The following is a 128,203-nucleotide window of genomic DNA, read 5'->3' as shown; positions in this document are numbered from 1 at the left end:
GAATGGTCAGTGGTTTTCAAGACCTTCAGAGAGCTCCCTGCATTTTACCTAGAAACAGAAAAGGCCTGCAAAATCTTAAGTTTCCTGGCCTGCATTTCCCAGGTAGGGGCAGATGACTCCAAGCTGGTCTCTAATCCGATACCCTTGTAAACCAGAGTCCAGGAAAGACAGCTGAAGTGTGTAATTCTCTAGAGCTCAATTCTATGCAGTTGTGCTATTTCATTAAGTCACTGTGGTTTTTTTTTTGTTTTTTTTTTGTTTTTTGAGGTGGAGTCTCGCTCTGTCGCCCGGGCTGGAGTACTGTGGCCCCCCGGGCTGGAGTACTGTGGCCGGATCTCAGCTCACTGCAAGCTCCGCCTCCCGAGTTTACGCCATTCTCCTGCCTCAGCCTCCCGAGTTAGCTGGGACTACAGGCGCCCGCCACCTCGCCCGGCTAGTTTTTTGTATTTTTTAGTAGAGACGGGGTTTCACCGTGTTAGCCAGGATGGTCTCGATCTCCTGACCTCGTGGTCCGCCCGTCTCAGCCTCCCAAAGTGCTGGGATTACAGGCTTGAGCCACCGCGCCCAGCCGTCACTGTGTATTTTTAAGTGTTGATACATTAAAAGTCGCTTTATGGAAGATGAGTAAATTTTTTAAATACTTGGAAATTTTATTTCCTTGTTAACTTCTACAGATCAGGGCATGCAACCAAAAGCAGCTTACATGAAATATTTAAAACAATAAAATATCAGGAAGCTATTTTTAGATTTCTTCTGGCTTATGTTTCTATTTTAGGACCCTCATTTTTCTCCTATTAAAAAAAATTATTTCCTGTACATCTCATAGACTGCAGGGTAAATTATTTGGGCATAAATAATTTAAATAGTTTTCTTTCATTTTGACTATCTCCAGTAACAACAGTTTTTATTAGCCAGCATATTGGCTTATTGCACAAATCTTAAAATGTACATTGACTACTTTTTGAGAATAAAGTGGTATCAGTACACGTGATGAAAAGGTTACTACTGAACAAATTCACATTTCAGGAACACCTGTCTTTGGTTTAAATCTTACTCTTAGTTTTTCAGTCTAAAAATCATACTGGTATTAGTATCAGGTAAGGAAATTAAAAGTTTTTTAAATGGTTTCATTCTCTGCAATATGCAAAATTTAGATTTTACTTTCTGGTACTGTAAAGAACCTGAAGTGATTCACACTTAATGGGTCATTAATCCAGTATTCTTTACCCTGAATGTTTGGATATTAAAGTTCCTTTATGTTTTCTATAACCTGTGGGATCTTCTTGCAGTGATTATTGTGTGTGAGATTTTTTTTCATTTTGGTCTAGCCATATTGTTATATTCACTCAGGTATTTGTTAATTTTTTTTAAATCTTATTCTAGAATCAGTGGTTTACATTGGGTTACTGTTTAACACCAAACGGAATTGACATTCTGCAGATTTAATTAATTATGAAACCAGGGTCTCATTTTCCTTGCTGATACTTGTTGAAAATGAGATTCACATTCTAGTCTTTATTTTCCTCCTGTTTTGTCCTTGTGCTTGCTCATCTTCCTTTTATTTGTGTGTTATAGTCCATTTGAGAAGGCAGTTGGTAAGAAGTAGAGTCCATGTACAAAGACAGGTTTACTAAGTGCTGTACAGTGGTCCTGAGGTTACAGTTGAATTAGAAAAACAAAATGTACTTATAAGAAATAAGAAAGCAAACCTTTCAAATGAGAGTGATGATTTCTTTAAAAAAAAACAAAAATCTTTTTTTCTCTCTTAAATAATGTTCTTTATTTCACGAAATCTTTTTGGTTTTTTTCGGGGCTTTTTGGTTTTTTTTTTTTTGAGATGGAGTCTCACTTTGTCGCCCAGGCTGTCGCCCAGTCGCGCCATCTTGGCTCACTGCAAGCTCTGCCTTCCGGGTTCACACCGTTCTCCTGCCTCAGCCTCTGGAGTAGCTGGGACTACAGGCGTCCACCACCACGCCCGGCTAATTTTTTGCATTTTCAGTAGAGATGGCGTTTCACTGTGTTAGCCAGGATGGTCTCGATCTCCTGACCTCGTGATCCGCCCATCTCAGCCTCCCAAAGTGCTGGGATTACAGGCGGGAGCCACTGCGCCCGGCGAAATCATCAATCTTAAGCGTGAGTAGGGATAAACAACTCCTAGAAGGACCTCAATTCATTCTTCCTGGATTTTCACTGTGTTATTAAATCACAAAAATGATAGTCCCCAATGGTTTCTTTATATGAGGTTATTATATTTTATTACAGTCATTGCATTGTGACTGTTGTGTTTAGAATTTGAACGTACATCCAAAATGATGAGTTTCAATTTAAGAGCCTTAATAAAATGTGTATGTCTCAATTGAATAGCTTTTTCTACCTTCATTTGGAGACCTTAATTCATATGAATTAATTAATATGAATTAAGGTATTAGCCAAACAGGAAACCAACAGGTGTCAATGGTAATGGGATTTTTTTAACTTTTTTTTTTTTTTTGAGATGATGTCTCACTCTTGTCCCCTAGGCTGGAGTGCAATGGTGCGATCTCGGCTCACTGCAACCTCCACCTCCTGGGTTCAAGACATTATCTTGCCTCAGCCACCTGAGTAGCTGGGATTACAGGCGCCTGCCACCATGCCCGGTTAATTTTTGTAATTTTAGCAGAGACGGGGTTTCACCATATTGGCCAGGCTGGTCTTGAACTCCCGACCTCAGGTGATCCACCTGCCTTGACCTCCCAAAGTGCTGGGATTACAGGTGTGAGCCACCGTGCCCAGCTTTTTTTTTTTTTTTAACAGGATTAATTCACTTTATTTTTCTGGTATAAAACCCCCTTTTTTTTTGAGACAAAGTTATTTATCTGTCGCCCAGGCGACAGAGATTGTGCGGTGGCACAATCTTAGCTCACTGCAGCCTCTGCCTCCTGGGTTCAAGTGATTGTCTTGCCTCAGCCTCCTGAGTAGCTAGGACTACAGGCATGTGCCACCTTACCCAGCCTAATTTTTGTATTTTTAGTAGAGATAGGGTTTTGCCATGTTGGACAGGCTGGTCTCAAACTCCTGACCTCAGGTGATCCCCCTGCCTCAGCCTCCTAAAGTGCTGGGATTACAGGAGTGAGCCACAGCGCCCAGTCAATGGTAGCATTTCTTAAGTGTCTTACAGTTATTTGAAATGTCTGCTCAGTCAAATGGCTGTTTGCAGCACTAGCTTCAGAGATAAGATATTCCCAAGATTGACCAGTAATTAATTACACTATGGCTCCTAAAGTTGGAGGGTGAAGTTACTGAGAGAGTAAATTCAACTTTAAATAGGAAAAAACAAACTTCTTTTTTTTTTTTTTTTTGAGACGGAGTCTGGCTCTGTCGCCCAGGCTGGAGTGCAGTGGCCAGATCTCAGCTCACTGCAAGCTCCACCTCCCGGGTTTAAGCCATTCTCCTGGCTCAGCCTCCCGAGTAGCTGGGACTACAGGCTCCCGCCACCTCGCCCGGCTAGTTTTTTGTATTTTTAGTAGAGACGAGGTTTTACCGTGTTACCCAGGATGGTCTCGATCTCCTGACCTCATGATCCACCCGTCTCGGCCTCCCAAAGTGCTGGGATTACAGGCTTGAGCCACCGCACCCGGCCAACAAACTTCTTTACTAGGTGATGGTGTTCAGAAAAGAGAGATTAAGCACAATTTTGTATACTGGATAAATGAGATCCTTTGCTATTTATCCTTGTTGAGCTCTAGAATGCCAAAAGCCAGTCATGCCCACCAGGCAGGATGTTGGAGTATCCTGTGGTAAAACTAAGTGACTCTTGAGAGACAACAGTCACTGACATTTAAGAGCACCCACCAAAAACGCCAACTGGCCACCATTCCCTCTACAGCCAGTCAATGGCCTGCCAATGTGCACAAATCTTCCAGACAGGTTTTTAGTGCTTCACTTTTACATAGGGATGGGAGAGTACCACTAGAAATTTGAGGAAAACTTTGATTGTGAAAGGTAGCTCCAAACATAAAGCAACTCTCAATCAGAAAATTTCCAGGAACTGGAATATCCCCAGATAAGAGAAGATTCTATACTCAAGAAATTACAGCCGGGCTCGGTGATTCACGCCTGTGATCCCAGCACTTTGGGTGGCTGAGGTGGGCGGATCACCTGAGGTCGGGAGTTCAAGACCAACCTGGCCAACACGGTGAAACCCCGTCTCTACTAAAAAAAAATACAAAATTAGCCGGGCGAGATGGCGGGCGCCTGTAGTCCCAGCTACTCGGGAGGCTGAGGCGAGAGAATGGCGTAAACCCGGGAGGCGGAGCTTGCAGTGAGCTGAGATCTGGCCACTGCACTCCAGCCTGGGCGACAGACCCAGACTCCGTCTCAAAAAAAAAAAAAAAAAAAAAATACAAAACTAGAGGGGGCACAGTGGCTCACGCCTGTAATCCTAGCACTTTCGGAGGCCGAGGTGGGCGGGTCACCTGAGGTCAGGAGTTTGAGACCAGCCTGGCCAACATGGTGAAATCCCATCTCTAGTAAAAATACAAAATTGAGGCCGGGCGCAGTGGCTCAAGCCTGTAATCCCAGCACTTTGGGAGGCCGAGACGGGCGGATCACACTGTCAGGAGATCGAGACCATCCTGGCTAATACGGTGAAACCCCGTCTCTACTAAAGAATACAAAAAACTAGCGGGGCGACGAGGCGGGCGCCTGTAGTCCCAGCTACTTGGGAGGCGGAGGCAGAAGAATGGCGTGAACCTGGGAGGCGGAGCTTGCAGTGAGCTGAGATCCGGCCACCGCACTCCAGCCTGGGCGACAGAGCCAGACTCCGTCTCAAAAAAAAAAAAAAAAAAAAATACAAAATTGAGGTGGGCAGATCACGAGGTCAGGAGATTGAGACCATCCTGGCTAATACAGTGAAGCCCCGTCTCTACTAAAAATGTAAAATATTAGCCAGGCATGGTGGCGGGCGCCTGTAGTCCCAGCTACTCGGGAGGCTGAGGCAGGAGAATGGCATGAATCCAGGAGAAGGAAATTGCAGTAAGCCGTGATCGCGCCACTGCACTCCAGCCTGGGTGACAGAGCGAGGTTTCGTCTCAAAAAAAAAAAAGAAAAGAATTAGCCAAGCATGGTGGCGTATGTCTGTAATCCCAGCTACTCAGGAGGCTGAGGCAGGAGAATCACTTGAACCTGGGAGGTAGAGGTTGCAGGGAGCCAAGATCGCACCACTGCATTCCAGCCTAGGCAACAAGAGGCGAAACTCCATCTCAAACGAACAAAATACAAAATTTGCTGTGCGTAATTGCAGCTACTCAAGAGGCTGAGGCAGGAGAATCGCTTGAACCTGGGAGGCAGTGGTTGCAGTGAGCCAAGATGGCACCACTGCACTCTAGCCTGGGCAACAGAGCGCGACTGTCTCAAAAAACAAACCAACAAACAAAAAGAAATTAGAAGGCAAGACACAGTGACTCGGTCCTGTAATCCCAACAATTTGGGAGGCCTAGATGGGAGAATTGCTTGAGCCCAGGAGTTTGAGACCATTCTGGGCAACGTAGCAAGACCTCATGTCTACAAAAAATAAAATTAGGGCCTGGGTGTGGTGGCTCACACCTGTAATCCCAGCATTTTGGGAGAGCGAGGTGGGTAGATCACCTAAGGTCAGGAGTTCGAGACCAACCTGGTCAACATGGCGAAACTCCATTTCTACTAAAAATACAAAAATTATCTAGGCATGGTGGCACGTTCCTGTAATCCTAGCTATTCAGAGGCTGAGGCACAAGAATCACTTTAACTCAGGAGGCTGAGAGTGCTGAGAGCAGAGATCATCCCAGTGCATTCTAACCTGGGCAACAGAGTGAGGCTCTGTCTCAAAAAAATAAATAATTAAATAAAATATGGCAGGGCACTATGGCTCACTCCTGTTATCTCAGCACTTTGGGAGGCTGAGGCGGGTGGATCACCCACTTGAGGCCAGGAGTCCAAGACCAGCCTGGCCAACATGGGGAAATCCTGTCTCTACTAAAAATACAAAAATTAGCCAGATGTGGTGGCATGTGCCTGTAATCGCAGCTATTCAGGAGGCTGAGGCATGCGAATCACTTGAACCCAGGAGGCGGAGTTTGCAGTGAGCTAAGATCGTGCTACTGCGCTCCAGCCTCAAAAAACAAACAAACAAAAAACATTAGAGCAGGATAGTAGTAAAATAGCAGAAAAAGAAATTTAAAATATGAATGAATTCAGTGAGAATATTAAAAGACAAGGAAGAGTTTTAGAACAGAAATTAAAAGTGAAGGGAAAAAATAAAGTTGGCTCAATACAGGAGGTTTAATAAGCAACCAACAGGAATCCCAGGAAAAGAACTGAGAAAATAGAGCGGGTAGAATTTATTTTTTTGAGACAGAGTCTTGCTCTTGCTCTGTTGCCCAGGCTGGAGTGCAGTGGCGCGATCTCGGTTCACTGCACCCTCTGCCTCCTGGGTTCAAGCGATTCTCCTGCCTCAGCCTCCTGAGTAGTTGGGACTACAGGTGCCTGCCACCACGCCCTACTAATTTTTGTATTTTTCATAGAGACTGGTTTTCACCATGTTGGCCAGGCTGGTCTCGAACTCTTGACTTCAGGTGATTTGTCTGCCTTGGCTTCCCAAACGGCTTGGATTACAGGTGTGAGTCACCATTCCTGGCCTAGAATTTATTTTATTTTATTTTTATTTATTTATTTTTGAGACACAGTCTTGCTCTGTCGCCCAGGCTGGAGTGCAGTGGCACAATCTCGGCTCACTGCAAGCTCCACCCCTCGGGTTCACACCATTCCCCTGCCTCAGCCTCCTGAGTAGCTGGGACTACAGGCGCCTGCCACCACACCCAGCTGATTTTTTTTTTTTTTTCGTATTTTTAGTAGAGACAGGGTTTCACTGTGTTAGCCAGGATGGTCTCGATCTCCTGACCTCGTGATCCGCCCGCCTCGGCCTCCCAAAGTGCTGGGATTACAGGCATGAGCCACCACACCCGGCCTAGAGTTTACTTTAAAATATAAGAAAATGATGAGCTTCAAGACTGGAAAATGGCTATTACTGAGTTAGCACAATAATAAAAAGACCCATACGAAGTTATACCACCATGAAATTTTAGGACACCAGACAATATTCTAAAAGTTACCAAACGGAAAAGGATTGAAATTAATATTAGCCTTTGATTCTCAACATCATCCAGGTGCAGTGACTCAGGCCTGTAATTCCCACACTTTAGAAGGCCAAGGCAGGAAGAGTTTAAATGGCGCTCCTAGTCAATCACTTGTAGGGTCTGTTCTCATTGAATAGCCCCCATGGCTGCCAGAAGGGCTGTCTTAGCCTTATCATCCCAATCCCAGGTAGCCCCTTTTACATCGACCAGTACAACGGTTTTGTCGCCCGCCAATACCCCAGGAGGCCCACAAAGGTCTGCAGCTGCCTCACCATGGTTGGTGGGATATGCCTGAATTTTGTCTATGACGACCTCTGGTATGGCTTTTGTCTTAACCGACCAGATAACTCCCAAGAATTTGGCAGACAGTCCAGGTCCTTGGACCTTGGATTCATTGACAGCCCAACCTCATGCTGCCAAATGTTGCAAGAGGGGCACCACCGCTTCTAAATCTGCAAGAGAATCAGAGGTTAACATAATATCAATGTAATGGAGTAGGCGGATCCCCTTTGGACATTTCCAGGCGGCTAAATCCATAGCAACGAGACCATGACATGGTAGAACTACGCACATAGCCCTGTGGCAACACTGAAAGTCCATTGTCGCCCTTCCCATGTGAAACCAAACTGTTCCTGGCTCTCTGGAGCAATATCATTTGAAAAGAATGCATTAGCCAAGTCCACTGCATAATGGTATTGTCCCAATTCTATTGTCAAGTGGTCTGTCAAATCCGTGATTGATGGGACAGCTGCATGTAAAGGGGGTGTTACTTTATTTAGTTCTCGATAGTCCACTGTCATCTGCCAAGTCCCAACAGGCCTTCTGACTGGCCATACCAGAGAATTGTAGAGGCTGTGGGTGCCATGCACTATCTGCACCTCCTCTAGCTTTTTTTTTTTTTTTTTTGAGACCGAGTCTGGCTCTGTCGCCCAGGTTGGAGTGCAGTGGCGCGATCTCGGCTCACTACAAGCTCCGCCTCCTGGGTTCACGCTATTCTCCTGCCTCAGGCTCCCGAGTAACTGGGACTGCAGGCGCCCGTCACCACGCCCAGCTAATTTTTTGTATTTTTAGTAGAGACGGGGTTGCACCGTGTTCGCCAGGATGGTCTCAATCTCCTGACCTCGTGATTCGCCCGCCTTGGCCTCCCAAAGTGCTGGGATTACAGGCTTGAGCCACCACGACTGGCCCTCCTCTAGCTTCTTAATAGTCTCGGTTATCTCCGTATGCCCTCCCGGCAAGCAGTATTGACAAGTGGAGGTAACCCGTCGGGGTTGTGGCAGAACCTGGGCAGGTGATGTGTATGTCCCAATAGTACCGGCTTTCCTACATGTACTCGGAGTCTGAATTCTCCGGCTGTGGTGTGTAAGTTAAGACCGTGCAAAATATCCATCCCCAGAGTGTATTCCAGTATGGGAGACATATACACAGTGTATAAACGGGGAGCCAAGCAGCCAATGCCGAGGTGCAAAGATACAGGTTTTACTTTCACTGACTGGCCTCCGTAACCACCTACGTATGCAGCCTTGCCTAAACACTTATCCTGGTTCCCATAGATGAGGCTACAATTTGTGCCAGTACCTACCAGCACCAACACCTTCCATACATTGGTGGAGTACCAGTGGATTGCCAATTCCACATGTGGCCTCCAATCTCTGGTGTCCTGCCAAGCCGGGCACCTTGGCCAGTTCCCTAATCAAACACAAAAGGCTTTATTCCTCCATCCATCTGCAAGTAATCTTTGAGCTGGAGTGTCCGGCAGGACTGGGTCGAGCAGCATCATCCTGCCCACCTTGGGCATTTTCTGGAATTGCTGCTCCAGGGACAATTGCTTCCACAAAGTTAACAGCACCTCATTGGGTTGCCTGTCAATTTTGTCTCAGGCAACCCCAGCCAATAACAGATCAATTCACATCTGCATGGGGGTCACCCGCTGGGGCCCCTTTTTGTCCTGTCGGGTGGCTCCCTATGGGAGGGATACCTTCCCCTTCTTTACGGCACAGACTCCCTGCTCACACTGCTGGCTTTCTGCTTCCCCAAGGGCTGCCATGGCAGTATCACCTTAGGTATGGTGGTCACCTTATGCCTCATGTACAGAGAAGGACAACAGCCAGAGAGCTAAAACCACTCAAGGATGCAGAGCCCAACACAAGGTCCCTCATGTGGGAGGTAAAGCGTTCATCATCTGGCCCTTGGGTATTCAAATCAAACATAGCCTGCCACATACCCATCTTCCGAATTACCTCCACCAGCTCTGCATGTGGTTGCCATTTACTCACAGTTTTTGCTATTTCTCTGGCATCGTTCCACCCTGTCCATATGGCTGCCGTCAGCCATTCAATCAGGATGCGGTCACCTTTCCCTTGTGCCAACTGCCTGCTCACCTGCAACCACTGACGGAGGGAGGGGTGAGCTGTGACAGAAGCCAACTTTTCCATCTCAGCAGTGGAACCGGAAATACTGTCAGCTCCTTTGTCCCAGAGGTGGAGCATCCAGGCAGGTAGGGGCTCCTGCTACTTGCCTAACTCCCGCAACTCAGTGGGGGTGTAGGCACTATATGAAGTGTGCTCCACCACAGTAGGGGGTCCCTGGGCCCACCCTTGGGGCCCAAGTGGCTGTTCCTGCTCTATTTTCTGGCAGACCACAGGGTGAGCCTGCAGCAGGGGTTCTTCCTCCTGGGTATCAGATCAAATGGGAGTTTCTGGCCAGGAAGGCAGGCTCAAGCCTGCACTTATGGCAGTTCCCAATTCTCGTTCCAAGCTGTGTATCTGGGCCTCCAGGCACTCAGCTAGCACCCGGAGGTTCCTTACCTGTGCTGCATCCTGCGGGGACTGGGCATGCACTTTCCACAGCATAGTCAAAAATGCCCATCCAACTCTGCTAGCAAAGGCACGCTCCTTCTTGGTGCTGTATGCTTCCAGGTGCTTCAGCGCCTTCTCCATGCTCATGGGGGACATGTCCACCTCCACCCCTGTTTCTGCCAGGGCCCATCTGAGCAACACAGCTGCCACTAGGTACCACAACCCATGTTGGAGCCACATGGCCAACCAGGGATTGTCAGGTGCTGAGAACTCACTCACTTCAGTATCCTGCCAGTTACACCAATTGTCAGGGTCCAACCTGAGCTGGGGTCCGAGGGGAGTTGGTGGATGGGTGGCAAGTAGTTGAAAGAACACTTGGGGGTCTGGAGGCAGGTGGGACATGGCTTTATTATGTGCCCCCTCTCACAGTGTCAATGATACATTTATGCACCTCAGAGCCAGGTGATGAGCTCACTTATAACATGGTTACATAACTGTGATTATATAATGCACAGGATTGTGCACCTGCACTCCAATCCCGCTGTGTCATGCTGCACCAGATGTTTACCTAAGCCTACTCTTGACTGCCCTGCAGCCATTTTCCTTGCATATATATACCATGGAATACTATGCAGCCATAAAAAAGAATGAAATCATGTCCTTTGCAGCAACATGGATGAAGCTGGAGGTCACTATCTGAAGTGAATTAATGTAGGAACAGAAAACCAAACACTCCATATTCTCACTTATAAGTGGGAGCGAAACATTGGGTACTCATGGAAATAATGACGGCAACAATAGAAACTGGGAACTACTAGGGGGAAGTTTGAGAGACTAACCATTAGGTACTATGCTCAGTACCTGGATGATGGAATCATTCATACTCCAAACCTCAGCAATGTGCAATATACCAGGTAACAAAGCTGCATATGTACTCCCAATCTAAAATAAAAGTTGAGAAAAAAAGAAAATTTGATTTTGTGCATTCTGTCTTATGCTCAGTTTTGGTCTGAGTTTTGTTGTTGTTGTTGTTTATTTTTATTTTTATTTTTTTTTTGAGACAGGGTCTCTAAAAAAGGCCCAAGCTGGTTTCAAACTCCTGGGTTCAACCAATCCTGCCTCACCCTCCCAACATGCTGGGATTACAGGTGTGAGCCACCGCCCCCAGCCAAGTTGTTTTTTATATGAGACAATTTGGTAAGGGATCAAAAGATGAAAATACAGAAATAAATGGCATATAAATTTTGCATAACAAATAGAAGCTTCTAGTACTGATGATGGCAGCTCAAGAAATGGACTTTGCTTTGGAAGGAACAGAGTAGTCCACAGCTTTCCTTCCTGTGCTTGCAGGAAACTGCTACTTGAAAAAGATGAAACATCTTTAGATAGATTTCTCAAAAAGTAGTCAAGTGCCCTTAAGTAAGTACTTCCATTAATCTCAAGATGCCTTTGAAAATTACCGAAAGAAGGCCGGGCGCGGTGGCTCAAGCCTGTAATCCCAGCACTTTGGGAGGCCGAGGCGGGCAGATCACAAGGTCAGGAGATCGAGACCATCCTGGCTAACATGGTGAAACCCCGTCTCTACTAAAAAATACAAAAAACTAGCCGGGTGAGGTGGCGGGCGCCTGTAGTCCCAGCTACTCGGGAGGCTGAGGCAGGAGAATGGCATGAACCTGGGAGGTGGAGCTTGCAGTGAGCTGAGATCCGGCCACTGCACTCCAGCCTGGGCCACAGAGCGAGACTCCATCTCAAAAAAAAAAAAAAAGAAAAAAGAAAATTACCGAAAGAAGTTCTGATTTCTATGGCTTCAGTGCTTTCTTCACCTGATTTGTTGCAATACAAATAATACAAGGGTTAAAAAGTAGGGACTTTGCACCTTTCTGAATTCCAGAGTAAATAAGTGGTCTTTGAAGAGGTTTTCAAATACAGGTAGGTTAACTACCATTTAAGGCAAAGTCTTTAGTTACATTGCAAACATAAATTAAATACTTAGGAGGGTAACGTTTTGGATTCTTCCTGGCTATCACTCATCAGTTAATTAGGGTCTTTTAGAGTTTGGTTTGGCTGGATGTGGTGGCTCACACCTATAATCTCAGCATGCTGGGAGGCCAAGGTGGTAGGATCGCTTGAACCTAGGAGTTCGAGAGACCAACCTGAGCAACATAGTGAGACTCCATCTCTACAACATAAAAAATTAAAATAAATAAATTAGCCAAGCATGGTAGCATGCACCTGTAGTCCCAGCTACTTGGGAGGCTGAGGTAGGAAGATGATTTGACTCCAGGGAGTTGAGGCTGCAGTGAGCCATGATCATGCCACTGCACTCCAGCCTGGGCAACAGAGCGAGACCCTGTCTCAAAAAACAAAAAATACAATGCCAAATGTTGCATGGGACACACTTACACTAAAAGAAAATTAAATTAAATTAAAAAATTGTTTAGCTCAAATTCAAATGTAATGGAGTGTCCTGTATATTTTTTCTGTCGATTCTAGAGACAGTTGTGGGGTGGTGCAGCCAAAGCTGCCTTGGAGGCAGCTGCAGGTGGGACACATGAGGGGCAGCTGGGGCAGGTCCTGGGGACCACTGAGGTGAGCACTGCTAGGGCTTCTGTACACTGATCCATTGGCTCCCACACTGAGTATGAGAAGAGAACCAGAGCCCATGAAGCAAGTGCCTTCCTTCCACTATCACTACATTGTTCCCCAAGTGCCCTCTATTGACAAAGCCTAACACTGAGCCAACAAAGGAAAAATGTTTCACGGCCGGGCGCGGTGGCTCAAGCCTGTAATCCCAGCACTTTGGGAGGCCGAGACGGGCGGATCACGAGGTCAGGAGATCGAGACCATCCTGGCTAACACGGTGAAACCCCGTCTCTACTAAAAATACAAAAAAAAACTAGCCGGGCGAGGTGGCGGGCGCCTGTAGTCCCAGCTACTCCGGAGGCTGAGACAGGAGAATGGCGTAAACCCGGGAGGCGGAGCTTGCAGTGAGCTGAGATCCGGCCACTGCACTCCAGCCTGGGTGGCAGAGCAAGACTCCGTCTCAAAAAAAAAAAAAAAAAAAAAAAAAAAAAAAAGAAAAATGTTTCACAAAAAAAGTGAATTGGGAGCTGAGAGACTCCCTTCTCAGGGTCTTGCACAAGAACAGATTTTCCCTATTTTGTGCTTTCAAGTCTCCACTTAAGTCACTTCCTCTAAGAGGTCTTCCTTTCTTCACCCCACAATCTAAATCACTAACTTCTCACTCCATCTTATACTTCTCCCTTATAGTATTTGTCATAATTTTTAATTCTATTTAATTATACATGTAGTTGTTTATTTAAAACCTGTCCTACCCACTAAACTAAAGTACTGATGACAATTTACTTTTTTTTTTTTTTTTTTTCTCTTTGAGACAGAATCCTGCTCTGTCTCCCAGGCCTCCCAAAGTGCTGGGATTACAGGCGTGAGCCACCATGTCCGGCAACTCAGGCCATTTTTGCATCGATTACCAGTATTCAGAAATAGTACTCTCTCAGGCCAGAAAGTCAAGACCAGCATTGGAACTGTGTCAGCAGTAAGATCTGCCAGAATCACTCGAGCCCCAAGGCAGAGCCTGAGTTTTACAGCCGCTAGGTCGGCGTAGGTTCTACCACCGCATTCCCCTAGAGTCTCAGCGGTCTCTGAAGGAGAAAACTACAACTCCCATAAGACAACGCGAGCTCAGATGGGCGGCTACTTGCCGCTCGTGGGCGGCTCTGACCAATAACGATTGTCGTTACAGCGAACAATTTCGCCCCGTTTGTAAAAGGCCGCGGCAGGCGAAAAGAGAAGCGGTGAGGGCGGTCGTCAGCGAAGTGCCCCGGGACTCGTGGGGGGGCGCAGGACAGGTAAGGGGGTTGTGTTGGAGCGAGGACCGGGACTGCGGTGGGGCAGGGGTGTAGAGCTGGGGTTCCCAGCGGAGAGCAAGTCCAAGGAGCAGGTGGCGGCGAGGTGATGCTTCTGCCTGGGCCTACTTGGGACCGGAAGTGAGCGCTCGCGCGGGGAGGATGCCGGGAAGCAGGTCCCAGGGGATATGTGTGTCGCTGCAGGCCCATCCCGGAAGCCGGCCGTGAGGTGAGAGTCTAGGAGGTCGGGCGGCCGCTCCGTGACTGCAGAGCCCCGACGGCCTTCCTCCGCTGTTCCGAGGCCGTTCAGGGCTGATGTGCCCCAGCCTCCCAGTTGTGGTTTGGCAAGCCATCCAGCAGACTACAAACCCACGTTTGTGAGTTATCTGCTGGCTGTGACACTTCCATCAAATCTGAGTAACAGTTTCCTCATCTCTAAGATGGGTAACATAGTATCTACCTCACAGGGTCGTGTGGGCAGTACACGAGTAAATGCATAGAAAGGGTTTAACACGCAGTGTACTCAGCTAGTTTTATTATTTATCCGTGATGATCATTCGTTCTCTTCCCCAACTGTGCTTCACAAGCATGAAACAGCATCCACCAAACATTTAGGTCTGGGTAGTGGTTGGATGAAAACCCACCGCGGGTTAATGCTTCCAACACCAGTCCCTTGACACTCCCGCCAAGGAGGCTGATTTGTAAACTTGCCGAGAAGAGACTACCCAGGAAATCTTTCAGGTTTCAAATACAAGTTCTTTACAAGTTGTGTTAATTGTTAGTATATGCTTTCGATATAGAGTCTCTGGGAAGTAATACTAGTACATGTTTTAAAATTCAAATACTGCCAAACAGTGAAATGTAAGTCTCCCTCCTAACTTCTATTTCCCAAATCCCGTGTCGTTTCTTCTGAGGCAACAGACATTGTGTGTGTATAGATAACTACATATGTGTGTCTCTAGTCGTTTTTTTTTTCTTTTAAAAGGAAGAGTAAAACCAAGAATAGCGTATTACAAAGTGCTGCACTTTTCACTCCACACTGTATCTTTTTTTTTTTTTAAGAGACAGGGTCTCACTATGTTGCCCAGGCTGGTCTTGAACTCCTGAGCTCAGTGACCCTCCTGCCTCAGCCTCCCAAAGTGCTGGGATTACAGGCGTGAGCCACTACATCCAGCTACTCAGGCCATTTTTTTTTTTTTTTTTGAGATGGAGTTTCTCTCTGTTGCCCAGGCTAAAGTGCAATGGCACAATCTTGGCTCACCACAACGTCTGCCTCCCGGGTTCAAGCGATCCTCCTGCCTCAGCCTCCGGAGTAGCTGGGATTACAGGCGCCCTCCACCACGCCCAGCTAATATTGTATTTTTAGTAGAGACAGGGTTTATCCATGTTGGTCAGGCTGGTCGGGAACTCCCGACCTCGGGTGATCTGCCCGCCTCGGCTCCCTAAGTGCTGGGATTACAGACGTGAGCCACTGTGCTAGGTCATGTCATTTTTTTTTAAATAGCTGTAAAAATATTTTATTTTCTGGAAAGTATTCCATTATATAGGTATACCATAATTAATTACACCAGTATCTTCTTGAGGAACATCAGGTTGTTTCTTATATTTTGCTGTTACAAAGATGCTTCATTGAGTTGCCTTATAATTTCCCTCATTTCACACATGTGGGAGTCTGTAAAATAAATTCTTAGTGTAATTGCTGGGTCAGAATATCAGATCAAAATATACTGATTCCAAATATGCAAGGAAGATATCAGACAAGCCCAAATTGAGGGACATTTTATAAAATATTGGACTCTTCAAAACTATCAAGATTAGGAAAAAGAAAGACAAACTCATGGACTCGAGGAGACTAAGGAGACATGATGACTAAATGCAATGCAGTATCTTGGATTGGATCCAGAAACAGAAAAAAGGGACAAAGTCTAGAGTTTAGTTAATAATAATGTGGCAATGTTGGTCCCTTGGTTTTGACAAATGTCCCATGTTAATATATGATGTTAACATCGGGAAATTGGGTGAGGGGTGTTTGGGAACTGTGTTCTATCTGCCACTTTTCTGAAGATCTAAAATTATTCTAAAAGGTTTATTCTTTTTTAAAAGGGAGATTGAGGCCGGGCGTGGTGGCTCATGCCTGTAATCCCAGCACTTCGGGAGGCCAAGACAGGCAGATCACTTGAGGTCAGGAGTTCAAGACCAGCCTGGCCAACATGGCGAAACCCTGTCTCAACTGAAAATACAAAAAAATTAACCAGGCTTGGTGGTGGATGCCTGTAATCCCAGCTTCTTAGGAGGCTGAGGCAGGAGAACTGCTTGAACCTGGGAGGCGGAGGTTGCAGTGAGCCAAGATCACGCCACTGCACTCCAGCCTGGGCGACAGAGCAAGACTCTTTCGAAAAATAAATAAATAAAATAAAAAGGAGCATTAGTGGACAACTGGTAAAATCTGAATAAAGCCTGTAGTAGAGTTAATAGTGTTGTACCAATGTTAAGACCTTATTTTTGACAAATGCCCCACAGTTATGTGAGATGTTAACATTTGGGGAATCTGTGTGAAGGGTAGGTAGGAAGTCTCTGTACTATCTTTAGCTTTCCTATAAAAGCTAAAATTTAGCTGGGCACGGTGGCTCATGCCTGTAATCCCAGAGCTTTGGGAGGCCAGGGCAGGTGGATCATCTGAGGTCAGGAGTTCGAGACCAGCCTGGCCAACATGGTGAAACCCCGTCTCTACTAAAAATACAAAAATTAACCAGGTGTGTTGGCACACGCCTGTAGTCTCAGCTAATCGGGAGGCTGAGGCAGGAGAATTGCTTGAACCCGGGAGGCGGAGGTTGCAGTGAGCCGAGATCATGCCACTGCACTCCAGCCTGGGTGACAAAGTGAGACTCTGTCTCAATTTTTTAAAAAAGCTAAAATATAATAAATGTGTTGAAATAAATCTTCTAAAATTATTCCAAAATTGAAAGCATTTTTAAGAAAGAAATATGCATACATAATGTTAAAGATACTCACAAATCGCCCTCTGAAGGGCATAATCAAAAAGTAAAAGAAAAGACACGGCGCGGTGGCTCACTCCTGTAATCCCAGCACTTTGAGAAGCTGAGGCAGGCGGATCACTTGAGATCAGGAGTTTGACACCAGCCTGGACAACATGGTGAAACCCTGTCGCTACTAAAAATACAAAAAAGTTAACTGGGCATGGTGGCAGGTGCCTGTAATCCCAGCTACTTGGGAGGCTGAGGCAGGAGAATCGCTTGAACCCGGGAGGCGGAGGTTGCAGTGAGCTGAGATCGCTTCATTGCACTCCAGCCTGGGCAACAAGAGCGAAAAAAAGTAAAAGAAAAGATAAAAGAGTGGAATTCCTATGTTGATGCTACAGCTATTCCTATGCTAAAGCTATAGCACCAACAGCTGGCACACCACCTCCTCCCTTAATGACAGGTTTTTTTCCACTTTGATGATATGTTAAATCATCATTAGCAACATAATTTTTAAATTAATTTTTTCTGAGCTCTTTCATATATTATAAATTGTGTATATATGTGTCTGTGTGTATATATACATATGTCAGGTCGTCATTTTGCAAATGAAAAAATCCTGAAGCTCAGAAGTTAAAGGACTTGGTCACAGAGATAATTCATGGTTAAGAGCAAACTGATCCTTCGTGTTTTGACTTTGGAACAATATTCTAAGAATCCCTGTGGGACTGAATGAGAATACCTACTAAAGAAGTTCATTGAGCTGGGAAGGAATGCTGTGTGAACAGGCTAATGACTCTACATCAGTGGCTTTTAACCGGGGCAGTTTTGCCTCCAGAGGACATTTGGCATTATCTGGAGACTTTTTCTTTTTTCTTTTTTTTTTTTTTACAATTAGGGATGGGACTTGCTACTGGGATCTAGTGGGTAGAAACCAGGGATACTGTTAAACATTCTACAGTGCATAGGATAGCCCCCACAACAAAGAATTATCCAGCCCTAAATGTCAGCAGTGCCAAGGTGGAGAAACCGTGCTATGCATCTTATTTCACAAAGCACTTATTTTCTTTAAATTTGTGTATGTGTGTGTGTGTGTGTGAGACAAAGTCTCACTCTGTTGCCCAGGCTGGAGTGCAGTGGTGCAATCTTGGCTCACTGCAACCTCTGCCTCCTGCATTCAAGCAATTCTCATGCCTCAGCCCCCTGAGTAGCTAGGGTTATAGACAAGTGCCACCATGCCTGCCTAATTTTTATTTTTAGTAGACACAGGGTTTCATCATGTTGGCTAGGCTGGTCTCGAATTCCTGGCCTCAAGTATCCCTCCTGCCTCGGCCTCCCAAAGTGCTGGCAATTACAGGTGTGAGCCACTGTGCCTAGTCTTCTTTTTAAAACTTTTTTTGTGAGACGGAGTTTCACTCTTGTCGCCCGCGCTGGAGTGCAACAGCATGATCTCAGCTCACTGCAACCTCTGCCTCCCAGGTTCAGGCAATTCCCCCGCCTCAGCCTCTGGAGTAGCTGAGATTACAGACGTGCACCACCACACCCAGATAATTTTTTTTTTTTTTTTTGTACTATTAGTAGAGACGAGGTTTTACCATGTTGGCCAGGCTAGTCTTGAACTCCTGACCTCAGGTGTTCCACCCACCTCAGCCTCCCAAAGTTGTGGGATTACAGGCATGAGCCACTGCGCCCAGCCTAAAACATTTTTTAACAAGAATAGAGACCACTGGGCATGGTGGCTCACACCTGTAGTCCCAGAACTTTGGAGGCCGAGGCAGGAGGATTGCTTGAGCCCAGGAGTTCAAAGCCAGCCTGGGCAACATAGTGAGACCCCATCTGTGTAAAAAATTAATAATTAGCTGATTGTAGTGGCACGAACCTGTGGTCTCAGCTATTTGAGAGGCTGAGGCAAGAGGATTGCTTGATCTTGGAAGGTCAAGGCTGCAGTGAGCCTACTCCATCTTTGACAACAGAGTGAGACTCTGTCTCAAAAAAAAAAAAAAAAAAAGAATAGGGCCAGGCACAGTGGTTCAAACCTGTAATCCCAGCACTTTGGGAGGCAAAGGCGGGCAGATCACTGGAGGGCAGGAGTTTGAAACCAGCCTGGCCAACATGGTAAAACTACATCTCTACTAAAAATACAAAAATTAGCCAGAGAATTGCTTGAGCCCAGGAGGCAGAGGTTACAGTGAGTCAAGATCACGTCACTGCACTCCATCCTGGGTGACAGAGCAAGACTCTGTCTCAAAAAAAATTTTTTTCTCTCTACATCTTCTATAGTCCACTGATTAACAAATTGGAAAGTACAAATAAGAATAGTTTAAAAATGTCCACCTTTTCACTGGTGCTATAAACTTGTCCCCGACTGTAATTTTTACTGAGTAAATGAAGTTTGGTGAGGCTGGGCACAGTGGCTCACACCTGTAATCCCAACACTTTAAGAGGACAAGGCAGGAGGAGCACTTGAGGCCAGGAGTTCGAGACCAGTCTGAGCAACAAAGTGAGACCCCTGTCTCTACCAAAAAATTTTTTAAAAATTAGCCAGGCATGGCAACACTTACCTACAGTTTCAGCTACTTGGGAGGCTGAGGCAGGCAGATCACTTGAGCCCAGGAGATTGAGTCTGCAGTGAGCTGTGATTGCACCACTGCACTCCAGCTTGGGTAACAGAGCAGAAAAAAACATAAAACACTCTAAAAATGTGATGTATTACTATTAGGAAGGATGAGTGATTGACCAATTATATAACATAGCTCTAGGTTTTTTTTTTTTTTTTTTTTTTTTTTTAAGAGATGGGGTCGGCCAGGTGCTATGGCTCACACCTGTAATCCCAGCACTTTGGGAGTCTGAGGCGGGCAGATCACGAGGTCAGGAGATCGAAACACAGCGAAACCCCATCTCTACTAAAAATACAAAAAATTAGCCAGGTGTGATGGCATGTGCCTGTAGTCCCAGCTACTGGGGAGGCTGAGGCAGGAGAATCGCTTGAATCTGGGAGGTGGAGGTTGCAGTGAGCCGAGATTGCGCCCTGCACTCCAGCCTGGGTGAGCAGATTGAGACTCTGTCCCCCCCCCAAAAAAAAGAGATGGGGTCCTGCTCTGTTGCCAAGGCTGGGGTATAATGGCACAATGTGCAGCCTTGCTCTCCTGGACTCAGGTGATCCTCCCACCTCTGCCTCCAACATAGCTGGAACTACAGGTGCACACCAGCTAATTTTTAAATTTTTTTTATAGAAATGGTGAAACCCCGTCTCTACTAAAAATACAAAAAAACTAGCTGGGCGAGGTGGCGGGCGCCTGTAGTCCCAGCTACTCGGGAGGCTGAGGCAGGAGAATGGCGTAAACCCGGGAGGCGGAGCTTGCAGTGAGCTGAGATCCGGCCACTGCACTCCAGTCCGGGAGACAGAGCGAGACTCCGCCTCAAAAAAAAAAAAAAAAAAAAAAAAGAAATGAGATCTCACTATGTTGTCCAGGCTGGTCTTGAACTCCTGGGCTCAAGTATCCTCCACCTCAGCCTCCCAAATCTCTGGGATTACAGGAGTGAGCCACCATGCCAGACCTCTAAAGTGTTCTTGACAACCCCCTTTGTAACGACATTAACACCTTTTTACCTTCTTGCAGTTGGAAGTACAAAACACTTAACCATTTCCATAATAATTTCTGTCAAATACTTCTCAAGTAATTGTGAAAGACTTTGATTCCTATTCTGTTTGATTTCCAAGGAAAGAATCATCCTGTCTTTGCATAACTTTGATATTTTTTCTTGTTTTACTTGCAGACTATCAAGATCTTCACTTAGGGAAGTGGGAATCTTATTTGCGGAACATTGGGCAGAAGCTTTGCCATTGGCTGGTGAAGAAGGAGGAGACAGAATGTCTGCATTGTTACACCATACAGTCAAACTTCAGAAGACTTTGGGTTAAGCAGTTATCATTAGTCTGCAAATTATGGTGTTTTCACCTGATTATTAGAAACTAATGAATCACCTTTTATGTCTTATTAATTCAGGTTACACTGTTTTCCAGATGCCTTGGCAGCTGGTACAGGTAGGATTGGGCTGGGTTTTGTGGGGAATGATGGAAGGGAAAAGACTCATCTTTCATGTTCTCTAGTTCTTGCTGAAGTTAAACATCTGGGATGTAAAGATTGGGTTAACTAACCTCCATTGTTATACAGAACAGAGTTAAACCTGGAGAAATGCTTTGATTATTAGGATTTTAAAAAATAGGTATGAAAGGCAGTTTCCTTTACTTTCATTTTGTTTGTAGGTTTAAATTTATGTTGTTTTGTGGTACAGTTTAAAAATAGTGGATAGCAGCCGGGTGCGGTGGCTCACACCTGTAATCCCAGCACTTTGGGAAGCCTGTGCAGGTGGATCACAAGGTCAGGAATTCGAGGCCAGCCTGGCCAACATGGACAAACCCCGTCTCTACTAAAAATACAGAAATTAGCTGGGCGTGGTGGCAGGCGCCTGTAGTCCCAGCTATTCAGAAGGCTGAGGCAGGAGAATCGGTTGAACCTAGGAGGCGGAGGTTGCAGTGAGCCGAGATTACGCCGCTGCACTCCAACATGGGTGACAGAGCGAGACTCCGTCTTAAAAAAAAAAAAAAATAGTGGATAGCTTTTTTATATTTTGCTTTCTGTACTAAATATCACAAGTGACTTTTGTGTGTGAAGGTATACTCATGCTATTGGGTATATTATCTTTTGTAGGGCCTGTGAAAAATGGAACCAAATTCTCTGAGGACTAAAGTCCCAGCTTTCTTATCTGATTTGGGGAAGGCCACATTGAGGGGAATCAGAAAGTGTCCCCGATGTGGCACATACAATGGAACCCGGGGACTGAGCTGTAAGAACAAGACATGTGGAACCATATTCCGCTACGGTGCACGCAAGCAGCCTAGTGTTGAAGCTGTCAAAATCATTACAGGCTCTGATCTTCAGGTCTACTCAGTGCGGCAAAGAGACCGGGGCCCTGATTACCGATGCTTTGTGGAGCTCGGGGTTTCAGAGACAACAATCCAGACGGTGGATGGGACGATCATCACTCAGCTGAGCTCTGGACGGTGTTATGTCCCCTCATGCCTGAAAGCTGCCACTCAAGGCGTTGTGGAAAACCAGTGCCAGCACATCAAGCTGGCGGTGAACTGCCAGGCAGAGGCCACTCCTCTGACCCTGAAGAGCTCGGTCCTGAATGCAATGCAGGCCTCCCCGGAAACCAAACAGACCATCTGGCAGTTGGCCACAGAACCCACAGGTCCTCTGGTGCAGAGAATTACTAAAAACATCTTGGTGGTGAAATGCAAGGCAAGCCAGAAGCACAGTTTGGGGTATTTGCATACATCTTTTGTGCAGAAAATCAGTGCCAAAAGCTTGCCTGAGCGCCGTTTCTTCTGCTCCTGTCAGACTCTGAAATCGCACAAGTCAAATGCCTCCAAGGATGAGGCAGCCCAGAGATGCATTCACTTCTTTGCTTGCATCTGTGCCTTTGCCAGTGACGAGACATTGGCTCAGGAATTCTCAGACTTCCTAAATTTTGATTCCAGCGGTAGGTGGTATGGTTGACCCGGTTATTATGTTTTTCTAAAATTTCAATGAAAGAGTTCCATTGATGCATTTGGAGATTGTCTTAGCAACCTTCAGAAACAGTTGCTAGATAATTAAAAGTGTCCCTTTTTTTTTTTTTTTTTTTTTGAGACAGGGTCTCACTTTGTTACCCAGGCTAGAGTGCAGTTGCATGATCACAGCTCACAGCAGCCTTGACCTCCCAGGCTCGAGATCCTCCCATCTCAGTCCCTGCAGATAGCTAGGACCACAGGCACGTGCCACCATGGCTGGCTAATTTTTAAAATTTTTTGCAGAGATGGGGGTCTTACTTTGTTGCCCAGGCTGGTCTTGAACTCCTGGGCTGAAGCAGTCCTCCTGCCTCAACCTCCCAAAGTGCTGGGATTACAGGTGTGAGCCACCGCGCCTGGTTACATTCCTTCTTTCAGTCCCAGTCAGCATACTTGCATAAAGGTTGGTTGGTTGGTTGAAATTAATGATCAAGAGACTTGATCATTTTTTACTGAGACAATCTAGCAAAGTTAGTTTGCTGTTTACTCTTCCACAGATGCCCTGTGTTAATTATAACAAAGAATGAACAAAAAAAAAATTTTTTTTTTTGAGACAGAATCTGCTCCATTGCCCAGGCTGGAGTGCAGCAGCAACACCTTGGCTCACTGCAACCTCTGCATCCCGGGTTCAAGGAATCCTCATGCCTCAGCCTCCCAAGTAGCTGGGATTACAGGCACCCACCACCATGCCTGACCAATTTTTGTATTTTTAGTAGAGACGGGATTTCTCTATGTTGGCCAGTCTGGTCTCAAATTCCTGGCCTCGGGTGATCTGCCTGCCTCAGCCTCCCAAAGTGCTGGGATTACAGGCGTAAGCCATTGTGCCCAGTCTAAGGGAACTTACTTATTTATGTATTTATTTATTTATTGAGATGGAGTCTCACTCTGTCACCCAGGCTGGAGTGCAATGGCATAATCTCAGCTCACTACAATCTCCACCTCCTGGGTTCAAGCAATTCTCCTGCCTCAGTCTCCTGAGTAGCTGGGACTATAGGCATGTGCCACCATGCCCAGCTAATTTATATATATATATATTTTTTTTTTTTTTTTTTTTTTTGAGGCGGAGTCTCGCTCTGTCGCCCGGACTGGAGTGCAGTGGCCAGATCTCAGCTCACTGCAAGCTCCGCCTCCCGGGTTTACGCCATTCTCCTGCCTCAGCCTCCCGAGTAGCTGGGACTACAGGCGCCCGCCACCTCACCCGGCTAGTTTTTGTATTTTTAGTAGAGACGGGGTTTCACCATATTAGCCAGGATGGTCTCGATCTCCTGACCTCGTGATCCGCCCGTCTCGGCCTCCCAAAGTGCTGGGACTACAGGCTTGAGCCACCGCGCCCGGCCAATTTTTATATTTTTATTAGAGATGGGGTTTCACCATGTTGGCCAGGCTGGTCTCGAACTCCTGACCTCAGGTAATCCACCCACCTCGGCCTCTCAAAGTGCTGGGATTACAGACGTGAGCCACTGCACCCGGCCCAAGGAACTTATTTTAAAGCAAGCAATCACTCCATAATTTTTTTTGGTTTTTGTTTTTGGTTCGTTTTTTGAGACAGGGCCTGGCTCTGTCGCCCAGGCTGGCATACAGTGACATAATCACGGTTCATTACAGCCTTGACCCTCCTGGGCTCAAGTGATCCTCCCACTTCAGCCTCTCAAGTAACTGGGACCACAGATGTGCTAATTTTTTATTTTTTGTAGAGATGGGGTCTGCCTTGTTGCCCACACTGGGATAATTCGTTTGGGGGATTTTTAAAAAGAAATTAACTTTTTGCTAGATAGAGGCCCATACTCATACTTACCCTTGGATAGGATTAACAATTCAGAAATCTTCTATTTTTTAGGTCTTAAAGAGATTATTGTACCCCAGTTAGGTTGCCATTCAGAATCAACAGTATCAGCTTGTGAGTCTACTGCCTCTAAGTCAAAGAAGAGGAGAAAGGATGAAGTATCTGGTAAGAGTCTGGTTGGTTGGTTTGGTGGTATCGTCTTTAGAGATTGTTTTACTGTGTTTTATGTCTTTTACTGAACCTCAGCAATTATAAGAAAATATTATATTATATTTTATTTTTATTAAAGAGACAGGGGTCTTACCATGTTGCCCAGGCTGGCCTCGAACTCCAGGCCTTAAGTGATTCTCCCAACTTGGCCTCCCAGAGTGCTGGAATTATAGGTGTAAGCTACCACACCTGGCCAAGAAATATGTTTTTGTTCTTACGGGTTTTTTCCTGAGAAACGTTTTACTCTCCATTGATGATTCTTTTTCAAGTTAAGCTAAAAGTTTGATCCCTTAGCCAAAAATAAGATCCAACCAAATTCTACTTTTACTGTATATGTGTGTACATCCCTTAAACAGATTAATCATATACCTTAATCTGCCTTAGGATAGTATTATGAAGTTTTCATCCATAGAGTGTTTAAAAAATTTTTGTGACAGGCCAGGCGCGGTGGCTCACGCCTGTAATCCCAGCACTTTGGGAGACCGAGGCGGGCAGATCACGAGGTCAGGAGATCGAGACCATCCCGGCGAACACGGTGAAACCCCATCTCTACTGAAAATACAAAAAAAATTAGCCGGGTGTGGTGGTGGGTGCCTGTGGTCCCAGCTTCTAGGGAGGCTGAGGCAGGAGAATGGCGTTAACCTGGGAGGCAGTGGAGCTTGCAGTGAGCAGAGATCGTACCACTGCACTCCAGCCTGGGTGACAGAGCGAGACTCCATCTCAAAAAAAAAAAAAAAAAAATTTGTGACAGTGGTTATATTCCCCACGCTAATTTAGAAATATAGTTTATTGTCCTCATTTTCAGTATATGGAGAAACACACACATATACACGCCCACACACACATTTTTTCCTTTTTTTCTTTTTTTTTTTTTGAGACGGAGTCTTGCTCTGTCGCCCAGGCTGGAATGCAGTGGCGCGATCTCGGCTCACTGCAACCTCTGCCTCCCGGGTTCAAGCAATTCACATATCAGCCTCCTGAGTAGCTGGGACTACAGGTGCACGCCCAGTTAATTTTTGTATTTTTAGTAGAGATGGGGTTTCACCATATTAGTCAGGCTGGTCTCGAACTCCTGACCTCAGGTGATCCATCCGCTTTGGCTTCCCAAAGGGCTGGGATTACAGGTGTGAGCCACTGCACCCAGCCTTATTTATTTATTTATTTATTGAGAGATGGAGTCTCGCTCTGTTGCCAAGGCTGGAGTGCACTGATGTGATCTCGGCTCACTGCAACCTCCACTGCCCAGGTTCAAGCAATTCTCCTGCCTCAGCCTCTCAAGTAGTTGGGATTACAGGCGCCCACCACCATGCCCGGCTAATTTTTGTATTTTTAGTAGAGACGGGGTTTCACCCTGTTGGCCAGGCTGGTCTTGAACTCCTGACCTCAGGTGATCCACCCGCATTGACCTCCCAAAGTGCTGGGATTATAGGCATGAGCCACCATGCCCGGCCAGGCCACATTTTTAAATCCAAATGCTTAATACTAGTGTCAGTTAAGGACTCTGATAAATCAATATGAAAATGGTGAAGTATCCTAGTAGGTAAGCATCAAGAGACCTAGAGTCTAAACAAAATGAAAATATTACTTGGTCCCTACCTATGGACCAAACTCCAAACTTACTAGTAAACAAAAAGTGCAAACATTTTAGAAATGCAAAATTAAAACAAGATACCTTTGCTACCAAATTAGCAAAGTTTCATGTGTTTTTTTGTTTGTTTGTTTTTTTCTTTTGAGACGTAGTCTCACTCTGTTGCCCAGGCTGTAGTGCAGTGGCGCATCTCAGCTCACTGCAAGCTCCGCCTCCTGAGTTCATGCCATTCTCCTGCCTCAGCCTTCCGAGTAGCTGGGACTACAGAGGCCTGCCACCATGCCCAGCTAATTTTTTATATTTTTAGTAGAGATGGGGTTTCACTGTGTTAGCCAGGATGGTCTCGATCTCCTGATCTTGTGATCTCTCCACCTCGGCCTCCCAAAGTGCTGGGATTACAGGCGTTAGCCACCATGTCTGGCCTGTTCGTTTTTTAGGAGATGAGTTCTCTGTTGCCCAAGCTGGAGTGCAGGGGGCATGCTCACTGCAGCCTGGACCTCCTAGGCTCAAGAGATCCTCCTGCCTCAGCCTCCCAAGTAGCTGGGACTACAGGCACAAGATACCATGCCCGGCTAAGTTTTTGGTTTGTTTTTTGTAGAGACAGAGTTTTACTGGTTGACCAGGCTGGTCTCAAACTCCTGACCTCAAGTGATCCTCCTGCCCTAGCCTCCCAAAGTGTTGGAATTACAGATGTGAGCCATCATGCCCAGCTGGCAAAGTTTTTTAAAATGATAAGACCACAGGCAAAAGTAAAAATCCAGGCTCTCTGGCATGGCTAGTGTAGTGCACATTGCTATAATCATTGTTATATAGCTTGTCTGTTAAGATCCTTAAAATGGTCTTACCTATAGGGAATATTGCTAGGGATGGATCAGGTGGTCATGCATAAGAGTTTTGGTTGGCCGGGCGCGGTGGCTCAAGCCTGTAATCCCAGCACTTTGGGAGGCCGAGACGGGCGGATCACGAGGTCAGGAGATCGAGACCATCCTGGCTAACACGGTGAAACCCCGTCTCTACTAAAAAATACAAAAAACTAGCCGGGCGAGGTGGCGGGCGCTTGTAGTCCCAGCTACTCGGGAGGCTGAGAAAGGAGAATGGCATGAACCTGGGAGGCGGAGCTTGCAATGAGCTGAGATCCGGCCACTGCACTACAGCCTGGGCGACAGAGCGAGACTCCGTCTCAAAAAAAAACAAAAAGAGTTTTGGTGCTGGGAAGTTGAAGAAAGATGGAGAAACAAAGTGACATGGTCATTTGTGCATTTTAGAGAGGCAATTCTGGCAGGAATATAGAGCAGAAATTGTTGTTAAACGTTTATTTATTAGTCTTTGCCTTTTTTTTTAGAAACGGAGTCTTGCTCTGGATTATGCAGTGATGTGATCTCGGCTAACTGCAACCTCTGCCTCCTGGGTTCAAGCAATTCTCCTGCCTTAGTCTCCCAAGTAGCTGGGATTACAGGCGTGTGCCACCATGCTTGGCTGTTTTTTTTTTTTTGAGATGGAGTTTGGCTCTTGTCACCCAGGCTGGAGTGTGATGGCGCAATCTCAGCTCACTGCAGCCTCAACCTCCCAGGTTCAAGTGAATCTCCTGCCTGGGTCTCCTAAGTAGCTGGGATTACAGGTGCTTGCTACCATATGAGGTTTCACTATGTTGGCCAGACTGGTCTCGAACTCCTAACTTCAGGTGATCCACCTATCTTGGCCTCCCAAAGTGCTGGGATTACAGGTGTGAGCCACCATGCCCGGCCCCAGTTCTAAATAATCTTTTTTAAGGAAATAATTATTGGTATAGGAAAAACATTTTATCTGGAGATGTTGATTTTATGATTATTTAGAGTATTAAAAAATTAGAAACAACTAAGGGTTAACCACTGGGGATAGTTAAAGGAACCATGGTAAAGCCACTTTACCATAGAATATCAGGCAGGCATAAAAATGAGTATAGTCTGGGTGCACTGGGGCATGCCTGTAGTGCCAGCTACTCAGGAAACTGAGGCAGGAGGATCCCTTGAGCCTGGGAGCTCAAGGCTCTAGCCCACTGTGATTGGACCTGCGAATAGCCACTGCATTCCAGCCTGGGCAACATAGCAAGACCTCATCTCTAAAAAATAAAAATAAAAAATAAATAGTAATAAAGAATTTGGGAAAATGCTCAGATCACTTGGTTAGCCAGATAAAGTATAGAATAAACTTGAATTTCGGCCGGGCGCAGTGGCTCACGCCTGTAATCCAGCACTTTGGGAGGCCGAGGCGGGTGGATCACGAGGTCAGGAGACCGAGACCGTCCTGGCTAACACGGTGAAACCCTGTCTCTACTAAAAATACAAAAAATTAGCCGGGCATGGTGGCGGGCGCCTGTAGTCCCAGCTACTCAGGAGGCTGAGGCAGGAGAATGATGTGAACCCGGGAGGTGGAGGTTGCAGTGAGCCGAGATTGCGCCACTGCACTCCAGCCTGGGCGACAGAGCCAGACTTTGTCTCAAAAAAAAAAAAAAATACAAAAGTTAGCCGGGCGTGGTGGTGGGTGCCTGTGGTCCCAGCTACTGAGGAGGCTGAGAAAGGAGAATGGCATGAACCTGGGAGGCGGAGCTTGCAGTGAGCCGAGATCATGCCACTGCACTCCAGTCTGGGCGACAGAACAAGACTCTTATCTCAAAAAAAAAAAAAAAAAAAAAATCACAAAACCAGCAGTACATTCACAGAGAAGGAATGGAAGACAGTTCACTAGAAAATTCATCGTAATTGTCTGACAGGTGGGAGCAATAAGTGAATGTTTTTCTTCCTTTCATTTCTGTTTATTCATCCAATTTCCTATAAAGAGCATAAGAAAGCTAAAATTTTATGTGTAAAGGCTAATGCTAACTCCTTCTAGAAACTGTGAGGCTAACCTAGAAGTTAGCAAAGACTGTTTATATGTTTTAGACTCTAAAAATTAACATCAAATCAATTTATATTTAGCAGATACATTGTTAAACCTGTAATGATTTGTGGTTTAGGTGCACAGATGAACAGTTCACCACTGCCTCAAGATGCAGTGAGCAGTAATCTAAGGAAAAGTGGCCTGAAAAAGCCTGTGGTTGCTTCCTCGTTAAAAAGGCAGGGTAAGTTTCCCCTCCCTAGAATAGGCTACCGTGGTCAACCTAAAGTCATCCTAAAGAAGCCAGAAGCAGTATAATCAAAAGAAATGTTGCACATTGTCACCCAAAGAGTCCCAACATAAACACTAACAGAGGCACTGAGGCTGAGGTCTTTCCTGTCCCACCAGTTTCAAATCATGCTCAAAGCTAAATTATGCTGGAGGCCATTATCCTTAGCAAACTAATGCAGGAACAGAAAACCAAATACAGCATGTTCTCACTTATAAGTGGGAACTAAATGATGAGAACACATGGATACATAGAGGGGAGCAACACACACTGGGGCTTATCCGAGGGTGAAACGTGGGAGGAGGGAGGAAGGGTGGAAGCAGGTGAGAGAATCAGGAAAAATAACTAATGGATACTAGGCTTAATAATTTGGGTGATGTGGCTGGGTGTGGTGGCACATGCCTGTAATCCCAGCACTTTCGGAGGCCAAGCCAGGTGGATTACTTGAGGCCAGCAGTTCAAGGTCAGCCTGGCAAACGTGGCAAAACCCTGTCTCTACTTAAAAAAACAAACAGCTGGGCGCGGTGGCTCAAGCCTGTAATCCCAGCACTTTGGGAGGCCGAGACGGGCAGATCACAAGGTCAGGAAATTGAGACCATCCTGGCTAACACGGTGAAACCCCGTCTCTACTAAAAAATACAAAAAACTAGCCGGGCGAGATGGCAGGCACCTGTAGTCCCAGCTACTCGGGAGGCTGAGGCAGGAGAATGGTGTAAACCCGGGAGGCGGAGCTTGCAGTGAGCTGAGATCCGGCCACTGCACTCCAGCCTGGGCCACAGAGTGAGACTCCATCTCAAAAACAAACAAACAAACAAACAAAACATATGTATAATTAAATTTTAAAAATACCTGGGTGATGAAATAATATTTTTTAATTTTAAAAAATAATTTTTTTAAAAAGCTCAATTATGTCTAAAACCATAGAGTTGGAGAATAGATTAGTAGTTGCCAGGATTTAAAGGGGGGTTGGGGCTGGGCACAGTGCTCACACTTGTAATCCCAGCACTCTGAGAGACTGAGGCAGGCAGATCACCTTAGGTCAGGAGTTCGAGACCAGTCTGGCCAACATGGTAAAACCCTGTCTCTACTAAAAATAGAAAAAATTAGCCGTACGTGGTGGCAGACATCTGTAATCCCAGCTACTCAAGAGGCTGAGGCAGGAGAATCACTTAAACCCGGGAGGCGGAGGTTGCAGTGAGCCAAGTTGCACCATTATACTTCAGCCTGGGCAATAAGAGCAAGACTTAGTCTCAAAAAAAAGGAAAGAGGGAGTTGGGAGGGTTGTAACAGCAGCAATAAAGAGTAGCACAGGGAGTCTTGTTGTGGACTGTTTTGTGTCTTGACTGTGGTGTTGGTCACACAAGTCTACACATGCCCTAAAATTACGTGGAACTATATGTATGCATACCACACACAAGTACATAAAGCTGGTGAGATGTGAATAAGGTCACTAGGTTGTAGCCATGTAATTTTCCTCACTGTGATGTACTATAGTTTTACAAACTGCTACTCTTGGGTGAATCTGGATAAAGGGTATACAAGCCTTATATTTCTTACAACCACGTGTGAATGTACAATTATCTCAAAAAGTTATTTATTTATTTATTTTTATTTCCTTTTTTTTTGGAGACAGAGTCTCACTCTGTCGCCCAGGGTGGAGTACAATGATGTGATCTCGGCTCCCTGCAACCTCTGCCTCTGGGCTCAAGCAATTCTCCTGTTTCAGCCTCCCAAGTAGCTGGAATTACAGGTGCATGCCACCATGCCTGGCTAATTTTTGTATTTTTAGTAGAGACGGGGTTTCACCATATTGTCCAGGCTGGTCTCAAACTCCTGACCCCAAGTGATCTGCTCACCTTAGCCTCACAAAGTACTGAGATTACAGGCATGAGCCACCACGCCTGGCCTAAATTATGTCTTTAAACAAAAAATTCTGACATGTTTAGCAGCAGGTGTCTTGCAGGATGAGTTCATCTTATTGCTTATTACTCATGTGCAATTGGTATAGAGATTCAAAATTAAAGGAAAACGGTGTTTTATGTGACTAGGTGTGGTGGCTCACGCCTATAATCCCAGCACTTTGGGAGGCCAAGGTGGGAGTAGTGAGACTCCATCTCTACCAAAACAACAACAAAAAATTAGCCAGGTGTGGTGTCACATGCCTGTAGACCCAGCTACTTAGGAGGCTGAGGTGGGAAGATTGCTTGAGCCTGGGATGTTGAGGCTTCTGTGAGTCATGATTGCACCACTGCACGGGTAACAGGATGAGATAAAAGAAAAAACAGAATAATATAAAACAGTACTAATTAAGTAATTCATTAAGAACTTGGCCGGGCGCGGTGGCTCAAGCCTGTAATCCCAGCACTTTGGGAGGCCGAGACGGGCGGATCACGAGGTCAGGAGATCGAGACCATCCTGGCTAACACAGTGAAACCCCGTCTCTACTAAAAATACAAAAACTAGCTGGGCGAGGTGGCTGGCGCCTGTAGTCCCAGCTACTCGGGAGGCTGAGGCAGGAGAATGGCGTAAACCTGGGAGGCGGAGCTTGCAGTGAGCTGAGATCTGGCCACTGCACTCCAGTCCAGGCGACAGAGCAAGACTCAACCTCAAAAAAAAAAAAAAAAAGAACTTATGACCAGGTGCGGTGGCTCACGCCTGTGATCCCAGCACTTTGGGAAGCTGAGGTGGGCAGATACTTGAGGTCAGGAGTTGAGACCAGCCTGGCCAACATGGTGAAACCCTGACCCTACTAAAAAGTATAAAAAAATTAGCCGGGTGTGGTGGCATGTGCCTGTAATCCCAGCTACTTGGGAGGCTGAGGCAGGAGAATTGCTTAAACCTGGGAGGCGAAGGTTGCAGTGAGCGAGATCATGCTACTGTACTCCAGCCTGGGTGACAGAGCAAGACTGTCTCAAAAAAAAAAAAAAAATTATGCATTCTAGGCATAAGTGTTTAAGGAAAGTCACAAAGTAAGCAGATCAACAGTATCACATAGATTTTTTTATTATTTATATACATATATTTTTTTGAGACAGAATCTTGCTCTGTCACCTAGGCTGGAGTGCAATGGCACGATCTCAGCTCACTGCAACTTTCGCCTCTCAGGTTCAAGCAATTCTTGTGCCTTAGCCTCCCAAGTAGCTGGGATCATAAGCATTTGCCACTGTGCTCTTCTAATTTTTGTATTTTTGGTAGAGATGGGGTTTTGCTATGTTGACCAGGCTTCTCTCAAACTCCTGGCCTCAAGTGATCTGCCTGCCTTGGCCTCCCAAAGTGCTGGGATTATAGCCATTAGCCACTGTGCCTGACTGATTTTTAATAATTTTTTGTCACTTCCTTTGGTGCAAGGAAAAAGGAAGATGGCTTCAATCTAAATTACAGCTCACTGAAGCCTCCTGGGCTCAAGTTATCCTCCCACCTTAGCCTCCTAAATAGCTGGGACTACAGGCACATGCCACCACACTTGGTTATTTATTTGTATTTTTCGTAGAGATGGAGTTTCGTCATGTTGCCCAATCTGGTCTCAAACTCCTGGGCTCAAGAGATCCACCCACCTCAGCCTCCCAAAGTGATAGGATTATAGGCATGAGCCACCATGCCCGGACTAAAAATATTTTAAGAGAAGAAAGAATTTGGAGATCATCCAGATGTATATCTTCATCTTAGAAGAGAGGAACTTGAGACATGGACCCTGGTCACTCAGTGGGTAGGGGTCCTAGGTTCCATAGCCATTTTTTTTTTTTTTTTTTTTTTTTTTGTGAGACTGTCTCACTCTGTCACCCAGGCTGGAGTATAGTGGTATAATCTCAGCTCACTGCAACCTCCGCCTCCTGGGCTCAAGTGATTCTCCTGCCTCAGCCTCCTGAGTAGCTGGGTTTACAGATGTGCACCACCACGCCTGGCTAATTTTTTGTATTTTTAGTAGAGACGGGGGTTTCACCATATTGGCCAGACTGGTCTCGAACTCCTGACCTCAGGTGATCCACTCGACTTGGCCTCCCAAAGTGCTGGGATTACAGGCGTGAGCCACCGCATCCAGCCTCCCATAGCCTTTTGACTCCTAACTCTAAACTCTGGCTCCATTAAATTCCATCACTTGTTACTATATTTTCCAGTTATTAACTCCAGGGCTGCAGGATTTCACTCTTTCACTTATATTTAAAAGTGAATGCCAAGCGCGGTGGCTGACGCCTGTAATCCCAGCACTTTGGGAGGCTGAGGTAAGCGGATCACGAGGTCAGGAGATCAAGACCATCCTGGCTAACATGGTGAAACCCTGTCTCTACTAAAAATATAAAAATTTAGCTGAGCATGGTGGCGGGCACCTGTAGTCCCAGCTACTTGGGAGGCTGAGGCAGGAGAATGGTGCGAACCCGGGAGGCAGAGCTTGCAGTGAGCTGAGATCACACCACTGCATTCCAGCCTGGGTGACAGAGCAGACTCTGCCTCAAAAAAAAAGCAAAACAAAAAAAAGTGAATTTGGCCAGGCATGATGGCTCATGCCTGTAATGCCAGCACTTTGGGAGGCCGAGGTGGTTGGATCACAAGGTCAGGAGTTCAAGACCAGTCTGGCCAAGATGTTAAAACCCCATCTCTGCTAAAAATACAAATATTAGCCAGGCACGGTAGCAGGCGCCTGTAATCCCAGCTACTCAGGAGGCTGAGGCAGGAGAATCTCTTGAACCCGGGAGGCGGAGGTTGCAGTGAGCCTAGATCATGCCACTGCACTCTAGCCTGGGCAACAGAGCAAGACTCTGTCTCAGAAAAAAAAAAGTAAATTCATTTTACATTTCTGAATACAAGGTTTTAGGTTTTAAGTCTGAAGGTATCATTGCAACCCACAGTGTGTTCATCACTCAGTCTTAATCTATTTGTGCTCAACCTTGGCATGAAACAATATGTTCATCATTGAGAGGGTCTGGGGCATATGGATACATACTCATCAGAAATAGAACTAATTTATTTTTTATTTTTTATTTTTATTTTATTTTATTTTTTTTTTGAGACGGAATCTCGCTCTGTCGCCCAGGCTGGAGTGCAGTGGCCGGATCTCAGCTCACTGCAAGCTCCGCCTCCTGGGTTTACGCCATTCTCCTGCCTCAGCCTCCCGAGTAGCTGGTACTACAGGCGCCTGCCACCTCGCCCGGCTAGTTTTTTGTATTTTTTTAGTAGAGATGGGGTTTCACCATGTTCGCCAGGATGGTCTTGATCTCCTGACCTTGTGATCCGCCCGTCTCAGCCTCCCAAAGTGCTGGGATTACAGGCTTGAGCCACCACGCCCGGCCAGAACTAATTTATAAATCTCTAAAACAGCCATTATTTTTACTTATTTATTTATTTTTACTTGAGATGGGGTCTCAGTCTATCACCCAGTCTGGAGTGCAGAGGTGTGATCTCGGCTCACTGCAGCCTCTGCCTCCTGGGCTTAAGCAATCCTCCCAGAGGTAGTTGGGACCATAGTCATGCACCACCACACCTGGGAAATTTTTTTTTTTTTTTTTTGAGACAGAGTCTTGCTCTGTCGCCCAGGCTGGAGTACAGTGGGCGCGATCTCGGCTCACTGTAAGCTCCACCTCCTGGGTTCACACCATTCTTCTGCCTCAGCCTCCTGAATAGCTGGGACCACAGGCACCCGCCACCTCACCTGGCTAAATTTTTTGTATTTTTAGTTTCACCGTATTAGCCAGGCTGGTCTCAATCTCCTGACCTCGTGATCTGCCCACCTTGGCCTCCTAAAGAGCTGGGATTACAGGCATGGGCCACTGCACCCGGCCTCACCTGGTTAATTTTTTGTATTTTTGGTGGAGACAAGCTTTTGCCATGTTACCCAGGCTGGTCTCAAACTTGTGAGCTCAAGTGATCCTCCTGCCTCAGCCTCCCGAAGTGCTGGGATTACAGGCGTGAACAACCAAGCCCATCCTAAAACAGTCATTATATAGGACCATTCTTTAATATGCAGTTTAGTGTTGCTTCTCATTTCGTATTTTCTTTTCTTTTTTTTTTTTTTTTGAGACAGAGTCTCACTCTTTTCCAGGCTGGAGTGCTGTGGCGCGATCTCAGTTCACTGCAACCTCCACCTCCCAGGTTCAAGTAATTCTCCCACCTCAGCCTCCAGAGTAGCTGTGATTACAGGCGCATGCCACCACACCCAGCTAATTTTTGTATTTTTAGTAGAGACGGGGTTTCACCATGTTGGCCAGGCTGGTCTTGAATTCCTGACCTCAGGTGACTCATGCCTGTAATACAGCACTTTGGGAGGCCAAGGTGGGCAGATCACTTGAGGCCACAGTTTGAGACCAGCCTGGGCAACATGGCAAAAACCCTGTCTCTGTTAAAAAGAAAACAAAGCCGGGCACGGTGGCTCAAGCCTGTAATCCCAGCACTTTGGGAGGCCGAGACGGGCAGATCACAAGGTCAGGATATCGAGACCATCCTGGCTAACATGGTGAAACCCCGTCTCTACTAAAAAATACAAAAAACTAGCCGGGCGAGGTGGTGGGCGCCTGTAGTCCCAGCTACTCGGGAGGCTGAGGCAGGAGAATGGCGTAAACCCGGGAGGCAGAGCTTGCAGTGAGCTGAGATCCGGCCACTGCACTCCAGCCTGGGTGACAGAGCCAGACTCCATCTCAAAAAAAAAAAGGAAACAAAATTGGCTGGGCATGGTGACGCATCTGTAGTTCCAGCTCCTCAGGAGGCTGAGGCATGAGAATCGCTTAAACCCGGGAGGCCGAGGGTGCAGTGAGCCAAGATCATGCCACTTCACCCCAGCCAGAGTGATAGAGTGAGACTGTCTGAAAAAAAAAAAAATCCCAGAATATCTTATTTCATTTAGTTTATTGGCTTTCTTTGAAGTTCAGCTTCAAGTTTTTTTTTTTTTTCTGGACAAACTTATTAACACTTCTCCCAGCACTTCAGGAGGCTGAGGCGGGTGGATTGCTTGAACCCAGGAGTTCGAAGCCAGCTGGGCAACATGACAAAGCCTCGTCAACAAATAAAAAACAGGTGGGGGCTGGGCACGGTGGCTCACATCTGTAATCCCTACACTTTGGGAGGCCGAGGTGGGTGGATCACCTGAGGTCAGGAGTTGGAGACCAGCCTGGCCAACATGATGAAACCCCATCTCTACTAAAAATACAACAATTAGCTGGGTGTGGTGGAGGGTGCCTGTAATCCCAGCTACTCAGGAGTCTGAGGCAGGAGAATCGCTTGAACCTGGGAGACGGAGACTGCAGTGAGCTGAGATCACGCCACTGCACTCCAGCCTGGGCGACAAGGGTGAAACTCCGTCTCAAAAAAATAAAAATAAAAAACTTCTTAACTTTTTCAAACTTCAATTACCTGTTTATTTTGTTTTTTACATGTTTTTTTTTTTTTTTTGAGACGAGTCTCACTCTGTCGCCCAGGCTGGAGTGCAGTGGCCGGATCTTGGCTCACTGCAAGCTCCGCCTCCCGGGTTAACGCCATTCTCTTGCCTCAGCCTCCCCAGTAGCTGGGGCTACAGGCGTCCGCCACCTCGCCCGGCTGGTTTTTTTTTGTATTTTTTAGTAGAGACGGGGTTTCACCGGGTTAGCCAGGATGGTCTCAATCTCCTGACCTCGTGATCCACCCGTCTCGGCCTCCCAAAGTGCTGGGATTACAGGCTTGAGCCACCGCGCCTGGCCACTTCAATTAGCTGTTTATTTTGTAAGAAAAGTTACTAAAGAAGTGTGTATGTGTATGTGTGTTTTTTTTCCTAGCCTGTGGTCAGCTGTTAGATGAGACACAAGTGACTTTATCCTTCCAAGACTGGCTGGCCAGTGTCACAGAACGCATCCATCAGACCATGCACTATCAGTTTGATGGTAAGTATTGTTCATCTAACTGGGCTCTTACTGAAAGTAGGAGAAATTAAGGTAATTGTGCTGTAATTCTACTCTTATAGGAAAAGTAATTGGACTTCAGTCCAGAGAGCACTGGGCCACAAGAAAGTAGAAATCTAATTGAAAGAAAAGAACAATCACATAATTAAAATTCAGGAACAGCAAAATTATTATAATTTAGAGACAGAAGAGAAAAAACATAGCAAATAATAAGTAAAGGCAGATAGTCTGATTGCTCGCACAAGTTCATGTGCGTGTGTGTGTGTGCGCGTGTGCGTTTGGTGAGGGAGATACCGAAGCTTTATAAAACTATTCTAACTCTCAAACTTAAAATCAAAGCAAGGGGAAAAAAAGATGAGAGAAAATCTAAGCCTGCACAACATAGCGAACCCCATCTCTACAAAAAATAGTGCCACTGCACTCCAGCCTGGGTGACAAAGCAAGACCCTATATGGAAAAAAGAAAAAATGAAAATCTAATACATGAGACTAAGATAGTCATAGAGAATTACTAAACATGCTGGCCGGGCGCGGTGGCTCACACTTGTAATCCCAGCACTTTGGGAGGCTGAGGCAGGCGGATCACTTGAGGTCAGGAGTTTAAGACCAGCCTGGCCAACATGATGAAACCCCGTCTCTACTAAAAATAGAAAACAATTAGCCAGGCACGATAGTGGGTGCCTGTAGTCCCAACTACCTGGGAGGCTGAGGTGGGAGAATTGCTTGAACCCGGGAGGCAGAGGTTGAAGTGAGCCGAGATTGCACCATTGCACTCCAGCCTGGGCAACAGGGCGAGACTCCATCTAAAAAAAAAAAAAAGACATAAACATGCTGAAGAAGATTGGAGAACACAGGCTGTATTTGGGTGTGATTTCTTTTTTTTTTTTTTTTTTTTTTTTTTGAGGCGGAGTCTCGCTCTGTCGCCCGGACTGGAGTGCAGTGGCCAGATCTCAGCTCACTGCAAGCTCCGCCTCCCAGGTTTACGCCATTCTCCTGCCTCAGCCTCCCGAGTAGCTGGGACTACAGGCGCCTGCCACCTCGCCTGGCTAGTTTTTTGTATTTTTAGTAGAGACGGGGTTTCACCGTGTTAGCCAGGATGGTCTCGATCTCCTGACCTCGTGATCTGCCCGTCTCGGCCTCCCAAAGTGCTGGGATTACAGGCTTGAGCCACCATGCCCGGCCCTTGGGTGTGATTTCTAATAGCCTCATGGAACGTCAGCATTTTCAGATCTAACCAGTCTCTGCTTGTTGCCTTAAAAGTATTCTATTAGCTGGGTGTGGTGGCACAGGCCTGTAGTCCCAGCTACTCAGGAGGCTGAGGCAGGAGAATCACTTGTCGCCCAGGCTGGAGTGCAGTGGCATGATCTTGGCTCACTGTTAACCTCCACCTCCTGGGTTCAAGCAAATCTCCTGCCTCAGCCTCCCAAGTAGCTGGGATTACAAGTGTGCACCACCATGCCCGGCCAATTTTTTGTATTTTTAGTAGAGATGAGGTTTCGCCATGTTAGCCAGGCTGGTCTTGAACTCCTGACCTCAGGTGATCCACCTGCCTCGACCTCCCAAAGTGCTGAGATTACAGGCGTGAGCCACTGTGCCCAGCCCAGAAAACAGAATATTGATAATACTATAAGCTAAACACTTGTCGTCCTCTTCCATCCCATCCCATTCCCTCTTCCATCCCATTCTTCCACCCCATTCCTGTACCACCCTCTACTCTGTCTCACCATCTCCATTACTACCACCTTTGTCTAAGTTTCCATCAGCTCGCTCCTGGACTATGAGTGTGTGTGTTTTATGAAGTCTTCTTTAAGTTAATTATTTTTTATTTTTTGAGACAATCTTGCTCTGTCACACAGGCTGGAGTGCAGTGGCACAGTCTTGGCTCACTACAACCTCCACCTCCCAGGCTCAAGAGATTCTCGTGTTTCAGCCTCCTGAGTAGCTGGGATTATAGGCATACATCACCACTCCTGGCTAATTTTTGTATTTTTAGTAGAGATAGGGTTTCACCATGTTGGCCAGGCTGGTCTGGAACTTCTGACCTCATGAGTTGCTCACCTCAGCCTCCCAAGTAGCTGGGACTACAGGCGCCTGCCACCACGCCTTGCTAATTTTTTATATTTTTAGTAGAGATAGGGTTTCACCGTGTTAGTCAGATGGTCTCGATCTCCTGACCTCTTGATCCACCCACCTCGACCTCCCAAAGTGCTGGGATTACAGGCTTGTGCCACCGCACCCAGCCCTTAACTCTCTTTTTGTTGACCTAATGTCTGGCAAGTTTCTTTTTTTTTTTTTTTTTTCTTTTTGAGACAAAGTCTTGCTCTGTTGCCCAGGCTGGAGTGCAGTGGTATGATCTTGGCTCACTGCAACCTCTGCCTCCCGGGTTCAAGCGATTCTTCTGCCTCAGCCTCCCAAGTAGCTGGGACTATAGGTGCATGCCACCATGCCTGGCTAATTTTTTGTATTTTTAGTAGAGATGGGGTTTCACCATGTTAGCTAGAACGGTCTCAATCTCCTGACCTGGTGATCCACCCACCTCGTCCTCCCAAAGTGCTGGGATTACAGGTGTGAGCCACCGTGCCTGGCCGCAAGTTTCTTTAAAAGGTTTGTTAAGTACTTTCAAGTATTTTGCCTGTCTTGAGGTTATATTCAGGGAAAAAGACAGACACTTGCTGGGTAAGCAGTGTCCTAACTTATAGTCCCTTAGCATTCATGGTGCTGACCATCGGGTGCTGACCATCGTCTTCCTTTGTTGCCCATGTCGTTAGTTTGCTTAGACATGAATGCAAATGGCAAGAACCTGGGGACAGCGAGAAAGAGGGAATCAAGGGGAGGCAGTCCACCTTAGCCTCACTGTTCTTATCCCATCTTACTTCACATACCCTTTAAGGGGGAAAGTCTGTGCTGTGTTGGTCTTTTTAAAATTGCATATTTGAAATGTTATACCTGGTGGATGACAAGGGTCTACTGTGTTGGTTTGTTTTTTCATTTTCTTTTTTCTTTTTTTTCAATGGAGTCTCGCTCTGTTGCCCAGGCTGGAGTGCAGTGGCGTGATCTTGGCTCACTGCAACCTCTGCCTCCTGGGTTCAAGCGATTCTCCTGCCTCAACCTCCCGAGTAGCTGGAATTACAGGCACGCACCACCATTCCCAGCTAATTTGTGTGTGTGTGTGTATTTTTAGTAGAGATAGGGTTTCAGCATGTTGGCCAAGCTGATCTCAGGTAATTCGCCCACCTTGGCCTCCCAAAGTGCTAGAATTACAGGTGTGAGTCACCATGCCTGGCCTTTCTTTTCTTTTCTTTTTTTTTCCTTTTTGAGGGAGGGTCTCACTCTGTTGACCAGGCTGGAGTGCAGTGGCATGACCATAGCTTACTGCAGCCTTAACCTCCTCGACTCAGTTGATCCACCTCAGCCTCCAAGTAGCTCCAAGTACAGCAGGTGCATGCCACCACGGCTGGCTAATTAAAAAAAATTTTTTTGGCCAGGCACGGTGGCTCACACCTGTAATCCCAGCACTTTGGGAGGCCGAGGTGGGCGGATCACGAGGTCAGGAGTTTAGACCTGCCTGGCCAACATGGTGAAACCCCATCTCTACTAAAAATATAAAAATTAGCCAGGTGTGGTGACACCTGCCTGTAGTCCCAGCTACTCAGGAGGCTGAGGCAGGAGGATTGCTTGAACCTGGGAGGCAGAGGTTGCAGTGAGCCGAGATCATGCCATTGCACTCCAGCCTGGGCAACAGAGTGAGACTCCATCTCAAAAAAAATATTTTTTTTTGTAGATACCGGGTCTTCCTTTGTTGCCCAGGCTACACTGTGTGTTTTGTGTTTGCAAGGGATCAACAGTAGGACTAGTGATAGTTCTTGGCCCAGAAAGGTCAATCAAAGCCTTCTTTTTGCCTCTGTATAAAGAAATCTCAGTGGTATTTTTAGTTATTACTATCCCTTGATTCCTTTTCTTCCACCTCTCCCTGTACATCAGAAAGTCTTCTGAGTTTCTTTAAATGAGTTGTTTCTTCTTGTTTCCCATAGGCAAACCAGAACCACTGGTGTTCCACATTCCTCAGTCCTTTTTTGATGCCCTGCAACAGAGAATATCTATAGGAAGTGCAAAAAAACGGCTTCCCAATTCCACCACAGGTACAGGATTTCCCTTTGGTATAGTGATGGATGATATCTTGAATGTAGAGAATTACATTTGGAAAAAATCTGTGTGGAATACTCACCATTGAGTATTCACAGTTAGGACTTCTCATATGTCTGGAGCACAAAGCCTTCAATGATCAGCATATCAATTATCTATATCAACTGATCTGTCACATTTCTGCCAAACCCTTTTATATATTTGCCTCTAGAATTTCTTTTTAAAAGTGCTGAGAATCTATAAGGAAATAATAGTACTGTATTAGAAACTAGGTAACAAATACAATAAAAGAAAATGTTATTTTTTGGTAATCTAATTTTGTCCTTTTTTCACGTTGAAGCTTTTGTTCGGAAAGATGCCTTGCCACTGGGAACCTTTTCCAAATATACTTGGCATATCACTAATATCCTGCAAGTTAAACAAATCTTAGATACCCCAGAGGTGAGAGTTTATTTCTATAACAGTGGGGGGGTTGTGAAGGGAAGAGAGGGAGGCAAGTACAGGGAGTATATTTGCACTGGTTCCTTGAGTTACAGACACCAGAGTTTCTTTTTCTTTCATGCTAAGAGATTATTCAGAAATATCCCTGGCTTTATAGTTCTGACTCTGATTTTAATGTGTGTTCCCTATGGCTTGAAAAAAGTATCTTAAATTGCAATATACTTTTTCTTTGCCTTTGGAATACAAAAACACAATTTTTTCTTATAAATTAAATAATGATCCCCTAATACTTATGATGAGTCCTAGATTTGACTGTCAGGCAGCTAGAAAGTGTATAAATAATTTGAGATGATATAATATTTGTGAAGTCAGTGGCACCAGCACAATTAAACCCTCCTCCCCAAAGTACAAAAGTACAGCTTTGTTCTCATTAGAGAAATGACCCTTTTTATTTTATGTTTTTTTTTTTTTTTTTGAGGCGGAGTCTCGCTCTGTCGCCCGGACTGGAGTGCAGTGGCCGGATCTCAGCTCACTGCAAGCTCCGTCTCCCAGGTTTACGCCATTCTCCTGCCTCAGCCTCCTGAGTAGCTGGGACTACAGGCGCCCGCCACCTCGCCGGCTAGTTTTTGTATTTTTAGTAGAGACGGGGTTTCACCGTGTTAGCCAGGATGGTCTCGATCTCCTGACCTCGTGATCCGCCCGTCTCGGCCTCCCAAAGTGCTGGGATTACAGGCTTGAGCCACCGCGCCCGGCCTATTTTATGTTTGAGATGGAGTCTTGCTCTGTCGCTCAGGCTGGAATGCAGTGGCACGATCTTGGCGCACTGCAACCTGCCTCCCAAGTTCAAGCAATTCCCCCTAGCTAGCTGGGATTACAGGCACGTGCCACCATACCCGGCTAATTTTTGTATTTTTATTTTATTTTATTTTGAGACGGAGTCTCGCTCTGTCGCCCAGGCTGGAGTGCAGTGGCGCGATCTCAGCTCATTGCAAGCTCCGCCTCCTGGGTTCATGCCATTCTCCTGCCTCAGCCTCCCAAGTAGCTGAGACTACAGGTACCCACCACCATGCCTGTCTACTTTTTTGTATTTTTAGTAGAGACAGCGTTTCACCGTGCTAGCCAGGATGGTCTCAATCTCCTGACCCCGTGATCCGCTTGTCTCAGCCTCCCAAAGTGCTGGAATTACAGGCTTGAGCCACTGTGCCCAGCCTAATTTTTATATTTTTAGTAGAGACAGGGTTTGACCATGTAGGCCAGGCTGGTCTCGAATTCCTGACTTCATGATCCTCCCAAACTGCTGGGATTACAGGCATGAGCCACTGTGCCCGGCTGAGAAATGACACTTTTTAAAAAAAATTTTTTTTGGTCTTGTTTGTATTTTGGTTTTTTTGGGACAGGGTCTTACTCTGTTGCCTAGTCTGGAGTACAGTGGTGCAATCACAGCTCACTCTGCCTCTTGGGATCAAGTGATCCTCCCATCTCAGCATCCTGAGTAGCTTGGACTACAGGCACATGCCACCACCATGCCCAGCTATTTTTGTAGTGATGGGGTTTCCCCGTGTTGCCCAGGCTGGTCTCAAATTCCTGGACTCTGTCTGCTGCAGCCTCCCAAAGTGCTGGGATTACAGGCATGAGCCACCAGGCCTACCCTACTAATTTAAAAAGAAAAAATATTTAAGATGGGATCTTGCTATGTTGCCCAGGCTGGTCTCAAATTCCTGGGTTCAAGCAGTCCTCCCATCTTGGCCTCCCAAAGTACTGTGATTACAGGTGTAATCTGCCACATCCAGCCACACTAGACATTTTATGTTGTTTTTTTTTTTTTTTCTGGAGACAGAGTTTCTTGCTCTGTTGCCCAGGCTGCAGTGCAGTGGCACGATCTCGGCTCACTGTAACCTCCACCTCCCAGGTTCAAGCAATTCTCATGCCTCAACCTCCTGAGTAGCTGGGACTACAGGTGCACACCACCACGCCTGGCTAATTTTTGTATTTTTAGTAGAGACAGGGTTTCACCATCTTGGCCAGGCTGGTCCCAAACTCCTGACCTCAGGTGATCCACCCTCCTTGACCTCCCAAAGTGCTGGGATTATAGGCGTGAGCCACTGCACCTGGCCAGCGAGGCCCCTACTCTTAAAAAAAAAAAAGAAAGAAAGCAAAAGAGGCTGGCGAGGTGGCTCATGCTGATAATCCAAGCACTTTGGGAGGCCGAGGGGGGCGCAGCACCTGAGGTCAGGAGTTTTAGACCAGTTTGGCCAACATGGTGAAAACACGTCTCTACTAAAATACAAAAATTAGCCAGGCATGGTGGCTTGCTCCTGTAATCCCAGCTACTTGTGAGGCTGAGGCAGGAGAATCACTTGAACCTAGGAGGCAAAGGTTGCAGTGAACCAAGATCATGCCACTGCACTCCAGCCTGGGTGACAGAGCTAGACTCCATTTCCAAAAAAAAAAGAAAAAAAGAAAAAGTGAGGCCTGGTGGTGTGTGCCTATAGTCCCAACCACTAAGGAAGCTGAAGCAAGAGGATCACTTGAGCCTGGGAGTTGGAGGCTGCAGTGAGCCATGATTGTACCACTGTACTCCAGCAGGGGCAACCAAGTGAGACTTTGACTTTTGTTTTGTTTTGTTTTGTTTTGACACGGACTTTCACTCTTGTGGCCCAGGCTGCAGTGGAATCACATGATCGCAGCTCACCACAACCTCCGCCTCCCAGGTTCAAGCGATTCTCCTGCCTCAGCCTCCTGAGTAGCTGGGATTACAGGCATCTGCCACCATGCCTGGTTAATTTTGTATTTTTAGTAGAGATGGGGTTTCTCCATGTTGGTCAGGCTGGTCTCAAACTCCCGACCTCAGGTGATCTGCCTACCTCGGCCTCCCAAAGTTCTGGAATTATAGGCACAAGCCACCGCCCTCAGTGACCTTGCCTCTTTAAAAAAAAAAAAAAATGTGAACCCTAGAAAAGGACTGTGTTGGCATTAAAGGTACTTGAGGAACTCCTTTAAATGCAGATGTCACAGAGGCAGCTTTTAGCCTGGAATGGATGACATTTAGGGAGACACTGAAGCAACCTAGGGTGCAGGCATGTGGGAGAAGAGAGCTTCTCACTGTTGGGCATTACTTACCTCCATCACCTCATTTGACCTCCCAGCCATGCCCTGGCATTAACTGCATTTTGCCCATGAGAAAACAGGCTCTGAGAAGTTTGTAATTTGCTTTGGATCACCACAGCATCCAGTTCCAGTTCTGCCTGGCTCAGTCCCAAGGACAGTATGAAGCATACAGGATGTGAGGTGAACTGTAGGTGTATGAACAGAGGAATTTAAGAGAAGAATGCTGCTAGCAGAGCAGTAGGGGAAGGAATAAAACTGATCTTAGAGCAGGTCTGTGCCAGCAACAGTCATGTACCCATAAAGATGTTAGAGGTTCAACTGGTATATGGTTTGGCTGGGGTAGAAATTTAAGATTTTAGAGAAAAAAGGAAAGCCATGAATGATATAAGGGAGAAAAGGCAGATTTGTTGACAGGATTTTCTTGAAAAACAGGGAAGTTATAATTCATTTGAATATACTTAACAAGAAAGAAGGAATAATAAAAGATTTGTTGTCATCCAGGTATTGGTCTATTTTGAAAGTTTTCTCTCTCACCTTTTTTTGGTATGTCTTGGTATCCAGATGCCCTTGGAAATCACCCGTAGCTTTATCCAGAACCGAGATGGGACTTATGAGCTGTTTAAATGCCCTAAAGTGGAAGTAGAGAGCATAGCAGAAACCTACGGTCGTATAGAAAAACAACCAGTGCTGCGACCCTTGGAACTAAAAACTTTTCTCAAAGTTGGTAAGTGAACTTCAAAAGCGCATCTTCCTTTGAGTGTCAGCTTGTGTACAGTACAGTACACTGTCCAAAGCTTTGGATCTTGACCTTAAACAAAGAAGACACATTCATTCACCTTGTAAAGACAATCGTGGGATAAGGTATTTTGTTTCATTTGAACCAGTGTTTTCAAAAATAAAATTGCAGGCCAGGTGCTGTGGCTCACGCCTATAATCCCAGCACTTTGGGAGGCTGAGACAGATGGATTGCTTGACGTTAGGAGTTTTGAGACCAGCCTGGCCAACTTGGTGAAACCCCCCCCTACCACAAAAATACAAAATTCAGCCAGGCGTAGTGGCACGTGCCTGTAGTCCCAGCTACTCGGGAGGCTGAGGCACAAGAATCGCTTGAACCCAGGAGGCAGAGGTTGCAACCCAGGAGGCAGAGATCTCAACCACTGCGCTCCATCGTGGGCGACACAGTGAACTCGGTCTCAAAAAAAAAAAAAAGACTTGCTGAATGAATAAATGCATGCTAGCCGTAGTTTTAACTAATTTAGCTTTGTGATCTATCTATTGGCTCCCCTTTGTTTCTTCAGTTGTGCATTTATTCTTCCAGAAGAAATTTAGAATTTTTAATTATTCTGTCAAATTCTTGTGAATATTACATTTTTTGCTGCTCTTTTGAGTGAAATATCTATCCTGATTCTAACTTGTTATTGCCAGTTATGGAAATCTCTTAGTTTTAGTATACTTAGTATTAAATTGGTACCCTTGATGAAGTCCCAGTAGTGATAATAGTAAATGAAGGCTGGGCACAGTGGCTCATGCCTGTAATCCCAGAGCTTTGAGGGCTGAGGCAGTAGGATCACTTGAGGCTAGGAGTTCAAGACCAGCCTGGGCAATATAGCAAGACCCCCACTCTACTTAAAGAACAAAAATTAAAATCTGTTCTAAGTCTGTAGTTTTAGACTGTACTTGAATTTCATCTGCTTTATGGTGTTTTCCCAATTAGATAACTGGCTTTTATCAGTTCTAAATTTTTTTTTTTTTTTTTGGAGAGGGGTCTCGCTCTGTCACCAGGCTGGAGTGCAGTGGCATGATCTTGGCTCACCACAACCTCTGCCTCCCCGGTTCAAGTGATTCCCCTGCCTCAGCCTCCTGAGTAGCTGGGATTACAGGCGCCTACTGCCATGCCTGGCTAATTTTTTGTATTTTAGTAGAGACGGGGTTTCACCGTGTTGCCCAGGCTGGTCTCGAACTCCTGAGCTAAGGCAATCTGCCCACCTTGGCCTCCCAAAGTGCTAGGATTACAGGCATGAGCCACCGCCCCTGGCCCTAAATTTGAATTAATAATTTCTCTTTTAAAATTTTTCCTAATATTTTCTTGGAACTATTTTTGTAGCTTTTATTTTTTTTTATTTTTTATTTTTTTTTTTTTTATTTTTGAGGCGGAGTCTCGCTCTGTCGCCCGACTGAGTGCAGTGGCCAGATCTCAGCTCACTGCAAGCTCCGCCTCCCGGTTTACGCCATTCTCCTGCCTCAGCCTCCCGAGTAGCTGGGACTACAGGCGCCCGCCACCCTTCGCCCGGCTATTTTTGTATTTTAGTAGAGACGGGGTTTCACCGTGTTAGCCAGATGGTCTCGATCTCCTGACCTCGTGATCCGCCCGTCTCGGCCTCCCAAAGTGCTGGGATTACAGGCTTGAGCCACCGCGCCGGCCTATTTTTGTAGCTTTTAAAAGGAATACTCGCCGAGCGCAGTGGCTCATGCCTATAATCCCACACTTTGGGAGGCCTAGGCGGGTAGATTACTTGAGGCCAGGAGTTCCAGACCAGCCTGGCCAACATGGTAAAACCCTGTCTCTACTAAAAATACAAAAATCAGCCAGGTGTGGCTGGGCATGGTGGCTCATGCCTGTAATCCCAGCACTTTGGGAGGCCGAGGCGGGCAGACCACGAGGTCAGGAGATCAAGACCATCCTGGCCAACATGGTGAAACCCCATCTCTACTAAAATGCAAAAAATTAGCCGGATGTGGTGGTGCGTGCCTGTCGTCCCAGCTACTCAGGAGGCTGAGGTAGGGGAATTGCTTAACCCAGAAGGCAGAGGTTGCAGTGAGCCCAAGATCATGCCATTGCACTCCAGCCCAGGTGAGAGGGCCAGACTCTGTCTCAAAAATAAATAAATAAATAAATAAATAATAAAAGGAACACTCACTTTTTAAAATTAGTGTTTCATAACATTTAAAGTTCTTATTATCTGAATCATCTATAATTACAATTTAGTTTCTGTCCTCAGTACCTTGTATTTAAAAAATTTCAAATTAGTTGAGCTTTTAATCTTCATATTCTTAGTTATCAATTTCTAGTTTTATATTATTTTTGAGGTCAAAAGACGTATCTTTAATTTCTTTCTTTCTTTTTTTTTTTTTTTTTTCTTTTTGGAGACCGAGTCTCACTCTGTCGCTCAGGCTGGAGTGCAGTGGTGCGATCCTGGCTCACTGCAACCTCCATCTCCCGGATTCAAGCAATTCTCCTGCTTCAGCCGCCTGAGTAGCTGGAATTACAGGCACATGCCATCATGCCCAGCTAATTTTGTATATTTAGTAGAGACAGGGTTTACCATGTTAACGAGGCTGATCTCGAACTCCGGACCTCTGGTGATCTGCCTACCTCAGCATCCCAAAGTGCTGGGATTATAGGCGTCAGCCACCAAGCCCAGCCTTAATTTCTTTCTTTTTAGGAATTTTAAAATGTTTTTTCACTAACAACATATGATATGAATTTGTGCTAGCACAGATGTTATTTATCCAATGTAAACTTGCATATAGTTTTTGTTTGTTTTTCAGATAGAGTCTTGCTCTGTCACCCAGGCTGGAGTGCAGTGGCACGATCTCAGCTTACTGCAAGCTCCGCCTCCCAGGTTCAAGTGATTCTCCTGCCTCAGTCTCCTGAGTAGCTCAGATTACAGGCGTATGCCACCACACTCAGCTAATTTTTGTATTTTTAGTAGATACGGGGTTTCGCCATGTTGGCCAGGCTGGTCTCAAATTTCTAACCTCAGATGATCCACCCACCTCAGCCTCCCAAAGTGCTGGGATTACAGGCGTGAGCCACCGCGCCTGGCTATATATACCTTTTAAATCAGTCATTTTATTTTGGTGTTTAAGTCCTCTCTGTTATCTCTTTGACCTGCCAAAGACTAGAAGAGTCATTTTACTATTTTCTACTAAAATTATGTTTCCTTGAATGACTTCTTATATTTCTAAGCCTTTAATTATTTTAAATGCAGTGTTGTTGGTACATCAGAGTTATTGCCAGATGTTGTTAATGTAAATTGTATGTTATCAATGTAAAAATAACTTTTGCGGCCGGGCGCGGTGCTCACCCCTGTAATCCCAGCACTTTGGAGGCCCGAGACGGGCGGATCACGAGGTCAGGAGATCGAGACCATCCTGCTAACACGGTGAAACCCCGTCTCTACTAAAAATACAAAAAAACTAGCCGGGCGAGGTGGCGGGCACCTGTAGTCCCCGCTACTCGCGAGGCTGAGGCAGGAGAATGGCGGGAACCCGGGAGGCGGAGCTTGCAGTGAGCTGAGATCCAGCCACTGCACTCCAGCCTGGGCGACATAGCGAGACTCCGTCTCAAAAAAAAAAAATAACTTTTGCCCTAAATTATTTGTCCAGTATTACAACAGTGACACCAACTTTCTTTTGTTTTTTATTCTTTTTTTTTTTTTTTTTTTTTTTTTTTGAGATAGGGTCTTGCCCTGTTACCCAGGCTGGAGTGCAGTGGCACAATCACGGCTCACTGCAGCCTCAACTCCTGGGCTCAAGTGATCCTCCCACCTCAGCCTCCTGAGTAGCTGGGACTACAGGCACGTGTCACCATTCCCGGCTAATTTCTTTTTATTTTTAGTAGGGACGAGGTCTTACTCTGTTGCCCAGGCTGGTCTTGAACTCCTGGGTTCAAGCAGTCCTCCTGCCTCAGCCTCCCAAAGTGCTGAGATTACAGGCATAAGCCACCATGCCTGGCCTGTTTTTTATTTTTTTAATGTTTGCCATCCATTTAGTTTTAACTTTTCTGTGATACTGTTTTAATTGAATATTTTTTCAGAGACAGGGTCTTGCCATGTTGCTCAGGCTGGAGTGCAGTGGCTATTTCTAGGTGTGATCATAGTACACTACAGCCTTGAACTCCTGGGTTCAAGTGATCCTTCCACTTGGCTTCCCAAGGAGCTGGGACTACAGGCACACACCACCAGGCCCAACTTAGATGAACCTTTTATCAACATTATATAGTTGGTTTTGACTTTTTCTAATTTTAATAGTCTAGCCTCTTTATATTTATTATAATTGATATAGTTTGTCTTCTGTGTATTTTTTGCTAAATAGACTATGTTCTCTGCCTTGTCTTCACAGGTTTTTTTTTTTTTTTTTGAGACGGAGTCTTGCTCTTTCGCCCGGGCTGGAGTGCAGTGGCCGATCTCAGCTCACTGCAAGCTCCGCCTCCCGGATTTTACGCCATTCTCCTGCCTCAGCCTCCGGAGTAGCTGGGACTACAGGCGCCCGCCACCATCGCCGGCTAGTTTTTTTTTTGTATTTTTAGTAGAGATGGGTTTTCACCATGTTAGCCAGGATGGTCTCGATCTCCTGACCTCGTGATCCCCCGTCTCGGCCTCCCAAAGTGCTGGGATTACAGGCTTGAGCCACCGCGCCCGGCCCTCTTCATAGTTTTTGAAGGTGATACCATATTCTTTTTTTTTTTTTTTTGAGACAGAGTTTCACTCTTATTGCCCAGGCTGGAGTGCAATGGGGCAATGTCGGCTCACTGCAACCTCTGCCTCCCAGGTTCAAGCAATTCTCCTGCCTCAGTCTCCCGTAGAGCTGGGATTACAAGGCATGTGCCACCACACCCAGCTAATTTTGTATTTTTAGCAGAGACGGGGTTTGTCCACATTGGTCAGACTGGTCTCGAACTCCCAACCTCAGGTGATCTGCCCACTTCAGCCTCCCAAAGTGCTGGGTTATAGGCATGAGCCACTGCACCCAGCCAGTGATACCATATTCTTATGTTTAGTTCTACTAGTGTTTAATTTTGAATTTTTCTTTCTTTTCTTTTTTTTTTTTTTGAGATGGAGTCTTGCTTTATCGCCCAGGCTGGAGTGCAGTAACGCGACCTTGGCTCACTGCACCCTCTGCCTCCCAGGTTCAAGCAATTCTCTTGTCTCAGCCTCCCCAGTAGCTGGAACTACAGGCACCCACCACCACGCCTGGCTAATTTTTGTATTTTTAGTAGAGATGGGGTTTCACCATATTGGTCAGGCTGGTCTCGAACTCTGACCTCAGGTGATCCACCTGCCTCAGCCTCCCAAAGTGCTGGGATTACAGGCATGAGCCACCATACCCGGCCTAATTTTGTATTTTTCAAAAGTATTCTTTAACCTGAGTTTGTCTATGTTTAAATCTTTGACCTGACAGGGCACAGTGACTCACACCTATAATCCCAGCACGTTGGGAGGCTGAGGGTGGAGGATAGCTTGAACCCAGGAGTTTGAGACCAGCCTGGGCAACACAGGGAGACCCCATCTCTATAAAAGAATTTTTAAAATTAGCTGGGGGCTCCTCTGCCTATGAAATAGCCATTCTTTATTCCTTTACCTTTTTTTTTTTTTTGAGACGGAGTGTCGCTCTATCTCCCAGGCTGGAGTGCAGTGGCGCGATCTCAGCTCACTGCAAGCTCTGCCTCCTGGGTTCACGCCATTCCATTCTCCTGCCTCAGCCTCCCAAGTAGCTGGGACTACAGGCGCCCACCACCACACCCAGCTAATTTTTTGTGTTTTTAGTAGAGACGAGGTTTCACCATGTTAGCCAGGATGGTCTTGATCTCCTGACCTCGTGATCTGCCCGCTTCGGCCTCCCAAAGTGCTGGGATTACAGGTGTGAGCCACCGCGCCTGGCCTGAGATGGAGTCTTGCTCTGTCACCAGGCTGGAGTGCAGTGGTGCAATCTTGACTTACTGCAACCTCCACCTCCCGGGTTAAAGCGATTCTCCTGCCTCAGCCTCCTGAGTAGCTGGGACTTCAGGCCCGTGCCACCACGCCCAGCTAATTTTTGTATTTTTAGTAGAGACAGGGTTTCACCATGTTGGCCAGGATGGTTTTGATCTCTTGACCTTGTGATCTGCCCGCCTTGGCCTCCCAAAGTGCTGGGATTACAGGTGTGAGCCACCACGCCCAGCCTCCTTTACTTCTTAATAAATACTTTCAAAAAAAAAAAAAATTAGCCAGGAATGGTGGTACGTGCCTGTGGTCCCAGCTACTTCAGAGGCTGAGGTGGGAGGGTTGCTTGGGCCCTGGAGGTCGAGGCTGCAGTGAGCCATGATTGTGTCACTACACTCCAGCCTGGGTGACACAGCAAGCCCTTGTCTCAAAAAAAAAAAAAAAAAGAAAGAAAGAAAAACTTTGATTCTCTGGAATTTATCATGATGTAACTTATGTAAGTTATAGATAAGGTTCCACCACCTTTTATTTTCTTCCAGATGGTTATCTGGTTGATACAAACCATTTATTTTAAGAAACACTTATTTGTTTTTATTTCAGTAGTTACAAATGCCATCTTTATCTTAGGCTAACTAAATTCCTGTTCTATTTGTGTCTATTTCTAATCTTTCTGTTTTGTTCCTTTAATCTCTCTAGATGTATGCCAGTACCACACACTTTTGGTTATTATGGGTTTGTAATATATTTTAGAACCATGTCAGATTTTTTTTTTTTTTTTAGTAAAAATTTCTTACAGAGATGGGGGTCTCGCTATGTTGCCCAGGCTGGTCTTGAACTCCTGACCTCAAGCAGTCCTCCACCCTGGTCCTCCCAAAGTGCTGGGGTTACAGGCATGAGCCACTGTGCCCAGCTGACCATGTAGATTTTAATTCTACTCTTTGTGATTCTTGAAATTTGGGGCCGGGCGCAGTGGCTCAAGCCTGTAGTCCCAGCACTTTGGGAGGCCGAGACGGGCGGATCACGAGGTCAGGAGTTCGAGACCATCCTGGCTAACACGGTGAAACCCCGTCTCTACTAAAAATACAAAAAAACTAGCCGGGCGAGGTGGCGGGCGCCTGTAGTCCCAGCTACTCGGGAGGCTGAGGCAGGAGAATGGCGTAAAAAAACCCGGGAGGCGGAGCTTGCAGTGAGCTGAGATCCGGCCACTGCACTCCAGCCCGGGCGAAAGAGCAAGACTCCGTCTCAAAAAAAAAAAAAAAAAAAAAAAGAAATTTGGCCTTTTCTTGTTTGTCTTCCTTTTACTCTCATCCAGCTGCCTTTTCTTCCCAGTCTGGGCTCTCCTATGATTCTGGCCTTACTTTCATAAAGGCTGGATCTTATTTTTTTCTTTTGTGGATGCTAAACAGTTCCCTGAAATTTCTGTTGTTTTTTTTTGAGACAGAGTCTTGCTCTGTCACCCAGGCTGGAGTACAGTGGCGCAATCTCAGCTCACTGCAACCTCCCCCTCCCGGGTTCAAGCGATTCTCCTGCCTCAGCCTCCTGAGTAGCTGGGGATTACAGGTACCCATCACTATGCCCAGATAATTTTTGTATTTTTAGTAAAGACGGGGTTTCACCACCTTGGCCAGGCTGGTCTCGAACTCCTGACCTCGTGATCCACCTGCCTCGGCATCACAAAGTGCTGGGATTACCAGGAGTGAGCCACTGCACCCGGCTGTTTAAATTTTCTTTTGGATAGATCAGTCATTGCTTTCCCTTCCTTTAATTCTTCTAGTTATTTACTCCCTTTTCCTTATATAGTTTTTTTTTTTTTTTTAACTTCCTGTTCTTTTCTTTTCTTATTACTAAACAGATTAAGATCTGTCCAGACTTTGGGAGGCCAAGGCGGGCAGATCACGAGGTCAGGAGATCAAGACCTTCCTGGCTAACATGGTGAAACCCTGTCTCTACTAAAAATACAAAAAAAAAATTAGCCGAGCATGGTGGTGGGCGCCTGTAGTCCCAGCTACTGGGGAGGCTGAGGCAGGAGAATGGTGTGAACCTGGGAGGCGGCTTGCAGTGAGCCGAGATCGAGCCACTGCCACTGCACTCCAGCCTGGGCGACAGAGCGAGACTCCGTCTCAAAAAAAAAAAAAAAAGCAAGATCTTTCCAGACTCAAATTTTGGTAACAGGCAGATTGCTTGGGATCACTCCTGCGTGATGGCTGGCTCCCTCTCAGATCTGTATGTGAGGCGCTGATGCAGAGTTCTCATATCTATTATTTCTCTTTCCTACTGCAGTGGCATCTCCTGAACATCTCTGCCTCCTTCATTGCTAATAATGGAATATAGGAAAAAACACACAAAACTAAGATTCCCTACATATACAGTTTTCAAGGGTTTCTCCTCTTTCTCCCACCCAAATTGCTTTACTAGTGCAGACTGTACTTTCCAGAACACACTCTGCCACCGCTATTCACTTTTTTTTTTTTTTTTGAGGTGGAGTCTTATTCTGTTGCCTAGGCTGGAGTGCAGTGGTACGATCTCAGCTCACTGCAACCTCTGCCTCCCAGGTTCAAGCAATTATTTTGTCTCAGCTTTCTGAGTAGCTGAGATTACAGGTGCGTGCCACCACACCCAGCTGATTTTTGTATTTTTAGTAGAGACAGAGTTTCACCATGTTGATGAGGCTGGTCTCGAACTCCTGACCTCATGATCTGCTCAGGTTGGCCTCCCAAAGTGCTGGGTTTACAGATGTGCGCAACTGCACCTACCCCTGCTATTCAACTTTAACCATGCACCTGCCCTCCCCCAAGTCCCCTTTGCAGTCATCAAGAATTCAGGTACATGAGTGGGGAGGGGGTGTGTGTGAGATGTTCTAAAGGAAAGGAAGTAGCACTGCTCATTTGCTGCTTGTGTACAAGTACTAGCCAGGGCACAAACAGTGAGAGAGCGAAAGTATTTTCCTGCCTTTTTCCATGTAGCCTCCCTTTATGAAGGAAAGATGGGATATGCTATGGCCAAAGTCTGGGTGGATTTCTTTCCATCCATCTCCACCTGTTTTATATTTCCTCCCAGAAGCTGCCAGTGGTCTTAGTGTTCATCAGTTGTGAGTTTTCATCTTTTTCTGTCTTTTTTTTTTTTTTTTTTTTTTTTTTTTTTTGAGACGGAGTCTCACTCTAGCCAGGGCTGGAGTGCAGTGGCTGGATCTCAGCTCACTGCAAGCTCCGCCTCCCGGGTTTACGTCATTCTCCTGCCTCAGCCTCCCGAGTAGCTGGGACTACAGGCGCCCGCCACCTCGCCCGGCTAGTTTTTTGTATTTTTTAGTAGAGACGGGGTTTCACCGTGTTAGCCAGGATGGTCTCGATCTCCTGACCTCGTGATCCGCCCGTCTCGGCCTCCCAAAGTGCTGGGATTACAGGCTTGAGCCACCGCGCCCGGCCCTTTTTCTATGTCTTTATTGATATTTAAGTGAAAAGTTGGCAGCAACTCCAGATATCATTTGAAATGGAAGCTAGAATGTCTGTGACTAACATGAGCTAGATAATACCTAACATTTATATTCTGTGACTAAAAGAAACCAAACAGCCGGGCGCGGTGGCTCAAGCCTGTAATCCCAGCACTGTGGGAGGCCGAGACGGGCGGATCACAAGGTCAGGAGATCGAGACCATCCTGGCTAACACAGTGAAACCCCGTCTCTACTAAAAAAAATACAAAAAACTAGCCGGGCGTAGTGGCGGGCGCCTGTAGTCCCAGCTACTCGGGAGGCTGAGGCAGGAGAATGGCGTAAACCCGGGAGGCGGAGCTTGCAGTGAGCTGAGATCCGGCCACTGCACTCCAGCCTGGGCGACAGAGCGAGACTCCGTCTCAAAAAAAAAAAAAAAAAAAAAAAAAGAAACCAAACAGACCAAAATACCCTGCCAATAAGGTTGTTAGTCCAGGGTGGTGGATGGATGCTTTGTTTCTCATCATATCAGTGATATCTTAGTCTTTGTGGGAAAGAAAGGACCAAAAGAAGTTGAGGGAAGGAGTTTAAACGGGGTGACTATTTAGGCTAAAGTGGAGAGAGAGTAACACAGTGAAGTGAAAAGTAAAATGTAGGCCAGGCACACTGGCTCACGCCTGTAATCCCCACACTTTGGGAGGCCGAGGTGGAAGAATCACCAGAGGTCAGGAGTTCGAGACCTGCCTGACCAAAATGGTGAAACCCTGTCTCTACTAAAAATACAAAAATTAGTTGAACATGATGGTGCATGCCTGTAGTCCCAGCTACTTGGAAGGCTGCCGAAGAATCACCTGAACCCAGGAAGCGGAGGTTGCAGTGAAACAACATTGCAACACTGCACTCCAGCCTGGGCAACAGAGCAAGACTCCATCTCAAAAAACAAAAACAAAAAATTTTAAAAAAAGTAAAATACTAGCTTATGAAGTCGAAGGTTAAGTAGTGCTGAGAGAAAAATGTGTATACATTATTAATCAGGGTCCTCTCCTCCATCCTTCTTGTGTTTTTGTTTTTTGGGGGTGTTTTTTGAGGCGGAGTCTTGCTCTGTTGCCCAGGCTGGAGTGCAGTGGTACAATCTCAACTTACTGAAGCCTCCATCTTCTGGGTTCAAGCGATTCTTCTGCCTTAGCCTCCCAAGTAACTCGGATTACAGGAGCACGCCACCACACCTGGCTAATTTTTGTATTTTTAGTAGAGACGGTTTTGCCATGTTGGTCAGGCTGGTCTTGAACTCCTGACCTCAAGTGATCCACCCACCTCAGCTTTCCAAAGTGCTGGAATTACAGGCATGAGCCACTGTCCCTGGCCCATCCTTCTTGTTTTCTTATATTACTTTGTTTTTTTGAGATAGGGTCTCACTGTATTGCCCAGGCTGGCATTGAACTACTGGGCTCAAGCAATCCTCCCACCTCAGTCTCCCAAGTAGTTGGGACTACCGGCACATTTCACCACACTTGGCTAATTTTTTTGTAGAGACAGGGTCTCACTTTGTTGCATAGGCTGGTCTTAAACTCCTGGCCTCAAGCTGTCCTCCCGCCTTGCCCTCCAACACTGTTGGCATTACAGGTGTCAGCTACCATGCCTGGCCTAAATATATAGTTTTAACTTCATGATGGCTGGGTGTGGTGACTCACGCCTGTAATCCCAGCACTTGGGAGTCTGAGACGGGCAGATCACAAGATCAGGAGATTGAGACCACCCTGGCTAACACGGTGAAACCCCATCTCTACTAAAAATACAAAAAATTAGCCAGGTGTGGTGGCACATGCCTGTAATCCCAGCTACTCAGGAGGCCGAGGGAGGAGAATTGCTTGAACCTGGGAGGCAAAGGTTGCAGTGAGCCGAGATCGCACCACTGCACTCCAGCCTGGGCGACAGAATGAGACTCCGTCTCAAAAAAACAAAACAAAAACAAAAACTTCATGATGATCAATAAATCTGATATCCCAGTCACCACTGAATTTATAAACCTCATTCCACCTTCTGATTATGAAAGCTGAACAGACTGCTCCAATTCCAGACACTTTTTCTTGCAATTAGGAACAACTATTAAAGTGTACTAATACTCCTTTTTACTCTTTAGGCAACACTTCCCCAGATCAAAAGGAGCCAACACCTTTCATCATCGAGTGGATCCCAGATATCCTTCCCCAATCTAAGATTGGCGAGCTGCGGATCAAGTTTGAGTATGGCCACCACCGGAATGGGCATGTGGCAGAGTACCAAGACCACCGGCCTGCCTTGGACCAGCCCTTAGAACTGGCCCCTCTGACCACTATCACTTTCCCCTAAGGCAAAACAAGAGAATAATCTTTTGCTGCTTAATTTGCACATCCCCACCCCTTGACAACTTTAAATACTAGTTACGCACTTAGATGGCCCTGTTCCTTAGTGAACTGCTCTTAGCTAAGATGCAAATTCTCAGTGCTTTCAAGTGGATTCTGCTGAAGAAAATCTCTTGTAAATAGCCTTGTTGGTGCTGCTGTGTACAGTCTTCATTATGCATTGGGCAGTATTTCTGGCTAGAGTTTTAAAAGGAACAGAAAGAAAACCAGCTTATTTTCCTTCTTATGGACTCATCTTTAGCGTTTATTTCAACCTTTTGCTAATTATCTGAGAAATTTGCAGCACTCAGCCATACACCAACAGTGTTGGAAAGTTAACACCCTGGCTAGGGCAGAATGTTAAAGACCATCTTGGCAGAGTTCCAGCCATGCTCTTTATTCTGTTCTCAAAGCACAGTGTCACTAGTTTTTCCAAATTATATCATGGTCACCTTTTTATAAAATTATAAATTTTGGGGGGCGGGATTTAACTGATAGTGATACAGGAAAAAGAGATCCAGGTGTCAAGGGAATATTGCTATTTCAAACTAATGCTTGTAATAGCTTGTTCACTTAATATTTGTATCTTTATATGTTCTCCAAACAGTAAAATTCAATTGCTGTTTCTGAGTTCAGTGATCACAGAATAGAGATACTGAAAGACTCAGAAGTATAAGCCTATCTTTAAGGAGAAAAGAAGGGAATGAACATTTCTTGCATGCCTACTATGTGCCAGGTACTTTCTTTGTTTTTGTTTGTTTTTTGAGATGGAGTCTCACTCTGTCGCCAGGCTGGAGTGCAGCCAGGCTGGAGTGCAGTGGCGCTATCTCGGCTCACTGCAACCTCCACCTCCCAGATTCAAGTGATTCTCCTGCCTCAGCCTCCCAAGTAGCTGAGACTACAGGCACCCGCCACTACGCCCAGCTAATCTTTTTTTTTTTTGTATTTTTAGTAGAGATGGGGTTTCACTATGTTGACTGGGCTGGTCTTGAACTCCTGACCTTGTGATCCACCCACCTCAGCCTCCCAAAGTGCTGGGATTACAGGCATGAGCCACCGTGCCCGGCTGTATCAGGTACTTTCAATTGCGACAGAAAGCCAGTTAACCACCTTGGGCAAAATAGGCATGAATAATAATCTTTTGCTGCTTAATTTGCACATCCCCACCCCTTGACAACTTTAAATACTAGTTAGGTGCACTTAGATGGCCCTGTTCCTTAGTGAACTGCTCTGTGACTGGTTTGTGGACACTAAAGTCGAGCTAGACAACCATACTGGGCTGGAGCTGACATGGCTGGGCCTCGGGACCTGTGGAGCTAGGGTCCATCTGACCCATTTCTGCCTCTCTCGGGGGCTTCATTTGATCTCAGCACAGAGCAGCTCCTCCTGGTAGGAATTCTGGCTCCTGAAGTGCCTGAATGTTGGCTTCCTCACTGGAACAGGACTGACTGCTCCACTCTCTGATCCAAAAGGCAGAACCCCTCCCACCCCCACAAAAAGGCACTGATTGGCCTAACAGAGGGGGAGACATTTTTGGTAAGAGAGGTGGTATGCCCCTAAAAGAGAAGGAATAACCACACTGTGTTGTCTACCCTGTATGATTGAGGGGGTGGTTTGTGTCAGCTCCTAAGTGTGTCAGACAATGGGGGAAATTGTTGAGAATCCAGGGAGGTGCACAGAGACCTAGAATTTGAATTGGGCTTCAAAAGAGAGGAAGGGTTTGGATAGGTGTGGAGAAGATAAAACTAGATGAGGCATGGCAAGCACAGTGGCTCACGCCTGTAATCCCAGCACTTTGGGAGGCTGAGGTGGGCAGATCACGAAGTCAAGAGATTGAGACCATCCTGGCTAACATGGTGAAACCCCGTCTCTACTAAAAATACAAAAATTAGCTAGGCGTGTTGGCGCATGCCTGTAATCCCAGCTACTTGGGAGGCTGAGGCAGGAAAATCGCTTGAACCTGGGAGGCAGAGGTTGCAGTGAGCCAAGATCGCGCCACTGCACTCCACCCTGGCCACAGAGCGAGATTCTGTCTCAAAAAACAAAACAAAACAAAAAGTAGATAAGGCAAAGGCTTGCCTGAAGAGCAGGAACACTCAAGGAAAGACCGTGGTTGGCCATTCTGAGAAATCCTTCAACCTGAGAATTTGGAGGACATCACTCACAGCTTTTTGACAAAACACACCTGTGGGTGACAGGCAGATGCCTGGTCTAGTAATACCTGACAGACTCAGAAGAACCACAGGGCCACAAAACACACGGGTGGCAAATCATCCACCCAAAGAGGACTCTACTCAAGCAGTCAAATCTTCCCCATAGTACCACTCCAGCACAGTATCACAGCCCATCACAATCAGGAATGGAGTTCAGAGTCCCTCCTTTTTTTCTAACTTGACACCCTCTCTACCAAGTCAAGCACAGGCCTAGGAGGACCAGCAGAACTGCTGCACCAACTCCCAGCCTCCAGACACCTCTGGGACAACATCAGTATTGATCTCATTTCGGGCCTGCCCCACTCAGAGTGGTCCTAGAAACTCCCACAGCAACACTCCTCAAACCCCACATCCACCTACCTCCCCACCCATCTACCTCCCCACCCATACACATTCCCACATTTACTGTCCATTGCACCCCTCCTCCATCAGTCAATGGGATCTCTAAGGACTGCCCAGCTGCTGCCTCTCCAAGCTAAGCCACCATTTGTAGTCTGGAGAGAACAGCTTAAAACCCTCCATACCCACACGGCCTCCTGTCTACTGCATAGACTGATCATTCTCAGACTGAGTGCATCAGTAAGTCAGAGGGACGCCTTCTTAACTCTTCCTCCTCCAGGCAACGTGGCTGGGCCCCCCAACATCATGGTCATGATGAGAACAACAACTTGACACTCCTCCACCCAGAACACTTTGCTTCTAATTCTACTACGGCCCCCTGCCTCTACCAGTACTACTACTGTCTCAACAGACTGCATATATATATATATATATACACATATATACATACACACAATTTTTTTTTCTTTGAGATGGAGTCCTGCTCTGTCACCTAGGCTGGAGTGCAGTGGCGCAATCTCGGCTCACCACAACCTCTGCCTCCCAGGTTCAAGCTATTCTCCTGCCTCAGCCTCCTGAGTAGCTGGGATTACAGGCACACACCACCATGCCCGACTAATTTTTTTGTATTTTTGGTAGAGACAGGTTTTCGCCATGTTGGCCAGGCTGATCTCGAACTCCTGACCTCAGGTGATCTGCCTGCCTTGACCTCCCAAAGTGTGCTGGGATTACAGGCGTGAGTTACCGCGCCCAGGCAGATTGCTAATATTTAGAAGCTACTTGGGGACCTCCAAAACTTTTTTTTTTTTTTGTCTTTTTTTTTTTTTTTTTTCCTTTTTGTGGAGAACGGGGTCTCGCTGTATTACCCAGGCAGGTCTCGAACTCCTGGGCTCAAGCTATCCTCCCGCCTCTGCCTCCCTGAGAGCTGGGATTACAGGCGTGAGCCACCGTGCCCGGCTAAAACTCTTAACTCCAAGAACTATGCACCCAAGAGATCTGTAGGCATGCCACCTGACTTTCAAGGTACCAGATGTCATCAGCCCTGTGGCCTTGTGGACCCACTAATTCCCAATCACCTAAATTCATCCCATCTTTCAGTGACTGCTGTCCTGGGCTGGTGTCAATGCCCTGCCCTTCCCTCCAGCCCACATGTGCATACGCAAGCACACATCATACATACTCCAGCCCTCATCCAACAGACACTGTTCTTTCAGAACCTCAGCCAGCTCCTCCTATCCCTGGTTCTCCCCTGTCCGAAAACACCCAGAATATGCCCTCAGCTAGAAGAACCCAGAGAAATCTCACTATACTCTGCTGGAGGGGATGGGCAGGGGTTACTCTCCCCAAGCTCTGTGAATTATAACAACTAGGTACCCTCTAAGTCATAGACAACACAAAAAAGCCACAGAGGGGCAGCCCTTCTGTCTATTAGTGAATTTTCTCAAGAGATCTGATTACCTGCTTCACCTATTTCTTCTTTGTTTATCTCCCGGATTCTGATTTCCGGGTTTTCCTCTGTGGCAGATCATATTTTCTGACACTCGTAGTTTTTTTGGTTTTTTTTTTTTTTTAGACGCAGTTTCGCTCGTGTTGCCCAGGCTGGAGTGCAACGGGACGATCTCGGCTCACCACAACCTCCGCCTGCCGGGTTCAAGTAATTCTCCTGCCTCAGCCTCGCCAGTAACTGGGATTACAGGCATGCGCCACCCATGCCCGGCTTTTTTTTTTTTTTTTTTTTTTTTTTGTTGAGACGGAGTCTCGCTCTGTCGCCCAGGCTGGAGTGCAGTGGCCGGATCTCAGCTCACTGCAAGCTCCGCCTCCCGGGTTTACGCCATTCTCCTGCCTCAGCCTCCCGAGTAGCTGGGACTACAGGCGCCCGCTAGTTTTTTGTATTTTTAGTAGAGACGGGGTTTCCCCGTGTTAGCCAGGATGGTCTCGATCTCCTGACCTCGTGATCCGCCCGTCTCGGCCTCCCAAAGTGCTGGGATTACAGGTTTGAGCCACCGCGCCCGGCCAATTGTGTATTTTTAGTAGAGATGGGGTTTCTCCATATAGGTCAGGCTGGTTTTGAACTGCCGACCTCAGGTGATCCGCCTGCTTCCGCCTCCCAAAGCGCGGGGATTGCAGGCGTGAGCCACCACGCCCAGACTTTTTTTTTTTTTTTAAATCCTCCTTACCGACCTTGCTCCCTGCCTGCCTGACTTCCCATCATCCAGTTCTGCGAGCACCCTTCGCATCTACCATCCCACCTGCTGTACCAAGAGAGCAGGATCACTTATTTACAACAGCACTTCTCAAACTTTAATGTGCACAGGAATCACCCAGGGACATAGTTTAAATGCATATTCTGATGTAGAAGCTTTATTTTTAAAATTTTTTGAGACAGTTTCGCTCTTGTTGCCAGGCTGGAGTGTAATGGAACAGTTTTGGCCCACTGCAACTGCTGTCTCCCGGGTTCAAGCCATTCTCCTGTCTCAGCCTCCCAACTACCTGGAATTACAGGCACCCGCCACCACGCCCGGCTAATTTTTGTATTTTTGGTAGAGACGGGGTTTCAACATGTTGGCCAGGGTGGTCTCGAACTCCTGACCTCAGATGATCCACCTGCCTTGGCCTCCCAAAGTGCTGGGATTACAGGCGTGAGGCATCGCACGTGGCCCGATTCAGAAGTTTTAAGAGTGTGACCCAGGATTCTGCATTTCCATCAAGCTTCCAAGTGATGCCTAAAGTGCTGGACAGCAGGGATGCTGCTGGCCTGCAGGCTGCACTTGGAGTAGCAGGTCCAATGCCTGACACAGTCAGGTAATGTCCCTCCCACCTTTCACTGTCACTCATGGGGAGGGCCGTGCTGGAGATGGGTGGCACTGGAAATGGGTGGCACTTAACAACTAGTGGCCAGGGCTTTGTGCCACTCTCTCATGAAATTGCTCCAACTGGTGGGGCACTAGCCTTATTCCTTATAACTAGTTCCCCACTCAGCAGTTCCAGAAGTACAGAGTGGGTTCTGTAGCTCTGTGAATCCCCTGCACAACTCTTCACTGTCTTCCCCACTCCCACCATCTTGCAGGTTGCCAACTTAGAGCCTGGGTTTGAAACCCCAGTCTGCCACTCTCTCATGCGCAGCCTTTGGCATGACTCTGAGCCCCCATTTCCTCCTCTGGATGATTTGAATAGTGATTAGATACCGTCGAGGAATCGCTCATTTTGTCTATTGTTTGACCCTTTCCTCTTCTACCTGGTCCTGTAAATTAGGCTTAAAGCTGAAAAGTGCTTTTTATCCCTTCTTAGGAATCCTTGTAGTTAATACCACTGTATACAGTCAGACCACAATTTTGTTTCATGAAAAAGGCGGGAAGTAAACATAATGAAAGGTTAAAGATGCTTGGGGGTGCTAAGAATCATTTTCTACCTATCTTTTCCCTTTTCCCCCAAGTCTTCTATAATTAACAATATTACCTTGATAGGTTTGAAAACAATCAAAGTAAAATAAAGGGCATGAAATCAAGCTTCCACCCTCTCCACTGAGAACAGAAGAGAAAGAGAAACGCGCCGACCGCGCCGGGCTGCGGCTGGTCACGCGGCAGCCGCCCCTCGCCTCCGCCGCCCCTCGCCTCCGCCAGATGACGTAAGTCACGTTCTCTCGCCCGCGCCGCCGCTTCCGGGGGCTCGGCCGCTTTGCTTCCACCAGGCGGCGCCGCAGGACGCTCAGTTGGCAATGCCTCCTGCGCAGCCGCCCTGGCGCACCGGACACGTCACCACCTTCGCGTCTTTTCTGGAGAGCGCGGGAATGCGAGCGCTGGAGGGTGGTGACGTCACCGGGGTTCCCCGCGTGGCTCGCAGGGGCGGGGCCAGGGACGTGGCGCGCTGCGGCCAGCCGGGGGATGGGGAGGGGGAGGAGAACGGAGAGGGGGAGGGGAAGAAGGGGGGTGGGGAGACCAGCGGTACTGGGAGGGGCGAGGTGAGTGGCGCCGATGCTTGGTCTAGCAGGGGCTGATGGGGCCGCACCCGCCTCGTGACCCACCGTGGGTCTGCGCTGCGGGAAAAGTGCTGACTAGGCGGGCGCGCGAGCTCGGCGAGGAGGGGTGCGGCCGGTCGGCGGCTGGCCGGGCCCCGACTTCCTGGCACCCTGGGCGACCGTTCCCTAGTGCGAGCGGGACCACGCCTGGACCGGGGCCCGCAGGTCCTCCAGGGCAGCGGGGACGACTTGGGGCACGTGGGGTCGGGCCGCACCCCGAGCTCGAGACCGCGCGGCGCTGCGGTTAAAGAGTCGTCGCGCCCGGAGCCAGGTCCCGCCCTACCTGGGATCCCGTCGCCCTCCCGGGGATCCCGTCGCCCTCCCGCTCCCTTGTCTACGCCCGCCCTGGGCAGCTCCAGCCAGGTCGGGGAGGAGGAGGGCGCGCGCTGGGAGGGCCGCCCCTGCCTGCGACTGGTGGCCTGGAGCCCGCGGCTCAGGCTCTCCCCCCCGCGGTTTTCCCCTTTGTACAGCGGGATTTGCTTCGCACGCTTAGTCTCTGCCTAGCACATGGTGGGTGTTTTTTCAAAATACACTAATTTATTTTCCCCTTCTTCCCCGCCAGTCCCGAGAGCCGGTCTGGAAGGGCACTAACGCCTGGGTAGTCCTTTAAACAAAAGGCTTTGTGTGTTTTGCGTACTGGCTGTTAATAGAAGTTTCCCTTTTCTAGGTGTGAGCTCCGCACCCGCGAGTGGCTTTCGTTAGGAAAAGGTGGCAAAGGGCCCTTCCCTGAACTGATTAGTTGAGCCTGGGACCTGATCAGAATTGAAGGAGGAGTGTTACCAGAATTTTCTCTGTGCCCCTGCACCTGCATAAGTGCTTATGGCTGGGAGCCCTGTCTAGGGCACACACTACCTTGGGGGCGCCCTTCACTTCTTTCTCCTCTTGCTGCCCCTTCCCAGAATCTGGTGCCTCATGACATGGCTATGGTCAAGTCATCATTCCTGGGATGGCCTGACCCCTGGGGACACGCCAGCCTCCAGGAGCTTATATGAGGCTGGTCTACCAGAGTAGAAAGTGCAAGGCCATCTCTTGGAAGGAGGAACATGAATGAGTCCTGAAGTGTTTGTGTCATGTATCAGGGGTTGTGCTAGGCTTTTCACATGAGTGATCTCATTCGATTCCCACAGCTGTCCTGTGAGCTAGGGGGAATCATCATCCTTCTATGTAGATGAGGAAACTGGTTCCGCCGGTTTAAATAACTCACCTCACATTTCACAGTAGGGAGGTGATAGTTGTAGGGCTTTGGCAAGAAAGCGTCAGTACCTGGTCAGACCTCTAGGGTGTGAGACGCTCAGGGCCATCTTGGAGGGTATGGGTGAAAGCATATAACACCGTGGGTTTCCCCCTCTGTCACCCCATTCTCTTGGCCACCCCTGCCATTTATAACAAGGCAAAACCAGGTTGGGTGACAGATGGATAGTGTTTGAGGCAGAAGAAGACCAAAAGGCAAAGACAGGGCAATTCCTCCCACCCCTCACCCCACATGCACACACTTTGCCTTGGTCATGGATGGGTTAATGGAAGGACTCCTGTGTATCAGACTTGGGCCTTTTTTTAGCACCATCTGGCAGAAGTCACCTCTCCTCACACCTGCTGCTTCTACAAAACATTGCTCACTTGCCAGTCTGCAATGCAAAAGGCAGAAGTGTGGTGCGTGCGTAATTTGGATTCAGCGGACCCCAGAGACAATTGTGTTGTCTGCATTATGTTGCGATTAACAGCCCATAGACACTGCTGTCTTGTATGTGGAACCACAAAAGACAAGAGAAAGGCAACAAAAGCAGAAGTACCCTGTCCTTTTAAAATTATCTTGTTGCCGGGCACAGTGTTGCATGCCTGTAATCCCAGCAATTTGGGAGGCCGAGGCGGGCGGATCACGAGGTCAAGATCCAGACCATCCTGGCCAACATGGTGAAACCCTGTCTCTACTAAAAATACAAAAATCAGCTGGGCGTGGTGGCGCATGCCTGTAGTCCCAGTTACTCAGGAGGCTGAGGCAGGAGAATTGCTTGAACCTGGGAGGCGGAGATTGCAGTGAGTCAAGATTGCGCCACTGCACTACAGCCTGGCAACAGAGGGAGACTCCGTCTCAAAAAAGAAAAAAAAAAAATCTTGCCTACCGCATTGGATAGAGAAATTCCCAGGAGAAGGCAAACAAATAAGGGTGCAGGCATTTGTCCTTCAAAACCTAGGTGGGCGGATCACGAGGTCAGGAGCCAAGACCACGCCATTGCACTCCAGCCTGGGCAACAGAGTGAGACTCCATCTCCAATAAAACAAACAAACAAAAAACCCAGGGCTTTGTAGGTAGATGCTTTTTGGCTTTGAACAAGGCAGGTAGCTTCAGTGTTTTAGATCAAGAGAGTGGATGTAGGTTGAACTGGGCAAATCACTTGAGGTCAGAAGTTTGAGACCAGCGTGGCCAACATGGTGAAACCCTGTCTCTACTAAAAATAAAAACATTAGCTGGGTGTGGTGGCCTGGCCCAGGGACACTTTAAATGGGGAGTGAAGCCAGGGGAGGTGGCTCATGCCTGTAATCCCAGCAATTTGGGAGGCTGAGGTGGGAGGATCCCTTGAACCCAGGAGTTCCAGACCAGCCTGGGCAACATGGTGAAACCCCATCTCTATAAAAGAAAACAGAAAACAAAAACACTAGCCAGCGTGGTAATGCACGCTTGGTAGTCCTAGCTACTTGGGAGGCTGAGGGTGGGAGGAAAGCTTGAACCCTGGAGATTAAGGCTACAGTGAGCTGTGATCACACTCCAGCCTGGGCAACAGAGAGAGAGCCTGTCTCTTAAAACAAAACAAAACAAACAAACAAAAAAAGGCGGGGGGAGTGTTTTTCTGTTCCTTTCTTTGCTGACAAAGTGGCCCTTTGTGTCACAACATACTTATTGAAACCTGCTGGCCAGGCACAGTGGCTGACGCCTGTGATCCCAGCACTTTGGGAGGCCAAGGTGGGTGGACCCCTTGAGGTCAGGAGATTGAGACCATCCTGGCAAACACGGTGAAACCCCGTCTCTACTAAGAAAATACAAAAAACTAGCCGGGCAAGGTGGCGGGCGCCTGTAATCCCAACTACTGGGGAGGCTGAGGCAGGAGAATGGCGTGAACCTGGGAGGCGGAGCTTGTAGTGAGCTGAGATCCGGCCACAGCACTCCAGCCTGGGCGACAGAGCGAGACTCCGTCTTACAAAAAAAAAAAAAAAAAAGCGCCGGGCGCAGTGGCTCACACCTGTAATTCCAGCACTTTGGGAGGCCGAGGCGGGCAGATCACGAGGTCAAGAGATTGAGACCATCCTGGCTAACACGGTGAAACCCTGTCTCTACTGAAAATACAAAAAATTAGCCAGGCGTGGTGGTGGACGCCTGTAGTGCCAGCTACTGGGGAGGCTGAGGCAAGAGAATGGCGTGAACCTGGGAGGCAGAGTTTGCAGTGAGCCGAGATCGTGCCACTGCACTCCAGCCTGGGCGACAGAGCGAGACTCTGCCTCAAAAAACAGACAGCCCTGCAAGGCATGGGCCCTTGGGAGCTTATAGTCTAAAAGGAGAGGGGCTGGAAAGTGGTGGTAATTTAGGTGAAGTCTAATCAACTGGGTTATAAACCAGTTTGGCAGACTTAACAGGAGGGGTTTGGCCATCCTTGAAAGTACCTGTACTTCCAAGTATAGCCCTGGCAGGGCCCAGGGCTAGGGGGAGAAGAGGTGGGCTCAGTGAGTTCCTTGGTCAGGCTGCTGCTGCTGTTTCACGAAAGACGATCTCCTGCCCTAGAGGTGAGACCTGACTTTAGGTTAGTTACTTTTGTTCTAAGTCTGTATTTTACTAAGCAATCCTTAGCCCATGGGGACATCAGCCAGTCAGGCCAATTCAGGCATTCCAGTCCATTTTGAATGTCTGTCATTCCTCAGTGTAAGTCAGTAAATTGGCATTTGATTTATATGTCCCTCAACATTGTGTGAACTCTCTCAATAGGTGTTTGAGAGATGACACCTATCGTAATGGGCCAGCCTGAAAGTGTAAGTCCCACATCTGGGTACTTGTGTAAATTCCGCAAGGTAAGAAGTGAGGAGCTGCTAGAAAGGGGGGAAAGGGTTGGTGCAGGAAGCCAGCTTTGCTCACATTCAGGAGAATTATATTATCCGCACAAGGCGGAAAGTGCTAAACTGTAGAAGAATGATACATGCACTGGATGCTGTGAGTTCAGAAGAAGGTGAGATCACTGGGAGATTAAGGGATGGTGCCACAGAGGAGGTGAGTAGGACTTGCAAAATGTTTGTGCTATCAGTAGGTGGAGATGCAGGAGATGGAGAGGAACTACCCATTGTTTTGGTGGCTCGCCTCTGGAGCCTACACAGAAGATACGGTCATCTGATCTCTTAGGAATTGAGACAATGGAAAGACGTTGTGGCAGGAGAGGGAAGTGGTAGGCCTCAGAGACAAGGAAGGAAAAATCAACTATTTATTCACCAATTTATTTGTTCAACCTTTATTGAGTATCTTTTATGTGCCAGGCACTGAGCTGGGCCTGGGAATACAGCAGTATACAAAACAAACAAAAGCCCTGCCCTCAAAAAGTTTATCTTTTTTTTTTTTTGAGACAGAGTCTGGCGCTGTCACCTAGGCTTGAGTGTAGTGGTGCAATCTCAGCTCACTGCAACCTTCAGACATGCACCACCATGCCTGGCTAATTTTTTTTGTATTTTTAGTAGAGATGAGGTTTCACCATGTTAGCCGGAGGCTGTTCTCGAACCCCTGACCTCGAGTGATCTGCCAGCCTCGGCCTCCAAAAGTGCTGGGATTACAGATGTGAGCCACCATGTCTGGCCAGAAGTTTACGTTCCCATGAGGAAAGAGAGAGAGACAAACAATGAATGAATGATCAACAAATGAATAAGCTATCTAGTATGTCAATAGTGACAAGTGCTATGGAGAAAATTAAAACAAGCGCACCGGGCATGGTGGCTCACACCTGTAATCCCAGCACTTTGGGAGGCCGAGGCGGGTGGATCACGAGGTCAGGAGATCTAGACCATCTTGGCCAACATGGTGAAACCCCGTCTCTACTAAAATACAAAAAATTAGCTGGGGGTAGTGATGCGTTCCTGTAATCCCAGTGACTTGGGAGGCTGAGGCAGGGGAATCGCATGAACCCGGGCAGCGGAGGTTGTAGTGAGTTGAGATCGTGCCACTACACTCCAGCCTGGTGACAGAGCAAGAGTCTGTCTCAAAAAAAAAAAAAAAGAAAATTAAAACAAGGGGTGGGAGGCGGGAGGAAGTACAGAGGTTTTCCTCTAAATTTTAAATAAATTTTGTGGAAGTGAGTGATATAAAGGTAAAAGGGGGCCGGGTGCGATGGCTCACGCCTGTAATCCAGCACTTTGGGAGGCTGAAAAGCAGGCGGATCACCTTAAGTCAGGAGTTCGAGACCAACCTGGCCAACATGGTGAAACCCCGTCTCTACTAAAATACAAAAAATTAGCTGGGGGTAGTGATGCGTTCCTGTAATCCCAGTGACTTGGGAGGCTGAGGCAGGGGAATCGCATGAACCCGGGCAGCGGAGGTTGTAGTGAGTTGAGATCGTGCCACTACACTCCAGCCTGGTGACAGAGCAAGAGTCTGTCTCAAAAAAAAAAAAAAAAGAAAATTAAAACAAGGGGTGGGAGGCGGGAGGAAGTACAGAGGTTTTCCTCTAAATTTTAAATAAATTTTGTGGAAGTGAGTGATATAAAGGTAAAAGGGGGCCGGGTGCGATGGCTCACGCCTGTAATTCCAGCACTTTGGGAGGCTGAAAAGCAGGCGGATCACCTTAAGTCAGGAGTTCGAGACCAACCTGGCCAACATGGTGAAACCCCGTCTCTACTAAAAATACAAAACTTAGCCAGGCATGATGGCAGGTGCCTGTAATTCCAGCTACTCAGTAGGCTGAGGCAAGAGAATTGTTTGAACCCGGGAGGTGGAGGTGGAGGTTGTTGTGACCCGAGATCGTGCCATTGCACTCCAGCCGGGGCCACAAGAGCGAAACTCCGTCTCAAAAAAAAAAAAAAAAGGTAAAAGGGACACAAAATCTTTGTGATCATTTTCTGTGAGTTGGGGTAGCTAGCTGACCAGGTTGTGTCCCAGGAGATAAAGCATGTTTGTGAATATGACTCACTCCCTGGGGAAAAATAAGCCAAGATCTCCAAAGGAAGTATTTTCTCTGAAAGCCAGAAAAGCCAGTTGCAATGATAGAGCAAAATGGAATTTTATCCTAGACCCCAAATATAAACACTATATAGTTCTTTTTCTTTTTTCTTTTCTTTTTTTTGAGACGGAGTCTCACTCTGTCACCCAGGCTGGAGTGCTGTGGCCGGATCTCAGCTCACTGCAAGCTCCGCCTCCCGGGTTCACGCCATTCTGCCTCAGCCTCCCGGGTAGCTGGGACTACAGGCACCGCCACCTCGCCCGGCTAGTTTTTTGTAGTTTTTAGTAGAGACGAGGTTCCACCGTTAGCCAGGATGGTCTCGATCTCCTGACCTCGTGATCCGCCCGTCTTGGCCTCCCAAAGTGCTGGGATTACAGGCTTGAGCCACCGTGCCCGGCCAAACACTATATAGTTCTAAGAAAATAACAGTGCTGATGTGGTGAGATGTGATAGATCTAAGTACAGAAGAGGAAGGAGCTGAAGACTCACTTTCTCGGCTCCTTTTCCTGCCCAGCGGGTGAAGGCTGGGCAAGGGGGAGGGGAGGAAGCCAGGTCATGAGATGGTGTGGCTGTGGAATCTGTGGAGACCACGTGTGTTTCCTCAGGAGATTCCCTGTTCACAGATACAGGTATGACTCTGGAGGGACTACAAGTTGAGGTCTCAGGCTGACCACCTAGCTCTCCACAGCACTATTTTTTGAACCAAGAGTTTCAGAGCTATAAAGTTTATCATGCCAGAGATGAAATCGGAACACACAAAAATTTGGCATTCTGAAGACATTTTGATGGTTTATGAGAATCATGGGATAGAATAGCAGAAGGAAATAAAAGTTTGAGGTTGAGGAGTAAAGATCGAATATGGGACAGTAGGAATACTAGTGTTAACAGATAGTATCCATTGTAACCTAGCTAAGAGAGACAGCAGGCTCCCAAGAATTTGCACTGGCCGGGTGCAGTGTCTCACGCCTGTTATTCCAACACTTTGGAAGGCCAAAGCTGGAGGACTGGTTGAGCCTAGGAGTTCAAGAATAGCCTGGGTAACATAGTAAGACCCTGTCTCTACAGAAAAATACAAAAATTAGCTGGGCATGGTGGCGCATACCAGTAGTACCAGTTACTTGGAATAACAGTACCTGTTATTCCAGCACATTGGAAAGCTAAAGCTGGAGAATTGGTTGAGCCTAGGAGTTTGAGACTACCCTGAGTAACATCAGACCCTGTCTCTACAAAACATACAAAACTTAGTTGGGCATGGTGGCACACACCGGTAGTACTAGTTACTTGGGAGGCTGAGGAGGGAGGATTGCTTGAGCCCAGGAGGTTGAGACTGGAGTGAACTGTGATTGCACCACTGCACTCCAGCCTCCAGTGACAGAGCAAGACCGTGTCTCAAAAAAAAATAAATAGGCTCTAACAGCCATTGCAGTACATTGAGCTCCATAGAGACAGCGCTGGGGCAAGTGAGAACCGGACAGGCACTGGGCGACTCTGTGCCTCACTGAGGAAAAATAACTAAAGTTGGGCAAAGAGATCCTAAGAAGCTAAGAGGCAAAATGTCATCATATGCATTTTTTGTGCAAACTTGTCGGGAGGAGCATAAGAAGCACCACCTAGGTGCTTCAGTCAACTTCTCGGAGTTTTCTGAGAAGTGCTCAGAGAGGTGGAAGACCATGTCTGCTAAAGAGAAAGGAAAATTTGAAGATATGGCAAAGGCGAACAAGGCCCATTATGAAAGAGAAATGAAAACCTATATCGCTCCCAAAGGGGAGACAAAAAAGAAGTTCAAGGATCCCAATGTGCCCAAGAGGCCTTCTTTGGCCTCTTCCTGTTCTGCTCTGAGTGTGGCCCAAAAATCAAAGGAGAACATCCTGGCCTGTCCATTGGTGATGTTGCGAAGAAACTGGGAGAGATGTGGAATAGCACTGCTGCAGATGACAAGCAGCCTTATGAAAAGAAGGCTGCGAAGCTGAAGGAAAAATATGAAAAGGATATTGCTGCATATCGAGCTAAAGGAAGCCTGATACAGCAAAAAAGGGAGTTGTCAAGGCCGAAAAAAGCAAGAAAAAGAAGGAAGAGGAGGAAGATGAAGAGGATGAGGAGGAGGAAGATGAAGATGAAGAAGATGATGATGATGAATAAGTTGGTTCTAGCGCAGTTTTTTTTTTCTTGTCTTTGAAGCATTTAACCCCCCCTGTACACAACTCACTCCTTTTAAAGAAAAAAATTAAAATGTAAGGCTATGTAAGATTTGTTTTTAAACTGTACAGTGTCGCCGGGCGCGGTGGCTCAAGCCTGTAATCCAGCACTTTGGGAGGCCGAGACGGGCGGATCACGAGGTCAGGAGTTTGAGACCACCCTGGCTAACACGGTGAAACCCCGTCTCTACTAAAAAATACAAAAAGCTAGCCGGGCGAGGTGGCTGGCGCCTGTAGTCCCAGCTACTCGGGAGGCTGAGGCAGGAGAATGGCGTAAACTGGGAGGCGGAGCTTGCAGTGAGCTGAGATCCGGCCACTGCACTCCAGCCCGGGTGACAGAGCGAGACTCCGTCTCAAAAAAAAAAAAAAAAAAAAAAAAAAAAAACTGTACAGTGTCTTTTTTTGTATAGTTAACACTACCAAATGCATCTTTAGATAGCCCTATCCTGGTGGTATTTTCAGTAGCCACTAACCTTGCCTTGTACAGTATGGGGGCTGTAAATTGGCATGGAAATTTAAAGCAGGTTCTTGTTGGTACACAGCACAAATTAGTTATATATGGGGATGGTAGTTTTTTTCATCTTCAGTTGTCTCTGATGCAGCTTATACAAAGTAATTGTTTTGTTAACTGAATACCACTCTGTAATCGCAAAACAAAAAAAAAAGTTGCAGCTGTTTTGTTGACATTGTGACATTCTGAATGCTTCTAATATGGTTATTTTAATTAAAAATTAAAAGGCCGGATGTGGTGGCTCATTTCCGTAATCCCAGCACTTTGGGAGGCGAAGTGGGCGGATCATTTGAGGTCAGGAGTTCAAGACCAGGCTCACCAACATGGTAAAACCCCATGTCTACTAAAAATATTTAAAAAATTAGCCAGACGTGGTAGCTCATGCCTGTAGTCCCAGCTGCTCAGGAGGCTGAGGCAGATGCTTTAACCCAAGAGATGGAAGTTGCAGTGAGCCAAGATCACGCTACTGCATTCCAGCCTGGGCGACTGAAAGACTCCGTCTAAAAAAAAAGTGCTCTATAGATGTCTATTGAATGAGTGAATAAATGCATTAATGAATGGATGGGTGGTCTCTCTAATCCTGAGCTTGCCATGACAAGCCTGGAGAACAGAGATCTAGCCTATACCCTCCTTTTAATGGATTCCCCTTCATTGTAGGGTTTCCGCAAGGAGACAACTACTGTTCAAAGTATAGCCTTGGGGCCGGGCGCGGTGGCTCAAGCCTGTAATCCCAGCACTTTGGGAGGCCGAGACGGGCGGATCACGAGGTCAGGAGATCGAGACCATCCTGGCTAACACTGTGAAACCCCGTCTCTACTAAAAAATACAAAAAACTAGCCGGGCGAGGTGGCGGGCGCCTGTAGTCCCAGCTACTCGGAGGCTGAGGCAGGAGAATGGCGGTAAACCTGGGAGGCAGAGCTTGCAGTGAGCTGAGATCCGGCCACTGCACTCCAGCCCGGGCAACAGAGCGAGACTCCGTCTCAAAAAAAAAAAAAAAAAAAAAACAAAAAAACAAAAACAAAGTATAGCCTTATACTGTTCTGCTGAACTGATCTGCTTACACCTTACACTGTTCAGTGGCAGATGGTGAGGCGTGCAGGGTCTATGGGCACTGGGGAATTTAAAAGCAATCTTCAGTCACCAACAAAATAGGGCCTACTAGTTATGTGGTAATGCTTGTACACTGAGTTTGTCACGTCCTTATGACAAATTTGGACCAAGGTTGTTGGTCTGAGACAAGACCCAGTCTACCCAGAAACTGCATGGGGCCTTCCCCACCCCAGATACCTTGAGTCAGTTCATGCCTCCATGTTCCTGCGATTCTCTTTGCCTGGAAGAAAAACTCCCCATCATTAATGGGAATGGGTGATTTTCTACTTGCTTTTGAACTCTATTTTATAAGCTGACAGTTTTCTGAGATTCCCAAGGACAAAATGTAGCAGTTTCCCATCTGCGGGTTATCTTACATTTTTAAGTGGCAGACCTGTGTTTCAAGCCAGGATGTCCTGACAGGAAACCTGAATAATATATTGCTCTTTCTTCCTGCTGGTGTGTTTTGGGTGGATGTGTGGGAGCCACAAATGTGCAGTAGCTTCTTGCTGCTTCCAACAGTCTGTGGTGTTCATTATCTTCTGGTTGGGGTTTTCCTTTGAGAATAAGCCAGCAAGGAATGAATGTCGAGGTATGGTTCCTGGTAATGCTGTGCGTGTGTAATGGGGAGTGAGCATGCTGCCTCCACAGAGTCTTCTGCTCCGTGTGCCTAGTGAATTGAACAACGCTCAAGGGAAGACATGTTCTGGCCCAGCATTCTCTGGGGAGTATATGGTATGGTTCTAGACACCTGAATCTCTGCCAAGCTCAGTGTCTCTCAAAATGACTTGCTTTTAGACTCACATTTGATTTGAGCAAAATCTTTCACTGAACACACCTGGCAGACATCTCAAATTTCCTGCACATTAGCCAAGGAATTCTAGCTAATGAAAGCTGAAAGCTGTGACACTGTTATGACAAAATTAATACCCTGAAAGGCTCATTAATGTTATATGAATTACATTACCTGGAGTTTGAACTTTGGCCATTATCTTTGCAGTATAAAAGCTATTTCCCCAAAACCTTAAAAAAAAGAGAAAAAAACCCATTCCCATAAATCATATTTCCGACCCATAACTCACCATGAAAATGTCCACAACACAGTGATATAATTGATACCTTGCAAATGGCTTTTTAAAAACAAAACAAATTAGACCAGGCACTAATGACCTGGCTTGATGACCTGAAGGTATCCTAACACGGCTGTTAGAGATTTAAGGGCAGAGGCTGAGTCTCGGTGTTTGTTTCTGTCTGGAGCACAGGGCCTCAGACAGTGATGGGTACATATTGGGTGTTGATTAACAAGTCACTGAATTACTGAATGGAAATTTACTGGTGCTCACTGCACCACTAGACTCCACACACAAACAGACCTGCCCCGTGGGATTCTTCACAACAGCAAATATTTTATGAGAGCTGTCACTCCAAGTTGATTGGATGGACAAAGTGAAACCACAGAATTGGGCTTTAAAACCAAATAGGTTTACTCTGCTAAATTTTACAACTGGGTTCTTCTGCTCCGGGTGGAGGCTCGGACAAAATAACTTCAAATTTGAGGTTTGTAATTCTATGAAAATACAGGGTTTTTTGTTTGTTTGTTTTTTGTTTTTGTTTTTTTTTTAAAGACAGATGAACCCAGCAGGCAAGCTGGCAGGAAGTCTGACTGCAGTACTTGCCTGAGAGGATGACACAGGCCAAATGAGAGAGAAGGAAAACAACGAGGCAGCCAGAGCTAGTAAAGCACTTTGCAGAGTAGCTGCAGAGCTTTCCAGGATTCTCTGGAAAAAGGAAGAAAAGGAGAGTAAAGGGCAGGAAGAGGATTGGTTAACAACTGGATTCAGAAATGCCGACGAGTGGATTTGCCTATTGGTTTTGTTTCTCTAAGTCAGGGATAAGGAAAGAGGGTACACTTGGCCTGGCGCTGCCTGCTGGCAGGGCTCCCTTCCCCAGTCTGTGCTGAAGCCATCCTTAGAGCTGCCAGGGTGTCCCGAGGCCTGCTGCCCTGTGCAACTCATTGGAAAAGGGGACAGACTGCCCTCCGAAGATGTCTAAGGCACATGGTACAGTGGAAGGAAGGGACAGCAGCTTTGTTTAATGTCATGTTGCTTAAAAAATGTTTATATGCATTTGCTTTTTTGAACAGGTAGTTTATATGGTTCAAAACTTAAAAAAAAAATGAAAAGATGTACATGTCTCCTGTCCCTGTCCCCCAAATGCCCAGTTCCCCTACCCTAAATAGAAAACCCTGTTATAAGGTTTTTATTTATCCTTCTAGGCCGGGCGCGGTGGCTCAAGCCTGTAATCCCAGCACTTTGGGAGGCCGAGACGGGTGGATCACGAGGTCAGGAGATCGAGACCATCCTGGCTAACACGGTGAAACCCCGTCTCTACTAAAAATACAAAAAACTAGCCGGGCGAGGTGGCGGGCGCCTGTAGTCCCAGCTACTCTGGAGGCTGAGGCAGGAGAATGGTGTAAACCCAGGAGGCGGAGCTTGTAGTGAGCTGAGATCCGGCCGCTGCACTCCAGCCTGGGAGACAGAGCCAGACTCCGTCTCAAAAATAAATAAATAAATAAATAAATATCCTTCTAACATTGTTTTTCTGCACATACAAGCTAAAACAAATCTATACCCTTCCTTACTCCATTTTAACATAAATAGTGCCAGTCTGTACACGTTCTACACGTTTGTTGGGTTTTTCCCCCACTTTAACACTCTATCTTGGTGTCATTTCCTTATCGGTATATGACAATATCCTCATTTTTATCTGTCTTTGTGGCTGCAGAGTATTACATTGTGTGGATGTACTGTAATTTAACTGGTTCCCATAGAGGGGTGTTTAGGTGTTTCCAGTCTTTTGGCATTACAAATAAAAGCATGGACTTTAGAGACATGTGCTTTCAAACCCCAGTCCCGACGCCTACTAGATGATTGACAATGAGTCTTAATTGCCTCCTCTGTAAAGAGGAATTTTTTGTTTGTTTGAGACAGAGTTTTGCTCTTGTTGCCCAGGCTGGAGTGCAATAGCGCGATCTCAGCTTACCGCCTCCTGGGTTCAAGCGATTCTCCAGCCTCAGCCTCCCGAGTAGCTGGGAGTACAGGCATGTGCCACCATGCCTGGCTAATTTTGTATTTTTAGTAGAGACAGGATTTTGCCATGTTGGTTAGGCTGGTCTGGAACTGCTGACCTCAGGCGATCCACCCGCCCCGGCCCCTCAAAGTGTTGGGATTACAGGCATGAGCCACCACGCCTGGCCAGGAATTATTTTATGTTTATTTCACCTGTCCCTTAACATTGCTGTGAAAGACTCATATACAAAGAACTTGAGAAATCCTAGGTGCTCAGTGAAAACAATACACCTTGCAATGAAACATACTCAAATTTATTCTTGAAAAAGAGAATACTGATCAGGAGCCCTGGCTCATGCCTGTAATCCCCATGCTTTGGGAGGCCAGGGTCCCAAGAAGGACTGCTGGAGACAGGAATTCAAGACCAGACTGAGCAACCGAGCAGGACCCTACCTCTTCAAAAGTAAAAATAAAAAAATTAGCCAGGCAACGTGGCACATGCCTATAATCCCAGCTACTTGGGAGGCTGAGGCAGGAGGATCTCTTGAGACCACTACTGCACTCCAGTCTGGGTGAAAGAGCAAGACCCTGACTCTAAAAAAAAAGTGTTTGATTGTTTTTTGAGACAGTCTTGCTCTGTCACCCAGGCTGGAGTGCAGTGATGCAATCTCGGCTCACTGCAACCTCCACCCTCCGGGTTCAAGTGATTCCCCTACCTCAGCCTCTCGACTAGCTGGGATTACAGGTGTGCAACACCACACCTGGCTAATTTTTGTATTTTTAGCAGAGAGGGGGTTTTGCCAGGAGGTGGAGGTTGCAGTGAGGCGTGATCATGCCACTGCACTCCAGCCTGGACAACAGAGAAAGACTCCGTCTCAAAAAAAAAAAAAAAAATGTGGCTCCTGACAAATTGTTAACATGATTCACTTTATATTTCTATTGACAGCATCTTCTATCCACTTTCCTACATAACCATCCTTCACTTGGGTGAAGACAGTCTCTGTGATCACCTGAGTCTTCTCCTCTCCAGTTATGTCACACTGCTTGTGCCTTTTTTTAATTAATTAATTTATTATTGTTATTATTATTTTTTGAGATGGAGTCTGGCACTGTTGCCCAGGCTGGAGTGCAGTGGCACAATCTCGGCTCACTGCAAGCTCCGCCTCCCGGGTTTACGCCATTCTCCTGCCTCAGCCTCCCTAGAAGCTGGGACTACAGGCGCCCGCCACCACGCCTGGCTAATTTTTTTGTATTTTCAGTAGAGACGGGGTTTCACCATGCTCGCCAGGATGGTCTCGATCTCCTGACCTCGTGATCTACCTGCCTTGGCCTCCCAAAGTGCTGGGATTATAGGTGTGAGCCACTGTGCCTGGCCTACGCCTTTTATTTATTTATTTATTTATTATTATTATTATTTTTTTTGAGACGGAGTCTCGCTCTGTTGCCCAGGCTGGAGTGCAGTGGCCGGATCTCAGCTCACTGCAAGCTCCGCCTCCCGGGTTTACGCCATTCTCCTGCCTCAGCCTCCCGAGTAGCTGGGACCATAGGCGCCCGCCACCTCACCCGGCTAGTTTTTTATTGTTTTAGTAGAGACGGGGGTTTCACCGTGTTAGCCAGGATGGTCTCGATCTCCTGACCTCGTGATCCGCCTGTCTCGGCCTCCCAAAGTGCTGGGATTACAGGCTTGAGCCACCGCGCCCGGCCGCCTTTTATTTTTTATTTTATTTTATAGTTGTTTTCAGACGGAGTCTCGCTCTGTCACCAGGCTGGAGTGCAGTGGCGCAATCTCGGCTCACTGCATCCTCTGCCTCCCAGGTTCATGCAATTCTCCTACCTCAGTCTCCTGAGTAGCTGGTACTACAGGCATGCACCACCACGCCCAGCTAATTTTTGTATTTTTGGTAGACACAGGGTTTCACCATGTTGGCCAGGATGGTCTCAATCTCTTGACCTGTGATCTGCCCTCCTCAGCCTCCCAAAGTACTGGGATTACAGGCGTGAGCCACCACACCTAGCCTGCTTGCTCCTTTCAAATCTGTTGATAAAGTAAACCTCCTGAATTGAGATCATCCCAGGACCTCACTGCCTTGAACATGCTCAGTTCCTCCTCTCTTCCTCACAGATGATTTCTCATAGGACCAAATTTTGTCATCCTTGTTGTCCACATCTCAATATTCTCCAGGTTATGGCTATCTCTATGCCTCTTGCCCTCCAAAATGAGACCACAGGCGGGGCACAGTGGCTCACGCTTATAATCCCAACACTTTGGGAAGCCAAGGCAGGCAGATTGCTTGAGCCCAGAAGTTGGACATCAGCCTGGGCAATGAAGTGAGACCCCTTCTCTACCAAAAAAAGAAAAAAAGAAAAGAAAAGAAAAGAAAGAAAGAAATAAAAGAAAAAATATATATATATATATATTTATATATATTTTTCAGGCCACCACGCCCAGCCTGAAAATAATTTTTAAAAAAAGGGGAGACACAATCCTCCAGAGAACCATCGCATTTTCCCAGAAAGGTGACGCTCCCAAGTGCACAGGGACAGAAAGTAGACTGGTGGTTGCCAGGAGCTGGGTAGAAGGGGATGAGGGAGGAGTTGTTTCATGTGTACAGAGTTTCAGTTTAGGATGATGGAAGAGTTCTAGAGATGGATGATGGTGGTGACTGCACAACCATGTGACTATATTTAGTGCCACTAAACTGTACACTTAAACAATTGGTTAAAATAGGGCTGGGCGCGGTGGCTCACACCTGTAATCCCAGCACTTTGGGAGGCCGAGGCGGGCAGATCACGAGGTCAGGAGATTGAGACCATCCTGGCTAACACGGTGAAACCCTGTCGTACTAAAAATACAAAAAAATTAGCCAGGCGTGGTGGTGGGCGCGTGTAGTCCCAGCTACTCAGGAGGCTGAGGCAGGAGAATGGCGTGAACCCGGGACGTGGAGCTTGCAGTGAGCTGAGATTGTGCCACGGCACTCCAGCCTGGGCAACAGTGCAAGACTGTCTCAAAAAAAAAAAAAAAGTTTTCCCTGACTGGAAAATGCATGCTGCCTTGCGGCAGAGTCCTGGGCATCTGTGAGGGCCTGCACCGACCTCTGAAGTATCTCTATGTCTGAGAGAGTGCAACAATAAACAGCAAATGAAAACATCATGACAGGTTGAGAGAGAGACTGCAGAAAAAAAGAGCTTTTTTCCTCCTTTTATGAGAAAGGGGCCCATATTTTCATTTTCCCCTGGGTCCCGAAAATTATGTAGCCAATCCTGCTGGCCGATAAAACATTCCTGACGGAGGTAGCTAGAAGTCTAAGAATATTCTGGGGGTATTGTGGCTTGAGTATGTCAGCCCTGTCCAAATGTAGAACAATGCTGGGGGCTATTTCAAGCTACATGAAATGTCAACACCTGTGGTAAAGGACTATTAGCAAAGCTAATGTGCAGAGTCTGCACACATGACAAGGAAAAAGTCAACTTGCTAGGAGAGGTTTGTTGGCTGTTGAGCTTTATCTGGACAAGGGAAAAAGTGGGTAGAAAAGGCTCTGGCTAGTTCCTCCTTGAACCAAGAACTCAGCTCTTTTCTCCAGATAGTCTGTGGTCAGATCTAACAATGGAAACTTCAGGAAATCTTGATTTAAAAAGAGAAGGGATCTCCCCACACTTTTTTCAATATTAGGTGTCACCAAATTCTGGCTGCTGATCTGTTAACAACAACAAAAAATGTCTTTTGTTTATTTTTATGTCTGATTCCAAGGAGAGTTGAACCTATTTAAAGTGGGTCTTGCTTTAAAAAAAAAATCACTTCAGATGTTTATTTCTTTTGAATTTTCTATTGGTATTCATTTTCTTATTTATTTGCAAGCACTTCCTACATAGCAAGAATAACAACATTTTGTTTTCATATGTGTTGCAAATAGGTTTTCCTGGTTTGCCTATTGTTTTTTAACCTTGCCCCTTTGGAATAGCCCCAAGCCACATCATCTGATGAGAATGGAGGTCACCCTAACAGTGATACTGCAATATCACTAATTCAATAACCACCAAATTTACTGCTAATAATCGCCAACATTTACTGAACATGCACCATATGCTTCATGTGCCATTAATTCACAAAATTACCCTATAAAGTAGGTACTATTTTTAGTATCATTTTATAGATGAAGAAACAGAAATAGGAGAGGCTAAGTAATGTGTCTAGTCACACAGCCTAGTAAGGGATGGAACGTGGGGCTTGAACCCAGCCCTGACTCTTAAGTCCAGTTTCTAACCCTGCACTGTCCAATACAGTGGCCACAGGTAGCTATAGAGCACTTGAAATGTAGCCAGCCTTATTTCAGAGACCAAATGTAAAAATAAGAATGTGAGATATCTTATTATTAAACTTTTTTTTCCAACAGGGTCTTGCTTTGTCGCCTAGGCTGGAGTGCAGTAGTGTGAACACAGCTCACTGCAGCCTCAACTTCCTGGGCTCAAACGATCCTCCCACCTCAGCCTGCTGAGTAGCTGGAACCACAGGTGTGTGCCACCATGCCCAGCCTCTCATTATTAATTTAAAAATTGGGGGCCGGGCACGGTGGCTCATGCCTGTAATCCCAGCACTCTGGGAGGCCAAGGCGGGCAGATCACGAGGTCAGGAGATTGAGACCATCCTGGCCAACATGGTGAAACCCAGTCTCTACTAAAAATACAAAAAAAAAAAAAAGAAAATTAGCCGGGCATGGTGGCAGGCGCCTGTAGTTCCAGCTACTCGGGAGGCTGAGGCAGGAGAATGGCGTGAACCCGGGAGGCGGAGCTTGCAGTGAGCTGAGATTGTGCCACTGCACTCCAGCCTAGGAGACAGAGCGAGACTCCGTCTCTAAATAAATAAATAAATATTGGCCAGGTGTGGTGGCTTAACGCCTGTAATCCTAGCGCTTTGGGAGGCTGAGGCAGGCATATCACCTGAGATCAGGAGTTCGAGACCATCCTGACCAACACGGTGAAACCCTGTCTGTACTAAAAATACAAAAATTAGTCCGGCATGGTGGTGTGCCTGTAATCCCAGCTACCTGGAAGGCTGAGGCAGGAGAGTCGCTTCAACCCAGGAGGTTGCAGTGAGCCAAGATTACACCACTGCACGCCAGCCTGGGCAACAGAGCAAGACTCTGTCTCAAAAAAAAAAAAAAAAAAGTGGCTACTGAATTTTTTTTAACATGGTTCCTTTTATATTTCTATTGACAGCATCTTCTTTTTTTTTTTTTTTTTTTTTTTTTTTTTTTTTTGAGGCGGAGTCTCGCTCTGTTGCCCGGAGTGGAGTGCAGTGGCTGGATCTCAGCTCACTGCAAGCTCCGCCTCCCGGGTTTACGCCATTCTCCTGCCTCAGGCTCCCGAGTAGCTGGGACTACAGGCGCCCGCCACCTTCCCCGGCTAGTTTTTGTATTTTTAGTAGAGACGGCGTTTCACCGTGTTAGCCAGGATGGTCTCGATCTCCTGACCTCGTGATCTGCCCGTCTCGGCCTCCCAAAGTGCTGGGATTACAGGCTTGAGCCACCGCGCCCAGCCGACAGCATCTTCTATCCACTTTCCTACATAATCATCCTTCACTTGGGTGAAGACAGTCTGTGTGATCGCCTGAGTCTTCTCTTCTCCAGTTATGTCACAAGGCTTGCTCCTTTCAAATCTGTTGATTAACTGAAATCTCTTTGCTTCCTGGTTTTGGTTTTCTTAGGTGAATTGAGATCATCCCAGGACCTCACTGCCTTGAACATGCTCAGTTTCCTCCCCTCTTCCTCACAGATGATTTCTCATAGGACCAAATTTTGTCATCCTTGTTGTTCACATCTCAATATTCTCCAGGTTATGGCTATCTCTATGCCTCTTGCCCTCCAAAATGAGACCACAGGCGGGGCACAGTGGCTCAAGCTTATAATCCCAACACTTTGGGAAGCCAAGGCAGGCAGATTGCTTGAGCCCAGAAGTTGGACATCAGCCTGGGCAATGAAGTGAGACCCCTTCTCTACCAAAAAAAAAAAAGGAAAAGAAAAAAAGAAAATAAATTTTTTAAAAAGGGGAGACACAATCCTCCAGAGAACCATTGCAGATGTCCCAGAAAGGTGATGCTCCCAAGTGCACAGGGACAGAAAGTAGACTGGTGGTTGCCAGGAGCTGGGTAGAGGGGAATGAGGGAGGAGTTGTTTCATGGGTACAGAGTTTCAGTTTAGGATGATGGAAGAGTTCTAGAGATGGATGATGGTGGTGAGTGCACAACCATGTGACTACATTTAGTGCCACTAAACTGTACACTGAAACAATTGGTTAAAATAAGTTTTATGTTATGTACATATTACCACAAATACAATAAAAGAAATGAAGTTCTCATACGTGAAAAGATTATGCTAAGCGGCCGGGCGTGGTGGCTCACACGCCTGTAATTACAGCACTTTGGGAGGCTGTGGCGGGAGGATTGTTTGAGTTCAGGAGCTAGAGACCAGCGTGGGCAACATGGCGAAACCTCATCTCTACCAAAGGTATAAAAATTAGCTAGGCAGTGGTGGCGGCGCGCCTGTAGTCCCAGCTATTCGGGAGGCTGAGGTGGAAGGATCACTTGAAACCCGGAGGTGGAGATTGCAGTGAGCTGAGCGCCACTGTGCTCCAGCCTGCGCGACAGAGCGAGACCCTGTCTCAATTAAAGAAAAAATAATAATAAATAAAAAACATTATGCTAAGCAAAATAAGACTGACACAGAAGGACGAGTATTGTATGATTCCACTTATACAAAATGCCTATAATAGGTAAATTCATTAGACAATTAGAAAGTGTATCAGAGGAGGTTGGGGGGATGCTGAGGGGAGGGGAAAAGAAAAAAAATCAAGGGGTGGGAAGCAAATGGCTGCGGGGTAGAAGGGGAGTGGGCTGCCCCCTGGGTGTGTGGGCGTCAGGGGGAGACGGGACAGGAGAGTCAGGTCCTGCGCGCAGGGGCCCCTGCGCTACCGCGGGACGCAGCTGTCTTTGTCTGGGGTGGCGGCAGCGTGGCAGGAGCGAGGGGGGCCCCGACCCGTCCCCTCCGCCCTCCAAGACCCCTGCGGACTCCAGCCCGTCCCTGTCTCACTCTCTTTATTTAACAAAGAGCGGAGAGACTGTAAATGACCCTCAGCAGCGTGGCGGCGAGCAGGGCCCCTGGGGCACCCCACAGGCGTCATCCTAGCCGCGTGAGCGCCGAGCTCGGGCAACGGGTGGTTTGGCGTGCTTGTGCACTTGCTCCGTTTTCTCTGTAAGTACTAAGGATTCCCCCGCCGCCCTCTTCCTCATTTTCCACCATCCCAATTTACACTAGCATTAGTATTTACTTCCGTAATTTCCCCATGTCCATGTAACATCACACAGACACACACACACACACACACACACACACACACACACACACGTTTGCTTTTGTTTTCCAAAATGGCAGCTTCTAGTAGGCGCTTCTCTTTGTCTTGCTTTTCTAGTACACCGTGGAACCCCAAATCCCAGTTGGGATTCACTCTTCTCTAATGGCTGAACATTCATCCGGGGCATGAAGGCAGCTCAGTTCATTTCATCATTCCTTTGTTTCCTCTGTTTTGCCACCAGAAACTGCCGCGATGAATGTCAGTCCCCAGAGCCGGAGCCGTTCCCGGTTTTCTTCACTTGGATCTGAGAACTCTGACCCTCCAGCCCGGCGAGCTCTTTGCCAGGGTGACAGGAGGAAATGTCCCCGCATCCGTGCCTGCTTTCCCAGATGGGACCCTCCAGCAGTCCCCTCCACTGCCCTTGCTTCCTCCTAACCACTTCCCCCCAGCGACCGCGGAAGGCGCTTCCTCCCCCGCAGCCCGAGCCCCAAGCTCCTCTAGCGCCCCAGCTCTCCCCGCCCCCCTCCCGACCTTGTTTCATATCGACCCCTCCCCCGCACATACTCAATTTCATCTTCCCAAGGCGCCCACTCTCCACATCCTGAGGAGAAAAAGAGCCGGCTGCTGTCCTATGTTATTGTCATACTTCTTTTCTCCCGGGCACTACACAACTTGAACAACTTTTTCTTTTTTTGAGACAGGGTCTCACACTGTCGCCCAGGCTGGAGTACAGTGGCACGATGATGGCTCACTGCAGCCTCGCCCTGTCTGAACTCAAGTGATCCTCGTGCCTCAGCTTCCCAAGAAGCTGATACTACGGTCGCGTGCCACCATTATCGGCTAATTTTATTATTATTATTTTTTAACCACAGGGTCTTGCTATGTTGCCCAGGCTGGTCTCGAACCCCTAGGCTCAAGGGATCCTCCCGCCTTAGCCTCCCAAAGCGCTGAGATTACAGGCGTGAGCCACCGCGCCCCGCAGTAAATGCTATTCCAAGGAAATGGCACCTGAGTTTGAGATTAATCAGGTTTACTGCAGGGAAGGAGCATTGGCCCGGGTGGCCAGAGGCAAGGGTACGAACCGACCCTGCCCTTTCCCTGCCTGGTTCTGCCTTCAGCAAATTGTTCCACACATCTCTGGTTTCCTCCCCACATGGTCCCAAGGCCCTGCTGGCTCTAGCCTCTGTGAGGCTAGAATTACAATTCCATTCCTCCCCAGCCACGCCCCATCTCTTGCTCCCTGTGCTGGCGCTTTCCCCAATCAGCCACACTTTCCCTTCCCATTCACTGAGCGTGTGCAAAGCCCTCTCTCTTATTCTGAATATCTAGATCCTATTCACCTTTGAAGACCCGACTTGGCCACGTTTCTTCCCAAAGCCTACTGCATGCCCTCTGTGGGAGGAACCGCTCTGTCCTTGCAAAGCCACTGTCTGTAGCACTTTCTCTGTATCTTACCAATGACATCGCCCACTATGCATGGGGTGCTGTTCCATACCTGCCCTTCTTCCAATGCCATCTATGTGTCTGGCAAGACCCCAGCATAGCAGTTTGCCCACGGTAAAGGATATGGTTTTGGAAGTACCAAGACCTGAGTCCACATCCCAGCTCTGACACTAAATGTATTACCTTGAACATGTCACATAGCCTTTCTGAGCCTTAATTTCCCCAAATGTAAAATGGAAATAATAGCTTATTTCATGGTGTTGCTATGTTGATTAGCTGAGACATTATATAAGAAAATGCTTTGTGAACTGTAAAGCTATTTACAGACATAAATAATAATAGTAAAGATAGATATTATTCAGATGGTGGCAAGAGGTATATCCTTTCCAAAACAGAATTAAAAAAAAAAAAAAAAAGGCATGGTGGCTCACCTCTATAATCCCAACATTTAGGGAGGTTGAGGTGAGAGGATCGCTTGAGCCCAGGAGTTCAAAACCAGCCTGGGCAACATAGCAAGACTCCTGTCTCTACAAAAATAAGAAAATTAGCCTGGCATGGTGGCATGCGCCATTAATCCTAGCTATTTGGGAGCCTGAGGCATGAAGATTGGTTAAGCCCAGGAATTTGAGGTTACAGTGAACTATGATCATCCCACTGCACTGCAGCCTGGGTGGCAGAGCGTCTCTTAAAAAAAACAAAAATGTGGGAAAGCTGTGGAAAATGAAAAAGACTTCTTGGTTGCCATCTCAAAATTTGGGGACTGATTCCTAATTATTCCTTTTAGATCAATTACCAGTGAGGTTAAATATACTATAATAGTAAAAGCTAGAAATAATCTAACTTTTGAACAGTTGGTGGATGATAAAGTTATGGTTAATGGGGATAATATGTTATCAAAGTTAAATTTCTGAAGAATATTTAATGACATGGGAAACCAGTCATAATATAACATGAAAGCTAAAAAAGCAAGATACTAAATAGTGTTGGTAGAGAGGAGGTGTAAGAAGAGACTTTTCTCACTACCCTTCACAGCTTTCTGTTTGGCCCCTGAGTGGGGTGCCTGATGCCAGAGAGCTTGGGACATATTCTAAGGCCTTAGTCTTACACAAATAGCTCACTCCCTGCCACCCAAGAGACAGGGATTCCAAACAGGTGAACCAAGAGCCTAGAACCTCAGGGGAGACCAAGGACTGTCCCAGATCCAGGCCCTGATTCTGGCTTCCAGCTGGACTGTGGACTTCAAACACAATCTCTCACTTCCTGCTTTGATATTGTTTCCAGAGTGGGTTTATAGAAAAGACCTCCTCCAAAAAAGTAGGCTCCAAGTACCAACACTAGGGAACTAAACTCTAGCCAGGTGCAGTGGCTCACACCTAATCCCAGCACTTCGGGAGGCCGAGGCAGGCAGATCACTTGAGGTCAGGAGTTCAAGAGCAGCCTGGCCAACATGGCGAAACCCTGTCTCTACTTTTAAAAATACAAAAATGAGCCAAGCGTGCTGGTGCGTGCCTGTAATCCCAGCTACTTGGGAGGCTGAGGCATGAGAATTGCTTGAACCCAGGAGGCAGAGGTTGTAGTGAGCTGAGATCGCGCCACTACACTCCAGCCTAGGCAAAGCAACAGAGCGAGAGACTCCATCTCAAAAAAAAGAGAGAGAACTAAGTTCCAAAAAGAGGGGCCATGTGGGCCACGGGAGCGGCCAAAAATGAGCTGTCACTGGTGGTTGGGGAAGTGCAAGGGGCTCCAGAGAGAAGGTGACATGTATGCTCGTCATGGGATGGTGAGTATTTGGCAAGTGGAGATACGATCATTAAAAGAAAGTTGTATTGGCATTATCTTACATTTCATAGTTCAAGATGGGTGGGGGGAGATGTTTTGTTTAAAATATCCTTTCTCCTCTTTTTTCTCCTCGCACTGTCACCCAGGCTGGAGTGCAGTGGCCCAATGTCGGCTCACTGCAAGCTCCGCCTCCCAGGTTCACACCATTCTCCTGCCTCAGCCTCCCAAGTAGCTAGGATTACAGGTGACCCCCACCACACCCAGCTAATTGCTTTTGTATTTTTTTTTTTTTTTTTTGAGACGGAGTCTCGCTCTATCGCCCAGGCTGGAGTGCAGTGGCCGGATCTCAGCTCACTGCAAGCTCCGCCTCCCGGGTTTATGCCATTCTCCTGCCTCAGCCTCCTGAGTAGCTGGGACTACAGGCGCCCACCACCTCACCCGGCTAGTTTTTTGTATTTTTTAGTAGAGACGGGGTTTCACGGTGTTAGCCAGGATGGTCTCGATCTCCTGACCTCGTGATCCGCCCGTCTCGGCCTCCCAAAGTGCTGGGATTACAGGCTTGAGCCACCGCGCCCGGCCTTATGTTTTTGTATTTTTAGTAGAGACGGGGTTTCACCATGTTAGCCAGAATGGTCTCCATCTCCTGACCTCGTGATCCACCCGCCTCGGCTCCCAAAGTGCTGGGATTACAGGCATGAGCCACCACGCCCAGCCCCCTTTCTCCTCTTATTAAAACTTTTATTGTAGAAAATGTGGAAAATAAAGGTAAGAATATTTAAAAAAACACACAAAACATAAAGATAAGAATAAAAGTTTCCAGGCCAGGCACGGTGACTCACGCCTGTAATCCTAACACTTTGGGAGGCCGAGGCAGGTGGATCACCTGAGGTCAGGAGTTCGAGACCAGCCTGACCAACATGGAGAAACCTCGTCTCTACAAAAATACAAAATTTGCCAGGCATGGTGGCATACGCCTGTAATCCCAGCTACTCAGGAGGCTGAGGTAGGAGAATCGCTTGAATCTGGGAGGCAGAGGTTGCGGTGAGCTGAGATAGAGCCATTGTACTCCAGCCTGGGCAACAGAGCAAGACTCTGTCTCAAAAAAAAAAAAAAAAAGGAATAAAAGTTTCCTATAACCTCACCATCTAGAACAGTGGTTCTTAACCCTGGCTGCACATTAGTGTCTCCTGGGGAGTGTTTAGGAAATACCATGAACTTTCTCCACAAATAACTTGGAGGGAAAAAAAGAAAAGAAATATCGGCCGGGCGCGGTGGCTCAAGCCTGTAATCCCAGCACTTTGGGAGGCCGAGACGGGCGGATCACGAGGTCAGGAGATCGAGACCATCCTGGCTAACACGGTGAAACCCTGTCTCTACTAAAAAGTACAAAAAACTAGCCGGGCGAGGTGGCGGGCGCCTGTAGTCCCAGCTACTCGGAGGCTGAGGCAGGAGAATGGCATAAACCCGGGAGGCGGAGCTTGCAGTGAGCTGAGATCCGGCCTCTGCACTCCAGCCCGGGCGACAGAGCGAGACTCCATCTCAAAAAAAAAAAGAAAAGAAATATCATGAACTATCTGCAGAGAATCTGGTTCATGTGGGGTGAGGTGGGCCCCATTGTTCTCTCTCTCTCTTTTTTTTTTTTTTTGAGATGGAGTCTTGCTTTGTTGACCAGGCTAGAGTGCAATGGAGAAATCTTGGCTCACTGCAACCTCTGCCTCACAGGTTTAAGTGAATCTCCTGCCTCAGTCTCCAGAGTAGCTGGGATTACAGGTGCGCACCACCATGCCCAGCTAATTTTTGTATTTTTAGTAGAGATGGGGTTTCACCATGTCAAACTCCTGACCCCAAGTGATCCACCCACCTTGGCCTCCCAAAGTGCTAGGATTACAGTCGTGAGCCACCATGCCCAGCCTGTTCTCTCGCTAATACACACACATACACACACACACACAAAATCTCACCCCATCCATTAGCAAATTCTATCAGTCTACCTTCAAAATAGATCCAAGATCTGAACACATCTCACTGTTTCCTCTGCCATCATCCTGGTCCAAGTCACCACCTCCTACGTGGATTATTGCAGTAACCTCCTAACTGGTATCCAACTTCTATCTTCAGCCCCCACACCTGTCCCCTAAGCCTGTCCTCCACATTGCACTCTCTAGAATGATCCTTTAAAAACCTAAGTCAAGGCCGGGCCCAGCGGCTCATGCCTGTAATCCTAGCACTTTGGGAGGCCAAGGCAGATGGATCACTTGAGGTCAGGAATTCAAGACCAGCCTGGCCAACATGGTGAATCCCCGTCTCTACTAAAAATATAAAAATTAGCTGGGCGTGATGGCGCACGCCTGTAATCCCAGCTACTAGGGAGACCGAGGCAGGAAAATCGCTTGTGCTCCGGAGGTGGAGGTTTCCGCGAGCTGAGATTGTGCCACGGCACCTCAGCCTCAGTGACAAAGCAAGACTCCATCTCAAAAATACATAAATAAATAAATAAATGATAAAAACCTAAGTCAGGACATGTCCCTTCCCTACTCAAAATCCTCCCTACGACTTCCTATCTCACTCAGAGTAAATGACAAATCCTCAGAATGGCCACAAGGTCCTACATGACCCAACCTGGCTGCTTTACTGCTCTCGTCTCCTGCCAGTGTCACCTGCGCTCACCACACTCCAGCCACACTGGCTTCCTTGCTGTTCTTCAAACACAGCAAGCATGTGCTGCCTCAAGGCCTTTGCACTGGCTGTTCCCTCTGCCTAGTCTCCCTTGGTAGTTCTCACCATTTCTTCAGGTCTCTGCTAAATCTCAACTCATCAGAGGGGCCTTCCCTGCCTACCCTAAATAAACCTGCAAAGTCCCTCACAGTCCCTAGACTCTCTTGTCTGCTGTACTCTTCTCCAGGGCACTTTTTACCAACAGACCTATGATGTCCTTTTCGTTAATCCCAGGCCTCAGATTTAGAGTCTTGCAAAGTATCTCTTGAAAATAGCTTCTCGGCTTCCATCTCAACCCCTCTCTGCTGAGGTTCAACAGTCCCATTCTCTGCATCGCACCACCCCCAAGCCTGTGTTCTCCAAACTCCTCCCTCCTTCTGCCTTCGTCGGTCAGCTCAGGAAAATGAACTCCCAAAGGAGTGGTCAGGTTTTCAGCCCCCAAAATGACCCAAACTCAAGCCCCAGGTTGGGGCTTTGCTAGTTAACTTATTAATTAATTATATTTTGTACACAAGATCATAACATTCCTGTTGTTGGAGAGCCAGGTTTTTTTTTTTTTTTCCTCCAGTTTTTTACTATTGTTAACAACCTTGAACACACCCATGATTGTTTCCTTGAGATAAATTATTTGAAGAGGGATTATTAAGACAAAGGGTACAATTTTCAAGGCTTCTGGTGTGTATTGCCAATTTTTCTCCCGGTTTACCTAATTATACTCCCACCAGCAGTATGTGGTGCCTTTATAGTGTTACATCCTTGACAAAACAGGGTATTTAAAAAACATCGGAAGTTGAAAAAAAAAATAGATCCTGTCTTAATTGACATTGTTGGTGAAGTTGAACATCTTTTTATTTTTATTTATTTATTTATTTTGAGACCAAGTCTTACTCTGTTGCACAGGCTGGAGTGCAGTGGTACAATCTCGGCTCACTGCAACCTCTGCCTCCCGGGTTCAAGTGATCCTTGTGCCTCTGCCTCCCAAGTAGCTGAGCCTACAGGCACGTGCCACCACTGTCAGCTACTTTTTGTATTTTTAGTAGAGATGGGGTTTCACATGTTGGCCAGGCTGGTTTAGAACTCCTGACCTCAGGTGGTCCACCTACCTCGGCCTGCCAAAGTGCTGGGATTACAGGCTTGAGCCACCGCGCCCGGTGAACATCTTTTTATTGATTTCCCTTTTTCTCATGATTTGCCTCTGTCCCTTTTCTTCTGTCGGGATATCAGACTTTTTCACCTCTTGATTTATAATCATTATTTTAATAGTAAGAATATGACACTTTGACATGTGGGTGGAGATGTTTTTTCAGTTTTACACCTTTCAATTCTATTATATGTTTTATTTTTTATTTTTTATTTTATTTTATTTTATTTTGAGACGGAGTCTCACTCTGCCGCCCAGGCTGGAGTGCGATGGCCGGATCTCAGCTCACTGCAAGCCCCGCCTCCTGGGTTTACGCCATTCTCCCGCCTCAGCCTCCCGAGTAGCTGGGACTACAAGCGCCTGCCACCACGCCCGGCTAGTTTTTTTGTATTTTTTTTAGTAGAGACGGGATTTCACCGTGTTAGCCAGGATGGTCTCGATCTCCTGACCTCGTGATCCGCCCGTCTCGGCCTCCCAAAGTGCTGGGATTACAGGCTTGAGCCACCGTGCCCGGCCTATATGTTTTAACATAGACAATTTAGAAATATTTTACAAAATCTAGTTTCAAAATCTTTTTCCTTGCAGCTTGTGGTTTTGGTTTCATGTTTCTGGGTGGCAAGCTTTAAATAGGCCCCATAATATTCCCTGACATCTGAGATCTCATATTAAGTGGAGAGGGTTATAAATCTCAGACATTTCAGCTCTCAATCCACTTAGCCAGTGCCTTTCAAACTTTTTTTTTTTTTAAACTAAGACTTGTGGTAAAAGATACATTTTTACGGCAGGGCTCGATAGCTCACGCCTGTAATCCCAGCACTTTGGCAGGCCGAGGCGGGCGGATCACGAGGTCAGGAGATCGAGACCATTGTGGCAAACACGGTGAAACCCAGTCTCTACTAAAAATACAAAAAAATTAGCCAGGTGTGGTGGCGGGCGCTTGTAGTCCCAGCTACTCGGGAGGCTGAGGCAGGAGAATGGTGTGAACCTGGGAGGCGGCAGAGCTTACAGTGAGCCGAGATCGCGCCACTGCACTCCAGCCTGGGCTTCAGAGCGAGACTCCGTTTCAAAAAAAAAAAAAGATACATTTTTACATAACTAACCATTATACATAAATATATTTATTCTTGAAAATTATTTTAAAAGGTTTTATGAAACATTATTTACCGTAACTACATGTGATATAATCTGATATTTCCTGCTTGACTAATTTTATCTTATTATTTTTTTTTTAAGTGTTGGTCTTGACCCAGTAAATTGCTTTAACAACCCATCAATGGATTCCTGACTCAGAGTTTGAAAAACAGGTCAGGACCATGAAGAGGCTGATTTTTCTCTCTGTCCAAATCATACCTCATTCCATGCCACTTTCACTTATTGCCCACTCCAGAGGGGTGATGGAGAGGCCAGACAATCATAAATCCATAGAGGAACACTGAAGACTTGTGCAGGAGCACTCAGGCTGAACTAAGCTCTGATTGACATCTAACAGGCAAGGGCAAAATCTCTGGTTTTGAATTTCAAGCCTGAGGTTTAGAATAAAGTTCCTTCTAGTTCCATGGTCCTGAAATCCTCACCCTAACTATACTCACTTTAGTGTAGTCCTAGAAAACTCCTCTTGTCCACTGTGTAATCCTGGACTTGGCAACAAATGGTCACCAGGATCTGCTCCAGCTCAGCTGTTCTTGCAATTAGAGCCCATGACAAGGGTGACACTACTTTCTTGGGCATAGAAACTAATCCGGTGCATTCTTTGTATGTACTTTACACTGGCATGGAGAAGCCAGCCCCACTGTGCAAGGGTGGAGAATCATTAGGTAACTTACTCTGAAGAAAGGGCTGATGACATAAAGGGAATAAAGAAGTGATGAATCCATGAGAAAGTCCTCATAAGAAGCATCTGTCTAGGATTTGGGGTCAGAAGACCTAAATTCAAGTCCCCATTCTGTCTGGAATTTCCCAACATTGTGTGTCCTGGGTCACGTCAAAACTCTGTGCCTCATTTTTCTTATCCATAAATGGTTATAATAATAGCAGCTTTCTCAGGATTGCAGAGAAATGCAGTTGAAATAGCAGTAAGGTGCTAAGCAGTGGTAGTCGCTGCTGTTGATTTATATACAGGCCTTCCTGACTTTGAAAGGCTGTTAAACTGCTGGCCAGTTAATTTGGTGAGTGATTTGTGCCTATAGATTAACTCTAATTAGAGTTAATGGTTCTACTATCCTTAAGAGCATTTTAGAGTTTAGGCTAGGCACCTCTGGTTATTGCTTGTTAGGGCTGACTGTGCATGGGCAGGTTTCCACGCCATGACAGCTAAACCAAGTCAAATGCATGGCACACTTTTTCTTTTCTTTCTTCCAAAAGAACCTTCAGGGATTTCTGGAGAGTGAGCACAGCCTGCCTTCCAGGTTCCTCTGAGCTCTCTTGGTTGTGTGCCTTTCATTTTCCTTTTCCCTGAGCGGCCCTTGCACCCACTAAGTCCCCAGGGGTGCCTTTGGAAGACAAGCTCCAACAACGTTGGTGTAGTTAAGATGAATTTTAACACTGAGGGATAGAGCGATGCCAAAATTGCAGATATGCTGCCCAGGTATGCAGCCCCTGATAATGATGAAACCTTGAAGGGAGCAAACTGTGAAGCTGAGGCTGAATTGATAGCTCCAAATGTTGCCATGGAGGCTTCTCGGGTGACAGGCTACTTCTGTTCCCTTTTTCCTCCCCGCAGAAAATTTTCTGCTGGGGATTTACCTGAGGGGACTGCTTGATCCACAGGGATTTCCCTTCTCTGAGAAGAGCCAACACCTAGGATGCACCCCAGTGGCCATGTCTCGGGTTCGGGACTCTGTCTCCCTGGGCGGAGCTGACTGATAAGGCTGTGGGCACCTAACCCAGGCAGGCAAACCAGATTCTCTGTCCTGGGAATTTGAAACCTGGACAGAATCTCCGAGCCTGGCAAGCGTGGAGCTGTGTCACATGGACGCTCGTGTTTTAGAATGAAGGTCCCTCAGCTGCCGTGGTCCCTGCCTGTCTAGGGCTGTTTGTTAGCACTTCCTTTAGTCCCCAGAGCCACCCTAGGCTCCTTCCAATAATGTCCTGTTTGGATTAGGTAGTCAGAGTTGCTTTGGGAGGACTCAAAACAAAACCAAGCCAAACAAGAAAGCCATTATAAGGCATGGGGCACTGGAAACAGCATGGACTTTGGGTCTTTTTTTTTTTTTTTTTTTAACTCTTCCCACACCCAAGGTAGTTTTGAATCTTTGTTTTCTTTTTTTTTTTTTGAGGCGGAGTCTCGCTCTGTCGCCCGGACTGGAGTGCAGTGGCCGGATCTCAGCTCACTGCAAGCTCCGCCTCCCGGGTTCATGCCATTCTCCTGCCTCAGCCTCCCGAGTAGCTGGGACTACAGGCGCCCGCCACCTCACCCGGCTAGTTTTTGTATTTTTAGTAGAGACGGGGTTTCACCATGTTAGCCAGGATAGTCTCGATCTCCTGACCTCGTGATCCGCCCGTCTCGGCCTCCCAAAGTGCTGGGATTACAGGCTTGAGCCACCGCGCCCGGCCGAATCTTTGTTTTCAACTGGCCAGCTGTATATATAAATTTACACAAGTTACTTTTTCTTTTTTTTTTTTGATACAGAGTTTCCCTCTTGTTGCCCAGGCTGGAGTACAATGGCACTAACTTGGCTCACCGCAACCTCTGCCTCCCAGGTTCAAGCGATTCTCCTGTCTCAGCCTCCCGAGTAGCTGGGATTACAGGCATGCGCCACCACGTCTGGTTAATTTTGTATTTTTTGTAGAGACAGGGTTTCTCCGTGTTGGTCAGGCTAATCTTGAACTCCCTACTTCAGGTGATCCGCCCCCTTTGGCCTCCCAAAGTATTGGGATTACAGGCGTGAGCCATGGCAGCCAGCCACAAGTTACTTTTTTCTAAGCTTTAATTTCCTTGACTATAAAATGGTAACCACTGGAAACAGTGATTCACTCTTGTGATCCCAGCACTTTGGGAGGCTAAGGCAGGAGGATTGCTTGGGGCCAGGAATCTGAGACCAGCCTGGGCAACATAGTGTGACCCCTCCCCCACAGCCCCACCAAAAAAATTAGCCAGGCATGGTGGTACACACTTAGGGTCCTAGCTACTTGGGAGGCTGAGGTGGGAGGATCGCTTGATGCCAGAAGGTTGAGGCTATGGTGAGCTATAGTTGCGCCACTACACTCCAGCCTGGGCAACAGAGGGATACCTGTCTTTTTTATTTTTTGAGATGGAGTCTCACTCTGTCATCCAGGCTGGAGTGCAGTGGTGCAATCTCGGCTCACTGCAATCTCCGCCTCCTGGGTTCAAGCGATTCTCCTGCCTCAGCCTCCCGAGTGGCTGGGATTACAGGCGCGTGCTACCATACCCAGCTAATTTTGGTATTTTTAGTGGAGACGGGGTTTCACCATGTTGGACAAGATGATCTCAATCTCCTGAGCTTGTGGTCTGCCCACCTCGGCCTCCCAAAGTGCTGGGATTACAGGAGTGAGCCACTGTGCCCAGCAAGACCCTGTCTTTATAAAATAAAAACAAAAACTTAAACGCTCTCTTTACAGTTTTTAAAATGGGGATCATCTACTTCATAAAATTGGTTCTTCAATTAGTCTAGTGATATTTCTTGTGGTCCCACAGAGGCATTTTTGCTCATTTCCTAGCCCTCAGTGTGACAGATGGCTGAGGCTTCTGGGCATTGGTGATATTACGGTACTTTAAATTTCACTAAATTTGAACATTTTGTTAAACCAGGAATCCTTTCTTTCTCCATCTTCTCTAGGAATCAAAGGTTTCAATACTTCTCCTACTTGAGATATTTGTTTATCTCTTTAAAATCCCTCTATACAGAAGGGCCAGGGGCATGGTAGTAGCAACTACACATCCAGGATAGTCTTGAGGTTTTTGTTTGTTTTTTTGCGACAGGGTCTCACTCTGTCAACCTGGCTGGGGTGGCACGAACGCTGCTCACTGCAGCGTCAACCTCCTGGGTTCAAGCAATCTTCCTGCCTCAGTCTCCCGAGTAGCTGGGACCACAGGCATGCACCACCATGCCTAACTAATTGTAAGATTTTATTTTGTAAAGATGGAATCTTGCTATGTTGCCCAGGCTGGTCTTGGATTCCTGGCGTCAAGTGATCTTCCTATCTTGGCTTCCCAAAATGCTGGGATTATAGGTGTGAGCCACTGTGCCTGGCAGTCTTGTTTTTTTTTTTTTTTTTTCAATTGTAGTGAAATACACATAACATAAAGTTTACCATCTCGGCCATGTAAGTGTACATGGCATTAAGTACATTCACATTGTTGGCCGGGTGCGGTGGCTCATGCCTGTAATCCCAGCACTTTGGGAGGCCGAGGCAGGTGGATCACCTGAGGTCGGGAGTTCAAGACCAGCCTGACCAACATGGAGAAATCCCATCTCTACTAAAAATACAAAATTAGCCAGGCACGGTAGCATGTGCCTGTAATCCCAATACTTTGGGAGGCCAAAGGGGGCGGATCACCTAAAGTAGGAAGTTCCAGACTAGCCTGACCAACATGGAGAAACCCTGTCTCTACAAAAAATACAAAATTAGCCAGGCATGGTAGCATGTACCTGTAATCCCAACACTTTGGGAGGCCAAAGGGGGCGGATCACCTAAAGTAGGGAGTTCCAGACTAGCCTGACCAACATGGAGAAACCCTGTCTCTACAAAAAATACAAAATTAGCCAGATGTGGTGGCGCATGCCTGTAGCCCCAGCTACTCGGGAGGCTGAGACAGGAGAATCGCTTGAACCTGGGAGGCGGAGGTTGTGGTAAGCCGAGATCGCGCCATTGCACTCCAGTCTGGGCAAAAAGAGAGAAACTCCGTCTCAAAAAAAAAAAAAAAAGTACATTCACATTGTTGTGTACCATAGGATAATCTTATTTTAAAACGATTTTAAATATTTAAATTGCATTGCATTTTAATTTTTCTGCCGTATGCAAAATTGTCATATGAATAAAAAACTTTTAAACCCTTTGTCAGACCACCTGTCTCTGTTTTTCTTTTTTTTTTTTTTTTGAGACGGAGTCTCGCTCTGTAGCCCGGGCTGGAGTGCAGTGGCCGGATCTCAGCTCACTGCAAGCTCCGCCTCCCGGGTTTCCGCCATTCTCCTGCCTCAGCCTCCCAAGTAACTGGGACTACAGGCGCCCGCCACCTCGCCCGGCTAGTTTTTTTTGTATTTTTTTAGTAGAGACGGGGTTTCACCGTGTTAGCCAGGATGGTCTCGATCTCCTGACCTCGTGATCCACCCGTCTCAGCCTCCCGAAGTGCTGGGATTACAGGTTTGAGCCACCGCGCCCGGCCTGTCTCTGTTTTTCAAACAGTAATAGTATGAACTAGGTCAAGTCCTAAGCAGTTCTGAGCTTTGCCCTGGGGAACAGTACTCAGAAGTTAGTGCTGGAAGGGAATTTAGGAGTTGTCCAGTCCATGAGCCTTCCTTGATTTACATGATTGCCCAGTTAGTTGGTTATTCAGGCATCAAACCTTTACTAAGCCTCTGTGCCAGGAATTGGAAAGAGTACTGGGGGAAGAATACAGCCAGGGGTGGCCAACCCACTGTCCTTCCCAGTGGAGCTCATGGTTGTCCAGAGGCAGATATGGACTCAGGACAATAGGAGAAGGGGCTCAGTGAGCTGGAGAGTATGAGATGAGATTAAAAATGTAGCCTGGGACCAGATTTTAAAGGCTTCAAATGTCATGGAGAAGAGTTTAGATTTCTTTTATTTTTTGCTACAGGTAATGGAGGCAGTGGGGTGGGAGTGGAGGTGGAGTCATGTGCATTTTAGAGTCAGTGCTGGCAGCATTGTAGATAGAGGGTGGGCTGGAGGGGTGCAAAATCAAGCTCAGTGAGAAACCTGTTGTACTCAGTAGCTTGGAAACATTAAATGTCTTTTAAAATCACACAGTGACAGAGCCAGGCCGACAGCTCAGCCCCAGGTTCTTTCTAAGCAAATGCAACAGGATGGATTTTTTTCAAAACTTTGCAATACCGGATTTTGCCAGTATTTCCTTCTAAAGAAGGCTCTCTCCCACCCAGTCCATGCTCTTTCCCTCATTCCATTGCTAGTTTCCCCAAAGCCTCCCTGGGGGAAGGCCTCTCCTCAAGATTATACTACCAGGAATGAAACTTGCTAGAAAAATGTGAAGCATTCCTGAACACCACCTCCACACCAGCAGCAGGCTTTGCAATGCTATCTTTGTGCCTTCCAGATAAAGAGATCGAAGTTTTTCCAAGATCTGATTCCCCAGGCTGATTTACATGAGGAGGGGTGTGAGTGGGGAGGAAGGATAGGCATGATCTGCAGAGAGGATGCAGATGGAAATTTCTGTTCCAAAGGTGAAGTCTCTCATGGCTGACAGCACTGGATCTGCACTAACAAGGAAACCAGCCCTGCTCTCTGGCTGTGGGATCAGACACAAAATCTAAGGAACAGTTCGACTTCAATCTAGAACCCTGCAGTGTCTAAGCTGGAAGGGTCCTTAGGCCTATTTAGGCCAATCCACCCATTTTATGAATGGGGAAATTGAGCCCCAGGAGGTGGGAGATCAAATCTAGAGACAAGTGCTCTTGGCTTTATGCCAAGTATCCTTTCCACAGCCTCCTGCTCTTTTCATCTAATAGTACATGTGTATGTGTGCATAGGTTTATAAATAAGTAAAACTTGAGAGATAAATAAAACGACAGAAAGTGCCCTTAAGTGGCTGCATTTTTTTTTCCACTATGCCCAGCTCCAAATATCTGATTTTTATTTTTTTAAAATCAAAATCCATCCTCTAAGGAGAGGTTTTTCAATTAGAACCATTTCCAAATTAAGTTTTCTTTTTTTCTTCAGGGAAATGTTTAGAGTCCTGCAATTTATCCAGCCACTGATGAAGCTGGTCAGAGCTGGCAGGAACTCCAAATTGTTTTTGCATACACTGTCCCCACTGCCTGGCCATGAGCACAGTCAGGCAAGGTCTACTAGTATGCCCAGTGGCTGCATTTTTTAAAAGGTGCCACACTGGGTGCCGTGGCACATTCCTGTGGTCCCTGCTACTCTGGAGGCTGAGGTGAGAGGGTCCCTTGAGGCCAGGAGTTTGAGGTTGTACTGCTTTATGATCACGTCTGTGAACAGCCACTGCGCCCCAGCCTGAGCAACATAGCGAGACCCCTTCTTTAGAAATAATTTTTTTGCGGGGAGAAGGGGATGGAGTTTTGCTCTTGTTGCCCAGGCTGGAGTGCAACGGCACGATCTCGGCAACCTCTGCCTCCATAGTTCAAGCAATTCTCCTGCCTCAGCCTCCTCTCATGCTGGGATTACAGGCATGAGCCACCATGCCTGGCTAATTTTGTGTTTTTAGTAGAGACGGGATTTTTCCATGTTGGTCAGGCTGATCTCGAACTCCCAACCTCTGGTGACATGCTTGCCTCGGCTTCCCAAAGTGCTGGGATTATAGGTGTGAGCCATCACACCTGAAATTTTTAAGAATGTAAAAAAAGTACTGATTCCACAAGAATCTAAGTAAAAATGCTCAGCCTTGAGAAGCTCTATGGCCCAGTCTCCCTTTGTTCCTTTTAGTGAACTCCATTCACTCCAGCACCCATTTGTCGTTAGTTTAAGACATCAGCACCGTTTCAAATGGTTATGGTTAGGTGGGCAGAGTGGCCTAGGAGAGAACAAACGACAGAGCTTGTGGTTGAGGAATCCGGTCTCCATATGCACTGATTAACTTTTTACTCCAGTGGTTCTCAACCTTGGCTGCACATTAGAATCAACTGGGCAGCTTTTAAAAATCGCAAAGCCGCTGGGCATGGTGAAGCTGCCGGGCGTGGTGGTTCAGGCCTGTAATCCCAGCACTTTGGGAGGCCAAGGCGGGCTGATCACAAGGTCAGGAGTTCAAGACCAGCCTGGACAACATAGTGAAACCCCATCTCTACTAAAAATACAAAAATTAGCTGGGTGTGGTGGTATGCACCTGTAATCCCAGCTACTAGGGAGGCTGAGGCAGGAGAATTGTGTGAACCCAGAAGGTGGAGGTTGCAGTGAGCCAAGACTGTGCCATTGCACTCCAGGCTGGGCAACACAGTGAGATTCCATCTCAAAAAAAAAGAAAAAAAAAAAGAAAGGCCGGGCACAGTGGCTCACGCCTGTAATCCCAGCAGCACTTTGGGAGGCCGAGGCAGGCGAATCACAAGGTCAAGAGATCAAGACCATCCTGGCCAACATGGTGAAACCCTGTCTCTACTAAAAATGCAAAAATTAGCTGGGCATGGTGCCACACACCTGTAGTCCCAGCTACTCGGGAGGCTGAGGCAGGAGAATCACTTGAACCCGGGAGGCAGAGGTTGCAGTGAGCCGAGATTGCGCCACTACACTCCAGCCTGGTGACAGAGCAAGACTCCGTCTCAAAAAAAAAAAAAAAATCCCAAAGCCCAGGCTCCAGACCATACTAATTACATCAGAATCTCTAGGGGTTGGACCCAGACATTAGGATTATTTTTTTTTAAAACCCAGGCGATTAAACTGAGTAGCCAAGGTGGAGAACCACTGCTTTTTCTTTTCCAATATTTGTTGTATCTCTTACTCTGCCAGCATGTCATAAATGTTTGGCAATCTTTGTTAAAAAAAAAAAAGGAAGACTAGGAAAGAGAGCAGACAGATTGCTATATGTTTCTATCAGGTTAAAAAACATTTAAGGCTGAGCTGGGCGCGGTGGCTCACGCCTGTAATCCCAGCACTCTGGGAGGCCGAGGCGGGCGGATCACGAGGTCAGGAGATCGAGACCATCCTGGTTAACACAGTGAAACCCCGTCTGTACTAAAAAATACAAAAAATTAGCTGGGCGAGGTGGCGGGCGCCTGTAGTCCCAGCTAATCGGGAGGCTGAGGCAGGAGAATGGCGTGAACCCGGGAGGTGGAGCTTGCAGTGAGCTGAGATCCAGCCACTGCACTCCAGCCTGGGTGATAGAGCGAGACTCCGTCTCAAAAAAAAAACAAAAAAAACCATTTAAGGCTGGCGGGGTGGCTACGCAGGAGGCTAAAGCGGGAGGATCACTTGGACCCAGGAATTAGAGGCTGCAGTGAACTAGGATCCTGTCAATGCATTCCAGCCTGGGTGACAGAGTTTTTTATTTTTTTTGAGAAATAGTCTCACTCTGTTGCCCAGGTTGGAGTGCTGTGGCGCGATCTTGGCTCACTGCAACCTTCGCTTCCCAGGTTCAAGTGATTCTCCTGCCTCAGCCTCCCGAGTAGCTGGGATTAAAGGTGTGTGCCACTATGCCCAGCTAGTTTTTGCATTTTCAGTAGAGATGGGGTTTTGCCATGTTGTCCAGGCTGGTCTTGAACTCCTGACCTCAAGTGATCTGCCTGCCTCAGCCTCCCAAAGTGTGCTGGGATTACAGGCGTGAGCCACTGCTCCCAGTTGACCCTGTGTCTTAAAAAATAAAATAAAATAAAATAAAATAAAAAACGTAAGTGTTTCTGAGGATGAATTTTTAACTTGAATGTTTTCAGTCCAGCACCTTATATTGGCAGCCTGTATTGTATCAGGGCATATGTCTGTGGTGCCCCCCAATTAGACCTCCCTAAGGTCTTTGCCATCAGGGAGGAAGTTTGGCCTAATGGCTAACAGGGAGTTCTGAAGCTAACAAACGGGGGTTCTGACCTAGGGCAAGTTACTAAATCAGTGCAAAGTACCTGGCAAGCAGTCAACCTTATAAAATCTGGAACTGCTGTTATTTTTATATATGACTTCGTATTTCATGTTTCCTTGGGCAAAGTGTTGTCCAATAAAAGTTCATTGGTTGATGGGCTTAGTGAAGCACTATGCAATAGAAATATAAAAGCCATACATATAATTTCAAATTTTCTTTTTCTTTTTTTTTTTTTTGAGACAGAGTCTCGCTCTGTCGCCTAGGCTGGAGTGCAGTGGCGCGATCTCGGCTCACTCCAAGCTCCGCCTCCCGGGTTCGCCATTCTCCTGCCTCAGCCTCCTGAGTAGCTGGGCCTACAGGCGCCTGCCACGGCGCCCGGCTAATTTTTTGTATTTTTGGTAGAGACAGGGTTTCACCATGGTCTCGATCTCCTGACCTTGTGATCCGCCCGCCTCGGCCTCCCAAAGTGCTGGGATTACAAGCGTGAGCCACCGCACCCGGCCAATTTCAAATTTTCTAGTGGCCATATTATAAAAAGTAAAATGAAACAAGGGAAATTAATTTTAACAGTACAGTTCCTTTAACTCTATATCCAAATACACTTCAACATGTAGTCAGTGTTTTTTTTTTTTTGAGACGGAGTCTCACTCTGTCACCAGGCTGGAAGTGCAGTGGCATGATTTTGGCTCACCACAACCTCCACCTCCTGGGGCTCAAGCAATTCTGCCTCAGCCCCCCGAGTAGTTGGGACTACAGGTGTGTACCACCATGCCCGGTTAATTTTTGCATTTCTAGTAGAGACAGGATTTCACCATTTTGGCCAGGATGGTCTCGATCTCTTTTTCTCTTTTCATTTTTTTTTTTTTTTTGAGACGGAGTCTCACTCTGTCACCCAGGCTGGAGTGCAGTGGCACAATCTCGGCTCATTGCAAGCTCCACCACCCAGGTTCACGCCATTCCCCTGCCTCAGCCTCCCGATTAGCTGGGACTACAGGCACCTGCCACCACGCCCGGCTAATTTTTTTGTATTTTTAGTACAGATGGGGTTTCACCGTGTTAACCAGGATGGTCTCGATCTCCTGACCTGTGATCCACCCAACTCAGCCTCCCAAAGTGCTGGGATTACAGATGTGAGCCACCACGCCCAGCTTTTTTTTTTTTTTTTTTTTTTTTTGAGATGGAGTCTTGCTCTGTCACCAGTGGGGAGTGCAGTGGCGCAATCTCCGCCTCCTGGGTTCAAGTGGATTCTCCTGCCTCAGCCTCCTGAGTAGCTGGGACTACAGGTGCAGGCCACCACACCCAGCTAAGTTTTTGTGTTTTTAGTAGAGACGGGGTTTCACCATGTTAGTCCACCTCAGCCTCCCAAAGTGCTGGGATTACAGGCATAAGCCATCATGCCCTGCCTATTTTTTGTATTTTTAGTAGAGACAGGGCTTCACTATGTGGGCCAGGATGGTCTCGATCTCTTGACCTCGTGATCTGCCTGCCTCGACCTCCCAAAGTACTGGGATTACAGGTGTGCGCCACTGCGCCTGGCCTTTTGTCTTAATTTTCACAAAATATTTGGTTGGCCCCAAAGGCAGTCTATACAGGGGCAGAGTGGGAATGTCACAGGAGCCTCTGTACCTGTGACTTTTCCCACCCAGGCCCTGCCCCACTGGGGGTGGCAGCCTTGTGGCCTTTGCAGCCAAGCAGCATGAGTCATCTTGGTCACTTGTTAAACTTGAGCTTCAGACTCAGAGCCGCTTTTGTTTTTCAGTTGAGTAGGCAGCCCTGGACACACACACACACACACACACACACACACACACACACTCTGTCACAGACATGCATGCTCAGCCAACCAGGCTTAGTTCTTAAGTGGGAGAACATATTGTTTGTCATAATTAATATCACATTCCTGAATCTGGCCTTTCGCTGTCACCCTAGGGGCCGATGGTCTCTGTCTGGGAAGCTCTGTATGCTTTCAGCTAGGTCAGGAGGTTGGGGAAGAATTCAGATCCAGCCAAAGGAACAAGGCAGGAATTCATCCTCCTATGACTGAGGGGATGTCCACAACCCAAACAGGGCCCCACTAGTCCAGCCAGGGCAGCAGAGCCTCTCCTTGTCCTCCCACCCAGGGTTGGAGATTTAGTCTCCATACGTCTCAATTCACTTTTTTTTTTTTTTTTTTGAGACAGGGTCTATCTCTGTCGCCCAGGTTGGAGTGCAGTGGCGCTATCTCAGCTCGCTGCAAGCTCCGCCTCCCGGGTTCATGCCATTCTCCTGCCTCAGCCTCCCAAGGAGTTGGGACTACAGGCGCCCGCCGCCACGCCCGGCTAATTTTTTTTTTTTTTTGTATTTTTAGTAGAGACGGGGTTTCACCATGTTAGCCAGGATGGTCTCTATCTCCTGACCTGATGATCCGCCCGTCTCGGCCTCCCAAAGTGCTGGGATTACAGGAGTGAGCCACTGCGCCCGGCCTCAATTCACTTCTTAACCCCAATGGTTCTCAACCATGGCTCCATGTTAGACTCACTCAGGGAGCTTTAAAAATTCCTGATGTGGCTGGGCGCGGTGGCTCACGCCTGTAATCCCAGCACTTTGGGAGGCCGAGACGGGCGGATCACAAGGTCAGGAGATCGAGACCATCCTGGCTAACATGGCGAAACCCCGTCTCTACTAAAAAATACAAAAAATTATCCCGGGGACGGCTGAAAAAAAAAAAATTATCCGGGCATGGTGGCGGGCGCCTGTAGTCCCAGCTACTCAGGAGGCTGAGGTGGGAGAATGGCGTGAACCCAGAAAGCTGAGCTTGCAGTGAGCCAAGATCGCGCCACTGCACTCCAGCCTGGCTACAGAGCAAGACCCTGTCTAAAAAAAAAAAAAAAAAAAAAAAAATTCCTGATGCCCAGGTCAAAAACAATTAACTCAGAAACTTTGAGGCCTTTGCTCTTTGACCAGGTGGATTTATGATTTACAGGCTCAGACGGAGCCATAGGCTCTGTCCAGCAGTCCTTCAGTACTCTGGAGTCCACAGCCCCAACAGTTTCCAGGCCCAAGAACAGTGATTGGACACCTCCGCTGCTCTCTGGGCCCCTCTGTCCTTCTTCAGCCAGTGTGGTTGAGAAAGCGCAGGGAGGCCGGGCGCGGTGGCTCAAGCCTGTAATCCCAGCACTTTGGGAGGCCGAGACGGGCGGATCACGAGGTCAGGAGATCGAGACCATCCTGGCTAATACGGTGAAACCCCGTCTCTACTAAAAAATACAAAAAACTAGCCGGGCGACGAGGCGGGCGCCTGTAGTCCCAGCTACTGGGGAGGCTGAAACAGGAGAATGGCGTGAACCCGGGAGGCGGAGCTTGCAGTGAGCTGAGAGCCGGCCAGTGCACTCCAGCCTGGACGGCAGAGCAAGACTCCGTCTCAAAAAAAAAAAAAAGAGAAAGCGCAGGGAAAGGAACGCTCCTTGTCTTCTTTTCTCCCACTTCAGAGAAAGCTAGCAGCGTCCCCACCACTGCTGGCCACATACTCTGTGCCCTCTGTGCTTTGCTCCATATGCTTTTTCCTCTGTCTCTTTCTCAAACGTTTAGTCTGTTTGTTGGTCTTTTCCCTTTCAGTTTATGAACATCCTTTTGTCACTACTACCTAAAAAACCCAAATCCTTATCTCCACTCTGTCTCCCCTTCAACTTAGTACCTTACCTCTTAGCTCAGTGGCGGCTGCTGGGGCTTCTTCTTCTTCTTCTTCTTTTTTTTTTTTTTTTTGAGACAAGGTCTCGCTCTACCGCCCAGGCTGGAGGGCAGAGGCGCCATTGTGATTCACTACAGCCTGGAACTCCCAGGCTAAAGCAGTCCTCCCACCTCAGCCCCTGAAATAGCTGGGACTACAGGCACCAGCCTCCACACTGAGCTAATTTTTTTTTTTTTTTTTTGAGATGGAGTCTCACTCTTTCACCCAGGCTGGAGTACAGTGGTGCATTAATTTTTGTATTTTTTTATTTCTAATAGAGATGGGTTTTTACTGCATTGGTCAGGCTGGTTTTGAACTCCTGACCTCAAGTGATCCACTTGCCTCGGCCTCCCAAAGTGCTGAGATTACAAGCATGAGCCACTGCACCCAGCCTCACTCAGCTAATTTTTGTATTTTTTTTTTTTTTAAGACGGAGTCTCGCTCAGTTGCCCAGGTTGGAGTGCAGTGGCGTGATCTCGGCTCACTGCAAGCTCCGCCTCCGGGGTTCACGCCATTCTTCTGCCTCAGCCTTCCAAGTAGCTGGGACTACAAGCGCTCGCCGCCACCCCCGGCTAATTTTTTTGCATTTTTAGTAGAGACGGGGTTTCAACGTGTTAGCCAGGATGGTCTCGATCTCTTGACCTCATGATCCGCCCGTCTCGGCCTCCCAAAGTGCTGGGATTACAGGCTTGAGCCACCGCGCCCGGCCGAATTTTTGTATTTTTTATAGCAGAAAGGGTTTCACTATGTTGCCCAGGCTGGTCTCAAACTCCTGGGCTAAAGTGATCCTCACCCCTTGGCCTCCCAGAGTGCTGGGATTGTGGGTATGAACTACTGCCTGGCCATGCTAAGCTTATTGAAGGAGCAGCCCAGAAGCAGTCTGCATATTGTCACCTCTCCTCAACCATCACAGGTGGCTTTGGCCGCATCCCAACAAAGATACTCCCCACACTCACTAAGATCACCAATGACCTCCTTGCCACCAAATCCTTCCTTGCTCATTTTCCTTCTCTCTCTTTCTTTCTCTGTCTTTCTTTCTTTCTTTCTTTCTTTCTTTCTTTCTCTTTCTTTCTTTCTTTCTTTCTTTCTCTCTCTCTCTCTCTCTCGCTCTCTCTCTTTCTTTCTCTTTCCCTCCCTCCCTCCCTTCCTTCCTTCATTCCTTCCTTCCTTCCTTCTCTCTCTCTTTCCTCCTTCTTTCACTTCCTCCCTTCCTCCCTTCCTCCCTTCCTCTCTTTCCTGGAGGGGGACAGAGTCTTGCTCTGTCGCCCACGCTGGAGTGCAATGGTGCAATCTCGGCTCACTGCAACCTCCGCCTCCAAGGTTCAAGCAATTCTCCTGCCTCAGCCTCCTGAGTAGCTGGGATTACAGGCACATGCCACCACACCTGGCTAATTTTTGTATTTTTAGTAGAGACGGGGTTTCTCCATGTTGGTCAGGCTGGTCTCGAACTCCTGACTGCAGATGATCCACTCACCTCGGCTCCCAAAGTGCTGAGATTACAGGTGTGAGCCACTGTGCCTGGCCCCTCCTTGCCCATTTTCAGTCTCCCCACTGTTTGCTCTGTGGCTATATCATCATTTCCTCTCCCTTGAAATTCATCTGTGGTTCAGGTAACTCCTCTTTTTACTGATTCCACTCATCTCTGTGATGGTTTCTTCCTAGTTTCCTCTTCCTCAGCTCAGCCTTGAGATTGCTGTTCCCCAATTCTTATCTTTGGCCTTCTCTCCAGTTGGAATTTATCTACCCCAAGGCTTTACTATCTATCTAACATTAACTTCCAGATCTTTGTCTCTAGTTCAGATTTTTTTTTTTTTTTTTTTTTGAGACGCAGTCTCGCTCTGTTGCGCAAGCTGGAGTGCAGTGGTGTAGTCTCAGCTCTCTGCAACCTCCACCTCCTGAGCTCAAGCAATTCTCCTGCCTCAGCCTCCCGCATAGCTGGGATTACAGGCACGTGACACCGCGCCCTGCTAATTTTTGTATTTTTTATTTTTAGTAGAGACAGGGTTTCACCATGTTGCCCAGGCTGGTCTTGAACTCCTGACCTCAGGTGATCCACCTACCTCAGCCTCCCAAAGTGCTGGGATTACAGGCACGAGCCACCACGCGGGGCCCAGATTTCTTGTATGTCCCTCCATCTACTGGACATTTCCACACTAATATCCTTCTAAACATGTCCAAAATGGAACCCATTATTTTCTCCCATCAAGTTTGTTCTTTCTGTAGTCATTTTACTTAACAACGAAACACTTAGAAGCATTACCAAAGTTAGAAACAAGAAAAGGTGCCTAATGCCATCACTGTTATTTAGAATTATTCTGGAAGATCTATTCAATTTGATAACATTTTATAAGAAAAAGAAATAGCCGGGCACGGTGGCTAGTGTCTGTAATCCCAGCACTTTGGGAGGTCGATGCAGGCAGATCACAAGGTCAGGAGTTCGAGACCAGCTTGACCAACATGGTGATAACCTGTCTCTACTAAAATATAAAAATTAGCTGGGCGTGGTGGCCTATAATCCCAGCTACTCAGGAGGCTGAGGCAGGAGCTTGAACCCGGGAGACAGAGGTTGCAGTGAGCCGAGATGGCACCACTGCACTCCAGCCTGGGTGACAGAGCAAGACTCCGTCTCAAAAAAAAAAAAAGAAAAAAGAAAGAAAGAAAGGGCCGGGCACGGTGGCTCAAGCCTGTAATCCCAGCACTTTGGGAGGCCAAGACGGGCGGATCACGAGGTCAGGAGATCGAGACCATCCTGGCTAACACGGTGAAACCCCGTCTCTACTAAAAAATACAAAAAAATTAGCCAGGCGAGGTGGCGGGTGCCTGTAGTCCCAGCTACTCGAGAGGCTGAGGCAGGAGAATGGCATAAACCCGGGAGGCGGAGCTTGCAGTGAGCTGAGATCCGGCCACTGCACTCCAGCCCGGGCGACAGAGCGAGAGTCCGTCTCAAAAAAAAAAAAAAGAAAGAAAGAAAGAAGGGCAACACTTGCTGGAAAGAAGGCAGTTACCAATATTTGTAGATGTGGAAAATTCCAGAGACTCACATGAAAAACAGAACTAATCAAATAACGAAAACTAATCAAAAAACAATAAGGGTGCATGTTACAAATTTTTTGTTTTTTTTGATACAGTCTTACTCTGTCTCCCAGGCTGGAGAGCAGTGGCACAATCTCAGCTCGCTGCAACCTCCGTCTTCCAGGTTCAAGCAATTCTCCTGCCTCAGCCTCCTGAGTAGCTGGGACTATAGGCGAATGCCACCACATCCAGCTATTTTTTTGTATTTTTAGTAGAGGCGGGGTTTCACTGTGTTAGCCAGGATGGTCTCGATCTCCTGACCTCGTGATCCACTGCCTCGGCCTCCCAAAATGCTAGGATTACAGGCATGAACCACTGCGCCTGGCGCCTGTTACAAATTAATATCACTAAGGTAATAGCAGTGCCATTATTCCTTCATTCATTTCAAAACTTTTACTGAGAACCTACAGTGTGGAGGCCCTGTTTCTTAAGCTCTATGGCTATTTTTTTTTTTTTTTTTTGAGATGGAGTCTAGCTCTATCCCAGGCTGGAGTACAGTGGCTGGATCTCGACTCATTGCAACCTCTGCCTCCCGGGTTCAAGTGATTCTCCTGCCTCAGCCTCCCAAGTAGCTGGGATTACAGGCATGTGCTGCCACGCCCGGCTAATATTTGTATTTTTAGTAGAGATGGAGTTTCACCATGTTGGCTGGGATGGTCTTGATCTCCTGACCTCGTCATCTGCCCACCTCGGCCTCCCAAAGTCCTGGGATTACAGGTATGAGCCAACGTGCCCGGCCAGGTCTATGGCTATTATGAACAAAAGATATGTGGTCTCTGCTCTCATGAAGCTTACAGTCTAGTAATAAGAAACAAAGCCCGGCATGGTGGCTCACGCCTGTAATCCCAACACTTGGGGAGGCCAAGGTGGGAGGATCACTTGAGGTCAGGAGTTCAAGACCAGTCAGGCCAACATGGTGAAACCCCATCTCTACTAAAAATACAAAAATTAAGCCCAGTCACGGTGGCTTACTCCTGTAATCCCAGCACTTTGGGAGGCCAAGGCAGGCGGATCACCTGAGGTCGGGAGTTCGAGACCAGCCTGACCAATATGGAGAAACCCTGTCTTTACTAAAAATGCAAAATTAGATGGGCGTGGTGATGCATGCCTGTAATCTCAGCTACTTTAGGAGGCTGAGGCAGGAGAATTACTTGAACCTGGGAGGCGGAGGTTGCAGTGAGCCGAGATTGTGCCATTGCACTCCGGCCTGGGCAACAAGAGTGAAACTCCATCTCAAAAACCAAAAATAACAACAACAACAAAAATTAGCCCGGCATGGTGGCATGAACCTGTAATCCCAGCTACTCGGGAGGCTGAGGCAGGAGAACCGTTTGAACCTGGGAGGCGGAGGTTGCAGTGAGCCGAGATCGTGCCACTGCACTCCAGCCTTGGTGACAGAGTGAGAAATGAGATACTATATTAAAAAAACTTCCACTTCTTTTACTCTTTTATTTTAAAAAATTTATTTATTTATTGTTTTGAGACAGTCTGACTCCGTCATCTAGGCTGGAGTGGAATGGTGTGATCTTGGTTCACTGCAACCTCCCCCTCCTGGGTTTAAGAGGTTCTCCTACCTAAGCTTCCCTAGCAGCTGGGATTAGAGATGCCCACCACCATGCCCAGCTAATTTTTTTATTTTTAGCAGAGACAGGGTTTCACCATGTTAGCCAGGCTGGTCTCAAACTCCTGACCTCAAGTGAACCCCCTACCTCGGCCTCCCAAAGTGCTGAGATTACAGGCATGGGTCACCATGCCCTGCCCAAACTTCCACTCCTGATAGCAACCACAAATATAAAATATGCAGGAATAAACTTGATCAGTAATGTGAAAGACATTATAAAAAAAAAAAAAAAACAGGCTGGGCGCGGTGGCTCAAGCCTGTAATCCCAGCACTTTGGGAGGCCGAGACGGGTGGATCATGAGGTCAGGAGATCGAGACCATCCTGGCGAACACGGTGAAACCCCGTCTCTACTAAAAATACAAAAAACTAGCCGGGCGAGGTGGCGGGCGCCTGTAGTTCCAGCTACTTGGGAGGCTGAGCCAGGAGAATGGCGTTAACCTGGAGGCGGAGCTTGCAGTGAGCTGAGATCCGGCCACTGCACTCCAGCCTGGGCAACAGAGCGAGACTGCATCTCAAAAAAAAAAAAAAAAAAAAAAAAAAATCCCAGAGAATAAAGGGAATCTTTAAAATGGGAAGAAACACTATGTACCTAGATTGGAAAATCTAATATGAATTTTTAATTTTAATTAATTATTTTGGAAGTACTTTGATGTAATAAAATCAAAAGTTTAAATGAGAAAAATAATTTTATTTTTATTTTAAAATATTTTCTTTTTTTTTTTTTTTTTTGAGGCGGAGTCTCGCTCTGTCGCCCGGACTGGAGTGTAGTGGCCGATCTCAGCTCACTGCAAGCTCCGCCTCCTGGGTTTACGCCATTCTCCTGCCTCAGCCTCCCGAGTAGCTGGGACTACAGGCGCCCGCCACCTCACCCGGCTAGTTTTTGTATTTTTAGTAGAGACGGAGTTTCACCGTGTTAGCCAGGATGGTCTCGATCTCCTGACCTCGTGATCCGCCCGTCTCGGCCTCCCAAAGTGCTGGGATTACAGGCTTGAGCCACCGCGCCCGGCCAATTTTTAAAATATTTTCTGACATATTCTGAATCCGACTTCTGTTTGAGGAAATAATTTTAAAATGTTGAAAAATGGGCCGGGCGCGGTGGCTCAAGCCTGTAATCCCAGCACTTTGGGAGGCCCAGACGGGCGGATCACGAGGTCAGGAGATCGAGACCATCCTGGCTAATACGGTGAAACCCCGTCTCTACTAAAAAATACAAAAAAACTAGCCGGGCGACGAGGCGGGCGCCTGTAGTCCCAGCTACTCGGTAGGCTGAGACAGGAGAATGGCATGAACCCGGGAGGCGGAGCTTGCAGTGAGCTGAGAGCCGGCCACTGCACTCCAGCCTGGGCGGCAGAGCAAGACTCCGTCTCAAAAAAAAAAAAAAAAAAAAAAGAAAGAAAAATGGTATAAGGCTGGTGCTACCAGTCATTACCATTTAGTACTTGGAAGCGATAACCAAACAGTGTGGGGCTGGCACAGGAAAAGACAGGTATGTCAGTAACACAGAAATAAATGTCTAGAATAAAAATAGTGTTACAAAGGCATCACGCATCAATAGGGAAAAGGATAGATTATTTAGGGAATGACAAAATGTTTCATCTTGATGACACATCTCACGGGTTGGAGGTAGCTGCTTGCAGTTCTAATCGGGCTGTGAGGCCTAGTCTGGGTTTAACTAGGAGTTCTGCATTTGATTAGAAATGTCTTCCAGGGGCCCGGGAAGGGGAGACAGATTCACTGGGACCACATATTTTCCCTTCCTGGATTATTCAATAAGTATCACTGGGACAATGAGTCCGCAATTTGGGGGAAAAAAATTATTAGCTCTTCCCATCATATATAATATATACCCAAGTAAATGTCAGACGGTTTAGATTTAAATAGTATAAAAAATGGAAACATAAAATACTAGAAGGAAAAAAGAGGAAATTTTGAAAAACAATTATTGAAGTTAGGGAAGAACTTTCCAAACCTGACTTTAAAGACAGAAACTATAAAGTTAAAGATTGATAGATTTAGCTACTTAATCATTAGACACTTCTGCAGAGCAGAAGTTAAAAGAAAACTGACACATTAAAAAAATGCACTATATGGCCGGGCGCGGTGGCTCAAGCCTGTAATCCCAGCACTTTGGGAGGCCGAGACGGGCGGATCACGAGGTCAGGAGATCGAGACCATCCTGGCTAACACGGTGAAACCCCGTCTCTACTAAAAAAATACAAAATTAGCCGGGCGAGATGGCGGGCGCCTGTAGTCCCAGCTACTCGGGAGGCTGAGGCGAGAGAATGGCGTAAACCCGGGAGGCGGAGCTTGCAGTGAGCTGAGATCCGGCCACTGCACTCCAGCCTGGGCGACAGAGCGAGACTCCGTCTCAAAAAAAAAAAAAAAAAAAAAAAAAAAAAAAAAAATGCACTATATATGTCGAAGGGTTAATATTTTACTATATAATGAGATCTTTAATTATTAAGAAAAATACGAACACTCCAGTAGAAAAAGATGAAAAAGATATGAATAGGCAATTCACTAAAGGAGAAAGGCAAACAGCTGAGAGATATGTAACACTTCTTTTTACTCACCAGTAATCCAAGAAATGAAAATTTTAAAAATGCTATACCATTTTTTTCACCTGCCAGACTGGTAAAGAAAAATCTCTAGTGTGCTTAAGGATGTGGGAAACAACACTGAAGTGGAGAAAATCCCAGCTAACTGGGCCTAGTCACGTTGGACACAAATTCTACTTTATAATGGTTTCCTATTTCAGAAAGCAGTCAAGCAGTGGAGGCATTTACTGGAGAGATCTGCAAAAAGTTGAGAAAGCAGAAGACCTCTATAGCTAAATTATAATTCTGTAAATTTGTGGTTAGCAAGAATATCCTGTCAGGCTGTTAAATTCTAGTTTCCTTTTCTTATTCTAAAACATATTTTCTGAAGAAATGGGTCATGAGGGCTTAGCCTATTTTCCCCCAACAAAGCTTTAACATCTTGGATACCCAAATCCCTTGTTAAAATTTTGGGTATAAACTGGCCCCACCTTAGGGTACAGTGAGACAGCCCCCTGCTGGGCATCACAGCATTGGCTTGAGGCCAAGAAGCCCACCCAAATGGGCTGCTTCTTCCCCTGTGAGGAAGAGGGGACTCACAGGTCTCCACTCTTCTAATCCTGATCTGACACAGGTACAATAAACTCCATGTTTGTCAACTCGTTCTTGGTGGTGAGCTACAAAAATTAGCCGGACGTGGTGGCCAGTGCCTGTCCTAGCTACTGGGGAGGCTGAAGCAGGAGAATCGTTTGAACCCGGGAGGCAGAGGTTGAAGTGAGTCGAGATAGCGCCACTTGCACTCCAGGCTGGGATATAGAGCCAGAAAAAAAAAAAAAAAAAAAAAAAAGAGTGCTCTTATAATAAATAAGACAAAATGCCCATCCCAGGAAGAAAACATGCAAAGGATATAAAGAGGTGGTTTACAAAAGAAAAAATATAAATTCAAAAATCATGAACCTTTCAGAATGCAAATTAAAATCACCAACAGATCCTGCTTTTTGCTTAACAAATTAGCAAAGGCTAAAAAAGAAAGCAAGATGATGCCCAGTGTTGGTGAAGGTACAGAAAAAGGGGCACAGTGATGAGAGTACACTTTGATAAAATCTTTCTGCACAGTAGCATTTCTCAAAGAGTGGTGGGGGCCCCTAGGGCTTCCTGAGATCCTTTCAGGGGTCTGAGAGGTTAAAACTATTTTCATAATAACACTAAGATGTGGTTGGGTGTGGTGGCTCACGCCTGTAATCCTAGCACTTTGGGAGGTTGAGGTGGGTGGATCACCTGAGGTCAGGAGTTTGAGGTCAGCCTGGCCAACATGGTGAAACCCTGTCTTTACTAAAAATAAACAATAAAATAAAATAAAAAATTAGCTGGGTGTGGTGGTGCACGCCAGTAGTCCCGGCTACTCAAGAGGCTGAGGTAGGAGAATTGCTTGAACCTGGGAGGCACAGGTTGCGGTGAGCCGAGAATGAACCACAGCACTCCAGTCTGGGAGACAGGGCAAGACTCCATCTCAAAAACAAAAAACAAAAAACAAAAAAACACACAAAAAAACCTTGTTTGCCTTTTTCATTCTCATTCACTCACTGGCACAGAATGTAATTTTCCAGAGGTTAGATGATTTGTGATATCACATGTGATTAATGCAGAAACAAACAGAGACAGTGTATTCTATTGTCAGACATTAAGGAGATTTGCAAAAAATGTAAAACAATGCCACAAAATATTTTCTCACACTAAGTATTTTTTGTTTTGGATTTTTTTTTTTTTTTTTTTGAGAGGGAGTCTGGCTCTGTCGCCCAGGCTGGAGTGCAGTGGCCGATCTCAGCTCACTGCAAGCTCCGCCTCCCGGGTTTACGCCATTCTCCTGCCTCAGCCTCCCAAGTAGCTGGGACTACAGGCGCCCGCCACCTCGCCCGGCTAGTTTTTTGAATTTTTTTAGTAGAGACAGGGTTTCACCGTGTTAGCTAGGATGGTCTCGATCTCCTGACCTCATGATCCACCCGTCTCGGCCTCCAAAGTGCTGGGATTACAGGCTTGAGCGACCATGCCGGCGGAAATTTTTTGTTTTTGTTTTTGTTTTTGTGTTTGGATGGAGTTTACTCTTGTTGCCCAGGTTAGAGTGCAATGGTGCCATCTCGGTTCACCGCACCTCCGCCTCCTGAGTTCAAGCAGTTCTCCTGCCTCAGCCTCCCGAGTAGCTGGGATTACAGGCATGCGTCACCACGCCCGTTTAATTTTGTATTTTTAGTAGAGACAGGGTTTCACCGTGTTAGCTAGGATGGTCTCGATCTCCTGACCTCATGATCCACCCGTCTCGGCCTCCCAAAGTGCTGGGATTACAGGCTTGAGCGACCATGCCCGGCGGAAATTTTTTGTTTTTGTTTTTGTTTTTGTGTTTGGATGGAGTTTACTCTTGTTGCCCAGGTTAGAGTGCAATGGTGCCATCTCGGTTCACCGCAACCTCCGCCTCCTGAGTTCAAGCAGTTCTCCTGCCTCAGCCTCCCGAGTAGCTGGGATTACAGGCATGCGTCACCACGCCCGTTTAATTTTGTATTTTTAGTAGAGACAGGGTTTCTCCATATTGGTCAGGCTGGTCTCGAACTCCCGACCTCAGGTGATCCGCCTGCCTTGGCCGCCCAAAGTGCTGGGAATATAGGCGTGAGCCACTGCGCCTGGCCGGAAAAGTTATTTTGAATAAAAAAAATCAATTTATGTTAGCATTTAATGGGTTTATTATAGTTACTTGTAAAAGAATTAACATGTAAACATTTACGATGTTTATATGCTTTAATCTGTGAGACAGTTAACATGATACAAATGACCCACGTAACAAAAATGCTTTTTAGGAATCTCAATAATTTTTTTTTTTTTCAACACTCTGTTGCCCAGGCTGGAGTGCGGTGGTACGATCATGGCTCACTGCGGCCTCATGGGCTCAAGTTATCCTCCTACCTCCGCCTCCCGAGTGGCTGTGACCACAGTCACTTGGCACTATACCTGGCTAACTTTCGTATTTTTTGTAGAGACAGGGCTTTGCTATGTTGCCCAGGCCAGGATTGTTGATGAACTTCTGGGCTCAAGCGATTCTTCCGCCATGACCTTCCAAAGTGCTGGGATTTTAGGCGTGAGCCACCACATGGGCCAAACTGAGTAATTTTTAAGAGTGTAAAGGGATAAGACCAAAAAGTTTGAGAACTGCTGTTGTATAGCAAAGTGATAATGTGCATGAAAAGCCTTGGAAATGGAGCTGCCCTTAAATCCAGCCTTTCCTCTTTTGAATAATTTGTTTTTGTTCTTTTGTTTTTGAGACGGAGTTTCGCTCTGTCCCCCAGGCTGGAGTGGAATGGTGGGATCTCGGCTCACTGCAACCTCTGCCTCCTGGATTCAAGCGATGCTCCCACCTCAGCCTCCCCAATAGCTGGGACTACAGGTACTGGCCACTGCACCCGGCTAATTTTTTTGTATTTTTAGGAGAGACGGGGTTTCACTATGTTGGCTGGGCTGGTCTGGAACTTCCGACCTCCAGTGATCCGCTAGCCTCGGCCACCCAAAGTGCTGGGATTACTTACAGGTGGAGTTCCAGGCCAGCCTGGTCAACATGGAGAAACCTCATTTCTCCTAAAAATAGAAAGATTACCCGGGCGCTGTGGCGGGTAAGCTGAGGCAGAAGAATCACTTGAACTCAGGTGAGCTGATATCGTGCCACTGCATTCCAGCCTGGGCGACAGAGCGAGACTCTGTCTCAAAAACAAGAAAAGAAAGAGAGAGAGAGAGAGAAAGGGAGGAAGGAAGGAAGACAGCAAAATGTAAAAACAAATGTGAGTAAGGAGAGAGGTTAAAAAAATAACATATGGCAAAAAAAAAAAAACACAAAACTGTAGTATTTATTGTAGTGAAAATGTTCACAGTTTATTAAGGTAAAAAATAGGAAAAAATATAAAATAATGAAAGAATAGTCTTTTCAACAAATGATGTTGGAACGACTGGATATCCAAATGCAACAGAACATATTTGGAATCTTATACCATATACAAAAATTAACATAAAATGAATCAAAGACCTAAATCCGAGGTCATGAAGATTTATATTTTTGTTTTCTTCTAAGAGTTTTATAGTTCTAGTTCTTATACTATAAAACTCACAGAAGAACACATGAATATAAATCTTCATGACCTTAGATTAGGCAATGGTTTCTTACATATGACAATAAAAGCACAAGCAACGACAACCAAAAAAACAGAAAGAAAAAAAGAGAAAAAATTTGTCTTCATCAAAATTAAAAACTTTTGTGCTTCAAAGGACATTATTATTATTATTATTATTTTTGAGACAGAGTCTCGCTGTGTCACCCAGACTGGAGTGCAGTGGTGCAATCTCGGCTCACTGCAAGCTCCACCTCCCAGGTTTACGCCACTCTCCCACCTCAGCCTCTGAGTAGCTGGGACTACAGGCGCCCGCCACCACGCCCGGCTAGTTTTTTTTGCTTTTTAGTAGAGACGGAGTTTCACCATGTTAGCCAGGATGGTCTCGATCTCCTGACCTCGTGATCCGCCCGTCTCGGCCTCCCAAAGTGCTGGGATTACAGGCTTGAGCCACCGCGCCCGGCCTGTATTTTTTTTAGTAGAGACGGGGTTTCACCCTGTTAGCCAGGATGGTCTCGATCTCCTGACCTCGTGATCCGCCCGTCTCGGCCTCCCAAAGTGCTAGGATTACAGGCTTGAGCCACCGCGCCCGGCCAAAAAAAAGAAAGTTATGACAACTCACAGAACGGGAGAAAATATTTATAAATTATATGTCTAATAAGGTTCTAGTGCATAGAATATATAAAGAACTCTTACAACGGAATAATAAAAAGACAACTTAATTTTTTGAATGGGCAAAGGATTTTATTTTATTATTTTATTTTACTTTATTTTATTTTGTTGTTTTGAGATGGATTCTCACTCTGTCACCCAGGCTGGAATAGTGGTGGCATGATCTTGGCTCACTGAAACCTCTACTTCCCGAGTTCAGGCAATTCTGCCTCAGCCTCCCGAGTAGCTGGGACCACAGGCGCACACTATGGCACCTAGCTAATTTTTTTTACTTTTAAGTTTTTAATTTTTAGTAGAGATGAGTTTTCACTATGTTGCCCAGGTTGGGGAGGATTTTAATAAATATTTCTCCAAGGAAGATATATAAATGGCCAATAAGCAAATGAAAAGATACTCAATTAGGGAAATGTAGGTTAAAACCATAATGAGGTGTCACTTTACACCCACTAGGATGGCTACAGTACAAAAAAGAAAAAAAAGAAAAAGTGGCCAGGCACAGTGGCTCAATCTTGTAATCCCAGCACTTTGAGAGACTAAGGCAGGCAGATCGTTTGAGACCAGCCTGGGCAACATGGCGAACCTCATCGTTACTAAAAATACAAAAAATTAGCCAGGCATGTTGCCGCGTGCCTGTAGTCTCAGCTATTTGGGAAGTTGAGGTGGGAGGATCACCTGAGCTCGGGAAATTGAGGCTGCAGTGAGCAGAGGTCACGCCACTGCACTCCAGCCAGAGCGACAGGAGTGAGACCCTGTCCCAAAAAAAGAAAAAAAAGTGTTGGCAAGAATGTAGAAATATTGGAACCCTCATATACTACTGGTGGGAATGTAAAAAAAATTTGGCAGTCCTCAAAAAGTTAAACATAGAGTTACCATATAACCCAGCAATTCCACAGATAGGTATATACTCCAAAGAAATGAAAACATATATCCATACAAAACTTGTACACAAATGTTCAATGTTCACCATAGCATTATTCATCATAGTCAGAAAGTGGAAACAATACAAATGTCCAGCAACTAATGAATGGATAAATAAAATGTCGTATGGTCATGTGATACCATATATTGTATGACCATATCACACTTGAATACGAATATATTCAACCATTAAAAGAAAAGAAGGCTGGGCGCAGTGGCTCATGCCTGTAATCCCAGCACTTTGGATGGTCGAGGCAGGCAGATCACGAGGTCAGGAGATCGAGATCATCCTGGTTAACACGGTGAAACTCCATCTCTACTTAAAAAAAAAAAAACACAAAAAATTAGCTGGGCGGGGTGGTGGGCACCTGTAGTCCCAGCTGCTCAGGAGGCTGAGGCAGGAGAATGGTGTGAACCTGGGAGCCGGAGCTCGCAGTGAGCCGAAATTGCGCCACTGCACTCCAGCTTGGGCAACAGAGCAAGACTCCGTCTCAAAAAAAAAAAAAAAAGAAGAAAATAAGTATTGATACATGTTACAACATAGATGAACCTTGAAAACTTACACTAGGCCAGGTGCGGTGGCTCAGGCCTGTAATCCCAGCACTTTGGGAGGCCGAGGCCGGTGGATCACCTGAGGTCAGAAGTTCAAGACCAGCCTGGTCCACATGGTGAAACCCCATCTCTACTAAATATACAAAAATTAGCCGGGCGTGGTGGCAGTTGCCTGTAATCCCAGCTACTCGGGAGGCTGAGGCAGGAGAATTGCGTGAATCCGGGAGGCGGAGGTTGCAGTGAGCCGAGATCACACCATTGCGCTCCAACCTGGGTAACAAGAGCAAAAACTTCGTCTCAAAAAAAAAAAAAAAAGAAAACTTACACTAAATGAAAGAAGTCAGACACAAAAGGCCACATATTGTATAATTCTATTTATATGAAATGTACAAAATAAACAAATCCATAGAGCCAGAAAGTAGATTACTGCTTGCCAGGGGCTCGGGGCTGGGGACTGGAGGTGAGGGAGGATGGAAATGACTGGTAATAGGTGCAAAGGTTACTTTTTGGGGTGATGAAAATGACTGGCATGAGAGAGTGATGATGATTACACAACCTTGTGAATATACTAAAAACCATTAAATTGTACACTTTAAAATGGCGAATTTGGCTGGGTGCAGTGGCTCACGCCTGTAATTCCAGCACTTTGGGAGGTCGAGGTGGGCAGATCACTTGAGGTCAGGAGTTTGAGACCAGCCTGGCCAACATGGTGAAACCCCATCTCTTCTAAAAATACAAAAATTAGCCAGGAGGCATGGTGGGCACCTGTAATCCCAGCTACTCAGGAGGCTGAGGCAAGAGAATCACTTGAACCCAGGAGACGGAGATGTGAGCCGAGATGGCACCACTGCATTCCAGCCTGGGTGATGGAGCAACACTCTGTCTCAAAAAAAAAAAAAAGAAAAAGAGTACATTTATAAACACACACACTCTCTCTATATGCGTGTATATATATATATATATATATATATATATATATACTGTCTATATATATTGAAAAGTAGTATATTATATATGCATACAACAAAGAATAGAGGTTGTTAACAGCAATAAGGGTTTTTATATGTTAGATATTCATGTATGCTCTATAAAGACATATATTGCTTTCTTTTCATTTTTTATTTATTTTTTTTTTTGAGACAGGGTCTCTGTCACCCAAGCTGGAGTGCAGTGGCATGGTCACGGCTCACTACAGCCTGGACCTGCTGGACTCAGGTGATCCTCCCACCTCAGCCTTCCAAGTAGCTGGGACCATACGTGCACTACCAAGCCCAGCTATTTATTTATTTTATTTTTTGTAGAGACAGGGTTTTGGCATGTTGCCCAGGCTCGTCTTGAACTCATGGGCTCAAGCAATCTTCCTGAGCCTTGGTTTCTCAAAGTGCTGGGATTACAGGCATGAGTCACCATTCCTGGCCTTTACATTTTTAGTTTTATTTTATTTTATTTATTTATTTATTTATTTATTTATTTATTTATTTATTGAGGCAGAGTCTTGCTTCATTGCCCTGGCTGGAGTGCAGTGGCACAGTCTCAGCTCACTGCAAGCTCTGCCTCCCGGGTTCAGACCATTCTCCTGCCTCAGCCTCCAAGAGTAGCTGGGACTACAGGCGCCCACCACCATGTCCGGCTAATTTTTTGTATTTTTAGTAGAGACAGGGTTTCACTGTGTTAGCCAGGATTGTCTCGATCTCCTGACCTCGTGATCTGCCTGCCTCGGCCTCCCAAAGTGCTGGGATTACAGGCGTGAGCCACCACGCCCGGCCCCTATTCTTTAAAATATAATAGAGATGAGGTATCACCATGTTGCCCAGACTGGTCTCCAAGTCCTGGCCTCAACTGATCTTCTCACTTGGCTTCCCAAAGTGCTGGGATTACAGGCATAAAACACCATTCCTGGCCTTTAAATTTTTATTTTTTTAAAATATAATAGAGATAAGGTCTCACTATGTTGCCCAGACTGGTCTCGAATTCCTGGCCTCAACTGATCCTCCTGCCTTGGCCTTCCAAAGTGTTGGGAGTATAGGTGTGAGCCACCGTGCCAGGTTTCATGTATGCTTTCTTGATTGAAAAATTAGGGCCGGGCGCCGTGGCTCAAGTCTGTAATCCCAGCACTTTGGGAGGCCGAGACGGGCGGATCACGAGGTCAGGAGATCGAGACCATCCTGGCTAACATGGCGAAACCCCGTCTCTACTAAAAAATACAAAAAAAACTAGCCAGGCGAGGTGGCGGGCGCCTGTAGTCCCAGCTACTTGGGAGGCTGAGGCAGGAGAATGGCATAAACCCGGGAGGCAGAGCTTGCAGTGAGCTGAGATCCGGCCACAGCACTCCAGCACGGGCAACAGAGCGAGACTCCGTCTCAAAAAAAAAAAAAAAAAAAAAAAAAAAATTAGGCAGGCTGGGCATGGTGGCTCACACCTGTAATCCTAGCTCTTTGAGAGGCTGAGGCAGGTGGATTGCTTGGGCCCAGGAGTTCGAGACCTGTCTGGGCAACATGGTAAAACCCTGTCTCTACTAAAAATACAAAAAATAGCCAGTGTGGTGCCTCACGACTGTAGTCCCAACTACTCGGGAGGCTGAGGTGGGAGGATCACTTAAACCCAGGAGGTGGAGGTTACAGTGAGCCTAGATCGCACCACTGTACTCCAGCCTGGGTGATAGAGTGACACCCTGCCTCAAAAAAATAAAATAAAATAATAAAAAAAAATAAATACAAATTAAAATAAAAAAATTAAAAAAGAACAATTGGGCAATACAAGTCATTACAGACAAGATGAAAAATGTGCAGACCGTCCATTTAGAGTCAGCTTACTGTGACTGAACTGCTCAGGGAATAACCAGTTTGGCATCTTGTACCACTTGAGTGACTAGCTGACATGGTATGAGTTTTCTGACACTGAAGGACAGTGGCCTCAGCTCCCTACCAAGGCTCACTCAGCCCAGTGGTAGATGTTTGGAGGCATAATCCACCTCTGGGAGGAGAAGGAGGGCAGCACAGTTACCATCTCCATACTTCAGTGGACACAAGGTACAGGGGACAATCAGGGCAGCCAAGCCCTCTCCTAAAGCCCTTGCTGTGTGGGCAGGAGGGCAGGGGAAAGGTGGGGCGAGGGCTTGGGCTTGCTTTTAGGGATTAACTTCTCCTCGTGTGTAACCTTCTCTGGCACATCTGTCTTCTTCCCCTCTACTGTCCTTGCGTCTTCCCCTCAAAGTATAAAGTGATAGCCTATAATCCCAGCTACTTGGGAGGCTGAAGCAGGAGGATCAGTTGAGTCCAGGAGTTTGAGACTGCAGTGAGCTGTGATCATACCATTGTCTTCCAGCCCAGGCCACAGAGTGACAGACTCTGTCTTAAAAATAAATAAATAAATAAAATAAATAAATAAGAAAACGTCTAAAGTGACAGGCACGATAGATCAGGGATGTTCAGAGCAAATCTCTCTGAAGTTCTTCCTTTCTACTTCCTCATCAGTCAAGTACCCATGAATAGTTACCCAAAATGCCAAGCTGGGGCTTGTTGCTGCCAGTTTTTTGTCAACTTCCGCTTTTCTCTGTTAGACTATTTACAGAAGGCCTGTGTGTCAGAAGTCAGCCCTGTGGCAGGAGGCAGAAGCTGGGATGGGTGCCCACAAAGGAAGCCTTATTTTCCAAGGCAGCCAGAGAATCATGGGTCTGAACTTATCTCGTCTTCTTAGATGGAGCACTAAGACCCAGAAAGAGGGAGGAATTTGTCCAAGCTCTCCCAGTGAGCTGATGCCAGAACCAGGACTAGAATTCATGTCTCCCAATTCTTAGTACAGTGTGAACAGTGTGATTTTCCTTGCAGAATGTTGATGCTCAAAGAGCAGGAACCCCAGAACCCCAGGCAGGTAAGGAAGAAGAGCACAGCCAGGATCAGAAGAGTGAAGAAACAATGATGTCCCACAGGCAAGGATGCCCACACAGAATGACTTTGGGGGGACTGCCAGTTATATTGTATGGAAGGCTGAAGGTAGTGGCAGGAGACTTGGTAGGCCTTGCACTGGTGAGGCTGGTGGGGAACAGATGTTCAAGGGTCTGGAAAACTGTGCTGAATAGTTTGGGTTTTCTTTCATAGACCATGGGGGTGAGGTGGGACTTGAAGGCCTTTGATCGGGGGACATGTGTTTAGATTTGAATTTTAGGAAGGCCCCTCAGGTGGCCAGGCTAGGTGAGGTGAGCAGAGGACTTGGTAAGGGGAGGCTTCTCTTGCTGTGACTGCCTATTTGTATGTCTGGCTGGGCGCTGTCTCACTGGCAGGAGGTGGCAGGCCCAGAGATGCTGGACAGTATGTGGTTCACCACTTGGGGTAGCCAAGAGTAGCAAGGAGTGAGGTGGGTTCAACTCACGAACCTGAAGTTCTTGGTAAATACTGCTTACTTTTCAGGTCATGGGGAATAAGTAGCTGCTCTAGGGATGAACCCAAGAGTGGTGATTCACTGTCCAAACTACTGACTGGAGGGGAGCGTGTGGTGGTCATGTACGTGTGTGTATGTGTGTGTCTATATTTGAGTGGGGCAAGGGAGGGGATTGGGGACTAGGGGAGACTAGACTTCTAAACACATGATACAACTACTATGGCTATGACACAACAGGTGTTTGTCAACTTGTTCCAGCTCTTCCCAACTCTGGCAGTGGCTATGGCCTAACAGCTGGTGGCAGGAACAGGGCTGTGACAAGAATCAGCAACTGCATGGGGCCTCATCAATTTCCAGAAGAGGACAGGACATGCTCAAGCTGCCCCAAAGAGAAAGGACAAAGGAGAGGAATTCTGAGATGCAAGTCCCTATGGAAGAGGGGACAGAGTTAAATTTCAACAGTCCAACAGACTACGGCTAGAGCCACAGTCTTCTCTTACCTGTACCTTTAACGCTCAGCTTGCTATTTGTTCCTTAGTATCTGCTGTTAGTGAGGTTCCTTTCAAAAACAAGAAAACAAAAGTCTTTTCCTGCTGAAGTTTTTGACTTACTTCTTTCTCTCCTTTGTACCATCAAGTATTTGAGCAGTGGACACCCTTGCCTCCATTTCCTCACCCACTATGCCCTCCTCTCCTGCTGCAAACTGGCTTCCCCCCATCACTCTTCTGAAATTCTGCTCCCCAAACATACTCATTCCAGTGAAATTGTCTTCCCCAGAATTACTTTGGTGTCTGAAAGGACTGGGTGAAGGGGTAAAAAAACTATTAAGATTGGCTGGGTGCAGTGGTTCACACCTGTAATCCCAGCAGTTTGGGAGGCCGAGACAGGTGGATCACCTGAGGTCAGAAGTTCAAGACTAGCCTGGTCAACATGGTGAAACCCCATCTCTACTAAAAATACAAAAATTAGCCAGGTGTGGTGGTGAGCACCTGTAATCACAGCTACTCAGGAGGCTGAGGCAGGAGAATCATCGCTTGAACCCAGGAGGCGGAGGTTGCAGCGAGCCGAGATCACGTCACTGCACTACAGCCTGGGAGACAGAGAGACTCAGTCTCAGAAACAACAACAACAACAACAACAACAACAACAACAAAAACTATTAAGATTTAGATTTTGGCCAGGTGTGGTGGCTCACACTTGTAATTCCAGCACTTTGGGAGGCTAAGGAGGGCGGATTGCTTGAGCCCAGGAGTTTGAGACCAGTCTGGGCAAATAGTGAGGCCCTGTTTCTACAAAAAAATACAAAAATTAGCCAGGCGTGTTGGCACACGGCTGTAGTCCCAGCTACCCAGGAGGCTGAGGTGGGAGGATCAGCTGAGTTGGGGAGGTTGAGGTTGCACTGAGCTGTGACCGTGCCACTGCATTCCAACATGGATGACAGAATGAGACCTTGTCTCAAAATAAATTAAATAATTTAGACCGGGCATGGTGGCTCACACCTGTAATCCCAGCACTTTGGGAGGCCAAGGCAGGTGAATCACCTGAGGTCAGGAGTTCGAGACCAGCCTGGCCAACATGGTGAAACTGTGTCTCTACTAAAAATACAAAAATTAGCTGGGCATAGTGGCGGGCACCTGTAATCTCAGCTACTTGGGAGGCTGAGGCAGGAGAATTGCTGGAAGCCAGGAGGCAGAGGTTGCAGTGAGCCAAGACTGCGCCATTGCACTCCAGTCTAGGCAACAGAGTGAGACTTTATCTCAAAAATAAATAAGTAAATAAATAATTTAGATTTCAATTAAAAAAAATTCTCGTCTTTGATTCAGAAGAGATTTCATTTGTTTTTAAATTGGTAATATTTAACATACTCTTTACATCTTCCTCTGGCCTCCATACCCAGTTTTGATTTCTCTGCCATTGACTAGTTCCTTTCCTTGCATTCCTATTGATACCACTTGCCAGCCTATATTAGAACCTGCTTCTTCCTTGAGTATATAATATTTAGGATTCTGCTTATATATATCTTATAAATAAGCATGAGGATTAGTATACATATATAATTTATAAATAAACGAGTTATAAAGGTATATGCTAAAGACTTGCTATTGAAGGCCTACACTTTAAGAAAATGTTTGGAGACCACCGATTTTCAGTATGATGCTCAAAGCCTTTGTTATGGCATTCAATGCTGGTGATAATTTAGCCCCAAGTAATTTTATGGCTTCCTCCACCTCCTCTTCCTCCCTTTACCACAGATCATTCTCTTAACTATAATAAGCTACTAGACATCTTCCAAGTGCACCACAACAGCACATGTCGTTCAGAGTACTTTGCCCACAGTAGATGCTCAATCAAATCTGTTAAATAATCTCACAGCATTATTATCACTCCATCAGCCCTGGACTGTTCCTCCTTGACTTCTCTCAAGGGCACTCTCCTGATTTATTTCCTGCTGCTTCAACTATTCCTTCTGTCCTCACTGGCTGCCTCTTCCACATACACTTTACAAATATCTACTGAGTCCCTGCTATGTATCAGGTATGGTGACAGGTACTAGGATAGACAGTGAACAAGAAAACTAGGTCCTTCAACCCAATGAAATACCCCAAAACTCCATCTCCAGTCCCTTCCCCTCATTTACCTCTGTTCCTATGCAGCTTTGACTTCACCTCAATCTTGTCTATTTCTAGCTACTTGTTGAATATTTCTGTCTGCATATACTTCTATCACCATGCCTGAATTCATTGCTCCCCCTCTTTACATCTTCCTCTGGCCTCCACACCCAGTTTCAATTTCTCTGCCATTGACTAGTTCCTTTCTTTGCATTCCTATTGGTACCACTTGCCAGCCTATATCAGTACCTGCTTCTTCCTTGAGGTAGTTTGCCAACTGCTATTCTTGCCTTTCATCTCTCCAAGTAGCAATTCGTCCTATGCCTTGCTGCCTAAATCATTATTTTACAAATTATTGCCAGCTTTGCCCAGTATAAGATGCAGTAGGGAGAAGTTTCAGGAAAGTTTGAGGCCTACTTTTCTTTTTTCTGAGACAGGGTCTTGCTCTGTCGCTCAGGCTGAGTGCACTGGTATGATCACAGCTCACTGCAGCCTCAATCTCCTAGGTGCAGGGCGATCCTCCCACTTCAGCCTCCCAAGTAGCTGGGACTACAGCAGCACACTACCACACTTGTCTAATTTTTCTATTTTTTTTTTTTGTAGAGATGAGGTTTCACCATGTTGCCCAGGTTGGTCTCAAACTCCTGAGCTCAAGTGATCTGCCCACCTCGGCCTCCCAGAGTGTTGGGATTGTAGGCATGAGCCATCGCACCTGGCCTAATTTTTGGTATTCAGACCTGCTTTTCACAGGGCTTTCAAACTGCTTCACCCAGCATTTCAGGGATTCTTCACAAACTATTTGGCTTGGTGTCTGAGGGTTCAAGCTTACACCCACTCTTGCCTTGATTTGGATTTGTGCTCATTGTTCCCACAAGGCATGGTACCCACTTCTGTGTCTTCACTAGGTCCCCCTCCCTCCCCACCTGTCTTGGCCTCTCAGTCCAACTCATTTAATACACATTGCTTTGTTCCCTTTTAATCATGTCTTCTCTGCCCAGATTTTGTGGCCAACCCTTAGCCTCCAGAAATGGGCCTTTTGGCTTTTTATAATCCAGTGTTCACTGAAAATTACTGTGTTCTAAGCACTGTTTTGTTTTATATACATGCTTTCATTTTATTTTCACAAGCCCAGAAGGTGTTACTTTTAACATCTTCATTTATAGAGATTACTTTGCCCAAAGCCATGAATAAGAGGCAGAACTCAAATTTGAAAGCAAGTCTAACTCCAGAATTTGAGCTCCTTTCAGTGACTGCTTGCCTAACCCTGTGTGACCACATAATAAGCCTCAACAAATATTTACTGTGGATAATACTCCCTTCCCACAGGAACTTCTCTTTGCCATGAGTGATCTCCCATAGTGCCTGGGGTTTGAACTACCCACTTTGGCACCTACTGGTCTATTGTTTGATACTATTGTTTCTTCTTTCCCTCATCTCAGGCTCTATTTTCTCATACTATTGTTTCTAATGTTGCCTTTGCCTAGCAGTTTTCCTTCTCATCAGGTCAGGGATAGTCCCATTGGCTGATGTGGGCGTCAGGCTGCTACGGCCTTCACAGCGGGATCTTCCTCCTCCACTGAAGACAATCAGTGGCATTCAAATCTTAAGACTCCTTTGGGGTGTTTGTTAAAAATGCAGCTGATTAGTTTTGGGGTGGGACAGAGGAATCTGCATCTTTAACACCCAGATCATTCTTAGGTTATAGTCAGTGCATTGGTCTACATTCCCACCTTGTGAGGACTGACCCATTTAGGCAGGATTATTTCCTGGTATAGTGGTTCTCTAAACATTGCACACAGCTGAAGAATTGGAAACTGGGCCTCTTTTGTTTCTGGATACACCACTTGGCAGGTGTAACAACATCCTCTGACAGGCTGCTTGCCACAGGTGCATGCTTGACACGTGCGTCTCGTTGGTACCATCCCCTCCCCCCTTCCCACCCCTGCTGCCCAACCAAGACCCCTCTAGTCCCACCACCACCCGGCAGCTGTTACCCTCCTCCAAGCCCCCAATGGCCCCCCGCCCCCGCCCACTGCCCTCCCTTCCTTTCCCTCCCCCCACACCCCTTCCCCAGGCTCCTCCCACTTCAGAATTTTTTTT

At 46.8% G+C, this 128,203-nt stretch overlaps 1 protein-coding gene, 1 long non-coding RNA gene, 1 other non-coding gene and 1 pseudogene across 5 annotated transcripts; 3 read left to right on the top strand and 1 right to left on the bottom strand.

The window, feature by feature from the left end:
• The first annotated feature begins 13,704 nt into the window (after positions 1-13,704).
• CUNH2orf42 (chromosome unknown C2orf42 homolog) lies at positions 13,705-57,820 on the top strand. Of its 3 annotated transcripts, none has more exons than XM_033239331.1 (10): positions 13,705-13,818; positions 20,571-20,838; positions 21,506-22,340; positions 24,245-24,355; positions 28,981-29,085; positions 36,867-36,971; positions 41,020-41,127; positions 41,472-41,572; positions 45,242-45,404; positions 56,950-57,820. In XM_033239331.1, exons 3-10 carry the CDS (start codon positions 21,518-21,520, stop codon positions 57,156-57,158), a joined length of 1,725 nt encoding a protein of 574 aa, XP_033095222.1. In that variant the 5' UTR covers positions 13,705-13,818; positions 20,571-20,838; positions 21,506-21,517; the 3' UTR covers positions 57,159-57,820. The 3 variants fall into 3 exon arrangements, with proteins under 3 accessions (XP_033095222.1, XP_033095223.1, XP_033095224.1); XM_033239332.1 differs by having other exon boundaries at positions 13,725-14,044; XM_033239333.1 differs by having other exon boundaries at positions 13,789-14,192.
• Positions 57,821-71,271: 13,451 nt separating this feature from the next.
• On the top strand, positions 71,272-72,157 carry LOC117062939 (annotated as a pseudogene).
• An 11,572-nt stretch (positions 72,158-83,729) lies between these two features.
• LOC117099802 lies at positions 83,730-84,822 on the top strand. Its single transcript, XR_004444016.1, has 2 exons — positions 83,730-84,046; positions 84,388-84,822. It is a non-coding gene; the product is annotated as an uncharacterized LOC117099802 (long non-coding RNA).
• A 14,276-nt stretch (positions 84,823-99,098) lies between these two features.
• On the bottom strand, positions 99,099-99,235 carry LOC117063147. Its single transcript, XR_004428762.1, has one exon. It is a non-coding gene; the product is annotated as a small nucleolar RNA SNORA58 (small nucleolar RNA).
• Between the last annotated feature and the right edge of the window lie 28,968 nt (positions 99,236-128,203).

Source organism: Trachypithecus francoisi, unplaced genomic scaffold (assembly GCF_009764315.1).
Source record: "Trachypithecus francoisi isolate TF-2019V2 unplaced genomic scaffold, Tfra_2.0 Lachesis_group17, whole genome shotgun sequence".
In the NCBI taxonomy this organism is placed as follows: Eukaryota; Metazoa; Chordata; class Mammalia; order Primates; family Cercopithecidae; genus Trachypithecus; species Trachypithecus francoisi.
This window is presented reverse-complemented; position numbering and strand designations above follow the sequence as displayed.

Coding starts and splice junctions, on each gene's coding strand:
- CUNH2orf42 (XM_033239331.1), top strand. CDS start 21,518: ATGGAACCAAATTCTCTGAGGACTAAAGTCCCAGCTTTCTTATCTGAT. Junction 22,341..24,244: donor CCTAAATTTTGATTCCAGCG/GTAGGTGGTATG, acceptor TCTATTTTTTAG/GTCTTAAAGAGATTATTGTA. Junction 45,405..56,949: donor AAAAACTTTTCTCAAAGTTG/GTAAGTGAACTT, acceptor TTTACTCTTTAG/GCAACACTTCCCCAGATCAA.